The following is a 144,179-nucleotide window of genomic DNA, read 5'->3' as shown; positions in this document are numbered from 1 at the left end:
TGCATTATTTATTGACTGGTAATGCACTTTTCCTCAGTTAATTGTAAATAGAAATTTTTGTTACTATTTACAAAGAAAAAATGATACACTAGTGTACCCAGTATATAATTTAGTGCTCTTAAGTACACTCTCAACTTGCAATATAGTAACATGCTTTCTTTCCTTTGTAAATTTCAGGATTGTAGAACCAGTAGGTCTAGATTCTCATGAGCCATTTGAGTAAATATGGCAGGGAGCAAGGTCATTTTTCTCATGTCTTGGAAATAAATGGATGGTTCTTAGTCTGAACACAGCCATCCTTTCTTGGTGCCTTAAGGAACTAGTTTCCGAGTTGCTTACTGTAGCTCTTTGCCTTTCTTTAACCTTTTATTGGTACTTATCTGGAGAGTTGAGTCCTGTGTTAACTCTGCCAGTCCTTCCCACCCATACAACTTTTCAAATCACTGTAGTCTTAGCTTCCTTTCTGGCTTTCCTTAGGCTGAAATAGATGGAATGATTCTTACATGACCATAAAGGAGGATTTCCTTTTTTTTTTTGAAAGGAACTAATGTAAATGATTTATGCTATTCCAGAGGTCATTTAAGAAAAAAGAAAGGTCACTTATGATGTTTGCATTTATGTATCACCGTCATATTAAATATATATCATATACTTAATGTCTGAGTTTAACTTAAGATTCTGTATCTGACATTTGGAAAGTGAATTTTTCACAGATGTCAAGTGTTTATTTTGTGCACCTAATAAACCAGCAGAAGTTGGTTTCAATCTGCTGTTTTACTTCTAGAACATTGTGTATATAGTTGGTGTTTTATATACACAGAGAGTCAACTGTTCAACTGACTACAAAGATCAAGATCATTGATCAAGATCAAAGATCACTGATCTACAAAGATCAGTTCTTTTCCCAAAATGCAAAAACCAAAATTTGACAGCTACTTTTAAGAACAGATTGAAGCAGAAGAAATGCTTGTCTAGCCTGCATTGTTAAATTGTTTATTGCTCTGAAGAAATAAAATTTTACTAGACCTAGAACTGGAATAACATGGATTGACTTAAATTTACTGCTTAGGATTCTGCTTTATCTTAATAGATTTTATAAAAGAATATTACTGGAGTACCATTTTGGGAGGGTTGGACAGATTCCATGAGCTACCTTGTATTGATTGTTTTATACCAGGTCATGTGAATATCTGTCGGGTTAATGAAACTTTAATCGTTCTCTTTGACGAAAGGCCACTGCAAAATGACTCTTGAGAATTCAGGTTACACTGAAATATATGAAACAGAAGGCAGAAGTTCCTGTAGTCCAACCTCTGTGATTTTTAATCTTTCTCATCTCTTTTTCTACATATATATTAATAATAATAAAATATATTGTATTTGAAAAGGTTACTGCCCAGATAAAATGTGCCTGTCAATTTGGGCCATCACTTAAAAAAAATTTTTCTTTTTAAAGATTTTATTTATTTGAGAGAGAGAGAATGAGAGAGACAGAGAGAGCACATGAGAGGGGGGAGGGTCACGGGGAGAAGCAGATGTCCCGCTGAGCAGGGAGTCCGATGTGGGATTCGACCCCAGGACTCCAGGATCATGACCTGAGCCGAAGACAGTCGCTCAACCAACTGAGCCACCCAGGTGCCCCCCATTTTTTTTTTTTTTTGAGTATAGTTTACACACCCTGTTATATTAATTTCAGGTGTAGGATATAGTGATTCAACTTCTCTGTACCTCATGCTGTGCTCACCGCCAGTGTGGCCACCATCTGTCACCGTACACTGTACCCGTACAGTTAGTGATGTTCCCTAGGCTGTGCCTTTTATTTTATTTTTTTTAATTAATTTATTTATTAGCACGTTGAGAGCAAGAGAGTGTGCGGGGGGAGGGGCAGAGAGAGAGAGAGAGAGAGAGAGAGAGAGAATCTCGAGAATATTCCCTGTTGAGTGCAGAGCTCAAAGGAGCTTGAGCCCGCGACCCTGAGATCATGACCCTGAGATCATGACCTGAACCGAAACCAAGAGTCGGCTGCTCAACCAGCTGAGCCACCCAGGTGCCCCTGCTGTGCCTTTTATTCCTGTGACTGTCATTCCCTAACCGGAAACTCTCACTCTCCTCCCCCATTTTGCCCGTCTCCCCACCCTCTGCATTTTGGGCCGTCGCTCTACAACGTCCTTCCAGGTCCTCAGTCTCTAAGAACGCAGCGTTGGGTACCATGAATGTGCCATCATTTACTGCCCTGCTCGTAACAGATGGGCATTTAGGTTTTTATTTTTTTTACTTTTGCAGTTAGTATTTTGGTCAATACCCTTCATCTGCATCTTTGTATCTTTGAGTCATTTTGTAGGAGGAGTTCCTAGAAATAAAATAACTTGGTCAAGAGGGTATGCATATTTAAATGTTGATGGTGGCAGCACGGTGTTCCCCAGAAAGATTCTCCATCTGTACCCCACCACCGGTTCATAGCAGTGTCTGTCTGTCCCTGTTCCCAACGCGTGATATCAGTCTTCTGGATCTTTGTCAGTGTGATAGGTAAAAAGTTATTAGTTTGTTTGCTTTTTATTACTTATTCAGTGAGGTTCAGTTTCTGGTGTTTGTATTTCATAATTGGCTGTTAGGGTGTTGGATCTGTTAAAATTAAGTTGGACTGTTTCTTAGGGTTTTTAAGGACTTTTGTATATTTATTAAATACTCCTTTTTAAATCATGTACAGATTCCCCCCCCCCATTTTGATGTTATTTCTGGTATATTTTGATTTATAGAAGTTTTAAATGTTTATATAGTCAAATTAGAATTTCTTTTGATTTCTGTGTTTCTAAAGGCTTCGAATGTAAAGATTATATAAATTACCTCTCCATCTTTCCGTTTAGTTGTTTTCACTTACCAGGAATTTCCTTTGGTATAAACAATGAGTGGGGATTTGGTTTTTAGTATTTTTGTATTTAGCTTTCTAGTTGTTGCGACACTACTTAGTAAATAGCGAACAATCAAAAAGCAGTTATAAATCTTTATTGTAAAAATCAGCAGGCTTGGCCGACCTGATTGGTGGTCCCCGATCTCCCCTCTGAGCAGATCTAACCCCTGAGCCTGGACTTCGTGCTTCTCCTCAGCGGCCATGGCCTGGTGCCAGTGTTGGCTCTCCCCGCTGCCCTGTAGCTTTCAGCCCCACATCCACTCATGGAAGCTTCAGAACGAGCATGTTGCCGTGATTTATGGAAACCAGGGGCTTCAGTACTACTCGGGTCTGCCATTTCTTAGTTTTTTGTTTTTTTTTTTAAGGGACAGAAATGATCTTATTTCCCACTTAATAGGACTGTTCTTGAATTCGGTATTTGAGTTTGCACGGCTCCGGTTAGCTGCTTCATGTGCCTTTTGGGTGTTCTGTAGTTTTACCAAAACGTACATATTGGCTATTGTTCAGTTTCTGGTTTCCAGTTATTTTAGCAAAACTGGAGTTTGTAGCAAAACTGCAGATTATGGGGAGTGATTTAATACAGCCCCTTCTGACCCCAGACTGCGTTGGGTTTTCCCTGTGCATTGGGTTTTAATAGGATTAACTAGGTTGATATATTTATGGTTGCTTTCATTCCGGATTAGGCTTTTGAAATTAGGATTCAGGGAAGAGTTTTAAGGGTCTAAACTTCCTGAAATTGCATTCGAAATGTTCTGTGTTCTATGTTAAATGCGTGTGTGTGTGTGGACTTTTCTTCTGAAAAGAAGTATAAGAACTGACACTTAGAGGATGCTATCTTTCTGTAATGCTTAAGTGAACTCAGAAGCAATAGCCCTGTGTTACAGGTAGAGAGGTTCTTCTGCCCATCTGGGTTGGCTCTATAACATATTTAACAACAAAAATGGACGTAATTTACAATCTGGTTATGAGCCACTCTTTGATTCCTTAGCCCCAGCACCCTTGATGAGCTGCTTGTATTAATACGTCTGTGTCACGATCTGATGAGGAATTTTTCCTCCTGGTTTTTATTTCTGACCCTCTGCCGCTGGAGCCTCTCGTGTCTTGAACCCCCCCCCCCTTCTCCTGATCAGCCTCCAAGACCTGGTTAGGGACTCATTCTGTCAAGCTTTTTTTGATCCAAACTTGGTATTTACTCATTCCAGTTTTTTTCTTTAGGACTTCTTTGCATAAAAGCAGTCTGAAATTAAATTATACACACTATCATTTTCACCAGAAGGGCTAGCTTAAGATTTGGGTGTGTTATCTTTTCTGTGCTGTGATTTTGAAGAATAGAGGCAGTTTCAGAAATCATCCTCTGCTTTTCTCTAGCGTTCGGGTGGCAGTTGATGCCTTACCCCCTTAGATGTCAGATGGTTCCTTACTGTTTTTACTTGGAAAGGCTGAAGGATAGTAGACAATATCAACAGTTCATTGTGTCTCTGGCATGAATTAAATGGACCAACTAGTATCCAAGAATATTTTTAACTTGGCTAACTGACTGTATTTTTCCCCCCCCCACCATACGGAAGTTGGACTTCACACTTCTGAGGTTAAAGATTGTTCAGAGACCAGATAGCCATGGCTGTTTTCCTTTGGGATGTCCCACTGTAAAATGGGGAGTCATATCGACCTCATAGGGTAGTGGTGGATTTTAAAGAAGTTAACTTTGGTAAAGTCTCTAGCACAGTGCTTGGCACATAGTAGGGTGTCTTAATTTCTTTCCCTTCCCTGCAGGCCATTCACCTGCTCTTCCCTCTACGATTTTCCATAACACAGTTTTTACTTGGAACCAGCCTTCTGCCAAGAGTCTCAGTTTGGTTGTGTACTCCTACAACTACTATTTTTGGCTTGACTTCCCTCTCCAGCTCCCAGTGGTCCAGCCACACAGTCGCCTATTGTACCAGCTGGTTGATGTAAGTCTATCCATCCTCAGAGGAACCCGGTCACTTACCAGTAAGCTGTGTTTCTCTGAAAATGTAGCATCCTTGATAACTAATAGAGGTTTTTTTTTTTTTTTCCTTCTTTACCATTGATGATGAATCACCTATAATAACTTCCTTGTGTGATCCTCAAGTAGGAACGAGAATTGGAGAATTCTATTTGTTGATGTAGGTCTCCTAGTGAGTTCCTGAGTCCAGGACACTTGACCGATCAGGTAAAATGCTTTGGAGACCCATGAGGTCAGAACCCTTCTCAGTATTCTGAATGATATGAAACTTAATTACATAAACTGTCAAGGATGATACATTTTCAAAGAAAAAAAGTTACTGGTAAGTAACTGGAATTTTTTGAGTAATTTTCCTGTTAAGTCAATAAATAAGAATTCCCAAACTTGTTTTACCAACAAATGCTTTTGCATTTGAATATTATTTCATAAATGAAAGGAATATGGTTATTAGTTAAGGTTAATTAGTTAAGGAATGGGTTAGGTTTCTAGAGATACTATATAGATAATGAGGTGGGTATAGGCCTTTGATTTTCTAAGTAGGTGCTCTCTTAGCTTTAAAGAGAAATTGGAGTGAAATCTCCATTAGGCAAAATCAGCAAATGCAGTCTGTTCATTCCAGAAACATTTTTTGAGTGCCTACTCTTTTTTGAGACACTGTGCTGAGTATCATTGTGAGACAGAGAAGTAAAACCACACTGTCTCAGCTGCTTTTGCCCTCAGAGAGCTGATTTCTGGCCCCTTGGTGACTCTCGTAGGCTCAGGGTTGAGATGATGGGATCTGACAGCGGTGCAGGGTTGGAGGTGGTACCTAGTGCTGCAGCCTTTGCCATCTTATTTTTGTGCTTGTTTAAGTTCTTTCTGTTCAGGGGAGAAATCAGCGGACCTCATTCAGTAGATTCAGAGCATTTTCTACATCCTTAGAGCAAACAGATGAAGCAAAGTCCCTCCTGTTTGGTAGTTGAATGGAATATTAAGCTGTCTAGCCTTAAGTATGACCTTCGGTTCAGATGTTAAGTAAAGCAGGTGGGTAAGTTAAGAGTTGGAGAGGCAACATGCTGCCCTCACCCCGCCAAGCTCTAAAGGAGGCTAATCTTCAGAATTAAAACCACAGTATTAATTTACTTCCCTCCAAGTGTAAAACAAAACCCCAAAACTCTTAATTTTTTTGGTAAGAAATTACAATTACTTTGAACTTAAAATTCCCGGACAGTGTATAATACTTGATTCAGTAATTCTGAGCACTCCTGGCCCCACAGTTAGGCAGTTAGGTAGGGAGGAGCACAGGTGACTTGGTAGTATGGGAACTAAGAGGAGGGCATGGGGGAGAGGGCGTCTCTGGCAGGCGGCAGCCCGGGCACCGCTGTGCTTGGTTTCTGACCCTGCGAGCATCTCAAGGGCAGGAGGGCAGCACAGAGAGGAGGCGCGTGGGTGTTGGAGTCAGGCTTAGGCTTCCATCCTGGCTTGGTAACTTTCTACCTTTCTGACTAGGCAAGTTATTTAACTTCCGTGAGCCTCAGTCTCCTCCTCATTTGTGAGGTTGTGACGCTGGAGGCTGAGAGAAGCAGTGGTTATGATGTATACAAAGCACTTAGCACAGTGCCTGCAACATAGTACGTGCTCAATAAATGTTAACTGCTATTATGATTGGGTTATTGGACGGATGGATGAAGAACTGTATCAGAGACCAGAGCGCCGAACAGGGAGGGATGGTGGCTCTGGAGTAATAGTGAACTGTTCATACCTTCTCGTTTACTTGAGCTACGAGCTTTCTAGTATTATTATCTTTATCTTGACCCTTTTGCAAAGCAAATTAATGGATTAATCACTGTCACAGTTCTTTCTAACTACTCTTATCTTTAAACCTTCACTTCCACCAGGAAGGAACTATTTTGTGCTGCAGTGACTGTGACCATTGCAAGATTATCCCCCTGGCCTGATGAGATGCTGAGGGCCAGGTGTGGCCTGTAAGCCAAAGATGTTCACTGTAATTTCACCAAATCTAGTCCTGCTATTTTTAAGACCTCTCAGATAAAAATTAAACATTTAATAAATATGCGTGTGTATATATGATTTTTTGTTTCATTTTACTCCTTCAATTCTTCTTTTTGCTCTATTTTCACTGATTGTAGATTATGAATATATGTCCAAGGGTATTTTTGAGAAGGTTCTTGGAAGCCTGATAATTGGGTAATGGTCCTCTAAGAAAAGCTGGATTCCTAGACAGGATAGAAAGTGCTGTGGTCATTTGGGCACAGATTTTTACCGTATTTCATAGAATCAAAGATGCAAAATTTTGAATATTTTAACATCTGAAGCTGGAATGCATCTTAGAATTGCTGTGATAAGAACACATTATGTTACAGTTTAATTGGCAACATTATTTTCTCACTGATACAGAAAGTAATGGAATGCCTTGAAATTGAGGTCATCACAGGTTGGATGAAATACGGTATTTCAAGAGAGTAGATGCACTTAAACATTCTAGAGATACGGTATTGTGGCAGTATGTGTAGTGGGTAAGAGCAGAGGCTCCAGAGTCAGACTTTCTTTCTTTCTGGGTTTAAATTCTAGCCCTATGTAATGTATGACTTTGGGCCAGTTACTTCCCTTTTTTTTACTGAGTTTTCTCACCTGTAAAATGGGGGCTAAGAATTAGTCCTCATCTTACAGTGTTGTCATGAGGACAAAATATGTAAGACATGTAATGTGTTTAAAATAGTGCCTCGCACATAGAAAGTGCTTAATAATATTAGCTATTAATAATTTAGAGATTATACTTTTGCAGAGTGGATATGAACTTCTTTTGTTGTGATTGAAACTCTGATCTGTTATTACCCTTCATCTTTGTTTATCGTCTGGTAATATCAGCAAATGATGCTTGGGATTTTTAAAAGATAAGAAAGATGAACCTAACAGTTTCCATATTCTTACTAAGCGAGACTTAAGAGGCATATTTGGTATATATAATATTATTCCATGTGGTTGAAATGTAAAAAAATTAAGCATCGAGCTAGGAAATTTATAGTGAGTTAACCCGAGACTAGCAAATGCTGGTTTTGATTCTGATTGATATTGGTAAGTATGGGAAGTGTTCTTGGAAGCTTTTGAAAATTTGCAAAATCTGAAGCATTTTTTTTCACCCTAAGTAAAAGAAAGTAAGAAGGAGAGACTCCCTCATGGTTTTTAGGTACCTTGTTGTGTCATTAGGTTAAGGAATTTCCTTTTCAAAATTATCTAAGTGGGCAGCATCCCTTTATAATATGTTGACAGCTTAAGGTTGTCCTTTAATTCTTATGAGTCAATTTTATTTTTTCTGTTCTAGTGTTCAGTGACCAGTGACTTGGATTTTCCAACACAAGTCATCCCATTAAAGACTCTGAATGCTGTTGCTTCAGTACCCATAATGTATTCTTGGTCTCCCCTACAGCAGAATTTTATGGTATGTAACTCATGTGTCATCTGCTTACTTGATAATCACTTATTTTAAATAAAACACAATTTTCTTGTCAAGGTGAATCAAGAATAGTATTAGTAAAAAACATTATCGAAATGATAACACTCTTGATTTTTTTTTTTTAACCGATATATGTTTTAATAAGCCTTTGTGGTGTTGCTCTCTTTCTAGTCTTTCCTAGTTAAAGTATTCTCTAAAGGAAAAGTGTTAAGCAGAAATCCTACCTGGGATTAAAAATATGTTTAAAAGATGAAGCTTATAGTTCTTATGCTTGAAAAGGTCGGTCAGTATTCTGTAATTTCAGTTGATTTAGAGGTTTTGTTAATTGAGAACTTTTTACTGAAATGGTTTTAGGCAGCATGTTATTAAATGATAATGTACATTATGAAATACTCTGAGGGATTATAAAACACAAACTTCATCATATTTCCACAGATAACACTGGCCCAATAGCTTTTGTAATGAAATGCTGGTATTTAATTCTTTATAGAGGTAGGATGAAGGAAGATGAAACGAGAGAAATCTGAGTGTGCATTCTTGACTTGTGTTAAGTAAAAAATACATAGTTTTATTATTGATATGTAAAATAAGTAAAAATATTGATAGAAGTCCTTGGTGAGCGTACTTTAGAGAATTGCTTACTAGATTTTTTTAAGTAGGCTCCATGCCCAGCATGGGACTTGAACTCACAACCCTGAGATCAATAGTCATGTGCTAGACCAACTGAGCCCGCCATGTACGTAGATTTTTTTTTTTTTTTTAAAGATTTTATTTATTTATTTGACAGAGAGATAGCGAGAGCAGGAACACAAGCAGGGGGAGTGGGAGGGAGCCTGATGTGGAACTCGATCCCAGGACCCTGGGATCATGACCTGAGCCAAAGGCAGACGCTTAACGACTGAGCCACCCAAGTGCCCCCTGGATTTTTTTTTAAAGATGTTTGTTTCTTAAAAGATTTATTTGGGAGAGAGAGAGACAGAGCACGAGTGGGGAGGTTCAGGGGGAGAGGGAGAAGCTGACTCCCCGCTGAGCAGGGAGCCCAACACAGGGTTCGATCCCACGACCCTGAGATCATGACTTGAGCCGAAGGCAGATGTTTTCCCTACTGAGCCACCCAGACGCCCCTTAAAAGATGTTTTCTAATGTCTTTAGTAACTTAAAGATTTTACAGTGGGAGATTAAAGATAAACTTCAGATACTCTTATGTAATTGCCTCGTGTATTTAAGACTTCATGCAAAAACATTTAGTTTAAGAATTATATTGCAAGAGCTTATGGGAGATTTCATTCTTAGACTAAAATTCTGAAAGGATACAGTGTTTATAGTTGTCAGTATTATTTAGAATTATCCATGGGTTTTGCTGGTCACCATCTTTATTATGGTTAGGATGTGTTTTGGGGAGCAAAGCTTACATGATATAGTTAGGAAGATAGAATAGCCAATTGTGACTTAATTTTGGCTTTTATCCAAAAAAAATTAAGACTCCTAGTTTAAATGGGATTAGTGAAAGTGAGATGTGGTGCAAACTGGACTCTTTAGTTGTATGTAAGTTTGGTTCTGGATAGATCAGTGCATTAAAATCTAAGTTTTAATTTTATATCCCTTATGTACTTTCTTTCCCAGTTTCCCTTTTCCCTGTTTGTCTAAGATTTTGTTGTCTTTCTGAACTTCGCAGTTGTCCTAAATTTGTTATCTGGGGATTAGTTGAGATTTTGTCCTTGCCTTCGTTTTTCCCACCTGCTCTTACGTGACGGTCCCCTGTGTGTCTTGTGGCCTTTTCTGTTCGCTGTCGCGCGTGCTCCCCGCCTGAGGCTCCTACACTGGCCGCAGCTGCCATGTCCTCTCCTCTTAGCCAGGCCACTCTCTTTATCAGAATTATCCTTCTAAAATTCTCTTTTTAACCAAAAGACAGACCTGTCCTCACTTTATTCTCTTTAAATTTGGGCTTCAGAACTGTCTAGTCTTGATCTAGCGCTCCTGCCTTTTTTATCCTTCGTTGAAGATTCTCTCCCTCCCATGCATGTCTGCTTCCAGTCCCTTGTGTTCTTAAGTTCTCCCTTCTGAACTTTTCTTGGATTGGCTGTCCCTGCTAAGTTAGCGCCTTCTTTTCCCCCTATTGTCTTCCAAACCTTCATAAACTCATCTCTCATCTTGCTTAGCGTGATCAGTTTGGATAGGCATCTTGTTCCTCTCAGCATTGAAATACTGTATGTAGAACATTGTAGAATGTTCTTATTTTATGTATAAGAGCAAATCCGTTTGGCAAAAGCTTTACAATACTCCATTTTACATCCTTTAGATTTTTATTAGATTGAAGGTCTCTGAATAGCTACATCATCAAGTGAAGTTTAGAAATCCTTATGTTATTATCTTCTATTGTATGGCTGTTTTAAGTGGTTTCGATAAACCATATTTCATCAATTCTAAGACACTGGGTGTGTCTTAAAATTTATTGGTTCATATGGTAATACGCAATACTTTTTCCTTTCTTGAGGTGCATAAAATAATGGTAGGTTTAAATCATTGATGACATGTTAGATTAGGTGAATAGGATATTTTTTCTTAATTTTTTTCCCCTAGAAACAGTTTGATTTCTGAGATAATTCTTATTGGTGGGAGGGGTCTTTATATTTTTACAGTTAGCTATTTAGTTTGGATCTGGAGAACTGGGTAGAAACATCTACCTAGGAAAAAAAATAGTATTTTATATTACATTGATTTAAAAAATATTTTGATATTTAGGATAAGCTTGCTTTTAAAATATATTTTTTATTTTTAGGTGGAAGATGAAACTGTTTTACATAACATTCCTTACATGGGGGATGAAGTTTTAGACCAGGATGGGACTTTCATTGAAGAACTAATAAAAAATTATGATGGAAAAGTACATGGGGATAGAGGTGAGCCCTGTGTTTATTCTCTTGGAAAAAAGTGCCAAAGAATCAAGAGATACTTTGAATTTTTTAAGCATAGGTGTGAAAAAGATTTTTTTTTTTAATATCAAAAGTAAGTTTTTTGCTGGACTGGCCCGGGCCTGTTTTCAAGCCTAAACATTTTAATGTTTTCCGTAACTATTTTTAAATTGAAGAATTCATTTTTGCTATTTGAAAATGACACGTAGTTGGTTATAACATAAATTATAATGCCAGTAACATGTAAATTAAATAGAGTTGTTTGGGTGTTTGTAGATTTTAAGATTCCTTCACAGTAAGATTAGGGTCAGGGCCCGGCCCTGTGCTCAGAAGGACGCCCCACTTAGCTGCCACAGGACCTGCACTTCAGCCACTGCGTCCGTGGCTTCTGTGTTTCCTGGCCCAGAGACCCCGACGAGGTGTCCAGCAGCACGGTGGCTTGTGTAACATCATCACTGCCCCTTCTCTTGGGAAGCCTTGTTGGGAGGAGGCTGAGGCCACAGTTTGTTTCTAGTGACTTAGGCTCGAGCCGCGGGCACCGGAAACTTACGGGCGAGGCTGTGATTAAAGAGAAAGTGACAGGTGTTGAAGATAAAGTCTTCCTAACTTTGCCTCAGGCCAGTCTTGAAAATGATCTCCCGCCTCATTTTAACCTCCATGTTCTAGTGCTAATTAATAGGCCCTGGCTGTTTCTTCCAGGTTAGAAAAGGCATACGTAAACTTTTGTCATCACCACTTTCCTCTGTGTATTTCTGATATTTGACTTGATGAATTTCAGAATGTGGGTTTATAAATGATGAAATTTTTGTGGAGTTGGTGAATGCTCTTGGTCAGTACAATGATGATGATGATGATGATGATGGAGATGATCCTGATGAAAGAGAAGAAAAACAGAAAGATCTAGAGGAGAACAGAGATGGTATGTCTGTTTATTAGGTTTGTGTGTAGCCACGACAGCAGTTTTCAAAAACAATAAAGTACAAACATATTAATTCCTTCTTTCTCTTTTTTTTTCTTTTCTGAAATATCATATTGATAGTAATAGAATCAAAATGAGAATATCTTTTGTAACATTTCATCCTCACTTGGGTGTCTTTATTTCCTTTGGCTAACAAAAGAACGGGTTCTGTTTTTGGGATTTTGCTGGGTAATCATCATAATCATCATTATAATATAACCTGTTGATCATTGACTACGTATAAGTGAATGGGCCCGTCACTCTGTGCTCCACAAGTTTCTGTTAGCATCAATTAGATCTATTTTATAGTTGAAGAGACTGGCTTAGTGCAGCTAAGGAACTTAGGGTTACACTCTTGGGAAGAAACAGAACCCAGAACACTATGATGGGAACCCTTCTGACTGACTCAAGAAAGGTAGAGGACCCCAAGCCAGAGCCTGTAGTCGGTGGAGACTTGGCAGAGCACATTATTAAACAGCATAGAAGAATGTGGGGAGAAACTGCGATCTGAAAGAAGTGTAATGGTTATACAACAGGCCGTGATCATGTGCTTCCTCTCCTTCGTTTTACAGTGAAGAAACAGACCCCAGTGGATAGTGGCCAGGCAAGGTCACAGACCCCGTCAGTAGCAGATCTGGGATTAGAACCTGGGTCTTCTGCCTCCCCGTGGGCCTAAAACTTTCCATATTTGATTTTTGAGTTTTTTTGTTTGGCTTACCAGCACTCCATGGATACATGTGACATGTCAGAAATAAGTGAAACACAGAGTTGATAATTTCTTAGGAAATCGGCTTTGTTAGATGTAGTTTCGTGGAGAGAAGGAAGGATTGAAAACCTGTTTACTGTCATCTTTTTTCCCTTTCGTATTTTCCCATGTAGATAAAGAAAGCCGCCCACCTCGGAAATTTCCTTCAGATAAAATTTTTGAAGCCATTTCCTCAATGTTTCCAGATAAGGGCACAGCAGAAGAACTAAAGGAAAAGTAAGATTTTTCTTTTGAGGCAGTCTTGCTTGTATGCAGCTCAGCATTTTGGTTTATCAGAAACGGAACTGATGTAGCTGATGAGCCCCTGGGCCACCTCTGTTGACTGCGGCAGGGTTCTCAACCCTGTCTGTGGTGCTCTGCTCAGGACAGTTACCGTAGGCGCCGTAAACACACCACATCATTGACGGTCGTATGTGGAGAGGAGGATTTCTCTGGACACTTGTAGAGACGTTAGTGTCATTGAAGTTTATTTTAATTAATATAGTAACATTTTTCATGATCTGAATCCTACCCGTGAACTTGACTCTTGATATACCATGCGTAATTTTTAATTGGCTCTTCATCTAAATAAAGATTGTCGTGGGTTAGACCTTTCCTTGCATGTTTGGGCAAGATGAACATCACAAAGAATACATGGCACCGTTTAGAAACTGTATTTTCAGAGAGGAAGTTTTTGTTCTACCTTCACTTGCGTTTTTCTTGGTTAATGTTAGGTATAAAGAGCTCACCGAACAGCAGCTCCCGGGCGCCCTTCCTCCTGAATGTACCCCGAACATAGACGGACCAAATGCTAAATCTGTTCAGAGGGAGCAAAGCCTGCATTCATTTCATACACTTTTCTGTAGGCGATGTTTTAAATATGACTGCTTCCTACATCGTAAGTGCAATTATTGTACGTTTTCATTTTCTATCTTTGTTGTGGAATTATGTCTTAAAGCAACTTGGAAAGTGTTGTCATTTATTATAACTAGGATTTATCATTTAATCTGGCAGTTATGATTGAGAAATATGTTAGGGTCAGAGTATCATACTTTTGTACTTTGTTGCTTGAGGGTTGCTGTGAAGTTTTTTGCACGCATTTAATTTGGACCACCTGTCTTCCACTAATTTGGAATACAGGTCAGTGGTTTTTCCATAAATGCTAACCAAGCAGTTATTTTGTAATAAAGCTATTACTGTGAATTAGCTGATAGCCTAGAGCAACCCTGTGATATTGATGAACAGATTTTGTTGAATAAGAAATTGGCTGAAAAGATGCTTATATATGTTCTTGTCTATTTAGTGGGTTTTTGTTTTGTTTTGTTTCTCTGAGGAAATTACTTTTAAAAATATCTGCATTTGGGGGGCAGCCTGGGTGGCTCAGTCAGTTATGCATCTGACTCTTGATTTTGGCTCAGGTCATGATCTCAGGGTCGTGGCATCGAGCCCCGCATCTGGCTCCACACTCAGTGGGGAGTCTGCTGGAGACTCTCCCTCTGTCTGTGTCCCGTTCCCCGCCCCCCCACTCTGTGCACACTCACTCTTGCTCTCAAAAAAAACAAAACAAAACTGCATTTGAGTACAGGGAAAGCATAAAATTAAAATGTTGTTAATGAAATTTAAGTATGTCCCGTACTTTATTTTTATGACATTGCTGGGGAATGAGGTTTTGTAGGAAATTTTCCAGGTAACAGAAACTTTTAAAACACAATTTAAAAATCACCAACTACTTTTGAGGTGCACATTTTGAAAACATATTTGATACCTCCTTGGTTTCCTAAGCAGAGTTTACCTTAATAAAGGTTCGCTTTTTCCGTATTCATTTTAGTGCAGCCGTCTGTGGCATGGTCACACCGTTAGGGGCTTCTGACCTCTGTGAAGGCATTTCCCCCTATGCTAAGTGGCCCTTTTGAGTTCCCCTGGCTGTCTTTTTACAGCAGTTTTCCCCTCATTATCCGGTGGTACCTCTTAATGTTAATTAGCCTGTCCAAGCGGTTCTGTCTTGTCTCATTTTGAGTTTTTGCTCTGTCTCCTTATATGTGCTGTGTCTCATAATTTGTTGTGTGATAGTATCTTGACCTGGAAGTGGTTTAAGAGTGTGTGTGTGTGTGTGTGTGTGTGTGTGGTAGTAGTGGTGTAGTTACCTTCAATTAGAAAAATTTGAAGTAGATTTTTAGAATTATTATATTTTCCATGTCCTTGGCTATTGTTAACCACCTTCCTAATCTTGATGATTTCGTAGTTCTAGTAATCTCTGGTATGCCAGCCATGGGTTTTTTTCAGCCATTGGACAACTATCAAATATCTTCCTTGGGCTTGGCAGTGTTGTCTTCATACAGCCCTTGGCATAGTTGCCTTGAATTGCATTTAATTCACCTTTACACACAGTCATTTTATAAACTATGTACAATTTTCATTAAAAGTATTAGAAATTGCCTTCAGATACCACTATAGCAAAAACAGTGGGTGGGAGCTCTGTGAAATGGTCCCTCCAGTTTGTTTGTAGATGCAGCATTTCTTGTACCTTTTGTGTTGTACAAATGAATCAAAGGAAGTAAGATACTACTTTTAAACATTATTACATGAGTTATTTTATTGTGATCTTTAGATTTGAGTAATTTTGATGAACCTTGAACCTGATAATTATCTCTTTATTCAAGCTGGGAGGAAGATAGATAATTTTTTCACTTTAGTGAAGTTTGCTTCTGTGGAATGGCAGGCTGCTCGCTTGTAGCACTTGGGAGCAGTGGGTCCAGCAGCTGCTGTACCCCCCTTTTCCTTCTCTGGACACTAGAGCCAATCTCTTCATAATTCAGCCTTGATAGATTCCCTAGGTATTCATTGCTTTCCATTAATTTTGACAAAATATCACACACCAAAGGTTTTTCCTAGGTAAAATGAGTCAGTGAATACATTATTAAATATATGTATTTAATTTTGTTTTTAATTTATTTTTGTGCTTTAATTTTGTTTTTGTCTGTGTGAGAGGAGAATAACATAGTACTTCATAAGCTGTTGGTTGTGAGGATTAAATTTATTACTCTGTGTAACTTACAAAAAACAGTACCTGGCTTGTTTTTAGTCACCATTGTTTAAACAGATCATCATTCACATGACATACATTTAAAAAATGTATTAAAAGGTGTCTAGTGAATTTTCCCTTCTACTTCTGCCCTCATCCATAGAGTTTGTACCTCATTCTTTACACCACTCACATCAGTTTTTTCTGGCAAAATGCAAAGATACTCTTTTTCTGGCTGTCCTATTCGAATGGTATCATACTCCTCAGGCTTTTCCCTGTTTTGACTTAGTAAATATTGGTAGGTATTATTCCTGTCTGGAGAGCCGCGTAGTCTTCCGCTGTAGGAGAAGGGAGAACTTACTGAACTGGTTCCTAAGGGTTAGCGTTTGGATTGTTTGTGCCTCACGCGCTAACAGTGCACAGTGAGTAACCTTGGCTGTACCTGTGCGTCATTTCCCACAAGTGCAAGTGAACCCGATCCACGGTACTTAGATAGGCTTCGTTCTTTTGCATCTAACGTTGAGTCACTGGAATTTATTCTCTTACAATTTTGGATCCACCCCTCCCCTCCACCTCCATGGTCCCACACCCGCGCCTTCATTTCCCCATTTCTCGTCACCATGTGCGCTCGGGTCTCTTTCCTTTGCGTTTGTTCCTTGAGTCTTTCTGTCCAGGAGGCTTTATTCAGAGGTCTTCTGACTATTCTTGCTTGTTTTTTAATGTAACTTTTAGAATCTTTAGTTTGTCTAATTAAAAAAAAAAGTCTAGGTAGTATGTTTATTGGAATCCCATTAAATTTATTAATTACCTAAGGGAAAACTGACATTTTAAAATGAGGATTAAGTGTAACCATATGATCAAGTTTCCTTTTGTGTCAGTAAACTCGAATTTTCTTCATGTAGCTCTTGTACGTTCTTTTTTTTTTTTAAGATTTTATTTATTTATTTGAGAGAGAGAGAGAGAGAGAATGAGAGATAGAAAGCACGAGAGGGAAGAGGGTCAGAGGGAGAAGCAGACTCCCTGCTGAGCAGGAAGCCTGATGGTGGGACTCGATCCCGGGACTCCAGGATCATGACCTGAGCCGCAGGCAGTCGCTTAACCAACTGAGCCACCCAGGCGCCCGTACGTTCTTTCTTAAAATGATTTCTAGGTATTAATGGGTTGTTGCCTGGCTTTCCTTGATACCTTATCAATTGTCCCTGTTTATATTTGTTTCTCAGTGGATTCTTATTTGAGCTTTTGAGCTATGTAAGTAAACTATCTGCAGTTATTGATATTTTCTGTCTTTCCAGTCTTTATGATTTTATTTATTTTTTTTTAAAGATTTATTTATTTGAAAGAGAGAATGAGAGAGAGAGAGAGAGCACATGAGAGGGGGGAGGGTCCGAGGGAGAAGCAGACTCAACTGCTGAGCAGGGAGCCCGATGCAGGACTCGATCCCAGGACTCCAGGATCATGACCTGAGCTAGAGGCAGTCGTTTAACCAACTGAGCCACCCAGGTGCCCCTATGATTTTATTTTCTTGTCTAATTTCATTGGCTTGTGTCTTAAGTACGGTGTTAAGTAATATTGGTAGTAGTAGATACTTTTTTTTTTTTTTTTGGCTTCTGGATCACTTTTGAATATTATTTCACTCAGGTTTTGAAATTTATTTATATAAAGTTGATCTGTGTGTTCTAATTCTTTTCTTCTTAAATGTTTCATTCTCTCATTTTTCTTGATGAGCTTAAAAGGTGGTTTATTTTGAAAATCTGTTTTGTGTATTTTTCCCTCAGAATCAGCTACTGTATTAGATTTACTATTTTTCTCTTTATGGATGTTATTTTTGCATTGTTTTCATTCTTTCCTCTTTTTTTTTTTTGGATATATGCTTTTAACATGCAATGAAGTGTCTCTAGAGTACTGTTTCAACCTCTCTTAGCTTCTTATGTTTGGTATTACTATTTATAAGGAATTTTAAGGAATATTTTATGTTTTCTTTTTAACTCATTGTTTAAGGGAGAATTTTTTAAACCTCTGGGTGAAAGGGCCTTTTTTGGTCGTTATATATATTTCTTATTATTTCTGTGTGGTAGTCTTACTGATATTAGGGTATTTAGATGTTGGGTGTGTCTACCATTTTTATCTATAAAGAAGATGTTTTGATGGTAGGGGTTTGGCAGTTCATCTTAGCCAGAGCTCAGTATCTGACCATGGGTCTTTTCCATTAGAGGGACCTGTGTGTTCTAACGAACCATGAAGGATGAGTGGCTTTGGTTTGGGAACGAATCCCACTTTGTATTCCAAGTAACTTTTAGACCTTGGTCCATTCTGTAAATTGGAAACGGATTGTTCTGCAAACTTGGAATCATATAATTTCTTTATAAAAGCCTCAGCCTAAAATGGGTGGCCTGGTCTGTCTTTGGCACTTGTTAGAGGAACCAGGGTCGGCTCCTGAATTGACTGTGGGTGGGTAGAAAGAGGTAACACATTTCTGATAGGGAGGGAAGGAAGGCAGGCTGGGAAATTGAGGTTGGGAAATTTTATATGCTTAAATAGGATCAAAAGTAGAACCTTGGAATAAATGTTTTGCTGGGTTTTCTATTATCTGTATGGCCTACAGAGGAATCCACTTTAAGCATAAAACCCAGTTCTGTTTGTCATTTCTGATATTATGTAAAAAAGTCTGTTCTTTTTGGAATTTGTATTAATGCTTATTGTAGAGCTTTTAACATTTTAATGGTTAGAATTTCAGAAACAGTATTCCATAGTTTGTAGTTGATGGTTGACTTTTTTTTTAGTATTTCAGATGCGTAATGATAAAATTCAGACAGAGTTCATAGTTGCCATGTTATTAGAGTGATTTAAACCTCAGATTTTAAGTCACTCGGAGTGATTCCCTAAATCTTGGTTTTTCTCATCTGTAAAATGGGGATGAGAATCCTCATACCTGGGGGATTTTGTGGGGATTAAATGAGGTAATGCCTAAAGCCTCGGATTGTGTGCTTTGAAGACAGGAGCTTTGACCGGTAGCGGCGTGACCTGCTGTTACTACCGGCCGGTGCTCTGAACGTTGACACCATCTTTTTGTAAGGTGCTGAGTATTACAAGTCTGCTGTCTGTGATACCACAAGAATTTATGTGATTCCAACTATAAGTAGAGCAGTAAGAAGTTTTTTTTAAAGATTTGTGAGGAGAGCATGCATGAGTGGGGAAACGGGCAGGGGGAGAGAGTATCTTCAGGCAGACTTCCTTCTAAGCGGGCAGCCCCATATGGGGCTCGATCCTACTACTCTGAGATCATGACCTGGGCCAAAACCAAGAGTCGGACCCTCAACCGACTGAGCCACCCAGGTGCCCCTATTCAATAAGAATTCTTTTTTTTTTTTTTTTTTAAAGGTTTAATTATTTATTTGACAGACACAGTGAGAGAGGAAACACAGGCAGAGGGAGAGGGCGAAGCAGGCTTCCTGCTGAGCATGGAGCCGGATGTGGGACTCGATCCCGGGACCCCAAGATCATGACCTGAGCCGAAGGCAGACGCTTAAGGACTGAGCCGCCCAGGCGCCCCTTCAATAAGAATTCTTTTTTTTTTTTTTAAAGATTTTATTTATTTATTTGAGAGAGAGAGAGAGAGAGAGAGACAGAGAGCACGAGAGGGAAGAGGGTCAGAGGGAGAAGCAGACTCCCCGCCGAGCAGGGAGCCCGATGTGGGACTCGATCCCGGGACTCCAGGATCATGACCTGAGCCGAAGGCAGTCGCCCAACCAACTGAGCCACCCAGGCGCCCTCAATAAGAATTCTTAGTACCAAGTTCTTATCAGAGCAGACAGGATCAGTACTTTGAGCAGAACCTAATGTATAAAACTGACACTTTGTACTGAAATGTGTTCATTTATTTTGTCATATTTATCACATGACAACGAGCTGAAGTATTTAAGGGAAGGGAAGTGTTGTATTAGAGAGGGGAGGTTTCTCTTCCTCCATGTGGCAAGCTTGCTGGATGAGGGTCTCAGCACACCTGCCATCTAACTAGCCACATAAACTATTCTCTTTGGTCCTGTTTCCTAACTTGTAAAATCACCATAGGTGATTGCTGAAGTTTGTCCCAACTCTGAAATTCTCTGATTCCCCAGTTCTGTGTTTGAGTTATCATTACTTGGTGAAACATTAGAAGGTCCTGAGGGTCTACTCTGTATTTCGGAGCCATTTTTTAGAATTGCCAGTTGACTCACTCACAGGGATAGGGAAGAGCTGGGTCTGTCTATCCCAATGGTCTTTCTGCCTTTGAAAACCTTCACATTTTTCATCAAGGTTTTGTAGGTTGCTTTTGAAATTACAAAAAAAACCCAAAAACCCCAAAACCAAAAGCCCTCAACATTCCATGTCCTCTCCTTTTTGTAAAGTTTTTAAGAAAGCACCTTGCTTCAATTTTCTAGTAATTTTCTTGATCAGGGAATTTTATATAATCTCCCCCCGTATTATATTTAGCTTGAAAAATATTTTAATAACTTATTTGAAATACTAGTATTTCAAGATGCCTATGTGAAAATATTAAGTATTTTGAAAATCTCAAATAGTCAAGACATTTCTAGAAGAGGCAATTCTTTATAATAAAGAACTGGTTTTCTTAAACAATTGAAGTTTGAAATTCTGAGGGAAGTCTAGTAAGGAGAATAGTTCTCTTTCTTGAGCTAAATGCTATGTGAAATTAAGAATGTTTTTTTACCTTTGATAATAAAGTACCTTTGATTATTAGTGGGTTAGCTTTTCCTTCATAGTCAGACCTTGGCTGGTGAGTGCTGTGTGACTGATGTCTCTGTGGTGTCTCCCCGCCCAGGACAGGTGGGGGTGCTCTCCTCCTCTGTGCACGTGTGTACAGATATGTATGTGCCTTTGTATTTTTCACTGGATCAGGTGAAATCAGGAACATCAGTCTTTATATAAATAGGGGAGACATCCACACTAAAAACAAATTTTACCAAAAATAGATCACTCCGTTTGTGCTGCTAACTGGCTTAAGGACGATCTTGTTTTTTGGATCAATGTAATTCCTTGCTGCTGGTGTGACTTTAACTTTTTACAGGCTCAGACTTTGTATTTTAGGGGTCCTCACCTGTTCAAAAAGGTAATCCAGTGCTAAATTAGTTGTGGTGTCAGTCTGTCATTTCACAGGGAAATCTAACACACACTTGAAGAAACTTCAATTTGAGCCTTGAATTTCTACTTCAAAAAACATAACTTTGTCTTTTTTTCCTTATTTCCCTCATCAGTCTGTCTTTCCTATTTAAGTTCTGTGGATAGAAGTATGGCTTTTTAGAGACTTTTTTTTTTTTTTTTTTTTTTTACTGTTTTTGTTTTTGGGGGGAGAGAGCATGTGCTTGAGTTGGGGGAGGGGCAGAGGCAGAGGGAGAGCATCTCAAACAGACTCCACATTGAGTACATATCCTGACTTGGGGCTCAATCCCATGACTCAATGAGATCAGGGCCTAAGCTGAAATCACGAGTTGGGCGCTTAACCGACTGAGCCACCCAGGTGCCCCTACAGGTGTTTTTTAAATGGTTTGTTTCATGAATATGTCACTTATTTTTATCCAGATTAAGGTTATTTTCATCTTGTGTGATTCTGAACAGGGCATTTCTAGGATTTGCCTTGATAGCTGGAAGTAGGCTTTCTCAAGGGTTTCACTGCTGTGCGTTCATGTTTAGTTTGCCCTTGTACTAGAATTTGAATCTTTTTGTTATCACAGTATTTGGGGATTTTAAGTTTCAAGCACTTCTTTCTAGACCTCTTTTATGTGACCACGTGTTTCCTGGAGAAGGGTGCTGACTACAGGCTCTCACTAGATTCCTGCATTGTGTCTTATCTGAAGAAACTGAATTTCAGTGGTCTGAGGCTGTCCTCTTTATTTATTTAAAAGTTTGTTTATTTAATCCCTACACCTAACATGGGGTTCGAACTCATGACCCTGTGTTCAAGCGCTGTATGCTCTTCCAACTGAGCTAGCCAGGTGCCCTTGTCCTCTTTATTTTTAAAGATTGATTTATTTTAGAGAGACAACATGCACAAGCAGGGGGTAAGGCAGAGGGCGAGGGAGAGAAGCAGGCTCCCCGCTGAGCAGGGAGCCCGATGCGGGGCTCGCTCTTAAGACCCTGAGATCATGACCTGAGCCAAAACCCAGAGTCGGCTGCTTTAACTGACTGAGCCACCCGGGCATCTCATCCTCTTTATTTTTAAAAACTAGTTATTTAACAAGTGCTGTCCTGTTCCTCTCCATTTTGGCAAGCTGATTGTTGAACTTCACTTGGAAATCAAGAAATTGTAGATGCTAGAATTCTTTTGGTAAAAAATAGGAAATCTGATTTCCTAGTAGAGGGGACATACCAGTTATTTCTATGGAAATATTAAAGACTAAATAAATGCTCATAATCAAGACTTTAGAGTTATGTGCCTCAGTTTTACTTGTAAGGAGAAAAATAGGGAATCACTAATTATTCCAGAATTTACTGTTTCCCCCCTGGTTAGGGGTTGGTGGGGAGGAGTGGCACTGTTCCAGGGGAGAGTCGAGGAGAATACGTGGAGATGATTCAGTAAGAGCTTGAAGGAAAGTTCTGTCATGGAAATAACACTTTGGCAAGTTTGTAATGTATTAAGTGACTTTTTCCATTGAAACGGTGGAAATGAAAAAGTAAATATAGTTATATTTGGATACTTTGTTTATTTTGCAGCTTTTCATGCAACACCCAATACTTATAAGCGGAAGAACACAGAGACGGCTCTAGACAACAAACCGTGCGGACCACAGTGTTACCAGCACTTGGTAAGCTCGAGCGTTGCATGGTCAGAGGGCACTGGAGGAGTCTTACTGGTGGACTGTGGCGAGGTCTCTGAAGGCAGCGTGGTACTGTTGCTCCCGTACTTGGCTGTATACTAGGCAGAGATTCTCACCCGTGCGGGTTCCTTCCTGGCCGCTACGTACTGCACATTCTAGTCCTTCATGAATCTTGTATTATTCTTTGTCTATCTGTGTTAATCACTTCAGCAGCCTTCTGAGGCCTTTAGGATCAAGGACTCTTACACCTGCCACCACGTTATGAGCGTGAGAAGCACAGGTAGCCCCCTAAGCCCCAGCAGTTCGGTGAGCCTTCCTCAGCTTAGCCCTTCTCGAGTCTTAGACCCCATGGTAGTTTGAGTCAGGTGGTCGGTCCCACAGGTTTTGTTTTTTTAAATGATGGAGAAAAGGTAAGGGTTTAGGAGAATATGAGGTAGGAAAGTTGTTTTTTACGGGTACTATCTTATTTTTACCATTTCCCCTCTTTGAACCAAGCCACTCCTACCTAGGAACTAAATGGGTATATATTGCCTGTTGGATTTTGGACAGAAGATTCATTGAATGGCACCTGCAGAAGGTATCCTATTTTTAAGCAATTTGGTTTTTGTAGAATGAAGTGTAAAACTGTTGGCTGCTCTCAAACTTCTCCCTTTTACTGCCACTAAAAATGGAATTCTCGAGCACTATTTTATAATACTCTGTAAAGGCAGAATTTTATTTGGCTCGTCTAAGATGTTTCTGTGGTCTCTCTATAATCCATGATCTTACTGTTGTTTCATACTCTCTAAGACTGGATTATTGGACTTGCTGATGCAGAATGTAATGCTCACAGCCTTGCTCCTCAAGCTCCTTTCACGACTTCTGGGGGCTGTGCATCCCTCACTGGAAAAAAATGGGATGTTTTAATAGTAAGGCAGGAAGTGACGAAGTCTGGCATGCTTCTCTGTTTTATATTCTTCTTGTGTACTTTAAATATTATCGGAGAGAGGTATCTTGAAGCCTGAAATAGGAAAGTACGACTCTGGATGCACATTAGGTATGATTCTTCTTGTAAAAGTTCATATTTAAAGAGACTTATTTTTTATGTTATGTTGTAACTTACTACAGTCACTTTATATAGTTCACCAGCTCACATAGAATTGTCTAATTTCACCCCCTGTAAGCACAAGGAGAACGTGTATGTACCTTTCTGAAAGTTGTAAACTATCAAAAGCAGATAGAAAACCAAGAGCATCTAGATACGGAAATGATGATTTGTAAAAATGGGTATTGTGACATATTTATTGACTAACTTGCTTTATGCGGTCCTTTTTTTCTCATCTAACAAAACGCCTTGTGGAGCTGGGCCTTGACGTGTGCGTTTTTCACTTCGTAGGAGGGAGCAAAGGAGTTCGCTGCCGCCCTCACCGCGGAGCGGATCAAGACCCCGCCGAAGCGGCCCGGTGGCCGCAGGAGAGGCAGGCTCCCCACCAACAGCAGCCGGCCCAGCACCCCCACCATCAACGTGCTGGAGTCCAAGGACACAGACAGCGACAGGGAGGCGGGGGCCGAGACCGGCGGGGAGAACAACGATAAGGAGGAGGAGGAGAAAAAGGACGAGACCTCCAGCTCCTCGGGTAAGCCCCGGGTGGAGGGGCGGGGCCGGGGCGGGGCCGGGGCGGGGCCGGGGCGGGGCCGGGGCGGGGCCGGGGCTGCGCACCTCCCGCAGGGGCGAGCTCTGGGCGTAGGGACGAGTCTGAGAGCAGAGACCCCTGACGGTGTGCAGCGGCATTTCTGCCCGCGCCCGAATCCGCGCCTGTGAGACCTGCCCGCCTGATTATTGGAAGGTTGACGATCCCACGTGTTGTCAGGCGGGATGGTCACTGTCCTTTCTCCGTCCTTCTTGGACAGGACATCGTTTGCTTTAATCCGCTGGCAGTTCTGAGTAGGAGAGCCCCCGGGCGCTCCCAACCAGTGTTCTGCTGCCGGGCTTGTCCTTAACCTTTCGGCCTGTGACTTACACCATGAGTAATAGTGGCAGATCCCCTCAACTTACATTTTTTTAAAGTAGGCCTACGCCCAACGTGGGGCATGAATTCAAGACCCTGAGATGAAGAGCCACGTGCTTCTCTGAGCCAGCCTGCCGCCCCTCAGCTTGTACTTTAGAAGATGGTGTTAAAGGCAGCCCAACCTTGTGTTCCATGGGAGGCTTGATTGTTTATTCTTGAGATGGTTCACTCCTTTTTTCTTAAGCACAACCTGAGTTTTACTTTTTTTTTTTTTTTATTCATTTATTAGAGCGAGAGAGCGCACAAGTGGACGGGAGGGGCAGAGGGACAAGCAGACTCCCCACTGAGCAGGGAGCCCGACGCGGGGCTCGATCCCGGGATTCTGGGATCATGACCTGAGTGAAAGGCAGACATTCAGCTGACTGAGCCACCCAGGCCCCGTGGTTTTACTTCTTTACACTGTTTTCCAATCGTCCATCGTTTCTTGACCAGTGCTTAACTTTGGTTTTCTAGAAGCGAATTCTCGGTGTCAAACACCAATAAAGATGAAGCCCAACATTGAGCCTCCCGAGAACGTGGAGTGGAGCGGTGCTGAGGCCTCAATGTTCAGGGTCCTCATCGGCACATATTATGACAATTTCTGTGCCATTGCCAGGCTCATCGGGACCAAAACTTGTCGACAGGTAAGCACATCTGATAAAACACTGTTCAGGAAGTTGAGATAGAGGGAAACCAAGTCGTCACTGTCCAAACAGAAGACCATTCATGGCTGTTCTCCAGCTCCTGTTCATCTCGTTGTTTTTCACTGAGCAGGAACTGAAGGAAAACGATCCTTCCGACTTGAGATATTTCAGGCAGTGGATCTACCAAGCCAGGAAGACGTGAGGCTAGCCTTGCGCCTCTTGCCCAGAGCGTGGTGGTGGCCACGCTCCCCGCATGAGGGTCGGGTCAGCGTGCGCTTCTCGCTGTGTCCCCGGCCCCCGGCAGCACCTGTGCTGAGATGGAGAGGTTTCTGGTGCCGGCGAGTCTCATGCACGGCGCTCAGGGCCCTGTGACTCTGCCTCTTGTCAGGTGTATGAGTTTCGGGTCAAAGAGTCCAGTATCATAGCTCCGGCCCCAGCAGAGGATGTGGACACCCCGCCGAGGAAGAAGAAGAGGAAACACCGGTAAGCCTGTGTGCGGCCGGCCGAGGGTCACCAAGGCGCTTCTGTGGCGGGGGGCAACCGCCCCCCACCTGGGCCCTGGAGTCAGGTCGGCGTACGCGCTCGCTCAGCTTTTTCTCTTTTAAGAGCACAGCAGCGTGCAGTTGACTCGGGGTGTGGGGGGGTCCTAAAAGCGACGGGCACCAGTGCTCCGTTTTCGTTAAGGAAAGCTAGTTAGTGGCTTCTGCAGGCAAGGCTCCCCTGCTCAGAGATGGACCGAGGACGTGGCTCTGGGCAGGAATCTCGACGGCTGACGGCGCGGAGCTGGCTTTAGTCTAGCAGCCTGATTTCTGTCCACGTGCGGGGTTGCTTCCGGCCTGGTGAAGGTCACCTTCCACAGAGGCTTGTGCCTGCGAGGAGCGCAGGGAGGGTTTTCAGGCGGACTGCCCTCGGAAGTGTAGAGCCCGAAGCCGTGCCTGCTGCTCTTTCCTCCTGCCCCCGTGGTCTTGGGAGAGAAGCATAGTTGGGTAAGGGGTAAAGGACTACGCTCCGACTGCACATGCTCACGTTCCCTTTATGAAAGGTGGGACTAAATTCATTTAGAACTGGAAGAACGAACTTAGTTTTTCCCGTAGGAATTTAGGCTTTGGTAGATGCAGCTGAGTTTCTTGGTTGAATTCTGATCGTACAGCTCAGTGGAACGACTACAGATGAAATTAGAAACAATACTACTGCAGGCTCATCCACGTCCCAGTGAGCCCGGGAGACGTGGCCTGCCACAGAGGGCCCAGACTGGTGGGGAGGCGGCCGTACTCCCGTGTGGTTACAGCTGACCCTCAGACGACATGGGGCCACCTCCATGTGCTTTCCGGTCCTGTAAATAGAGTTTCTCCATATTTTCTTCTCTCTAGCTTACTTTATTGTAAGGACACAGTATATAATCTGTATGACATAGAAAATCTGTACTATTAATCAATTACCAGTAAGGCTCTTGGTCCACAGGTGAGTTTTTGGAGAGTCGAAACTTACATGCAGATTTTGGGTGGTGTGGGGTGTTTGCACCCCAAACCCCACATTGTTCAAGGGTCAGCTGTTCTTGGATTCCGAGCGCTATTAGGTTCAGGGCACACACTGACCCGTCTGAGTAGCTTCCGTTGGATTTGTGCTGGGACTGTACTCCCTAGCTTCACAAAGATGACTTATATTTTGTGTTTTGCAGGTTGTGGGCTGCACACTGCAGAAAGATACAGCTGAAAAAGGGTTAGCATCTTTCTGTTCAACTTCATAATTAACTTAAAAATGTCTACTCATTTGTTTAAGAATAGTAACTGGATTAGTGTTTGGGATATTCTGATATAACTGACTTCTGTACATTAAACTCCTGGAGACGGAGGATGTCTGCTGATTTACTTCCAGTCAGTCCTCTGGAATTGGGGGGACAGTGCTCGGGACTCGCCAAGCACGTGGGGGAATGGGAGGTAGTATCTGCCATCACTCTGTAAACAAGGACAGCATGGAAGACCTGCTGCATGCCAGGTGTAAGGGGGAGAATATATTCTTGGTCGTCGTGTTTGATCGCCTCTGGATCTGTCCTTACGCAGATGGCTCCTCCAACCACGTTTACAACTACCAGCCCTGTGACCATCCACGGCAGCCTTGTGACAGTTCGTGCCCTTGTGTGATAGCACAAAATTTTTGTGAAAAGTTTTGTCAGTGTAGTTCAGAGTGTAAGTATTTGTTTTGTTTTGATGAATTGCATGAGAATTACAGAGGCTTTTGGTCAGCGGTTAAACTAGTAAGCCAAAACAAGATTTTAGAAAATGTATTTATCCTACAAGGATTTATGGGGCGCCGTAACGGGCTCTGTGCTAGTGGCCAGTGCGTCTGTGGGCAGGCTAGGCGGAATTGGATTGTTGAAATTAAATCATAGTAGAGTTGGCGCAGAGTAAAAGGGCATCTAGAAATGGCTGCCCAGGTCCTCTGGCTGCTGGAAATCATCAGTGCGCTGGGCTCAGAATTCAGCGTAACGGTGACTGGAAACGTTGAACGAGACAGCACAGGCAGCTTGGAAAGCAAGGAAGTGTCTAGAACTGTGGACCCTTAAGAAGGGTCACGAACTAGGGCTCTTATAAAATGGGTGTGAAGTAAGGGCTTAGACTAAATAGAACAGCTTCTAAGTACACGTACCACCTAACAAATAATGAATGGAAAGCCCAAAGCTCAGTGGTGATCGTTCTCAGTAGTGACAGCTCTCACTTCCTGTCCTGTCAAGGGTTTCCTCTTGGTCTGGGCGGGGTGGGGGGAACCTGTGGGAACCGGTGGTGAGGGTTCCGCAAGGTTTCCATGTGACAAGGAGCCTCCTTCTGAAGGTCAGAACCGCTTCCCCGGCTGCCGCTGCAAAGCTCAGTGCAACACGAAGCAGTGTCCATGCTACCTGGCCGTGCGCGAGTGCGACCCCGACCTCTGCCTCACGTGCGGCGCCGCCGATCACTGGGACAGCAAGAACGTGTCCTGCAAGAACTGCAGCATCCAGCGCGGCTCCAAGAAGGTACCCACCCGCCCCGGGGCCGTGGCCGGTGCACCGCTGCCGTTAGTGAAAGCCAGGTGGCTTCCTGATGGGACAGCGGCGTTTGGGGGCGGCGGTAGGCCCTTCGGCGGTCTTCCGTTGTGTACGGGGCACTCCCCGCTGGTGTAAGGTGGACCAGCCAGTTCTGACAGGCAGCCCCGAATGGCATTAGGTTCTGGAGAGGGGTTTTTCTAGTATATAGAAGTTGTTCTCTAGTCTCCATGTGAATACATGGTGTTCCCTTCAGAACACAGAGACCCGGTTTTTGCAAACTTCCTTTCCGTTTCTTAATGACCTTGAGGACACAGCCGGGACCACCGCGGAGCTGCGGCCTGCGACGGGCAGGCAGGGGACAGTAACTGGGGCCCCGGGAAGGCGATGACCGAGCAGAAGAACCTGCCAGCATCGTTGGGGGGAAGCTCAGTGTCTGACTTTAGGGTAGACCCAGGGTTTCTTCTTCAGTTACTAAATGTCAAGCTGTTAGAACGGGGCCTGCCCTATGTGACATAATCCTTTCTCTAAGTGCTGTGTGTGTCCGCTTACTAGTCATCCTAACTGTAAACCATGAACCCAGGCCTTCTGGCCCTGAACCCCCTGCTGCTGAGGTCACGGCCTGTGTTGCCCATGGCGGGGGGCGGGGGGCGGACAACAGACACACGGACAATATTCACATCCTAGGCTCCTGAGCCGTCACAGGACATAACTGAGATCGTGTGCGGGGCAGCCGTGCCCTCCACCAGAAACTCTGGTCCTGGCAGCAGCTGTGTGTTGGCTGTGAAGGGTTCAGGGGTCAGGTGGTTTTCTTATTCTAGGTTGTTAATTTCGTTCTCATGTCCTAGTGATACTGGGACAGTCCCCAGGGCCCCCCTGCTCAGTCCTCACCATCTCCTTTCTCCCTCACCCCATACTTGTCCTTACACCATAAACTCCTCTCTGTTCAGAAACTGTTCATGTTGACACACCTTCTCCTGAAACAGAAGATAACATACTTTTTTGCCAACTGGGTTTCATTTGTTTAACGGTAGGGTCAGATAGTGCTTTAAAGGAAACCACGGTTTTCCAACACCTGGGAGGCTGGCCCCTCGGTCACGGGTGCTCAGGGCTCTCCTGCCGACAGCGTCTGGTCAAATGGCTGCTTTCGAACGGGGCTGAGGCCGGATGGCGGGTCATCCTGCGGTTAACGTGTCAGCATGCTTTGCCGATGCGACTGTGTGCGCTTTCTTCTCTAGCATTTATTGCTGGCACCATCTGATGTGGCAGGCTGGGGGATTTTCATCAAGGATCCTGTACAGAAAAATGAATTCATCTCGGAGTACTGTGGAGAGGTAAGGCAAGAGTAACCAGTTTCAGGCAGTTCAGTGTATCCTGATCTCGTGTGGGATTGTATGTAACTTTCCTTTGTTTTGGGTTGATGTCATTGGACGAGTCTGTTGGGTTCGATTAGAAGTGAATTAATAAAAAATGCCTTTTCAGCTTGGACTTAACTTCTGCTTGTGGGTTTGGCTTGCTTGGTAAGTAGACTGCTTCAGTCCTTGTCACATGTAGCATTTATCATCTGGGGACAAGGCGGAGAACAAGAGCTTTGTGCTGTAGAGTCTGCCCTGCTTGGTCCACAGCCTAATTGATAAGGATCTAGAAACGACAGTGGTATTAATCATACGCCTTTTTAGTTGTAGAGTGAGGGAAAAACCATTGGGCTGGCTTCATTTTGGAATTCACCCAACCAGTTTGTATTTTTTCTTCAGTGAAAAGACTTTTTGTTAATCACTTTCTGCATCCTTTTGATGTGGAAATGCTATTTCAATGAGTTGAAGTCCTTAAAAGATCCCGGTTCTGAAACACCAGCACGCGGCCTGAGACCGGCTGCAGGGGCCGTGGTTGGGGTTCCTCATGAAGGTCTCAGATTCGCCTGAGGAGCTTGTTTGTGTGCGCCTGCCAGTCTCGATCACCTAATCCAAAACAATCTTATCCTCTGCCTTCCCTTTTAGATTATTTCTCAAGATGAAGCAGACAGAAGAGGGAAAGTGTATGATAAATACATGTGCAGCTTTCTGTTCAACTTGAACAATGGTACGTGTGACCTGGCGGCCGTCCTGGAGCCTTCCGCTGGCTGCCCGTCTGCACGCGAAGGCAGGGGGTCCATCTTCACCTCATGGGCGCCTGGGACCCCTTAGGTCTTGGCACAGGCTTTGGGACGGGCTGTGTGTTCGCAAGCCCACCAGGCTGGACCAGACGGCTTGGAGCTTGCTGCAGGTTTGCTGCCGATGCTCTCCGGCTGTGCTGCCGACGACCTGGGCCTGGGGTCTGCTTGGCCCCCTGCCTCTGTCACGAGTGCTCCAACTGACCGAGGAAGGGGCTGGAGCGCTGAATTGGGCAGCCTATCCCGGACTTCCCTGGGTGTTCTTGAAGGCTGTGAGAGTAAGGAAGCGGGTTTTTAGATGATGATCTCGGCTAGAGGACATCTGGTCGCAGTAGGTGTTGCTGCTGGTGGCGGGGGGGTGCTTGACCCCCAGCCTCAGAGTAACTTGGCTGGGACACGGAGCAGAAGGGCTTTCTGTGAACGTGTTCCACAGAGAGGAGAGTGGAAAAAACAATTGTAAACGTGAAATGCTTACTCTTGAAGTTAGGAATTTCGATTCCGTGTTTTGTAAAGGCAAACCCTGAAGAACGAGAGCCAGGAGCGTCAGTGGGACTGTAATAACTTCATGTTTACAGACGTAGGCCTGAAGCGGTTCACGTGATTACGCTTATTTTCTCTCTTTTTAGATTTTGTGGTGGATGCAACCCGCAAGGGTAACAAAATCCGTTTTGCGAATCATTCAGTAAATCCAAACTGCTATGCAAAAGGTAGGTGCTAATGGAGCCAGCATTCCCAAGAGAAGCTCTTGCAGACCAGTGCGGGCCGGGAGTGGGCCTGGGCCATACGCTGGTGTGTGCGGGTCGCACGCTGCTGGGGCCTGTCTTCATGCGACTCACGCCGGTGTTTCTCGTCCCAGTTATGATGGTGAACGGCGACCACCGGATAGGGATTTTCGCGAAGAGAGCCATCCAGACCGGTGAAGAGCTGTTCTTCGATTACAGGTTGGTGATGTATTTCTGGTGTGACCCGAGGGCCTTATGTTCCTGAATTTTGAGCTGTGGACAAAGGCTGTCTTTTCACTCTTTGTCGGATCCTCCATTTCTAGACGGCTTTGCTTCTGCTCATTATTTGTCAGGGCCAGTGGTGGGCAGGTAGGTGTACTTTCTTGGTAGCAGAGTTCCCACTACACAAGTAATGGTTATTCCTTGAAAGGCGGGCAGAGCTTGGATATTGCGGGTTCGGGTCCCGACCACTGCACTAAAGTGAATGGTAATCTTCCCGCGGGTGGAGGGTGTGGGCGCCGCCGCCGGCCGCTGAGCCCTCCGGGTGCTGGGCGCTGGAGGCTGCTTCAGACCACCGTGCGGTTCGCCGCCCCGACGGCTCGCCCGTCACGCGCGCTTTCTCCGCGGCGGCCGCGGCCGCCCGGGGGCCCTTCACCCCCCAGGACAGCTGCCTTCGGAATGGGAGTCGGTCCTCTCCGGCCCCGCCGCCGCCTCCTCAGCCGAGCTGCTGTCCTGTGCTGGCTCCTTCTTCGTCTCCCCCCGCCCCGGGGAGGGGACTCGGGAAACCCCGTGCTTTGCTCGTCCCGGAGCAGCACCTGCTCGGCCGGGCCCGTTTGCTCCTGAGCTTGCGGCACGTCGGTCCCCGCTTCAGGCCGCGCTCCCCGTTCTGCTCTCCCGCTGCCGCTGTGTCGTCCCGGTTCTAGAGCACAGGCGGAGCCGACGCAGCCTCGTTCTTCCGCCCCCGACGGGTTTCAGGACGGTCCCTGAGCGCCGGCTTCAACTTCAGGTCACCGGCCGCGTTAGCCCCGCACCAGAGGGCGGCCTGTCCTTCGGGGCTTGGCAGCCGGGCGCTGCCTTCTCCTCTCCGGCTGGGGAGGTCCTGGCTGACATCTTCTTCCCAGAGAAGACTGCTCCGTCTACGCTGAAAATCTGGTGTTTAGCGCGGCCGCCTTCGTCGCGTAGCTTAGCTAGGCCTTCTGGAAAGCCGGCCGCTTCGCCGCGCTCGGCCGTGTTACGGAGACGGCTTCTTTCCCGGAGCCTCCTGCGCCAGCCTCCGCCAGCGTCAGGTTTCCTTCCGCGGGGCTCCCCTCCCGGCCGCCCTCGACCGGAGGAGAGTCGGGCCTTGCTCTGGATTAGGCTTTGGCTCAAGGGAATGTGTGGCCGGTGTGGGCTCCTGTCCAGACCACCGTCCCTGTCCCCAGGCCAGCGGTAAGGCTGTTTCGCTTTCTTACCATTCGTGCGTTCGCTGAAGTAGCACTTTTTGTTTTTAAGTTTATCAATCTTCTACACCCAACATGGGGCTCGAACTCACGACTCCAAGACTGAGGGTCGCACGCTCTTCCGACCGAGCCAGCCGGGCGCCCTTGGAGTAGCACTTCTAATTTCCTGCGAGACCTTTCCCTTTGCACCGACCACTTGGCTCACTGAGGGAAGAGGTCTAGCTTCCGGTGTATCTTGCTCTTCAACATGCCTTCCTCCCTGGGCTTCATCGGTTCTCGTTTTTGATTTAAAGGGAGACCTGCGACTCTTCCTTTCCCTCGAACACCTAGAGGCCACTGTCGGGTTATTAACCCGGGACTAGGGAGGTCGTGGGGGGGGGGGGGACGGCTGGTCGGTGGAGCAGTCACAACGCGCATAACGTTTCTCCGTCACCTCCATCCCCACCTGTGGGTGCGGTTCGTGCGCCCCCAACAATCACAGTAGTAACATCCACGGTCACCGATGACAGATCACCGTAGCGCATGTAATAATAATGGAAACATTGGAAATACTATGAGAATTACCAAAATCTCACCTAGAAACACAAAGTGAGCAAATGCTGTTGGAAAGATGGCACCAACAGACTCGCTGGAGGCAGGGCTGCCGCACACCTTCGGTGTGTGTGTGGGGGGAAGTATTTGCGAGGCAACAACATGAGGTCTGCCCGGGTGGGGCAGGAGTGCAGGCAGCCCGCGTTTGAGCCCGCAGGGGACGGCCCGCCCCGGCTTCCTGCGGTCCCGTCCGGCTCCGCAGCGTGCTCGCGGATTCCAGGTTGTACTGGGGGTCGGGCGTTGGTGTATTCTAACTGCTTAAGTACTTACGGCATCCTGAGCATTTTAGTACTTTCATGGTCAAGACATGGGTGGCTCATATCGTACCTGGTCGGCATCTGGGTCCTTCCTGTGGAAAGTCGTGTTTGCTGTCAGGATGCTGAGGACACATGGCCCCACCGGATCTCACAGGTGTCAGGCTGGCAGGGTAGTCGGGGGGGGGGGGGTGCTGAGTTGACAAGAACGTATATTTAGATGCAAGCAGAGGACTTTGTAGCCAAATAAATCCTGTGGCTGACTAGTTGTCCCCTTAAGAAACTTTAAGTTTTGAGGATTGAGAACGGGGCCACGTGTAGCCACTCTTCATGGCACCTGCCGCACCGGGGCAGGTGAGCTTGAGACCAACCTGACCGGAGCTGAGGAACCCCCCCCCCCTCCTGCAGGGGGAGGTCATCGCTTCCCTGTGCGCGGCGGCCGCCGGCCGGACTGCTCTGTGCCCTCCTCCCGCGTGCCCGGGTCATTGTCCTGGCCACATCAGCCTCCTTTCTTTTGCCTCCCCAGTGCTGGGGACCTGCCTCCAAAGCAGTGTGTCAGGGCCCGAGGGGAGGGCCGGGGAGAAAGCCGGGCAAGGGTTGTGCGAACAGGCCTGTCCAGTCCTCAGCGAGCCTAGAGCCGGTGCCCCAGCTGCAGGCGGGCGTGTCTGCACGCGCGCTGCGGAGACATGGGGGCATGCTCCCGATCTGAAGCAGGCCGGGCGGGGTGAACTCTCACCTGGGCTGGATGCTGGCTCATTCCTTTCTCGTGCCGTTTCAGATACAGCCAGGCTGACGCCCTGAAGTACGTGGGCATCGAGAGAGAAATGGAAATCCCTTGACGTCTGCTACCTCCTCCTCCCCCTCCTCCTTTCTGGAACAGCTGCCTTAGCTTCAGGAACCTCGAGTACTGTGGGCAATTTAGAGAAATAAAATGCAGTTTGAAATTCTGAATTTGCAAAGTACTGTAAGAATAATTTATAGTAATGAGTTTAAAAATCAACTTTTTATTGCCTTCTCACCAGCTGCAGAGTGTTTTGTACCAGTGAATTTTTGCAATAATGCAGTATGGTACATTTTTCAACTTTGAATAAAGAATACTTGAACTTCCTCCTGTTGTTGGGTCATTGTTGGTATAGATCTGTCGATTTCTAGGACCGCGGCTCTAGTGGGAGAGCATTCACCTTCAGCTCCTGGGCTTTTTCGTCATTCTGTGAATCTCAAGTACCACTGGGCACATTCGTTGTGTAATAGTAACAAACACAGAATATGTATAACCTACATTATGTGTATAATTGGTAATTTGTCAACACCAGTATTGCCGGTTAGGAAGTGAAAGCTGCCCGTCAGGGACAAAGCCTGGCGGGTCCCCGAGGCCCAGACCACGCAGCCTGTGAGCCTCATTCTCCACGTGGAAAATTGCAGCCGGACCAGCTGGCTACAGCTCTAAACTCCATGAAAGGTCTGGACTCAGACGCTCAGAAACCTTTCCTACATACGGAAGGGCATGGCAGGACCAAACTCATTTTCTTTCTTGAAGAAAAGATTCAGGACCCCCCCACCCCCACCCCAACTCAAGCGTCACGGCTGGACTGACAGCTGTCACCAGCCTGGGGTTACGTAACGTGGAAATATTTAACTGTGAAATGTATAATTAAAACCTACCTTTCCAGTTAAACACGGACCAGCCTCTGGTCTCCACTGCACGGATGCATCCACGGTAGCAACACCAGTCCTAAAATAAGGTTAATTGCCATTTCGCTTTGGCAACGAGAAGACCTGGCCTTGGACGCCCATCTCGTATGTGCTGCTCTTCTCTTCTTGGCCGTGTTTGGTTTTGCAGGACATGGGGACAGACCGCTGTCTTTTCCCGCTCCGAGACGGCGCCACAGGCTCAGCGGGCCGCTGCTGACCCACGGAGGGCAACTACGGGGCTCGCCCGCACTGGTACGTCCTGCCCTTGGCATTCAACATGGGTGCAGCCCATTTATTCACTCTCAGGCAGCTGATGACCTGCCCCACAGGATCTCCGGATGCGGAGCTGCTCCCAGCCCATCCCGGGGTGTCAACAGCTGGGGGTAGGTCCTCGAGTCCCGGAGGTCCTGTTCGCTCAGGACACCAGAGACCCACATGCATCCTCCAAAGTACAAATTTTCACGGAGAGCAGTCATTTTGAGCACTGCACAGCAAGCTTTCTGTACCCGGATTTGAAGAGCACCTCTCCAGTGTCCTATCCACGGTGAACACAGATTCTCCGAGCCACTTGCACGTGACGGCATCCTGAACAGACCCGGCCTGCTCTCGATCTAGCGGCAGGGGTGGGCCACAGAGCTTGGCATACAAAGTGTTCAAACACCCAATTAACAAAGCCAAAATGGGGGGGGGGGAGGCTAAATTTAAAAATAGAGTGTCCCCCCTTCCCCTCCACTGGGAGGTGTGTGTGTGTGAGCCTGCTGCTTATTTCCCAACAGAGAAAATCTAGGGCTAAGGAGGACGAATCTTAGGAGTCAAGTACCTACCTCATCAGGATAAGGATGCGTTTCGATAGTTTAGGAATACCCTATATGTTGTTCATTTTGGATGGATGACCACAGCCTGACGACAGGTTGCCCTGTTGGCCAATTTCTGTGCTGCCACTGGTCATAAAGAACCACAGGCAGGTGACCCAGGGCTGCAATGACGGTCTCAACATTCACAGACCAACCCACAGGCAGATCTGAGCTGAGAACTAACCTTCTGCTTGGCAACATTATGTCAGAAGTTTCTTACAAAAATGCAAACTATAAGCATCCATCTAGAAGCTGCCTAATTGTCTTCCAATATTTTCTTGGTTTATTCAACCTCCAACCTTCACAGTAGCCATTCAGTGACGCCAAGTCCTGGCTTCCGAGTCCGCCTGGACGCGCGGCAACTGCCCCTGTCCCCACAACTGCGTGTGAACTCACACCTTCTGTAATTTAAACATGTACACAGGTCATCACGAAAGGTTCCTGATGTGAACATCTTCAAAGAAGTTCGGTGTTCTGTGGATCGTTTTAGGAGCTTTGGGCTTTTACTGCAAAGAGCTTAAGACGCGTACACCTCAGCCCGCGGTTGGGACAGGGTTCAAGAGCGGGGTTATGTTGGCTTCTGGTGTTAGAAGTGGTCCAGCAGATCCGGTGGGCAGAGCCTGTGGTGGGACCTGTCCCTCCAGGAAGGCGGTTTAAGAAACGTCCACACTCACCTGTGAGGGCAAGTCGGTTTGGTTTGCCACTGGACAGGTGCATGAGGTGAGGTTCAGGGAACAAAAGCAAGTCACCCAACCAGCCAAGTTACTCTGATTTCTTAAAAAAGAAAAAAAAGTCTTCATCAAAAGGGGGACTCAATTCAGGGATCGCAGAAATTCTAATTTCTTTCAAAGGAAAATTAGATACCAGTGTTCAGCAAGGGAACAGGCCAGTCAATAGAAATATTTTAAATTGCAGGCGCCCCTTGTTCCTCTACCTACTGTTCTCCCCTGACCCGCGCCAACTGGGCCCGAACGGTAGTGTTCCCGGCTGCTTTCCCACAAAGCCCGTCTACGCAGGCCCGTCTGACAGCGGCCCCGCGCGGAGAACCCGTTACCCTCACAGACCGCTGGCTGAGGTCCCACCCTGCAGGTGTCCCCCCTCGGTGAGCGGAACCGGCCCCTCAGGCCCCGGCCTCCACAGCCTGGAGCCTGGTGGTCCGTCAGCCGACGACCCGCTCTCCCCGCTGCGGCTTAGCCTCTGCGCAGAGACTGCGCGCCGCAGGCCCCGGGGACCTCGGGGGACAGCCGCGGTTCATCGGCACGTGTGGGACCTCGGTTTCCGTGGCTGGCGTTCGGAGGCACCTTGTCTTGCTAGGCGCGGGCAGTTTGGGGAAGAAAGGCAAAACGCACAGAGTTTTCTACCCCCACGCAGTGGTCCTTTCCCGAGCGTGAGGGGGACGGGGACGGGGTGAGCTCGTGGGGGGGGGCGGCCCGCCCACCCGCTCGCCCGCTGCGGGGCCTGCCGTGTACCCCCGGGCCCCCCCCCCGGCCGGGGCCGGCTTCGAGCCCCCCCCCCGTCCCCTAGGTGTGAAACCCTCCGTGGATAGGAGGCCACCTAGGCGGGGGGGGGGGGGGGGGGGGGGGAAGGCCAGCATGCATGGGGAGCCCCGGGCACCCCTGCTTTCCGTTTACGGCGGGAATCTTCGTCAAACCGGAAAAGACACATTACAGACACCAGAAGCCGTGACACGAACGCTATTACCGTTGCTTTTATCCGAGTCAAGCAAACCTGCAGGTGCCGAAGCTTCCAAGAGACGGGGGGAACTGCCCTTCCGCGTCTTCCACGTGTCGAGGTGCAGGGGCTCCCGTCCCTGGAGGAAGCCGGGCCGTGGACAAAAGCCTCTGCCACCACCTCCGTTTCCTTCTGCCCCCTGGCCGGCAGGTGACTGCGAAAGGGGCTCGCTAGCACGGCGCCCAGCCTGTGCAGCGCGGCTTGGAGCTCGGGCCCCTGCGACCCCCGCCCCCCCCCCGCGGCCGCTGGCCCGTCAGCAGTGGGAGCTGGGGGGCTCACCGCTGTCCTCGGGCCAGGGCTGGGGGGCTGTCTTACCAGGAGGAGCGGACGTGCCCATCCTGGGCCGTCGCCCGTGCGTGGGAACCACCGTCAGAAGCAGAGGCGGGCGTGAGCACACAGGGGGCCCGTGGCCGTGGGGACAGGGCGGCGGAGAGGCAGGGAACCGGCACCAGGCCCCCTCCTCTCTCCTCGAGGCCCCCACCCGGGAAAGGGGCACTTCCCACGAGAGGCCAGTCCCCCCAAGGGGCCAAGAGAAGCAACACGCAGCTGCGTTCCAGCGAGTCCCAGAGGGACGCAGGAGCGTGTGGGGAGAGACAAGGGGGCTTACGGTTTTAAGATGTAAAAAACATTTTCAGTCTGAAGAACGCAGCCTTTTCTACAGGAAGACATGGGATTACAAATCTGCACAATCATTACAGCTTTTACTTACATGTAGGAATTAGTAAAACTTAAAACCAAATGCGACTTGTACAGAAATCCTTTAATTTTCTTTATTTTCACACATTAAAAAATGAAACACACTATACAAATGGTTTTTCATAGCAGATTACACGTGGGTCCATTAGCCTTGCTCTCAAAGTGCTGCCAACATTGTAATGCCGCCAAGGGCGACAGCGGTTAACCCCGTAGCCAATGTATTGATTTAAATGCAGTAGCATGCAGCCCTCAGCAGGGGAGGTTCGAGTCCCCTCTGTTCTTAAATTAGGTTAAATGGCGTTGGTGTCCATATTTACAGACTTGAAATGTATCAATCCTGAGCAGTTCTGATGTACATCTGAGACCGGCTGATGGGGGTCTCGGTCTCAGTTTTAAAAAGGGAGGTCCAGATGGTGGCAGGCTGGCTGCTGCGAACTTCAGTCGTTCTCTCCACCAGGAACTATTCGCTGCGGGTCACACGGTCAGACCCTTCTAGAAGGGTTAAGCCAAGTAACTGTAGGTGTCCTTTTCACCATCAACTCGCTCCAAATATTCTTTCTCGATCAGAATGTCAATGCATTTCTGGGCATTATTTTAAAAAAGGGAGAGGTAGCGAAAGGGGAAGAAAAACACGTTTGTTATCAGAACAGAGCCGGCCAACCTCAGCAGGGATGCCCCCCCCCGCCCCCGAGAGCTCAGCCAGGGAGCGACTTCACCCCTGCGCCCCTTCAGCATGCCGCTTTCCTTCCCGGGCAGCCAAGACCTTGCTTTCCAGAATGGGAAAGTGCCCATTTCGTCAACGTCCCCGCTGAGAGGGGCCTGCGTCCCTCCAGGCCTCCCTGCACGCCACCCACTGGTGGGCCAGGCGCCACACCAGCCGCCAGCTCCCGGCTACACGCGACCCCAGGGCGCAGAGGGGGCCTCCGGCCTGCCGGGGAGTCACTGCTCAGCTGCCGCCCTCGGGAGATCCGCACCGGCTGCCGTTTAGCCACGTGGTCTGAGAGAGCCGCCGGGTTTCTATTTCCAACAACCCACTAGACCCGAGGCAGGTAGCCATCGCCTGGAGCCGCGGTCGGCTCACAGGGGAGAGGACCATCCAGCAGCGAAGGTGCACACGGCCCGGACAAGCTACGGCCCAGGCGATCCCCCCCAAACGGGCCAAGAAGCACATCCTCTGCGGACACAGCAGAGCGGGAACTCTCTAGAGGCCGGTTACACAGAGCTCCGAGGGAGGCAGCACTGCCCTGGGGGGCTACAGACAGGCCAGAGGGGATTCTACGGGAGCAGAGCTACTGGCTAGGAGGCAGCAAGGGGGAAGCTTCTGGAATGCTGGTCACCTTCTAACCTCTTGATTTGGGTCTTGGCTGTACAAGTGTATTTACTTTGGGAAAATCAGCAAACCGAACACTTAGGATTTGTGCACGGCTCTGCAGGTGTAGAGGTCAATAAAAAGGTTTAAAAATTAAGCCTATTTTCTTCTGTAGAAACCTGGTACGTATGAATAAGCCGAGTTCCTTCAATCTAGTTTTTGTTACACCTTTTCTCTTCTAACGTAAGAAACGGCGTGCTTCTGCTAGGTGATTCCTGTACCTTAATTACTGGGACCCGTGGTTTGAATCTCGAAGACAGCTGAGTGAGAACCTCTCCAAGCAGCTGCTGGTGCTTGAGGACCTTCCTCATCTTCATGATCCTCACGATGGCCGCCTGCGCCACCCAAGGGGGGAAACCGGGATGTCCCACTGTTAGAGCTGCCCTTCAACAACCCAGGACCACTAGCCAACAGGCTGCTACCCCTCCGCAGAGGACCGTGATTTCATAAACGCTAACAAGCACACAGTAGGATACGATGTTTCAACTCGAACGTAAGAAACATCAGTGTGTTTTGGTCTGATCTCATGATTACGCCCAAGTGCAGAGCACTTCAGAATCGAGAAAACACTCAGTCCTCAGAGCCACAGAGGCCGCCTCACCGTGACCCCCCCGGTATCCGGCTCGTCCGTTTCCCTGCCCCAGTCAGAAGCTGTCGCCAGCCTGGCGGCCACCCCGACCCACACACAATGACAGCCCGGCTTTGATCGGCCACCTCTGCGAGGGACACCACCCGACGCGGGCCCAGAGTCACCTGAATCAGCAGTTTGCGGTCTTCCTCAATATTTTTGTGTGTGGTTTCTTGTTCCTGCTTCTGTTCGGTTTTCATCGGCACGTTGATGTTAACCCTTAACTTCTTACTGTCAAGACATGAAGGAAACCAACCGATCACTGTTGTTTCCAAAGACAGGCGCTGAAGGCTTCCTTCCGCTTTCACTCTGTAAGAAGCCCCCGCTCCCCAAGACCAGGGCAGAGGGCACGTGGCCTCCCACCCAGCCAGGGACAGGACACGTGCATCACGGGAGACTCAGCGCCTTCCTCTGCTCTCCCAAATTTGGGCAAATGAAATAAAATCAAGTCACTCGGACACAGAAGTCCAAACTTTCTCACGGAGCCGTTTAAGGAGCCTCCTGCCAAATGCAGAAACCACCAAAACCTGAGCTGGAGTCGAGTGGAGGAACCTCTAGGATCCTCAGACGGAACCCCGGCTGGGTGCTGGGGCCGCCCCACGCCGCGCCCGGCCTCCGCCTGCAGCCCCGGCGCAGATGGGGGTGGGGGGGAAACGGACACACGGACAGGCGTCTGTGCTCTAGGACCACCTCCTTAGATTTTCCTTACTTTTTATAACCGAGATATAATTTTATTAAGGTATCTGGCTTCAATTCCACCTCATCAACATTGGCATTTTCGTCTTCCAGGACCTGTAAAAAGACACCTTTTACTACACGGTCTCAGGAAAAGGCTCTGTTCTAGCTTAACACAGAAAATGCACAAACATACCAGTAACTTCGACTTCAATAAAATCTGTAGGACTTGTGCCAAAATGTCCTGCAATTAAAGAGAAAAAGATAAAGAAAAAAATACATTTCTCTTTGTGATACAAACCACATGCGATGCCATCATTCGTTTTCCTCAGAAACACAGCAGTCACCCAAACAGAAGAATGTACCCAGGGAAAAAAAGAGGTGTGTTTAAGGGGTCCCCTAAATTCACTACTGCCACCAGCACCCATCTGAAAGTGAAGCCAACCCCTTTCCGGCCTTGACCACCTAGTAATAAAAACCAACGACTCAGGTTTAAATATTGAAACCACACTGATTTCCTCACTTAAACCTACGGGAACCTCTTCACCCCTCAGCTGCCTGACAGCTCGTCTTGGACTTGGACATGGATCACCACAAAAGTAACGTTCAAGGGCTCCAGCACTCTGCTCCCGAAGATGACGGGACCCAGTGGCAGGTGACCCCGCTGTCGATTTCCTTTGCTGAACGCTAAGCACCATGTGGCACCTCTGGCTGTTTCCTAGCCTGTAAACGTGGGTGGTGGGTCACTTCCCAGCTCTCCTTCGGCTTTGGGATCCCATGACACGGGACGGTACCATCTGCCCCTTGTCCCCTGGATGCACATCCATCCCCACCTCCTACCCAGGCGGACAGAGCGGGCCTGCCCTTGCCTCTAAGGAAACCCATTCTTGTCTGAGGGCACAAACCTAAAGCCACGAAAGCAAGAGGCCTCTGGTCTAGTGACCAGGCCAGACCCGCCGAGCAGGACTGGGACACTGCCGGACGCATCTAGAAGGACGCTGGCAGAGGTCTCACTCGTTGAGCCAGATCTGACAGAGTAATGAGTGTGGAGCAGAGAGGGAGCACCCTCCCCGCATGGAGTGCTACTCTCGGCTGCAGACCAGTTGAGACGGGTGCAGAGAAAACCCATGGACCCGACAGCTCTGCGGAGCAGGTGCCAAGGGCAGCGCCCTTCCCGCAGCCTGCGGCAGCCTGAGCCTCTCCCCCACTGCAAGTCCTCCTGATGTGAGGAGGAATGAGAAAGACTTACAAACAAAGGGGCAAATCCAGTTTGTTACCAGAATTTGCAGACGTACTCTGGACTACCTTGAAGCACGATCAAACAATAAATGATTTTCCTGGCATTCAATGAGGCCAGTATTACCCTGACAGCAAAACCAGGCAAAAACATCCCAAGAAGACAACAGACCAATATTCCTGTGAATGCAGATGTAAAAATCCTCAAGAAAATACCAGCAAACCAAGCCCGCCAGCATATAAAAAGTATTATATCCCATGCCCAGGTGGGGTTTACCCCAGGAATGCGAGGTTGCAACATAAGAAAAGCAATCACTGTAATCTACCATGTTAATAAACTAAAAGCACATTTTTATCTCAACAGAGAAGCAGTTTAACCAAATTCAATTTAGTGTCATGATGAAAACACTAAAAACAACGACAAAAAAACCAAGAATAGAAGGGAACTCCTTTAATAAAGAGAGTCTAAGAAAAACCTATAGCTAGTATCATACTTAACAGTAACAAGCTGAAGCTTTCCCCTAAGATCAGGAAAAAGACAAGGATGCCAACTTGTACCATCTCTGTTCAACACTGTATCGGAAGTTCTAGCCAAAGCAATCAGGCAAGAAAAATAAAAGGCATCCAAATAGGAAAAGGAAATAAAACTAGCTGTACTTGCAGATGACATGACTGTGTATAAGAAAAACCACTAAAGAATCTTCAAAAACATTAAAAAATGAGTTCAGCCATATCTAGTAACAAACAAACAATTCCATTTACAAAAGCACCAAACACAATACTTAGGAATAAATTTAACCAAAGTGCAAGACTTGAAGATGTAAAACTTTCAACACAATTCAGAGAAATGAAAGACAACGTATGTGAATGGAAAGCTGCTCATGGTCATGAGTTGGAAGACTGACTACTGATAGGACAAAGATTACCACCCCCACCCCAAGCAATCCGCAGATTCGATGCAGCCTCTAACAATGGACAAGCGAATTCTGAAATTCATATGGGAATGCAAGGGACTCAGAACAGCCAACACAATTTTGAAAAAGAACAAAGCTGGAGGTCTCAGTTTCAAAACTTACTACAAAACAGCAACCAAGATAATGTGATACGGTCATAAAGACAGACATACAGATTACTGGAAAAGAAGTGATATCCACAAATAAACCCATCCACCTATGGCCAACTGATTTTCAACAAGGCAGTACCAATCAACAGGGAAAGAAATCTTTGACCTTGAATCAGGCAATGGTTCCTTAGGACAACAAAACCACAAGCAATGAAAGAAAAACAGGCTCTATGTACAGAATATATAAAGAATTCTTACTACTCAACAACAACAAAAAAAGCCCAAATAAAAAATGGGCACAGGCAGAGGATTCAAGTAGACATTTCTCTAAAGAATATATATATAAATGGTCAATAAGAACCTGAGTAGACACTCAACATCATCAGTTGTTAGGGAAATGCAAATCAGAACTACAATGAAGGATCGTTTCATATCCACTAAGATGGCTGTAATTAAAAAAAAAAAAAAAAAAAAAAAAGAACGACAAATGTTTGCAAGGATGTGGAGAAACTGGACCCTCCTACACGGCTGGTGAGAGCCCCTGAACGGATGCAGCCATTGTGGGGCAGCTGGGCTGTTCCTCAATGAGTTAAATCCATCATGACTCAGATATTTCACACCTAGGTATATACCTAAGAAAACTGAAAATACGTTCATACGACAACTTGCACACGAATGTTCACAGCAGCACTATTTGTAATAGTTAAAATGTGGAAACAACCCAAATGTCCATCAACTGATGAACGGAGAAGCACAACGTGGTCCATCCAAACACTGGAATGTATTTCAGCCATAAAACAGAATAAAAAGATCCATACGCTATCACATGGAGAAACCTTGAAAATACAAGTGAAAGGCAGACAGAAAAGGCACATACTATGACACCATTAACACAAAATGCCCAGAGCAGGCAAATGCACAGACACAGAAAGTAAGTTAATGGTTGTCAGGGGCTGAGGAGAGGAGTAGAGGGTAGTTATTGCTCCAGGCTAATGGGTTTCTTTTTGGAATGATGGAAATGTTCTGGAATTGGACGGTGGTGGCGGCTGTACAACCTTGTGAAAACCCACTGAACTATTTACAAATGGTGAAATTTATGTATGTGACATAGGTCTCAATAAAGAACATGACTGACAGGAAGAATAGCATGATAATTAAGTGACATTTGAGCTTAGTAAGAAAAGCCTAGCTGTAAAGAGGATTAAGAGCGGATTAAATGAACGTGAGAAAGCATCTTGCGCTCACATTTGTGTGTGCGCGTGTGTGCACATACGTACACACGCAAGTGCAGGTTACACTGAGTTTAAAAATGAAGTTTTTAAAAAACGTGCACCATTTATAGTCCTAATAAGGCAAGTAGCTATTTCCAATCAAAGACCCCCACATCCTCTCCCCACTCCCTCCCCGCAGTGCTCACAAGACTAAGGAGACAGCGAGGTGACACACACAAGAGGCCAAGAAGCGGTAAGATACCATTTTGATTTGAGTGCTGTCGGTCAACTGCTGCACAGCGTAAGCATCTTCCGTGTTGTACTGAAGCAGGATCGCCATCTGGAAGGTAGATGCCTTTGAGGCCCCACATATAAAAGAAAGAGAAGCAAAATTTAAATGCATGGAAAAACCTCCAAAAATCCAGACCTTAAGTCTGAAGAACTTATTTATGAAACAAATTCTTCTGATAGATGCAAAAAATCAAGCAGACCTATGTAAAAGAGAATACAAAGTGTCACAACTCCACCATAATGCAATGTTTTCCTGAAAGACGTCATTTCCCACCTTTCAAACACTGAAATAATTTCGAACTTTCTTCTACGACATTTTGTGTACGTGCATCCACACTCACTGAAATTTTGGCTCTGCCACACATAAGCTGGGATCCCAAGGAAGTCACTTAAATTACCCCGGGTCTCAGTTTCTCCTCTGTCAAATTGAAACAGTAACTACGCAGTTCTTACTATTCAGTACTCAGTCCTGCAGCAAGCACTGAGGGTTATTATTAACATGAAACTGTTCTGCCAAGGGAAAAGGGCTATTATCATAATTAAGTACAGAAAACTCCAGCTTCTGAAGCTACACACATAGTGTGCGTCAGGTGGGAGCTGTGCCAAACGCTTATTAAGCACGTTATTTCACTTAATTTTCACATCACTTCCAAAGTGTAACCACTAGCACCCCCATTTTATGGAGAAGGAAACTGAGGCATCAGTAAGTCACCTGTCCGTCAGTGAGAAAGCATCAGGATTCAGCTCCTCTCACTCTCAAACCGGGCTGTTTGACCACTACAGGACTTTGCCAGAAGCTTAACTCTAGATTCTGTGGCACCAATCACTGGATTCTGAGCTCTACGATGTCTTATCCTCATTTAGACTTAAAAAGATATATATTCCAGAACAGAAAGGTGATCTTACCTGCAGAGTGTATCTATTTTTGAAGCAGTTGGTTACCAGTTCTCCTTTAGACAGTTGATACAACCAAGTCAATTTCCTGCCGCTGTGACGGCTAGCGTAGAAAGCCGTGAACCGCTGGTAACTACGCTCCAACTGGACAAAGGACAGACAGCACTGTGTGGAGCAGCTACCTCACCACATCCCACAGTCAGCATTTCTCAATAAATACACTGTGCCAAGTTTACAGGACAAAATGCTTAGAACATAAAAGTAAAATACAAATGTAGGTGTTGGACTCATGTAGGCATTCGAGGGGCCTATCGAGAACTGTTTCTAACCGTAAGGTGTGGAGGTTACCATTGGGGGGGTTGCAGCATGGCCCCCAGCCGCTGCCCTGGCGACCCCCCTCCCCCCGCCCCCGCGGCCGCTTACTGCTGCGTGGCTGGCCTGCGGGAAGGCCTTCTGCAGGCACCCTGGGGGTCACCGCCAAGGTCACCCTTCTCATTTCTGCTCAGCACTAACAGAACCCAAGACAAAGCCACCCTTACCTCCGACGGCAAGGCAAACGTGCAAGACTGCTGGAAGGGCCATGACCCGGAGCTCAGCACTTGAATACTGAAATCCACTGAGGCGGGGAATGAAATGCAGGAACACAGTTAGTCCCATGAACTGAACAAGACTGCTGTTCAAATAAACGTGGACTGCCTTGTATTAAAAGAAATACACTGAATGAAAAACCCTGTTTCAGTATAAAATGAAGAACTGACCATATCTCAGTTAAGTTATTTCACTCAAAATGAGTAAAAGGGGAAAGAGCCAGAAACGCTTTTCCTCTAGAGAGGGACGGTTTTCCATTTCACTTCTAGCTCAGACTTCTGACACCGTTGGCCTGCTCTCTGCCCCGGTCGCTTGGGTTTGCTGTCGGGCCTCGGGGCCACTCGAGCACCCGAGCCCGCCCAGCACGGCTGCCCCCGGAGGCCCCAACTCAGGAAACAAAAATCCCAAACATAAACAGCTCACTTCAGGATGTTTTGTGTAGCCCTCGTGACTACCACCACTACACACAGTATCTATAAACTATAAATTAGAACAGTAATACCATCATCACAAAGGGCTGAGGAGTTCACCTGGCCTCCCTGCCAAGTTTAACAATGGAAGAGTTCTTTAGTTTTGGGGAAAAGTAAAGTTCCCATTTTTCATTTAAAAAGACAGCATTACCACGTGAGGACGTCAGCATCATCGGCCCACGACCACCCCCGCGGACCTGACAAGAGGAGCACAGCCTGGCGCCCAGCCTGCCCGCTTCTGCACGCCAATCCGGAGCCGTGAGATCTCTGCTTAGTTTGAGGCTGTCGTCGATACAGCCAAGTCCGTTTCTCATCATTTAAAAAAATAAATGCTAGAATGGATCTGAACTAAGGTTAAAGCAACTTAGTAAATATTAAACTGTGTGTGGAGCCCTGAGCTCGTAGGTGCCAGGGTGGGGCAGCCACGTCAGCAAGTGGGAGAGGGCAGGGCTCAGCAGCCCCAGCTCTCAACCGGCTGGGTCCCCTGGGAAAGACTGACACGCTCTGTGCCCTGTCATCTAACGTCACCCAGGTCGCAGGACTCCCCCAGCGCACATGGGAGGCACTTCCTACTCGTCCGTCCCGGAATTTTTGAGAACGCATCAAGCAGCTTTACTTAGTATTTTGTCACCCCTCTCATTTGCCACAAAAGGCATGAACCTCTCGAAGAACAGGGCCCTATAGAGGCAGCCTATACGCACGTGGGTACTCACAGTCTAGCGGTTCTGAATTCGTCAGGTGCTTTTTGAATTGCTCATTCAAATCTTTGCTCACGCCAATGTCTTGAAACATCCGCTGAAGTTTAGAGGTATATTCAAAACCACAAGCTTGCTGAAATGAATCCAGATAATTGTCTTATTAGTTTCTACAGAATATAAGTGTGTACAAGGGAATCTGATGGAAATCCTACAACTGTACAAAAACTGCTACTAAAGCTGGTAACATTGGACATCTCACAGTATCGATATGTCCCGATTCAAATGAATACACTATCCAAAGTTACACAGCCGTAACCAAGCAGCTAAACCTTTACTCACATAGCAACTTTCCTCGGAGCATCTAAGAGAAAGGATATATCTAACAGAATACAAAGAGGACATATTTTATGTCTCTTATTCCCTACTGTGGGCTGAACTGTGTGTCCCCTGAACCCGTCTGCTGAAGCCTGACCCCCAGTGTGATGGTATGGGGAGGTAGGGTCCTGGGGAAATGACTGTTTAGAGGAAGTCATGGCAACAGGGCCCTCCTGATGGAACTAGCGCCCTTGTAAGAAGAGACCGGAGTCTGCTCTCTCCTCACCACGTGACGACAGAGTGGGGAGGTGGCCGTCACCAGACCAGGAAGAGAGTCCTCACCAGAACGTGGATCAGCCAGTACCGTGATCCTAGACTGCCGGCCTCCAGCACTGTGAGAACACATTTCTCCTGTTTAAGCCCCCCGCCTGTGGAATTTTGTTACGGCGGTGTGAGCAGAACAAGCCATCGAACTATAATTTCTGGTCACAGTTTAGTATGTCTACCACACCTAACAGCAAGCACGGCGCCCAGCACAGGCCCAGCGCAGAGGGGGCTGGACAATGAGCTAACTGCTCCGCCACCCTACAGCAGATACAGCCGCACACACTGAACTAACCTCAGAGCGAAACAAAACACCCGTCACCTCAAAGCCCACCAAACGCAAGTGTGGGCTGAGCCCTGCTGTGCGGTTCCGGTGCGTGAAGGCAGAGCGGAGGCCAAACATGCGGAGCCGGGGGGTGCTCCAGGGGCGAGCGCAGCACAGCCCGGCCTGACAGGACAGTGGAGGGGGGGGGGGCTGACTGGTCACAGCCCTCCCATCGTGGGGCAGTGGGGACCACACTACACACACTCGTTCTCTACGGACTGCGGCACTGCCCAAGGACACCTGCAACAACTAAGATCTCTCACGGTGACTTAAACACTGGCTTTTTCCAGGACATGATTACATTTACCTTTAATTTAGAGATCATGCTTGCTTCAGCATCATCACTGGCACTGTTCTGATGCACGAGTCTTTTGGCCAGCATCTTCGCATAGAATTTCTGAAACACGTCTTTATCCTCTATATACTTGAAGACCACCATCTAGTGAAGCCACCAAGAGAGCACACTCAATGCACGTGCAACCTGCTGTCCCGAGCACGTGCCTGCCGCCGCCCCAGGTGCTCTGTCTGGCCTGTGAGCCAACGTGTACAGTGGCCAAAAATACCACCCACAGGGTGCCTGGGTGGCTCAGATGGTTAAGCGTCTGCCTTCGGCTCAGGTCATGATCCCAGGGCCCTGGGATCGAGTCCCGCATCGGGCTCCCTGCTCAGCAGGGAGCCTGCTTCTCCCTCTGCCTCTCTCTCTCTGTCTCTTATGAATAAATAAATAAAATCTTAAAAAAAAAAAAATACCACCCACAGCCTTGAAATAGTTGCGTCAAGCCCTTAAATCACATTAAGTTAGTCTAGACTTAGTACCCAGGAGAAAAGTACAAACGCTAACATTAATGACTCTATTTAGGGAGTAACACCACAGATTCAAAGTAAAATAGATGATCCTATTAAATGTCACATTTCGGGTGCTCCATACAAATAAGCTTAAAACTTGTAGATAAACGGCTGCTGGAACCCGGCGTGGTTAGTGAGAAGTGCCTTACCACTTGGTTGAGCGTGTCTTCTAGCTCTGCTTCTTCTGGGTTCTTGGAACTGAGATTTAAAAAAAAAAAACACAAAAAACAGCATACTGTTTTCAAACAAACCGGCATACATTTAATCAGCAAGCACCACTGAGCTAAACTAACGTGACAGAATGCGGCCGTGAATGTCTGACTGATGGGCTCTCCTCAGATCGGTGCACAGAGAGGCAGGCAAACTTTTCTTACCTCTGGTGGTGTGGCCATCTTATACTGACACTATCACAGAAGAATACATTTAGGAAACAATCGTTTAGGATTTCCAAGGTGAAATTCAACAGGAGATACTTACTAAAGTTCCCCCAAACATTCAAGTTTTCCTTTCAGATAATCTATTTAAATGCAAAATTAATGGGCGCCTGGGTGGCTCAGTTGGTTAAGCGACTGCCTTCAGCTCAGGTCATGATCCTGGAGTCCCGGGATCGAGTCCCACATCGGGCTCCCTGCTCGGCGGGGAGTCTGCTTCTCCCTCTGACCCTCTTCCCTCTCGTGCTCTCTCTCTCTCATTCTCTCTCTCTCAAATAAATAAAATCTTTAAAAAAAATAAAAATAAATGCAAAATTAATGAACTTCACTTTGGCAACTGCTTTTTACCATATGCTTTACCTTACTGTTGAAAAAACCAAAAAGGCATATAGTTTTTGAATGGCCTAATCATTAAAGATAACGAAACGGTCTAAACCACTCAAGTGCTGCCTTCCTCTGTGGTTCTACGTATGTAACAGAGGGCTGTCTTTAACAACGGATTCTTTCTCTTCTATGAACAAGTATTAACTGAAAGGTGATGCAGGGTAAACAACATTTTTAAGGTTTTACGAGTCCCTTATAGACAAGATCCCCATAAATTCGTATAAAATGATCCAGCCACCAAACAAGCTCTGGAAAGGTGCTTCAACTTAAGAATAGCTGGCTCAGGAAATCTAGTCCTGTTCTTCACATGGGTAGGCCAGGGCGGTTTCTCCCTCCGAAGAGTTTTACTTCTTAGCTCCATTCCCTAGCGCGTGCTCACTGAAGCAACGCTCCCGGGTGCCCGCCATTTTGTCTGCTTGAGCAGCCTGAGCTAAGAAATAACAGAGCAAGAGACTTAATGAGGGCCCCTTGTGAAAAGGCAATGGATAAAAAGGACGTAAGCGTCCTGCCAAACACACTGAAGGTCTGCTACAGCACACGATTTGGATACTGAAAATTTTCACATAACCTAGCCTAAAAAAAAAAAAAAAAAAAAAAAAAAAATCATCCCATTTTAAAGTCCATTTTTATTCCTGGAAGGAATACATGAAAGGATCTGACTAGAACTGCTAAACTATGCACTGACCAGCTTTGCAATAAATAGAAAACAACCCCCAAACACTCCATTCTCACTGGACTTGGGAAGATGGCTTTCTGGCAAAGTCAGAGAGAGCGCCGGTGACCTTATCAAACGTCTTCCCATGTCTGTCAGGAAGACCACATACAGTTCTGTTAATACAGTAAATTATATTAAATTTGCTGCCGCCAAGCCATCCCCACATTCCTAGGAAACTATACTATGTTCTGGGGAATTATTCTTTAGTTCCCTAATCAATTGAGTCTGCTAATATTCGACTTAGGATTTCCCCAACTCTATTCTAGGTGCGACTTGTTTGCAGTGTTTTTCTTGGTCCGTATAGGTATTCTTAGTTTTTTGGCAGTGGGGTTACGCGAGCCTTCAAGAGCTGTCTATTCATCTCAAAACCAGGACAACATGGAGGCCTGGGAAATGACTGCTTGCTGATGGATCTCTGGAAAAGTGAAACCAGCCTTGAACATTTCTGAACTGAGAGAAGCTGTTAAACTGAAAGAGAAGCTGAGAAAACCCAAACACACACATAAAACCTGGACTACTAGAAGCACAACGCAGAGAGGAGAGGAGAGGAGAGCGCCACAGGAGATCAGGAGGCCGCTATCTCTTAATACACACACTGAGGAGGAAGAAGAGCAGGTGAGAAACACGATGGTTAAAACAGAGTATGAGGGGCGCCTGGCTGGCTCAGCCGGTGTAGCGTGGGACTCGATCTTGGGTTGTGAGTTCAAGCCCCACGCTGGATGTAGAGATGACTTAAACTTTAAAAAACATGACGAATACGAAACAGCAGTGAACAAACTCCTCAGATGGAGGTAAGCGTGAGAGGTGCACACGATAATGCGACTGTCGCAGCACACGGGGACGCCTGTTTCAGGCCAGAGCCGGGGCCGGGGCTCCCGCCGCAGATCTTCCCCGGGAACACAGCCGAGCGAGGCCTGCACGCCAGCCTCAGGAGGACGAGCCAGACGCTTGCTTCCTGCCTCCTTCCCACCCTCGTAAGCACCACCTGACCAACCTGTGGAACTTTATTTAGCTAAAGAGGTCACACTGCCTGCAATTCTCAAAGCCAACAGTAACATTAAAAAAAACAAACAACGAACTGGACCTAGAATATATAACATGAAGCACCTTTTCAGGAGACGAAGATGTATTAGGTTTAAAATAGTTTCTCAAAAGGTATAAAGATTACAACTTACTGTATGTAAAATGTAACAAAGTTGAATTCCTCATAGATAAGCTGAGACTTTCAATAGGTTTACTAAGGAAAACACACACGTAGTCACTAATACCTTTTCTTCAACAAGGAGTCGCAGTATCGAGCCAGCAACTCGGGGGATTTACTGGACGACTGGGCCATTTTGGTAACTGCGTTGTTGTTAATGAAGCGCCCACAGGCCTGCGGAACACAAAGCAGAGTCAGAGGGACGCGGGCCCCCTGCGCCAGCGGACAGCCGCCGCGCCCACGCGCTCACCTTGTCAAGCGCGGCCACGAAACCAGCGTCGTTGTTGAACGCCGACATCACCAGGGCGTTATATTTCTTATGAACATCCAACACCGTCTGTACATACATTTTGGGGTCCTCAGCAGGGGAAAAACAGAAACAAAAGTTGGTTACTGGGGATTAAATGGCGTATTAATATGTTACTACAAAATATTTCAAAAGGCTCAGAAATTTCTTCAAAGATGTTAAATAAGATCAAGAAACAGTTTTGGTTCCATCATCAAAACACACAGGACATTTTGCTTATAGACACATTAATATTCTCCAGGCTTGAAATTAAATACTGATTTCCAGCTTGTATAAAAAAGTGATTCTTCACATTATTTGAACATTCAAAAGATCACAGGAAACACAATTTTTTCCAAGTGATAGTTTGCTTAGCCCATTTCTGCTGTTGTTAAAAATTCAAATTCTGGACTTTTCTGGGAAAACCAATCAGCCAGTAAGATCAGTAATCAGCTGGATATCTAGAACTTAGGTGGGCAGGTGGTGTACGAGTGTAAGATTGGGGCGCCTGGGTGGTCAGTCCAGTCTCTGCCTTTGGCTCAGGTCATGATCTCGGGGTCCTGGGATTGAGCCCCATGTCAGACTCCCTACTCAGCAGGATTCTGCTTCTCCCTCTGCCTCTGCCCTCCCCTCTGGATTGTGTGTGCGCTCTCTCTCTTACTCTCTCCCTCAAATAAATAAAATCTTAAAAAAAAAAAACCAAAACAGTGTAAGATTAAGGTTCGAGGAAGTGCGGGCAGGGGTGTGAGTGGGTCAGACAAGGTGGAGAGGGTCTGACTCGCACACCGGACCACGTTGCAAGACTGGATGAGACAGGCCAGGGCCCGGGAGACAGGCAGAGCACTGAGGGACTCGGCAGGGAGGGCAACTGGGAGCTCTGGATAAAGAAACAACGTAAGGGGAATGTAATACAAAGATCAGCCACAGGAGAGGTCTGGCAGCAATGCACAAGGAAGACGGGAAGGCCTGGGAGGGCGGGGGTGCAAAGGAGACAGGCCTGAGTGATAAAAACTGAGCAGTTGACACTGGGGACGCACTGCGCGTCAACGTGCTAAGCCCCACACGAGGATGGTCACAAGCACACCATGAGGCTGCTATCTGCAGTCCCATTCGACAGGGGGAGAAACTAAGTCAGTTAGGCATCTGGCCAAGGGTTTCAGTTACGGCAGTCAAGCTTGACCCCAGGCCACCTCACTCCCGGGCCAGCATCTCCTCCACAGCTCTGAGAAGGGAAAAGGCCTGGAGGACAGGACCCGTCCACAGCGGTGGCGGTGGTGTGGACAGACGGCACCTGCCAGGAGGATGCCAGTGGCCGGCCCCTTTACGAGCAGGAGGCCCGAGTGCTGGGGGGCTTACGTGGCTGCCAGTGTCTGCAAATTCCTGACAGATATGACTCCTCAGGTTCAGGAATGAGAAACCAGAATTCCCCAAATTCTAATTATTCTGCATCTTGTAATGCTGTTTTTAAATAATGAGTAAGCATTGAGATTGAATTGTTTTCCTGTGATAGGGTTATACTAAGAGCTTCAGAGGTTTTCTGCTAAAAAATATAATAAAAATGCAAAGTTTATTATTATTATGAGTACATTGTGCAAGACTATAATTTCAATAGTATGTGAAGTGGTCTCTACCTGATACAGAATTTAATAAGGGAAAATGTTAAAAGGGAATGCAAAATGATTGCCAAAGAGAAATCACCTAAGATAATGGAAGCTAACATCACATATATTTAATATCTAAAAATTATCTTAAAATGTTAAAACACATACAGCATTTCATTGCCATCGGATAATCTTGTTTCATGACAATTATTCCAGATGTAGAAATAGAAAAATTTCTCCAATTTTGCACTTAAAAAAAATATTTTAGCATTCTTTTTTGAAAAAATGTATTTATTTGAGAGAGAGAGAGAGCATGAGTCGTGGGGAGATGCAGAGGAAGAGGGAGCAGATTCCCGCTGAGCAGGGAGCCTGAGGCAGGACTCGATCCCAGGACCCCAGGATCATGACATGAGCCAAAGGCAGACACTTAACGGCCTGAGACACCCAGGCGCCCCCCCACCCCCTCACTGATGGTCTTAATTCACAAGTGCATCCAAAAGCATCTTCCAAGTGGCATACATCTTATTTCATATAAACTAATTTCTTTAACAATGACAATATTGTCTGCTTGACTTAATTTTGGGTTTGCCACTGAAATTGATATTGTTTTTGCTAATTCAGGTTTTAGATTGCTTTTTGATTGCATGTCAAATTATTTCACGAAATTCACATTTTCTTCCCTTTGCATTTCTTCTGTTAAAAGTATTTACAAAGAACTATAGCTTGTAGCGAGTATCCAAGTACGGGAAAATGCCAGCAAACATCGTTGGGTAGTATTTGAATACGGTTAACATTCAAGGTTAAGGTCAACACAAAGAATCACAGGTCAAAATTGCCAGTTAGAGGACTTATTTTGCTTCCAACACATGCTATATTTTGGAACACCACTCAAAGGATTTACACGAAGTATATTATGTGCATAAACACACTAACATGTATTTTATTTGTAAGAAGGATGCCCTCGGCAGCAGAAAGGGCGCACCATTTGTAACCCTGCATCATGAACGAGGAAGACTGATCAGAAGACACTGCGTTTCCAGAACGTGCATTCCGTGTGGTTCCAGAGAAGGCCACCTTAACCTTCAACTGCGTGTGAGCGCCCCTACCCTTGCCATCGGTGGGTTCTGTCGAACCAGGAATGTGTATGTTGACCATCATGCTTACAGGAGAATTATGCTTTTCTCTGTTTTCATGATTTCTTGAACAGTTTTTCTCAGACTCAGGATTTGGAAAAACATAAATGTCCCAAGAAATTCCAGGAAGGCATTCCCTGTGGAAAGACCAATCAGACAGATCTTCCCCAAGGGGGAATCTTGGACTCCGATTCCAAGATTCTTTCTACTACAGGAGGAGACCCAGCAGCTCTCTGGCTGGTAAGAACGAAGGGTCTGAGAGGACCCCATGAAGGGAAATGTATGAAGTGTCAAGCCTCGGAAACCTGACGTGAGAATCTGAGGTCCTGAGAGAGAAGCGGCTTAGGAACTTGGCAAGGGCAGACAAAGACAGGAGCGCGTGGGAGTAACAGAGCAGAGGAGGGGTTTCGGAGAGCACCAGGTTGCAGGGCTCAAAAAGCAACAGGGGTGATGAGAGAGGTGGGATCGGCTCATGTTTTCCATGAAACATGTCAATTTTTGGTGCTTAAGGAAATGAAGAGTAGTAATTGCTTTGGTTCATGACCATCTGCTTATTCTATAGTACACGAGGGCTTTCTGCTAAGAAACACGACACCTGTCAGGCCTCGTCCCTGAGGGATGTCACCCACTCCTACATGATTTCACCTGTTTGTATTATGCCAGTGACGGTCACATTTATCTTTAGCCCAGACCAGACTTCCCCGCTCAGCTCACACAACTTGCCCATGGTTGTTGCATGGAATTCCCAAACTGTACATCAGAGCTACCCTGGTCTCCTCCCTGAACCTGCCTCTCTGCCGGAACTCTCTCCATTTCCTTTCTTTCAGGGTTTTACTGTAGAAAACTTCAAATCTCTGCAAATTTCCAAAGAATGGTAAAATCCACTCCGTGGACCCATCACCCAGGGTCAACAATGATCGAGTACAAACACCTGTCCCTCACAAAGCCTAAGAACCAGATTCCTTCTCCCTACCCCCAACCTAACCAACCCATGCTGTCTTCCGTCTGGCCACCAAAACAGACCACGCTCTTTAAATCTATGTTCTACATGGTAAAGATGGTTTAAAAAATAAAAATGATTGTATCAATTTCATGTTTGTTATAACCATCCCTCGGTTTCCTCTTGCCCTTAGGACTAAGGCACATCATTAACGTGGCTTTCGGGGTCTCCTGGCCTGGCCAGCCAGCGCCAACCCTGTCAGTTTCAGTCTGTGTCACTTCCCTTCCTCTCAAGTCACACCGGGTTTCTGGGTTCTTGGAGTGGGGGTTTACACCCACCGAGGGTGTAAACTCTGCTCTGTCTAGGAACCCCTGCCTCATCAGCTTCAGCTCTTCTACTGGTCTCTCAGATTTTCTCAGGGAAGCTCTCTGGACTGGCAGGATGGGGTGCGCCTGTTACAGACAATGCCCAACCCCCCTGGGATGCTGACTGCACTTGTGGGTCGCTGTTACTGGCTGCCCCCTCCCCCTCCCCGCCGGGCACGAGCCCTGAGAAGCCTTGCAGGACAGCGTCTCCCTTGCTTGTAAGCACACAGCGTAGTGGCATTCACCAACTCCTTCTGAGACAGGTAATTCAGAAATACTGATAATCACGACTCAGATATTACCTTTTATTCCATACACGTCCACTAAGAAAACCTTAATTTTAAGGACCAATTTCACAAGAAGAAAAAAATGTACTTAGGAGCCTCACAAGACTTCCATCTCATTTAATCTAACTTCCTTAAAATAGTTGCGCACATGTGGCCGAGGAAGAGGTCTGAGCATTAGCTCATGGGGAGCTGGTGTACATTGAGATAGGCTTTCTTAGGATCGTCTGTGATCCTAATATTGTAACACTGCCCAAAGAGGGACACAGGGGGTGTGACAGGCTCGATGGGCCATCCTCACCATGTCATGAATGTAAGTGGGGGCGGCTTCCCAAGCCGGCAGCGGATGGGACCATCCTCAGAAACGTGCCCTCACCCAGAGCTACTTCTGAGCACACCTGGCACCCACTCCCCTCACGCGGCCGGGACGACAGCAGCGGGTCTGTCACTGCCACACAGCACCCACGAGACATGGGGGGCCTTGTCAGACACTGTCCACGACCTTACCTTGAGATCATTATTCTTTGAGAAGAAGGAGAAGTGAAGTCTCCACACCGTGCAGTTATTTGGGGGCAGAGTAATTCTTCCCCATAAGCATTAGCACTTGGTCCTTGGAGCAACATTCCCCCCACACGTAACACAGAGAAGCAAAAGTTTCAGGAAGGGAACAACCCACAAACCACCAACTACAGAGAAAAGCAGGGAAGGGTCTGTGGGCACCCAGATTACCCGCTCTGACAACTGCCCGGGGCAAGGTGTAACCCCAGCCCCCACAGGCCTCGCAGGTGTTGTGCCCACTCAGGAAGTAAAATTAATTTTTGTATTAAATAATAGGCAAAAACCAAACCAAACAAAACCCCCAAACACTGGAGACAACAGCACAGAGAGGCCTCACGCACCATCCAGTGATGTGATAATCTCACATTTTCTTACTGGGTTTTTCCTGTTGCATCATCTGACCTCTTCTGATAAGCAGAAATCACCTGTTTCTCTGAGTGAGGTTTAAAGCTGAAAATGCCAAGACAAAAAACCTACCAGTGTAACCAGGGCTCCATATTCTCATCACTACAACCTCGTCCGCCTGCTACTTTTGCTTCAGTCATATGTATTTATCTTGTAATCATGGCTCTGAGTCTCAGACCATAAATAACGAATCTTTAATCATTACCTTTGGGTCTGATAAACATCTACAAACTCTTGGTTGCAGTTATGTCCCTGGGCGGGCTTCCATCACTGATGGCTCTTGCTCTGGCTCACGCCTGCCACTTGTCTTTGCTCGTCTGTCTGGAGGTTGGAGTCCCTGTCTGCGGCCCCTCCGTACGACCCAGTCAGTACTGAGGCTCCAAGTTGACTGGGGTCAGACACAGAGCGAAGACAGGTGAAGATGGTCTATTCTGAAAGTGGAACTAAGCTGGACTTGCCTGGAAAAACTGTGACTCCTCTAAGAGAAAGAATGATGTTGCAGAAAGTAATTATTAAATTAGTTCAGCAAGAGAAGCAGTGCATCCAGGAGGTAAGTCGGGGGGCAGGTGGTGAGAGTTCACGGGTGGTCTTGAACTCATCTGAAGGCTGGCAGGGGCCATTTCAGGACTTAAAAATACACAGCAAAGATGAAACCAAATGTAGCTGGATGTGGGATGCAAACTCAGATCTGGGTAGTGAAGGGCTTCTGTAACTGGGCTGCCTCTGGAAAGATTACAGCTGTGCCCACAGGTGGAAGAAAGAAGGGTGTACCCTGGATACAAGGAGGAGTGAGTCTCCTCACAGCCTGCTTATCCGAAACTGAAAATGAACACCCGTGTGACTTCTCCTTTAAAGAAAACGGTAATTCTTTTCAGCCCATGGCAAGACAGAAAATAGATTCACGAATTCAGCTATAGGCTTTCTGAACCAATTTCCATTATCAGCACATAACAGCTCTTTGTGTAATTAAATTCGTCAGTCTGACTTACTGCATGACACTGCCATCGTCTGTCCTAAAACACCTCCTTGGTCCCCCGCCTTCTCCTCTCCCACATCTACTACATCAAAACTGGTACATTTTGTTTTCCTCTTGCCTTTTTTTTTAAGATTTTATTTATTTATTTGATAGAGACAGACAGTGACAGAGATAGCGAGAGAGAGCACAAGCAGGGGGAAAGGCAAAGGGAGAGGTTCGAGAAGCAGGCTCCCCGTGGAGCAGGGAACCCGACGTGGGGCTCCATCCCAGGACCCTGGGATCATGACCTGAGCCAAAGGCAGACGCTTAATGACTGAGCCACCCAGACGCCCCTTCCTCTTGCTTTTTAAAAAAGGTCTTATTATGGAAGAATTTCAAACCTCATCAAAATAATAAAGAATAGTAAAATCAGCCCCCATAATCCATCACTCGACTTTAAGGGACAGCCAGAGGCTGGGATAGCCCAGGATTCTCTCACCCTGCCCTCCTGCTACCTAAGATTTTAGGGATGTGTATTCCCTCCCTCTGACCACACAAAGCAGGCTAGACTCCAGATGTAAGGTTCCTTGGCCAATTTTATCACCGTATGCGTAATTTTCTTCTATTACCAGCACCCACAGAATGGTTGAGTCAGGACCAAGTTATCTGAACATTTTACTCCAGAAGATAAAGGGAATCTTGGCTGTATGAACGAAATCCAAACCTGCCAGAAGCACCCTGCCACCGTGTTCCTCTATGCATTATGGTGCAAGTTCAACAAACAATTGGGTTCCTGTAATTATTTCTAACTCAACTTCTCAATCACCAAATAGGGCTTTTCCCTAATTCTGATAAGGTCCTAGATTCATCACCCCTTAGTCTTACACTGAAAAACATGCTGTCAGAGCCTCCTGATTTCATTTCTGCCTATATAATTCTCCGTTTCAAGCGCTCCCTTTTATAAGCACCATCATTCCTGGAGCCAGAGCCCTGGGCAGCTCCTGAAAATGCCTCCTCCCGTTTCAAGTAGATGATCTCTCTCTAAGCTGCAAATAAACCTTCATGACTTCATTCCCTAATCCATCTCTTCAGCCGAACACCCCCACTGTTAGACCAACGGCCCTGCTGGACATCGAAGTACCTGCAAGCCCACTCTTGCTGGATTACACTTCAGTCCCAGTTAGAATGACGTTACTAAATCAAGACATGGTTTCAAAGAGGACTCTGTGCTTATCTGTCGCCATTTCTGCCCTAAAGACAGACAGTAATGAAATAGTCTCTTCTAACATGATTTATGCAAAGGCCACTTTGCAGGAAGCACAACAGCAACCAGACTGCTGCGAAATCACGTGCTAATTAAAAATTCAACAGGGAACCCGCTGTATCATCAAGCATTTAGTAGCAAGTACTTATATGTCTGTATTGACTCTTTTCCTCAACTTTCTTTTGGTATTTTGCTAGAAGCTACCATCAAGGGAAATTATAAAGCCATCCAAGGACTTGGGATCACGTTTATTTGTAAGTGTAGGGTCAATGACTGTCCACGTTACTGATGTCTTCTTTAGGATGGGCCACTGGGGAGAGTATTCTCAGTTCTGCACTGAGTCATTCTCCTGAGTTACAGGCTTATTCTTTATGATCATGGGGAGGTCCAGGAGCTGACTGTACTTCACAGTCTTGACGCCTTTACCGGTAAGATCTCTGCATTGATGGCCAAGAACTGGAGGCACGTCTGTGAGCATGTCTAACCAGGATCCTAGACTCCACTGCATGCAGTGCGAGCACGGTCTCTCTCAGCACTGAGCGTCGTTTGTACTTCCTATCCTTACTCCGCTGCTCTCTTCTAGCCCCTTGTCTCGTACGCACTGTGTAAGCAGCCCTGAGTCCTGCTGGCAACGATGAGGGGTACAATTAAAACGTAAGTAGGGTGACAGCCTATCCTGCACAAGGCATTGTGCTCAATTCTGAACACATGGAGATGGATACAGCCATTCCTGTAAAAGACATTTTCACAGATATCTAAAATATAAAGTAGAGTGAATGTCATTATAAATAGTCCAACATGCTCTCTTTCAAAGGGGTGACGGGGAAAGGCTTGTGGAAGAAATGGCATTTGAGCTGGGTTTTGAAAGATAAATAGGTGTTTAACACACAGGGACAAAAAGGGACGTGTCTAAGGAGAGAAAAGTAGGCAGGTACAAGGCAGAGTCCCGGAAAGGTGAGCAGGTGATGGGTACAATGAAGAGACAGAGAAACGGGGGATAAAACTGGAAAGGGGATTCTGGCCACACGGCCGCTGGCTTTTCCTCTTTACCATCATTATCAAGGGACACTTGGTGCACAAGACACCAGCACTAAAACTATGAAGAGCTGCCAGCGGTACTCTCCAGGGATTACAATCGACGGCAGTGACAGGAAACATAGAGGGGACCCACAAATATAGAGAGGGGGACAGGAGAGACTTTTTTAATAAATGCCACAGGGGTACAGGATGAGGGGACAGTCACTTAGGGCTCGAAGAGAGAGTGGAGAGTTCTTTTTAGAAAGGAGGATCCGAGCTAGCCTTCAAAGAAGGACAAAGCGAGCAGAAAGCAGGGAGGCCCGTGTTACAGGTGGAGAAAAGAGCCTGAGTGCAAGCAGGGAAGTGATCTGGCAGGGAAGACAAAGTTCACGAGAGCAGGGGTAAATCAGAGGAGGATTGTGGTTTAACATAATAGTGTAGATTTAATATACTACTATAGAGAAGAGGTTTCACTTCGCTTTGCTTATTAAAAAAGGGATGAAGAATGTGGAGTAAAGCTGTCACAGCATTCAGAGGTATTTCTGAAAGAGAGAGGTGCCGGGCCCCATGAGGGATGAACAGGCAAGGAGGGCGGGAAAAACATCTGGAGAACGAAGTCAATGGCGGCGGGGGGTGGGCTGGCGGCAGGGACCAGAGAGAAAACACTTGGAGGGGCAGGGAAGGGGGCTCGTCCTCACCCAACTCACTCAACAGAGAGGACAGAGCGGGGCCAGGCGCCCTTACTGGTTCTAGAGGATGCTGAGGCCATACCCAGGCTCAGCGGGAAACCCACCGTTTTACGTTATGAATGTTGTCATGGGCAAAGGATGAGGGCAAGGTGGCATGTCCTACACAGCTGCTACCCTACCCCTAGCCCCGTGCTAAGGAACGGAGGAAGGAGAATGTGAATTCAAAATGAACCTGTAATACAGCGACTGGGCAGATGATGAGGTCACGGAGGCTGGATGAGAAGACAAAGGTGAGACATTTCAATTTGGGATTCCTGCCATCAATCCCATCACAGGAGGGCCATAAATGCTTGCTGAATGAATGAAAACAAGGATTTCAATTTTATCTGCAATGTTTGTTGGCCCTTTGAGTGACAATACCAGCTAGCATCATGCAGCTAAGCTGCTCTGGCAGATAAATAACCAGCACAGGGGCTACTGTGGGCTTCAACCTTGTACAGAGAACACTTGAAGGTGTGGGCTCTACTTTCAAGATGCTCTGCTCACGACCGAAGTGTACAGGGCCCGTCCCCCTCCTATATTTTAATACAGATTCTTTTTATAGTTACTGTATTGCCAAACACCGAACACATTCGGAGTGCTTTGACCCATCTAGGAAAGCACATAGGGTCTTTCAAATTTTGACTTCAAACAGTTTCAATGCCATGTCAGTGTGCTAATTTACCATACTGTCCCACGCTTTCCAGTCCAGAAGCCATGGCTGGGGAAACTTGCCTATACAACAAACTCGCCTATTTAAAATGATTTGTCTGGTTCTTTGTTCGGCGCTAAACCAGTTATAAATCCCATCCTTGAATATTTTTTGTGTACAAGGTTCCCAAAGTCCTACTGGTACCCAGTGCAATGTTAGCTACTCCTGCGTCCGTTATGCAGGACTCAGCACATCAGCAGAGCATCCATGTCCCCAGTCGTGAGGCCCTAGAAAGGCTGGAGGGAATTCTTCCAGATGCACCGAAATCCTGCCCGGTGAGGGGTAAGATGGACCCACACTGGTCTGCTCCGGCCTGTGCGGTCTGACGCTCTCCACACTGTGAGGAGCCTCGAGCCCAAGTGCCGGCCCGCGTAGGTCCGAGCAGCGGTGCGCCTACACGTAGCCTGTGTGTTAAGGGCTCTCTTTCAGTGACACTTCACAAGGACGGCCAGTTCTTGCTTAGGTAAAGAGAGGGAGACAGCATGAGGGAGATCCACCTAGAGCCTTTAATTTTAAAAATTTGTTGTTAACTATGAAAAAAAATGCCTTAGGAAAACGCTCAGGTAGGTTTTGAAGGTACCAGTACATAAAATATTATTTTGAATCCCATTACAAATTTGAAACCTGTAATGATTTCAGTCTAGGCCAAACTAATCAGTAGCAAATCTAGTTTTCTAATCAATACCTTTTCGTGGCCAGTTAAAGCAGAAGTCCAGCTTCTAAGTAAAATCATTTCTTTACTTGTGGAAACTTCACCTGTTTTGTTTGGTATAAACAGAATCATAGGACTACATAAGAAAACTTTTTAGTCCTTAAAGAATCGTTTAAATAGTGCTTTTTATGACATTAAATATGCTCACTGTAAATGATTTTCATATACTATGATCTAACTCAATTGGGCAAAAATTTTCAAACTTTAAAAAATTGTGTTCTCTAAGTATAATTAAATTCCACTTCAATTATGTATAATAATTTTTTTTTTTTTAAGGCAAACAGTTTCTTTCCTCTGCTGCTTTTCCTCCAGCATGAGTGGGCTTTGGAAAACCATCATGGTTTGGGTTACAATGTATCTTTTACATTTGCCACATTTGTGATTAAAATACCTACTTAAAATTATTTAAGAGCTGTATTTATTCTTTCTTAAAATAAGTATTTAAACACCTACTATGTGCCAGGCTAATAAGCACTGGGTACACATGCTCTTTCTTGAGCTTCTTCAAGTTTCATGGGTTTTTCCCATCACAGGTGAGTAAAGGTAGCAGGTATAACCCAGGCCCGGACGGTGGTGTAAGAAACTCACGAATCATTTAGACAGCACACTGCAAACTACGAGTCAACTGAAACTTTAAGACGGAAATTCAGGAAAAACTCTTGCAGAAAACAGAAAAAGTATTTGCTTTCCCCAGAAAACATTTTTCTTCACAACAACTTAGAAAATCAGTTTCAGGAGTTCAATATAAAAACTGTTTTTACGGAAATAATAATTATAATTAATAATGTATTATTTTATGATCAATAATGTGCTGTTTATTGCTGACAGATGAAGGTTCCACGTATAAAGAAACAATTTTACTCAGAAACTAAACTTCTGCTTTAACTGGTCATGAAAAAGTATATGTCAGATTTAAGATTCACCAAGTCAGTTGATCGTATCAAAAAGAAAGAGAAAACAATAGTACTTGAGAATTATGGCACGATTTATTTCTCCGTCTAGGACCTTACTTTGGTTTGGAAAAGACGGGCATTAGAAGTAACACCCCATCATTCTCATGAAAATAATCTTAACTGCGTTCATCTAGACCATGGACCCCCTGAGGCCACCTCCCTGCAGAGATCATACACAACAGATCACATAAAAAAGCAAACTCTGCTTCATGCAGCTACTTCTCCAACCCATGTCTGAAGAAATAACAGACTCACCACTTAACTCATTTCAAGGAAAAGGAGTCATTTACTTGGCTCTGTTGCTCATGTGGCTAAACGGATTTTGAATGAACTACCGTGAAAACACATTATTGAAAGTTGGCCCTTCCTGAAGCACATGTGCGTGCGTGTCAGGCCCTTTATAAAGGAACATTCAGTGTGGCAATAAGAAAAGCCATCAAAATATAAGGATGATTTTTAAATGAGTTTTTAAAAAGAAAACTGTCATCACTGCTGAGCACTTAGCACTTACACACCAGATTTAATAAGTACTTTACATGTATTGTTGACAAAAACCCTATGAAGTGGTCACCCTCATTTTTTTTTTTTAATATTTTATTTATTTATTTGACAGAGACACAGCGAGAGAGGGAACACAAGCAGGGGGAGTGGGAGAGGGAGAGGGAGAGGCAGACTCCCTGCTGAGCAGGGAGCCCGATGCGGGGCTTGATCCCAGGACCCTGGGATCATGACCTGAGCTGAAGGCAGACGCTTAACCGACTGAGCCACCCAGGTGTCCCGACCGTCATTTTTCTATTAAAAAACCCAACTGACAGAGCCAGGAAAAGCAAGTTAGCAGCAAGGTCACACAGCTGGAGCAGGGATCTGAACCCAGACTGTCGGGGGCCACACTCAACCGGGCCAGGGTAACAATAGCTCCACGATCCCAACCCCGCGTGTCCCAGTGCCAGGACTTCACACACCAGCTTACACTGAAACCTGGACATCTCTTTCTCAACGCCCACTAAGCCAGGTCCCTTCCATCTGGGAAGTGCAAAATGAATTATTTTATCAGCCCGGGAAGGAATGGGTTTAACATTCACTCCATTAGTAATTCATAAATGTGTCAAAAGGGAAGCAGCAACCCATAAAAGGAAATCTTCCAAAGTTAACAGAGAAATGAAGATTTTAAAAGATGTATTAAAGACAGTGTTGTCAAAAAAAAAGAGATGGTATTGTAAAAAAAAAAAATACAGTATCGTCAAAAATAATTAACACTAAACACAATGAAAATCAGAGATTAAAACGTTTTCTGATTCAGAGAAGAGCCAACTGTGTTCTAGAAGCTCTTCTTTATCAGTTCTCCCAAACACTATCAAATTTAAAGTGCGCAACAGGGACAAAACTGAAGACAACTCACCCGTCTTTTAGGAACACGTGCTACCCCCTACATAAAAGTATCACCTGAATTACTGCTACACTAGCAGGAACATTCCCCGTGCCTCCTGGGGTAGTTTCGGTTCATGAGGAATACTACACATTTCAGGGCCTATCAGGGGGAAATAGCCCTGTGATCTTCAACGGAAGGGCAGTCCTCAGATCAAAGTCCCCAAGAGGTGCAGCCTGTGGCCTGTGGGTACCAGAGGCAAGTGTCTAGGGCGCTTTTGCCTGTTTGTTCTATGGAAGAATCTTTTCTCTTCTAGTGTAAGGAATGTAATTGTGAGAAGAAATGAAGGAAAAAAATATCAAGAAATGACATCCTTAATGCCTAAAAGGTGGCAGAGAAAAGCTTATGGAGGAATTTCCTAAACAAAGAGGTTTCTGAACCTTCTACTTTAAAAAGCCAAAACAAGGTTCCTCACTACAGTTCTAGAGAAATCTTACCACTTGGATTCGTAAATGGAGGCACAAGACACCTGCAGTTCCTGTGTGGAAACAGTTAGGCCTGGCTGATTTCCATTTAATTGTACTTACATTTAAAGCAGCTTCTCCACACTTTTCAATTGCTGCAAGACCCTGATTATGAATGTGTGTCTCTAGAAGTTTTTTCAATTCTCCCAGGCCATCCTGGATTCTAGACACAAGATTATACATGCGACCCAAATCTGAAAGAAGAAGGTGCCACCTTAATGCACTGACACAAACTTTGCATATCCATCCCACTAAGTATGTACGTGTACTGTGATGACAGGTACCTTGAAATAAAACAACGGTGTTTTTAGATCTAAATAATCAAAAATGTTTTAATTATAACCAAATATTTTGTATTTAGTGTGTGTATACTTATATATATATATTAAGCTGAAAGTAACAATGAAGTTGTTATTGTAAAAAAGTTTACTTTTTCCTTTACTACGAGAAACCAGCAACATAACAGAGAAAAATTTTTATCAGGAAGTATATCTGATGCTTCCTAAAATTCTCAAGATTGAGATATTAGTTATGCTAGATATATAATAGGCACTCAAATATTTATTTTAAAAAATGAATAAATTTAAGGAATATTTATGAATACCATCTCAACTCTACAAACAAAGGAGTCACAAAAGGGCCCCCAAATTCATTTAACATATGTATGGCATACGGTTAATTTATGAAGGCCAAAGAGAAAACTTTTGAATTCAAACATCAATTTTATTGAGCTCCTAACATATCCCAGTAAAACCTAAAGGGTAAAAGAAAGACTTTTACAAAATACTAGCCTTCACATCTTGAAGAATTTTCAAAATAAAAATCCTCAAGAACAAAATCAGGGGTAGTATCATTTAACACTGAAGTGTATGGAACAAGTTATATTCCAAATTGAACTGAAAAGATGTTCTTCCCCCAAAGTTACACCCAAAACCCTCTACAGAGGTCTGAAATCAATACACAAGGTACACACACGTTAATCTTCTAAAAAATGACTGATGTTGGTCATGTGCAGAGTCCAGAATTTCAAACAACTTCAAAACTGCAGATCATAACAGACATGCACACACGTCTTGAGTCTGAGAGGCTCACCTTCATTTTTGTCAGCATCCAACAAATTCTGGAATTCTGTGTGGAAAATTTCCAAGTGTTTTTCAATGAGCACTTGCTCACACTTCCTGGCCAGTTCATCCTGTGTGCTTTCATGAAGGTAGACCTGGACTCTCCGCTGTTCCTCGAGCAGACGGGCCTCTGCCTGCAGGAATTCATTCAAGTGAATGGTCTGGATTCCTTCTTAAAGAATTGTTCCATGAATAATGGCAAATTCAACTCACAAACCTGCTCTAATAAATTAAGAGAAAAGGGAAGGGGTCCTTTGATTCTGGGTGAATGCCAACCATATTTAAGTGGTCACAATTTTCTCTGTAATATATTTCTACCTCCAGCTCCTTTTAAATGACTTATCAAGGTTATCATTGTTAGCAGTTCAAATGTGTTTATGTCAGCTTTCTTCCTTCAGATATGTGGCATTTCACCTTTTGGGGGCAGTATCCTTACTCGACTCTTTTGAGAAACCTGCGATCCTCCCTCATACACAGACACCATGTTCAGGACCCCTGCTTCCCCTGAAAGCTGCTTGAAGTCAAGAGTCACATGAATATATTTCCTGAAATGACCACATGGAAATCACTATTAGTAATCAGACTTTTAAAAAATTAAAAACAAAACAAACGACCAGCATGGCCTTCTCTTGCCAATTGCTGAGTACATGCCCCTATAACTTTTGGATTATTTATGCATCTCAAGTTCTTACAATTCCCCTCAAGGAAGAGAGGAAAACAAAGATGTAATTTAACAGAGCAGCAAAATAAAAAGAAGTCCATATATTTTACAAAGTATTACCAGAAATGTGTGTGGCGTAAAGTATCACTAAGGAACCACTAAATTATCAAAGCAAGGACAAAATTTCAATGATAATCTCAAATTATTCAGGTGATCTGAATAAAAGAGAAAAACTATCTGGTATTGTAAAAGTGCTGTACTTTCTAAAATGATTTTAAACTTGGTATAATTTTGGAGAAATCTAGAAAAATTCAACTGGAAGAATAAACACCCAAGAGCCAAGAAAACAAAAGTAAAATGCAGGCAGGATTTATGCTGTCAAGAATTACTAACAATGGGACAATTATTTAAACAACAGAAGTTAGAACCTTATTACACATTCCAAATAGTGAAATGTGAACAACAAAATAAACTTGGGAATTATCTGTAGTATACATCAACATGTCAATGTCCTTAATACAGAATGATCTCTGAAAAATCAGTTAAGTATTATCAAATAAAAAATGTGAAAGGAATTTATAAAAGAAGAAATATAAAAAACCTAAAGTTTCTCGTAAGAGGGAACGAAAGTATAGCATATTTGGGTAATGGAATACTATTAACCAGTCAAATAAATAAATATAAAACATGTTAATGTAACAAGTGTGTGTGTGTGTGTGTGTGTGTGCGTGCGTGTGAGAAACAAGTTACACAAAAACCTACAGAATTATTCCAATTTGGTTTTATTTAAAGATTTTATTTATTTGAGAGAGAGAAGGAGAGAGAGAGCATGAGAGGGGGGAGGGTAGAGGGAGAAGCAGGCTCCCCAATGAACAAGGAGCCCGATGCGGAACTCGATCCCGGGACTCCAGGATCATGACCTGAGCCGAAGGCAGTCGCCTAACCAACTGAGCCACCCAGGCGCCCCACCAATTTGGTTTAATATACATACTTAGTAAGTGTCCTAAGCTTGAAGGTTTATGTTATGTTTACGTATTTTCCAAAAAGCCTACAACTAATGTATATATTTTTTCTGATTATGAAGTTATTGTGAATAAATTTTTAAAAAGATTTATTTGTCAGAGAGAGAAAGAACACAAGCAGGGGGAGCAGCAGGCAGGGGGAGCAGCAGGCAGGGGGAGAAGCAGGCTCCTTGCCTCATTCCGTGGCCCTGGGATCATGACCTGAGGCGAAGGCAGACACTTAACTGACTGAGCCACCCAGGCGTCCCAACAATAGCAGATCTTTATGTGCTTTAAGTCAGAAGTTCTAAGTTAAGCACATAGTGCTTCGGATCTAAAATTTCCCCAAGCCTGTTGTTACCTCAAGAATGCAAGCTGATGTAGTAGAGGACGTGCAAACTGAAAAGCACCACTTTTCCTCTCTGAAGTTATACGTGATCACCTCGGGCAGCAAAAACTCAACTGTCATAAACACTGCTTTCTCCTAAAACTTTTACCCCTTCCCAGATGAAAGATAAGGCTTTGGTGGCACTGCTGACTCCCTCTCTGGGGGAGCACCATGGCTTCCCAACCCCTGTAGGGCAGAGGGTAGCAGCATTCTACTGCAGTACCCTTCCTGCAGGGCCAAGAGGGAAGGGAAGAGTAAACTGGCATCTAAGTGATTCCAAAAACACTCAAGAACAGAGGGTCCTCAGTGATAGCTGATTTTATAGATAAAGAAACCAAGGTATGAGGTGTTGCATCATTAGGTTTTAGGAAGGACAGCCATTTACACTCTTCGTGGATTCTCAGTCAAGTAGGCTCTTGATCATCGCTGTCCGGTAATTATCGTAGAATACCAGGGTCAAATCAAATTCAAAATGACTCAAGAAAATCAAGCAATTAAAGACTGTCCCTATTAATTCTATTAGGATTGGTTTACAGTGAAAACAAAACAAAAAACAGACCACAAAAGGTAAGCAAATTAATGAAGTACTGTATATTTTATTTTTAAAGTTTGTGTGGATGAGAGACATTAGTAACCTAGAATAGTAAACAAATCTTTTGTAGCTCACATTAGCCTCAATCACATGAGATAGCAGGATAGGTTCAAAACCCTAATGTGGCTTAGGGTCGTTCATTCATCAAAGCCATCCCTATTGCAGAGAAGCCAGAGATTCTCAAATGTTTCCACAAAAATATCCCTGGACATCACAGAAAAGGGAATGTAGACCCCCAGGGAATTTGCACATCTAGCCCAAACCGGCAGCTAAAAGCAGAATACTTGTCAAAGGCTCATTCTTTATCTCCAATTTGTTCATGAGTTTTATATTCTATTTCCTGACATAATGTTTTAATATAATGCCTGCTCCAGTCATTATATAAAATGTGCCCCCTTTACCTTGTGGTTTCGCATATTCTCAGACATCTACTGGAGGTTGTGAATCATGTAAGCCTGTACTACCAAACACAACGCGCTTGCTCTTTGCCCAGCACCAAATGCATATATTACAAAATTGTTATTCCCACTTTACAGTTGAGGGAATGGAGGACCAGAAGGGTTAAGGCCAACTCCCCAGTAAATGGCTGAGCAGGGATTTAAAACTAGACTTGTAGCCTAAGGCTACAGGCAAGAGACCTGTTCACATGGTTAACTTCCAATTTTGTGCTTACAGATTCCCTGCTGGATTCTCCGAATTATGGACTTCCAGAAGGTGACAGAAGTCATGTTGGGTAAGATCCAAGTGGATCTGGGCCAAACCATTAACCCTGCTAGAGAGGAATCCTCTGTAAGAGCACCAGGACGCAGGAAGGCAGGGTCACACTGGGTTGGAAACATCTAGACCACGGTAAGTATTTGCTTCTCAAGCAGCCTTTGGTTCCAGGTCTGACTGAAAAACCCTATCTGCCTGCTTTGGGAGTGCTCACATAGCCCTGGTCTCACACAGACGACGGGAACTGAGACCCCACAGATGTGCGCCCTGACAAAAGACCCCACCCTTAAGAGCATCACCATACGCAGGAGAGTTCAAGCAGAGATGTGGGCATGAAAACCGCGCTGCCAAGCTAACACGTGAAATAGGCAGTATGCTCGGGGTCAGCACACACAAAAGCTCATTTAACCCACAGACATACACAAAGAACTGCTACTATTTCCAAGTTTAAGACTTCTGAAGACTTCCATTTTTGTTAGGCTTTGAGATCTCAGAAATTTGTTAGTCAAGGACTTTCAACTTCAAACTTCTAAGTCCCACTTATAAGCATGATCTCCTATGGGAAAACGCAGCCAGAACATCACACACAAACGGGGTGGGACGCATGTGCTCAGAGGTCCTGGTGCTCCTAGGGGGCTGACTTGCTAACTGCCCATCTCGGCACGTGGATATGTGGCTCCATACTCACTCCCTTCACTCTCCCCATGAAGAGAGAAGGCAGGCAAGGCAGAGATCAGACACAGTTAGCTCAGCCTCCCCGGAAATCCCGTACATCTTGGCCAGGGGTCAGCAAATGAGAGCCTACAGGCCACCTCCTGCCTGTGGGTAAAATTTCACTGGAACACAGCGACACCCATTTGTTTGGATGTTGCCATGGCTGCTGCAGCAGAGACCACAGACAGCAAGTGCGAAGTCAAAGAGTTGCTCCCTGACCCTTCCCGGAATGGTTTGCTGGTTCCTACCCTTGGTCACTCCACACTGTGACAATCCAGGATACCTACCTGTCTTCCCAAGAAAGAGAACCAAAAAAACCACTTCCCTGTAACATCGCTTAGCAAAGAACTGATGATCCATCTCAGATTCTGTTGTTTCAGAAGGACCTCCTCTGCTAGCAACTGGAAAGCTGTACTGGAGATTGTCAGAGAATATTTCAGACGGAGAAAAGCAAACAGCTAAAGTTTGCCAATCTAGGAATCGTTGTTTCTCACTGACACAGGACTGCGGCTCCCCTCAGATGTACACAGACACGCTGGGAGACGGCTCAGACCTGGGAAGTCGCACGGCTAGGACAGTTCCGCCCTCAGAGCAGCAGAGAGAACACTGAGCCGTGATTCTCAGATGAATTTATAAAAGCTGCCTGGGGCACCGGGAGAAGCGTATGCACCTGCCTGGACGCTACAGGACAACACGGCCTGAGAAATGACCTGTGCAAAAGCTGCCTACGTGAAAAAGAAGAATTCACTGGAGCAGCAGTAACTGTTTTAACTTCAGTCTACTCCAGGTACCATAGTTAAGCTTACCTTTTTCATATACTCAGTAACTGGGTTCTGCTGCAAGAATTCAGTGCTCTCCCTGGTATAGAATCTCTCTGTGTCAGCCAAAAACTGAGATTCAAAGGACTCTTTATACACTGTCAGCGTAGGGCCCTTGGCAAATGCATCGTCTTCATTCAGCCCCAATTCCACTAGAAATAAATAGGAACTATATTTCAATTACCCCAGTTTTTGTTATATTTTACACAATATACCTAGGTGTGTAGCATTCAGTTTACTTTTAAAAGGTAAATGGACAATGATAAGGCCTAAGGTAAATCTGTTATTCACTGGTATTCAAGTACACTGTTTCAGTGAAAGAAAAGACACAGAATCCAAGACATGAAAACAAGTAATTCTGACCCATGGCCAAGCATGCTTCAGAGTTATCATGCAGTTCATTTAAAAAATGCTTATATTTCTAAAAGCTTAAAAATAATAAACATGACATTTTATTTTTAATTGAAGTATAACTGACAAACAGCCTCCTGGTTTCGGGGGTCCATCACAGCGATCTGGTATTTGTGTACATTACAAGACGGTCCCCACAGTTAAGTCGAGTCCCCATCTGTCCCTTAAAGAGTTATTACGATATTACTGCCTCCATTCCCAACGCTACACCTTATCCCCCCATGACTTATTTTATAACTAGAAGTTTATAGCTCCTAATCCCCTTCAACAATTTCACCTGCTCCCTAAAAATGACTAAATTTAAACTTTCAGAGAAATACGATGCCACCTAAGTTTTTAAAACACTGCATTAGCTTATTGGTTTCTCAATCTCAATTTTTCAAGCTGATAGAAACTTCTTTATCATCCATTAATGACACTCTTATCTTATTACATATACCATAACTCAATATGAGACCAGAAGATAATTCAAATGTCTAATTCCTCAAAATTCCCCTAAGGTACAAAGATCAAACAATTTTTATGATGAGTAAAATCAAACAGAACCACATTAACTTAAAGAGAATTCCGAGTGCCCCTGTAAATGCAAACAATATTCTTAAATCTACTAAAATATCTGTAAATGAATCTACTAAATATCTGCTAAGCAGATACTTAGTACTACTAAATCTACTAAAATATCTGTAATGAATCCATCAGAACACTGTTACAATTGTCATTTGATATAAAAACTCTGAATAAATTAAAGGGAAACTGTTTACCGTAAGACTGTACAACTCCACTTATCAGTCTTGTATTGATGGTTTCACCGTTTCTTTCCTTTTCAATTAGTTTTAAAACAGCATTCGTTACCTTTAGGAAGGATAAGGAAAAAAAAGGTAGGTCACAGACTACAGTATGCGTATTACTACACATCTCTCAGACTGAGCTCATCAGACAATGCAAGATGAGAGATACTCGAAGGACATTCTAAAGGAAGGGGAGACAAGGCCCAAGGAACAAATCTGTGAGGGGTTTTGAAAGGAAAACATGCACACACTCACACAAGTTGGTACCTGTTTATTCAGTGGCCTGAACAGACAATCTCTCCAAGTCACCAATGCAAGCTGGATGAAAAGAAAAAGGAGAAGCATAAGATGTCTATTCTTTTACTACGTTTTTCTACGATTGAAGTCATAGGAATCAGCCTGAATCTCATTGATCAATATTCCTAGATTATAACTGGGTAACAATCTATCATCATGATGAAATGAGAGAGACACTCCTGAGTTAACAACTTCAGGAAGTATCAGAGTACAGATGTTTGTTAGCTCACATTTTAATAATTAGGATAAAAAGAAAATCTGGATTTTTAGGAGAAAATACACATCAGCTTACAGGACAACAGGGGATTCAACCTCTAACACTATTCCCTGGCCCAAACTTAATTTCTGACCTAACACACTTAATGAAGATAATTCCATTTATCATAGTTTCCTAATACCCCATAAAATAAGTAACAGACAATAAAAAACTAGCAAGTTCTGTATCTTAATTGTGGTAACTTATGTTGCATGGATGCATACAACTGTAAATGCACCAAAATGGACACTTTACTTAGATGCAGTTTATTATACATGAATTACTCAGATTTCCCCTTTTACTTGTATTCATGTGTGTGTGGGGGGGTTCTCTGATACATTTTAAGAAGTTTTTAAAACTTCCCACAGAGGTAATACCAGAAAATCACTCTAAAAATGTCCCCCACAAGAGAAATGTTATAATTCCTTCATGATTTTTAAGCTGTTTGTTAAGAGAGGTACTTCTCAGAGTAAAATTCAAATTTATAACAATTCAGTACTCAGTACAAACGGCTGAGGAACTCACTTAAACATAAATGCTTTCAGTCTTATCTTCCCCAAATTTAACCACAGATAGAGCTGGGTTTATGTAAGATCTATATTTCAGAAAAGATTATAATGTAATTTAATTTATATAATGAACTGAGTGATATCTCTACCACAGAAAAAAAGACAGCATGAAAGCAGTATTTAAGAGAAAACTATTTTTTAATTTATTACTTAAATTTTTAATTCCAGGACAGTTAACAGAGTTATATTGGTTTCAGGTGTGCCAACAATTCTACGTATCACTCACGGCTCCTCACAGTGAGTGTACGTCTTAACCCCCATCCCTTATTTTCCCTGGCTCCCCCCCTACCTCCCCTCTGGTAACCATCAGCTTGGCCTCTGTAGCTAGAAGTCTGTGCCCCCAACCCCGGCCCCAGGCAAATAACTTTAGTAACCTTGTTTCAAACTTTATTCCCAGGTTTCTTCAGCCTAATTAGCTGCAAAGAATGAATTGTGTATAAGCAAAAACTGAAAAGAGCTGCAGTGTCCAACGGGCTTGGGCACTCTAAAAATATTAGAGATCTAGATTTTATCAGATCCGTGAACAAAATTTTAAAAAGCAGTCATAATATAAAATAGCAGCTCCCAGTAACTTCTTCAAGTTTCATCTTCTTCAGAAGTTGACTCAATTCAATTTGCCTCATTCTTGGAAGCTTCATCAAAATTCTCCACAAAATCTGGAACTTCATCATCGTCATCCTCTCCGGTAGCAAGTGGTGCTTTTCCGTCCACAGACGGTGTGGGCAGAGCTTCGGCCGGTCTTCGTCAACTAGTCAAGACTGCACCAAGTTGGTTTAAGATCCTGGGTAGCACTTCTGTCAGCCGCTTTGTCCCAGCATGGCCTGGAATGGTGAAAGTGTTCCCTGCCAGCGATGCCTGAACTTTGGGGCGCCTACAGGGGATCACTGTTCCTTGGTTTGTGAACATACTCACTTCTTCAATACCAGAGATATTGTTTACCCCTAACTTCTTGAAGGAGAACTGAAGTTTTTTTATCACCTGCCGTAGCCGTTCTATGAACCACCTTCTTCTTTTGGCGAGCAGTTCCTTTCCCACCAATGCGCACTTGTGCTTGCAGTTCGGTGAGTTTCTCCTGGTTCGTGATAGTTTCTATCATCTTGTTGGAGCGGAAATGGGACCGTGCGGGGGAATAGGGTTGGCGCTCAGGGGGTCTTGGTGGGACCAGCTGAGATTAGGTGGACACACACGGGGACACAAGGTGGCAGCTCAAAAGTCTGGTGTTTGGTTTGTCTCTTTTTCTTGGTTTGTTTGTTTCTGAAGTTCCGCACATGAGCGAGATCATATGGTGTTTTCTTTCTCTGACTGACTTATTTTGCTTAGCATAATACTCTTCAGATCCATCTGTTGTTGCCAATGGCAAGATTTCATTCTAAGAGAAAACTATTTTTAATAAAGTATGAACAATACATACTCGGGTAATATTAGCATAAAGATAAGATTTCAGAATTAGAAACCATGATATCCAAAAAGATGCTGGAAAGGGAGAGTCTCATTTTTCTGAAGAAATGCAACCCTGGGGCAATTGTTTAGAAAATACATTCTCCCTGTGCAAATTCTCTGTCGCTGTCCGTTCTCGACTCTTCAGACTTCTTTCATGCAGGACTGAGGCAGGAGGGAAAATGCGATGCCATGGCCATGAACTTCTAGTAAAGACATTCTACTCCTTCAAAAATAGCTTTTTTCCAAACATTTTTCTAAATTAAAACAGCCTTAGACAGCTCTACTTTGACTCTGGATAATTTGTCACTTTGAAGAAGAAAGGAAGAAGAGCTGGCAAGGTAAGAAAGAAGGGCCAATGGTACACCAGAGTGAGTTCAGAGGAAGAGAGTCAGGGAAAAAAATCTCGCTCAATCACTTTAATGTATCAATAATGAAATTAATTTATGTTCTCTAGTGGACATGAAAGCAAAACAACTTTCTATAATTAAAAAAGGAAGAAAGAATTATCAGGAAAAAAGTAAAACATTTCTTGACAAATCATCCCCACCTTCTGGAACTTCTGGAAAATACAATGAGAGATCACTGTGCCCAACTGTCCCACTGTGTCAACTCATACTTGAACTTTAAACGAATTCATCAGGTTCACTGGAAGAGCACACAGAGGAAATTCTGTTTCTAGACAGGGATATTAATCAGCCTCTGCTAAAATGTATGGCTGCATATTATATTTCCAAATGGTAACTACAGGATTTAAGGATGTAGAAAGTATGACTTTTCAAAGTAAATAAAAAAATAAAAGCAGTCGAATCTTGAGGTATACTTGTACTTCTATTTTAACTGTTCTTGAATACAGCACACAAAACGTTAAGTTATAATGGTTTTTAGGGGTCTATGATGTTATTGTGGGGTACACGCGGTGTTTTAGGTCAAGGTGGCATCCAAGAGGAAATCAACCCAAATCACGCGGATTTGCGCACTGACAACTTTCAATCTCAAGGAAGCATTTGTAAGTGGAAAAGAAAAGGGCAAGTGCAAAAGGCTCAAACCAAAACACTAAATCTAGGAAGTTTTGTGAAAACTATACAACCAAGTACCTTTATGAAGTAACAGTGTGGCACAGAAACTGAACTATATAAATGATAAGAGTCTGTCACGCATCTATGATGTTTTTCTTTTATTAAATTTGCAAATAGTAAAGCAGTAAAGTACTGCTATTACACCAACGTTCTTGGATATGGAGAGAATCTCATTACGCAGAACTTGACATTTTCCCCACCACCGGTTCCAGAAGAGTACAGTGTGTGCACCTGACAGCCCGTTCCGTGCTCAGGTCCTCCCCTTCACTGCATTATGACATCAGCACTCCCACGTGACTGCACATCAGACCCAGCTCGAGGGCTTGCCACCACACACTGCTGGGTCCCAGTCATCTGCATTTCTAACACCTTCCCAGGGGTCCAAGATGTGGCGGGTTTGGGTACCACACTTTGGAAACCTATGGGCTTAGAACAAGCTTCTTCCCTGACTGAAGAAACATATTAATGAAGATGATTTAATCACCCAAACTTTATCTTTTCAAAAATCTATTTTCATGGGGTCTAAAAGAACCTCTCAATTTTGTCACATTATTTTGTAAAGTGAGAGGGAGGACATCTCATGGCACAGTCCTCTCCTTGAACAATTTCCCAAACCACAAGACCCTGAGGGCTGATCCGTGAGGCCTGGGTCTCAGGCCAGGGGCTGCATTTGCCAGACACGGCCAGCGTGTGGGATGTCCAACGCTAAAACTGGGACAGTTCCAGGCTCAACTGGATGGCTGTGAAATAACTGCAGAAGAGACTTGCTATCAGTCAGTGCAGAATGTGGAGGTTGTATTTTAGAACTCCGGTTTATTCATCCTTCCCCTTTCCTGCCACAAGATACTTAAGGGTCATTTACTGATAAATTAAAGCAAAAGAAATTAGCCTACTCTTCTGAAAATAGCTTCATATTTACCTAGATTCCTCTACTGACAGGATGAGGTATCACTAAGAAAATACACATGTGAAAAGTGGTTAAAAAATATATCTTACAGAATAGATCTCATAGATTCCTTTTCGTCCCTCGTCACATTCACGGCGAACCCAATGTCTGTTGAGGTAGGCACAAATTCCATTCAGCACTTTGCTGGAAAATCGATAATCCTCCCATTGTTGAGTGTAGAACTTCAGTACACTCTCATCCATCAAATCTTCTCCGTCCTACAAACGAGTTAACTCAAGCTTTAAGGACTAATCACATGATAAAGATAAAAATTAAAACAAATCTACTGCATTAAAATACATTGATGTGTTTGGTTTTAGATGAGCTTTTTATTTTGTACACAAAAACATACTCATTAATACCAATTCTCATCGGACTATAGCTTGTGAGAATCAGACTAAAGAGAGAATTTTAATAAAAATTTTTTCAAACTGCAACTTTTTCACGGTGGTATTAAATATGCACATACAATCATACAAAGAACCTGGAACTTTTATTTATTTATTTATTTTTAAAGAACCTTGAACTGTTAGAATAAGAGTAATTCGTTTTTATTAACAAAAAAGGAATTACCTCAAAATCATCCCTATTTTTGATATTTTCTATTAAAAACTAAAATGTCCTATGACCACAGGGCCAATGCTATTCGACTTTTTAATGCATCTTTTTAATTCATTAAGTGTATCTAAAAATGATAAATGTATAGTTTTTGTGGTAATCTGTTACATTTCTGTACAAATAAAGTATAATGGTACAATATTCCTTCTTCTTTAACAAGACCTCAAGGGGAAAATGTGCATTCATCAAAATTATTTTTACCAAGATTTCCACAACTTAAACCACAAATTTTTATGTGAAGGACCAACTTGACATTTTTTTCCTCAGGTGTTAACGACATCCACAAAGCAAAGCCTATCCTTTAAAAACTGCAGGTTCCACTGCAGTGTCCCTGATAGATCCTGTGGCAGAAAAGCACTAGATGTGAAGCTAAGGGAGGCAGCCCACCAGGAACTAAGACAAGCTGCCCCCTTCGCTCACCTCCAAGTCTTCAACCAGAGTAAGAAGCGAAGTTCCACAAATATGTGGTACACAAGTGATCCAGCAAGCCGCGTGAAAACCTGACCATATCTTGATACAACCACATTTTTGTTCATTTAATTTAAATAAGGAATGAACTATAAAATGTAAAGCTAAGCCACTCTGGATTATGGTACATGACCTTTTTTTAAAAAAATGCAAAGATATCACTGATACAGCACGGCTACCAATACTTTCATACAGCACCAAATGCTACTGTTCCTCGCTTTAATGCTGAAGAATAATTAATTCCAGTGTTCACTTTACAAAGTGTTATGAATAAACATAAGGACACAGTGGGTTCTGCAAAACATTTAGAAACACTGTTTAGGGAACATGAAAATTTTAGTCACAATTTGTGGTCAATCAACTATGGTCTGTTAGAATGATATTAAGTTTCCAATTACCTTGTAAAATACATTAAGAAAACAATTTTGAAGCATGCTGGAATTTTTGCCTATTATCTGTGTAAAGAAAAAGTCTTTAAAGGATATACACAGAGGACAGACTTCCCAGGGTAGAAGGTACAGATGTCTTCACTCACTCTATGTGATATGGGTAGCACGGGATGAAGGAGCCACTTGCCCATCCTGTGGCTGGACGGAAGGCATCACACTGCCTTTGTTACCGAGGTGGGAGAAGGCAGAAGATGAAGGGGAAAAACTCCATCACTGCCCGAGCCACGGCTCGGAGCAGGAGGAACCCATACTTGAAGGCCAGGGATGTTCGTAGAGAAACCCATCCTAGCCAAGGGCACGATTTCATTGTCGTTCTGAAATATACTACATGACCATGTGTAAAAGGCAAGGTCACACTGGAAAAACGCGATTTCCAAAGGTTAGATAACCTCATGATCATTTATACATTTGTATACAGAACATCATACTGGGTTCAATATACAACATCGGTATTCATAATTATACGCTTGAAATAAAAAGATTCATCAATTTCTAACAACCAAATACAAAATGGTTAATAATTTAAGGAAACTACTACTATGGTATAGCTATCAAAAACTTCTCATTAAATTAAAAAAGAGAAAAGGGCTTATGAAAGTTTCATCTTCACAACAGGTAAAAGACTAAGCAATAGCAAAATATCTTCACGCACACATCAATGCCGGAACAAATGAACGCATAACAGTGAGAGATTTAGCATTCAGTCAAGTTAGAATCATCATTTCACTACTACTTTTTAACATTCTTTTTTTTTACTGAATGTTAGCTTTAATACTTTTTAACATTCTATTATAAATGGTCAGCATATGTGTTAAACATCTTACCTTAAGAAGATTTGTCAAGTAATTCTTCAAAAATTCTTTAAGCCGTTTGTATAATTCCAAGCCAACAAACTGAGCTCCCCCAGGCGTCTGTCCCTTTTTCGATTTGGAAGGAGGGACGCCAGCCCCTCGGGCTTGGTTTGACTGGTGAACACTCGTGCAGTAGTTATAAACATGACTTGGAGAAAAGTTAAGGAAATCAACATGCATCATCAATGTCAACAGTGATTAATACGGACACATTTTTAAAGAAAATATATTCATACCAATATTTCCACTCTATCAACAAAAATCTGTTAAGACTAGAGTGGAAAAAAGATTCCATTCAACACAATAAAGCTGGAGTCAACTGAACCCTGGAAAAGCTTGTCTGCAGGCCCAGGGAGCAGCCTGCTGAGAACGATGGAACGTTCTGAGGAAGGTCGCCTAAGAAACACAGGACCTCCTAAGATCATGTCATGTGACTGACCTTGTGGGATATTGTCCTCAGAGTGTATCAGAAGGCATGAGAAGAACTGGTGACTGGTACAAAGGTTCCAAATGAGAGAAAAAAGCAATCACTTCCTTCAAGAAAAACAAAAAGCTATACCATAGTCTATTATGATGCTTAGCTGTATTTCTAGCATACATTATAAATATCAAAATAACTAAAACTTTATTTTAAAATTTTTTTTAAAGATTCTTATTTTTATTTATTTGAGAGAGAGAGAATGAGAGATTAGAGAGCACGAGAGGGAAGAGGGTCAGAGGGAGAAGCAGACTCCCTGCTGAGCAGGGAGGCCGATGCGGGACTCAATCCTGGGACTCCAGGATCGTGACCTGAGCCGAAGGCAGTCGCTTAACCAAGTGAGCCACCCAGGCACCCTATTTTAAAATTATTTATAAATGAATTTAAAGCTACACTTTGCAGATGAAGGGCAAAAAGCAGAAGAAATGGCAACGCAAGCGAGCTCTTATTACCACAGAAAGTCACGGGTGTGTAAAACCGACCAATCACAAACAGCAGGGCTCAGCGCATGGCTAAGACGGCTGGAGATGCGTGGGAGATGCGGGAGTCCCAGAAGACACAGAGAGAAAGACAGCAGCTGTGGGGGCTGCCGCGCACGGGAGACAGGGCGGCTAACGCAGAGAACCACTCAGACTATTTATTTCAGTTTGCATGCAGTATTTCTGGGCTAAAGCTAACTGAAGGACAACACTGATTCAGAAAGAAAAATCCGTAAGACAAAATATTCTGGCCTATTTGTTTCAAGTCGGTGGGTAAAAAGACAGGAGATTTCAAAAAATATTCCATACTCCAAAATACATCACAAATGGATTAAGAATTAAAATATACAAACCGAAACCATAAAACAAAGAAAATACACACAGACATTTTCCTGATCTAAGGTTGGGGAAGGGTTTTCTTGGCAAAGTCGTCAAAGCACTTAATTCGAAATTTTGAAAATATTTCAGGAAAAGATATCTTCAATGAGTTACTATCTTTAAGCAATTAAAGTAATTAAAAACAATGTGAAAAAGTTAACCTCCACAGGAACATGGGCAGAGTGTCCCAAGAGAAAATCCCAAAGCTGAAAGAAATACCTATTAATGGCCAAAAGTCTGAAAAAAAAAAAAAACCCCAAAAACTTTAACCTCAGCAGTAATCAAAGAACTATGCCTTAAAACAATGAATCATTTTATTAAATGTTTCAAATGTACAAGAATGGCAGATTTTAACACACGGTGGACTCTCATAAACTCACGATCCAGTCTGGACAAATCTCATATTCCCACGCTTGTCTCATTCCACCTCAACTTTTTAGGAAATTAAATAGAGAACAGATTTTGCAAGAGACCTGCTTAGTACTCCTCCCTAATGCCACTCCTCCTTCCCCTTTCCCTGGGGGCAAAGAGCCCCATGATTTGGTGCATAGCATTCCTGTGAATGTCTCCACAGCTTGCTGTGAAACTATGCACAAAAGTACTATTCCGTCTGTACTCAAACGTTGGATACAGTACAGATCTACAAGAAATTATCCATCTTCCTGTCGACGGACCCTACCAATGATCACTTGGTGGGTTCCAACTTGGGGCATTTACAAACAAAGCTGCAGAGAAGAGTACTAGCAAGTTCCCTCACATACGTGTTTGAGTTTCTCACAGTACAGAACTGGCAGGTGACAGAAGAGGGCCACCATGCACTTGATGACACCTTATCGGATGTGCACGAGTCACTGGGCAGCCAACAGCGGTGCATGCATTTCATTGCCTACATCCGAATCATGGCTTGTCATGGTTTTTATCAGCATTTGTCTGATTACAGGGAGACTAAGCAGCTTGGGAATTTATCATTTTCATTTTCTCTCCCGTATATTCTCTGTCCTATCCTTCATAATCTTTTCAAAAACAGAGTTTGCTCAGACATTGATGATGAGAGCATAACATGATACAGTCACTTTGGAAAAATTTACACAAATGGTGGTAGACACATGGAGAATACTACTCAGCGGTTTAAAAAATGAACTGCTGATACATCTATCACAAATCAGTCTTAAAAACATGTCGCAGGGAAAAAGCCAGATATGTATGGTCCCATTCATAGGAGGTTTTCAACAGGCAAAACTCATCTATTGATAGAAATGAGGAGTGATTCCTGAGTGATTTCTTCTTCCTTGGAGGGCGAAGACTGACCATCAGGGGCTCCAGGGAACTCTCTATATGTTGAGTAGGATACTGTTTATCTGGGCGTATATAACTGTCAAAAAATTCAAACTATCCCCTTAAGATCTCTGCACTTTGCAGTAGGTGAATTTTGCCTGAAAAACATCTTTAAAAATATAAGCACATAATAAGTATTACAGACTGACAAATACTGAGCTTTCTCTTTGACTTGGCAGTTTACTGTGAAAATCCCTGCTGTATCAATTATATTGTCCAGTTACTATCTTCTTGTAGTCGGCAGCCTTTTTTTTTTATGGAAACCACCATATAAAGAGAAATTCTTAATTTGTCATCATCAAATTTTCACAAATTTTCTCCTATGGCTTACACTTTGATTCTTAGGAAATCCTCTTCTCTGCTAAGTGCATTTTCTTCTACATCTGATTTTGCACTGAGGTTTCTTATCTACCTAAAGTAAAATTGTATATGAAGAAGAAATATAATTTTATATTTCTCTGCATGGATATGCAATGATTCACAAACCACGTATGACATGATCTATCCTTTCTCCACTCTAGGTATTGCTGCTTCTAGAAAACTGTCCGTTTCAGTGAAGTTTTCAAACTACACTGTCCAGTTGTCCAGTCTTCTCTTCTAAAAAACCTGTTCTGTGATGTATTTAAATATTTTTATGATTAATCGTGCAAAGAACCAGTTTAGGGTTTATTTTTCTGTTTTTTGTTCCTTTTTAAGGTACTTCTTTATATTATTCTCCAGAAAACCTTGTTTTGGTTTGTTAGGTTTGTAATCTTTGTTCTTTTTAATATAAGCATTTAAAACTACAGACTTTTTTCTTCACATCAACTGGTCTGATATGTATGGGTTTTCCTTACTGTTCAGTTGTATTTTCTCTTTTCCATTATTAGTTATCTTAAGAGTTATTTAGGATTTTTTAGATTTCCAAAGTGACTTTTTTTTAACCTTTTAAAAACCGCTTAATTTCATTTTAGTAAAATTAATCAGAGAATGTTATTTCTTTGACAGTTTCTTTAAAATGGGTTAAGACCTATAGCTGAATGTGATTTTCTTTACATGTGCTTGAAAAGAATGCCCATTCTCTAACTGTTGGATACAGGGAACCATTAGAGCAAGCTGGTCAATTCTGTTTTTCAAATCTTAGTGATCTGTTTATTAATTATTGAGAATTTTTTTATGGAAATCTCCCTAATTATAGATTTGCCAGTTTCTCCTATGTTTCTAAAATATCTGCCATGTATTTTGAGGCCGTTAACAAGTATATAAACTTTGAATAATATCACTGATTACTTGTTCTTTTTATCACTAGGAGGTAACTGTGTTTACTCTTCACAACAGTGCCTTAGAAAATCCACTGGATCAGATGTCAGTATGGTTACTCCTATCTGGTTAGAATTTACCTCAAATATATTTGTTCCACTTCTTTATTTGCAACTTTTACATCTCTGTGCCTTGGTGTGTCTATTGCAAACCACAGCAAAATGCACTCTTGGGAAAAAAATGTTGGGGGTCTGACAGTCTCTGATGGATAAGTTTGGTTTTATCATAAAACCAGAATATAAATATACTGTTACATACTGTTCTATACATTGCTATTTGGATTAATTTTTACCATCTTATTTTGTTTTTTTTTTGTTTGTACTTTTTGTTTTCTATTGGATTGATGGATTCCTTAATTCTGCTATAGTTTTTGCATCATTCTGGAGTTAATGCACTTTATTTGGTTATCTTGAAATTTGACATGAATACTTTGCCTTTCACCAGTTCTGGAAAATTCTCGGGTTGCCATCTCTTCAAATATTTCTGTTCCCATATTTTCTAATACACATATGTCAAACATTTTCATGTCACCTTCCATACCTCAATTCATGTCTTCAGTTCTGTTCCATCACTTTACCTTTGTCCAAACTTTCTAGTTTTTCTTGATTTTCCATCTAGTTAAGTGATTCTGAAAGAGTCTGTGTCAAATTTGCTGTTTACTTTTAAACATTTTATGTCTGTAGAATTTTCTGGTTTTTCCCCCTCCCCTAGTTTCTAGTTTCTTTTTAAAGTCTGTCTTAATTCTCCCGTCTTGTTCCTTTGTATTTTTCATTCTTTTTGTAACTGGTTTTCACATACTTAGAGGCACCCTCTAAAGATCCTTTTGTTCGACGTTCTTGGGACGCCCATTCTGCCGTTCATTCTATGTGACTTGTTCTCGTGGAATCTCTCCTCTGCTAACTTTAATTTCCCAGCTTGGGGAAATCCCCTCCAAAAGCTGGTAATACAGACTCAACCCCAAGGTAACATATTCTCCAGACAGACGTTCTCCACTCCCCTCACATCCAGAACTTGGCTCAAACTACTTTCTAGTTGCCTCCATGGCAGAGTGAGTCCATTACTTTTCCAGTTCACCTTGTCACTGAAGATTCCCATGGAAACAGCAGCTTTACCCCTCCTTGCCCCAATACAAGGCTTTGTCTCCCTTTTCTGTGTGGACTCTGTCGTCCACCCTCCGTCCCCGGCCGGCCCCCAAATCCTCATACAGCCACACAGAAGCTCCTAATTTTGACCTAGCACCCAGTTCTAGGTGTTTGGTTTCAAGGAGTTTTTCTATTTTTCCTTTCCTTCTTTCTTTCTTTCTTTTTTTTTTTTTTTTTAAGATTCCATCCTTTCACCTGACAGAGAGAGAGTCCGTGCGCGTGCACAAGCAGGGGGAGTGGCAGGCAGAAGGAGAGGGAGAAGCAGGCTCCTGGCTGAGCAGGGAGCCCGAAGTGGGGCTCGATCCCAGGACCCTGGGATCATGACCCGAGCTGAAGGCAGATGCTTAACTGACTGAGCCACCTAAATAGGCGTCCCTCCAAGAAATTTCTTCGGTTACCTTGTTCAGACTTTTTTCTAATTTTTTTTTTTTTAAGATTTTATTTATTTGACAGAGAGAGAGGGAACACAAGCAGGGGGAGTGGGAGAGGGAGAAGCAGGCTTTCCGCTGAGCAGAGAGCCCAATGTGGGGCTCGATCCCAGGACCCTGGGATCAGGACCTGAGCTGAAGGCAGATGCTTAACAACTGAGCCACCCAGGCGCCCCCAGACTGACTTCTATTTCACGGCAATATATGCATCTCCAGCTATTAAATTAACAAAGGTCTTAAAAAAAATTAAGCCCAATGACAGCTGAAGTGCAGAAAAATGGGAGCTTCAGAGCATACACAATTACGATTTTTCTGGAATAAAACTTGGAAATATTTGAAAGCCTTAAAGTGCATTCCTTTTGATACAGCAATTATACTCTTAAGCATTTATCATGGGGAAATTATCACAGAAGTATAAAAATACTCAGCTGGTAAACTATCACAGCATTGCTCACAATGGCAAAAACCTTGTAACAATCTACTTGGCAAACATAGGGAATTAGTTAAATAGACTGTTGGATTCACATGAGGATACAGTATGCAGCTTTTAACAATATCATAAAATATAGAGTGGTTATAAAAACTGCAATGTATTTACCAAATTTCATATAAGACACCAATCATAATATACCATTACTTTAAGTACCACTAAGAAAATGCTGTCCATTAAAATATGATATTCTTAGATGGAATTTTTATATTTAAAGATTAGCTGTTTAGACTTAAACAGATTTATCCTAACACTCTTTGTAAGTAAAGTTAAATGAATTGTTTGAGACATTCCTAAAAGGTTTCACACACTTTCACTCTGCTGAGTCTTTATGACCCTTGTTAAGGAGGTGTTTTCCACCTACCACCATCCTCTGGTCACTAAGCATGTCAGCACTGCCCAAGAGATGTCCACAGAGGAACCAAGGATTTCCTTCTCATCTGGCTCCCACCCATTTTGTAAGTTTTGGTCCTAAGCTTGCATGATATGTAAGTTTTTTTCAGGGGCGCCTGGGTGGCTCAGTTGGTTGACTGTCTGTCTTTGGCTTAGGTCATGATCCTGGGGTCCTGGGATCGAGCCTCATGTTGGGCTCCCAGCTCAGTGGGCAGTCTGCTTTTCCCTCTCTCCCACTTTGTGCTTTCTCCCCTCTCTCTCAAATAAATAAATAAAATAAAATAAAAATTCTTAAAAGGTTTTTTCAGGGCAGATTCTTCAGAAGGTCCATAATGGTTTGCTGACAGAACAGGGTGCAGCCAAGTCTGCAGGTGCAGGTAATGACCACTGTGTCATGACTGACATCTGACTAACTATGGTACCATGCCACCCACACGAGGATGCATTTGAAACCCGCACCCCCAAACCTAGAATCAATGAACTGTGGTACATTCACAGACCGATATTAAAATAAATAAATAGATAAAAAGACACCAATAAATGAAAGAGCAACTTAGAATAATAGCATCTTAGTCTGGTCCCTTTGGACATGGAAATAAAAGATGACGTATCTGTTCAGACTTTATTTTTTTTTAAGTTTTTATTTAAATAATCTCTCCACCCAATGTGGGGCCTGATCTCACAACCCTGTGATCAAGAGTCGCATGCTCTTCTAACTGAGCCAGCCAGGCATCTCTCTGGACTCTAACAGCTGTTCCTTCTGAAGAGCAGGCCTGGGGTTTAAAAAAACCTTTTAGGCACAGAATTCTTTCTTACTCACCAAGTACTCTTTCCAGAGGAAAGGCCAGTGCACTGAGAACACACTCTCTCCCCACCACTCCTTCCTCAGCCCCACCTCCTCAAAGAGGACCTGGACACAAGGCAAGGAACCCAGGCTTCACAGGACAAACCAAAAGGCACAACTGTAGTGGAAAGGAAACCTCTTAAAAGCTGTTTTAAAGTTTCTACCCTGAGTTAACTCCACATATGTTCCCAAATTAGGATGACCCTCCCCACTGCCCCGTCAGGCGTGGAAAGCAGTCAGCAGAGGCTAGGGATGGTAGTGGTTAGGCTCCTGCTTGCTAAAACTTGAGTTTTCTTCTAGCAACTTATATCTGAGTTAGAGAAGGAATGCAGAAAAAGTTATAATAAAAAGCAAGAGTGCTATGGTTCACCCTCCCCCACCCACAGTAGCAACCACTCTTAACTGTTTTTTTTTGATTTAGAGGGTGACTTATCTGGGCGGATATGTACATATCTTCAAATCATATGCCTGTAATGTTCTTTGACCAATCAACCTTTGCATAAGTACTGAAATCCTGCTGACAGAAAACATAGCTCAAGGCAACCCCCTACCTCTGATCCACCTTCAACCTGATACTCACATCACTGTGGAGCCTATATTAGTCGACATGGAAACTTTAAGTTATACTTTAAACGTTGGTTCTGCGGCTGGTACCAGTGTGTCTAACTGCATTTTGGGCAGAGAGCAACTACAAACTGGAAGAAATATAAAACCAACTGTCTGAAGACACCAGAGAACAACCAAAAGAAGTTTATACTGAAAGGTATTCTAGTCGTGGAAGAAGGCAATGGCATAATCCAATTTTGTTGATATAAACAAGTCAAAACAAAACAAGAAAGTAAGACCCACTCTCAAGAGGAGAGATCATCAAAGACCAATCTGGAGATGATCCAAATGTTGGAATTAGGAGACAATGTAGAGCACCCACAACAGCTATAATCAAGAAGGGGAAACATGTATATAACAAATGAACATTAACTGCAGTAAAAAATAGCAACTACAAAAAAAACTCTAGAACGGAATGTTATATTATCTAGAATAAATTATTTATTGGATGGGCTTGAGAGCAGAATGGCGATAAGACTCATGCAGAGACACCAACAAAAATGATCAATTCTGAAGAGAGATAGAAAATGAAAATAAACTGCTGAAAACCAAAGGGGAGAAAAAAATCTTGAAGGTTGACAGGGAAAAGTTACTTGTAACATACCAAAAAAGAATTCAAATTACCACTAAATTTTCACCAAAAACGAGAAAGGCCAGAAGACATAGTAACATCATCTTTAAATGTTGAAAGAAAGAAAAAAGAAATGCCTATGAATCCAAATTCTTTTTCCAGTAAAAACATGCTCCAAAAATGAAGGCGAAATAAAGGTGTTTTACGATAAAGTAAAACTAAGAGACTTCACATAGTACACACTTGCATTTCAGGGGGAAGAGAATACGACATGGAACCTTAGATCTTCAGAAAGGAATGAAAAGCATTAGAAACAGTAAATATCTGGTAAGTATAAAAGATTTTTTTTCTTAATTCTTTAAAATACAAAGGATGGTTTAAAACAAAAATTTATAATATTGTCTTGTGGGTTTTAAAGCATATGTAGATATAATAAAAAAGATGTAATTCTACAGTTACAAGGTTTCTACATTCTCTGACCTCCTACAATATTAACTCTATAGTTCACCCTTGAACGATGAGAGGGTTAAGGGTGCTGACCGTCCATGCAGTCAAAAATCCACATATAACTTCTGACTCCCCTCAAACGTAACTACTAACAGTCTAGTGTTGACGGGAAGCCTTACTGAAAACACAGTCAGTTAGCACACATTTTGCATATTACATGTATTATATGCTGTATTCTTAAGATAAGTAAGTTAGAGAAAAGAAAATCATAAAGAGAAATTACACTGAAATACCGTATTTATTGAAAAAAATCTGAGTGTAAGTTGACCCACACAGTGTAAACCCATGTTATTCAAGAGTCTACTGTGGTTAAAAATGAAAAAAAAAAAAGTATGTTGTAATCCCTAAAGCAGTAACACATACACACAACCTCAGAGGAAGAGCTAAAAACCCAACAGACACATTAAAATGCAATTCTAAGCAATTTCAAATAACCCAAAAGAAGGGAGGAAAGTAGGAACAAAGAACTTTTTTTAAAGAGCAGAAAAAAATAAAATGGTAGACCTAAAAATCAACCTATTAATGCTTAAAATAAATAGACTAAAACCTACAGTCAAAAGACAGGGATGACTGGAGGGGACAAAGAGCCAGAGCACTCTATATGCTGTTACCAGAGAAACAATTAAAGACACAGAGCGGTTGAAGTAAACAGATCGGAAAAAAGTTATCATGCAAACTCCAGGCATAAAAAGGCTAGAGACTGTAATAGTACCAGACTTCAAGGAAATACTAGCAGAGATAAGAGGGACATTTCATAATAATAAAAGGGTCAATTTATTGGAAAGATAATCATAAATGTGTATTCTCCTCACAGAACTTCAAAATACATGAAACAAAATTTGGTATAATACTTCCACCACAGCAGATTTCAAGCTACTAACGTGACATGACTGAGCAGGGACTTGGGGAGAGAAGTGCACGATCCTCTCCCACAAGCTGACATGATCCTGCTCCAGCACACCACAGTCTACACCCAATGAATCCATATCCTTTGCAACAGGCCATGATAATGCTCCTCAAATAGGCTATTTTCTGGGCCATTAAAATGGCCCTTGGTACATTTTATTTTATTTTATTTTATTTTATTTTTTTTAAAGATTTTATTTATTTATTTGACAGAGAGAGACACAGTGAGAGAGGGAACACAAGCAGGAGGAGTGGGAGAGGGAGAAGCGAAGCAGGCTTCCCGCGGAGCAGGGAGCCCGATGTGGGGCTCGATCCCAAGACCCTGGGATCATGACCTGAGCCGAAGGCAGACGCTTAACGACTGAGCCACCCAGGCGCCCCGGCCCTTGGTACATTTTAAAGGACTGATATCATAGTTTGTTCTCTGACCAAGATGGAATTAAATTTGACATCAGTAACAATGAGCTGCCCTGAAAATCCCCAACTATTTCCCACTAAACAACATTTCTATATAATTTACGAGTCAAAGAAGAAATAAGAAGGAAAAGTATAAAATGTTTTGAACTAAATAATGAAAATAAAACACCAAAATTTGTGGAACAAAGGTAAAAATTCTTTCAAGAAATTTATACCTTCAAATACTTATACTAGAAAAGGTAGGAGAACACTATGGTAACACTCCCTGAATTGATAGACATATCCAATGCAATCCCCATCAGCATCCCCGTTGGTTTCTTTGTAGGAAATGACAAGCTGATTTGAAAATCTGTATGCAATTGCAAGGAAACCCAAAACAATCTTGAAAAAACATAGTTGGAGTACTCATACGACAAGATTTCAAAACTTTCTACAAACCGCAGTCATCAAGACAGAGAGGAACTGGAAAGGACAGACATTTTGATCAGTGGAACAGAACAGAGAATCCAGAAATAAATCCACGTGTGTGTGGACAATGATTTTTGACAAAGGTGCCAACACCTGTCAATGGGGGAAAACGGCCTTTCAACGACTTGTGCTGGGGCAACTAAGACAGGCACACGCAAATGAATGAATTTTCAACCTTGCACCTCACACCACAGAAACTCAAAATGGATCAAAGACCTAAATGTGTACGCTAAAACTATAAACCACGTAGAAGCAAGCATAAGACTAAATTATGACCTTGGATTTAACAAGGGATTAGACATAACAACAAAAGGATAAACAACCAAAGGAAAAAAAAAAAATCAATGAATTGGACTTCATCAACATTTAAAACTTTTGCATCAAAGTCCAATCAAGAAAAAGAAGTCAATCCACAGAATGGGAGAAAATATTTGTAAATCATATATCTGATAAATATTTGTGTTTAGTATAGAAAAAACCCTTACAATTCAATAAAAAGACAACCCTAATTAAAAAAAGGGCAAAAAACTGACATTTTTTTAAGCAAGGTATAAAAACCGCCAATTGACACATCATTAGTCATCAGGGAAACGTAAGTCAAAACCACAATGATAACACTTCATACCCATTAGGATGGCTGGAATCAAAAAGATAATACTAAATGTTGGTCAGGATGTGGATAAACTGGAACCCTCACACACAGCTGGTGGGAAAGTAAAACGGTACGGCCACTTTGGAAAACAGTTATGCACAACGCTTAAACATAGAACTCCCATGTGACCCAGAAATTCCGCTTTTGGGTATCTACCCATGAGTATGAAAACGTATGTCCATACAAACACTTGTTCACAAGATATTTAGAGCAGCACTATTCGCAATAACAAAGAGGCAGAAACAACCCAAATGTCTATCAACTGATGGATGAACAAAATGTATATCCATCTGGCACAGTATCGTATGGCCATAAACATGAATGAAATATTGATACATAACATGGGTGAAACTTGAAAACATTATGGTAAATGGAAGATGGTAGTCACAAAAGACCATGGGGATTAGTCTGCTCAGGCTGCTATAACCAAATACGACAGACTGGGGGGCTTAAACAACAGAAATTTAATTTCTCACAGTTCTGGAGGCTGGAAGTCCAAGATCAAGGTGCCATCAGGGTTGGTTCCTGGTGAGATCGCTCTTCCTGGCCTGCAGATGGTTGCCCTCTCCCTGTCTCCTCCCATGGCCTTTCCTCTGTTCCGGCTTGGAGACAGCACTCTCTGGGGTCTCTTCCTCTTGAGGACACCAACCTTATAGGCGTAGGGCCCACCTTAGGATCTCATTTAACCTTAATTATTCCCCCAAAGGCCCAAACTTCAAATACTATAAAACTGAGGTTAGGGCTTAAACATATGAATTTGGGGGTTACACAATTATGCCCATAAAACCACGTATTATATGATTACATTTATCCAAAATGTTCAGAATAGACAAATCTATTAAGGCAGATTTACAGACAGAAAGATTACTAAGGGTGGAGAGAGTAAGGGATGGTAGCTAAAGGGTATAGGGTTTGTGAGGTAATGAAAATGGTTCTAAAATTTTCTGTAGTGACAGTTGAGCACATCTGAATATATTAAAAACCACTTAAATGGATGAACTGTTAGGCATGTGAATTATTATCTCAATAAAATTATTATTAAAAAATCAATGCAATCCTAACCTTAATCCTGGCAGTTTTTAGAGTAGAAGTCGACAAACTAAATATAAAATTTATAGAGAAATGCAAAGGACCTACAATAATTGGTGGAGCAGAGACAAAGTTGGAAGACTTATACTATGTGACTTCCAAGAATTTTCATAATGTGACAGTAATCAAGAAACAAAAAATGAAAATAGCAGTCAATATCCCACATGAACACAGATGCAAAAATATTTCACAAAACACAAACCAAGTAGTAAGATAGCATTCCTTTAAGATGGATATATAGATCAACGAAACAAAAATCTAGAAATAGAACCATAGTTATACTCTCACTTAATTTTAGCAAAGGCCCCAAAGCAATCTACTGGGGATAAGTCTTTTCAACAAATGAGGCTGAAATGAAAATGGATGTCCATATGGTGGAAAAATTAACCACAAGCCTATCTCACACCATATACAAAAGTTAATTCAGGACAGATTATAGATCTAAATGTAAAAGTCCAAACCATGAAACTTTATGAGGAAAACACATTACCTTTGTGACCTAGGGAAAGGCTTCTTATAGGTCGCAGAAAGCAGTAACTGTCAAAAAAAAAAATTAAATTTGGTTTCCTTAAAATAAAAAACACCTGTTCATCCAAAGACACTTAAGAAAAGGAACAGCAAGCCTTGGCCTGGGAGAAACATTAGCAAAACCTATGTGACAAAATACTGGTGCCCTAAATATAGAAAGAATCCCTACAATTCAGTGATACTGTACAAAGGAGGCGGCTAGATTACGTGGCTCTCCCATAACTGTGCCTCTGTGAAGGACAGCTGAGGGCTTTTGGTGTGTCCCATATGCTGCTCTTGGTAATTTAAAGTGGGTTTCTTCACTCAGGGTACCCTTGCTCTTAATTCTGGCAACATTCATGATGGGTCCCTGGTCTTTCAGCTCCAATACAGACTGGCTGCTCTCTAGACCTGCTGGACAGTACTAATTCTGGAGCTTTATCCTGCTCCGCTAAACTCTACCCATAGGTCAGTGGTTATCTCTTAACTGTCTGTACACAGAGATTTCCTAAATTTGTTCCTGGTATCGATCTTCTCATTATCTTGGGCATTAGAATTTTCACATCTTCAGTTCTGAGAAATGATTTTATATTCTCTTTATAGAAAGATATTACAAATTAAAAAAATATGTATATCACCTCTTCTCTTTTTCTCCAGAATTTCTAACAGTCAGACATTAGGCCTCCTGGGCAGTTCTCAGTCTCCAAAGCTTCATGCCCTTTTATTTCACTTTCTGCTATTCTTCTAGCTCTATTACTTTTCTTTTTAAAATCTGAGTTATCATTTGAACCATGAGTTCTTTCTTCATGGCATCCTTTCCCTAATTTACTACTATAATAAGAAGCTTCTTCTGACAATGCTAACTTCTAAACGTTTTCTTCTGTTCCCTGTATCATCAGCTTCTTTTGTTCCCTTTTGTTCTGTTTGTTGATCCTGTTATTTCACACGACTATTACTCCTTAGTACTCATCACGGTAAGGTACTGAAATACCCACTAGAAACACCGTTGGCCTGAGACTGGTGGACCCCAGCAGGTGAGCTGGCCACTTCACTGCGGCCTCCTCTTAGGCTGAGAAATGGATTGGCTTTTCAGGGCCGTTCATTCTTCCAGGGAACTGTTTGGTCTCCAGCATCGCCACCAGGATTTTGATAGGTAAGTGGGGACTCATCACTCTAGATGCTTTCTACTGCAGCCAGTGTTGATAGTTCCTACTTACGCCGACCTCTAAGCCTCCTGTCTTCTGACATGGTCCCATTCGATGTATTCTAAATACAAGCAACAAGTCGTATGCCAGGGACATACGCTCTTGGCTGCCAACTGTTCTGTACTTGGGAGTAGAGGCAGATGATGGGCTTTTAATTTTACAGATTTGGGATCTATTCCTCATCTCCCCAGCACTGGCCCATCTCACACTACCTTCTGCCACGCTGGAGGCTTCAGATCCTGAGCCTCCCCAGCCCTGCAGGAACAGTGGCTTTCCTGCCACGTCTGCCTCTGAGCACCTCTAAACCAAGGCTTCCCATATCCTGGTAATCAGTACGCTGCCTCCTTTGCCTTTCAACTTCCAAAACTTTTTTTTCTTTTTCAAGTTTTTATTTAAATTCCAGTTAGTTAAAATACAGTATAATAGTTTCAAGTGTAGAATTTGGTGATTCACTTATATACAACACCCAGGGCTCATCAGAGTTAAGTATATTCTTTCTTTTTTTTCCTCAAAAGAAATTTGTTGAATTCTCACCTATGGTGTTTATTCTCTTCCATCCTTCATCTTTGTTGTTCTTAAAGTTCTTTTACTATCATTTTAGTGATGTCACAAATGGGAAAGTCAAAACGTAATTTTCATCTGTAACCAGAAGCCCAGAAATTGGTTCCTTTTGTTTCCTATTTCTATTGCCACTGCCCTAGTTCAGAACTTAGGCAATATCCTGCATGGATTATTGCTATTAAGACCAAGCTGGTCTCTTGCTGTCTTTGATTTCTTGTTTTAGTCCCATATGGTTTCCATATTAAGCCTCCTAAAATTTGTTGATATCAAGTCATTAATTCTCAAGTCATATATCTAAACTCTATAGAACCTACACTTTCAAAAACAAAACAGTAAAAGAAGTACCTGGTTTTCAAGGTTCACTAAAATGTGGCGTCAACCATTTATCCAAGCCAGTTAAACTAACCATCTAGTTATTTTTATATTACAATTCAAGCTAGCCAATGCCATGTCCAAGTGCTATTTCCTGCCTTCTCATTCATCTTTCTCCCTCCAACCAAACTCGGCAAGACTTTTATCCCTTCTTTTCTCCGTATCTATAGTCATCCTTTGAAGTCCACTTAAATTGTACTGGTTCATGAAACTCTCCAACCTTGCCAGGGTCAAAATCCTTCTCCCTCCCATCTCCTATGCAATATTACCTGTCTGCACTACTCATTATAGATTTTGTAATTAACTAAATGAGACAATCAAAATATCCCATCATAAATATTCCATCACACACACCCCACGTGCACCTACACATCATCTTCCACTTCATTAGGCATTTGAAATAACGTATAAGAATACCTGAAATGTAACAGAAAAATAAAATAAAAAATAAGCCAGAATAAATGTCTACAGAACAGGAAAATAAAATAGGATACAAAATCGTAACATCTGAGCCAGAATCCTACAATTTACCTAAATAAAGTGACCTACATATGAATTACAAAAAAAAAAATACACTACACATTTGGAGGACTATCTGCCAAAAGTAACTTTGATTTCAGAGTATTATCTTCAGCATTTCTAATAGCATTCGGGTAACACAACCAACTGTCTGGGTGATTCCTAATTCTGACTAAAGTACAAATATTATCAGAGTAACAGAGGAAAGGAAAAATAAATTTTTCCGTTGTCTCTAACAAAGATGCTTGTCTCTAGATGACACAGGAACGGCTATAAGTGGTTAGCGATAAGCTCAAAATGGGGTGCAGTCCGACCATCTGTTCCCTCACAGGGCTGGTTTAGAACAAGTTCTCTGTAAGGTTCAATTACCAGGGAACCATCTGCACAGAAAAACAGAGATACAGGTTTACTTACAGTTGAGGATTTGCTTGTGTTAAAGGTGATTTTTAAGGTAATATAAACATCCATTTTCTGTGTGTATGTGTGGGGGGGGTATCCCTACACGTGCGCAGGTAACACACAGAGATGTGCCCAAGCAAGCAGCTAAGGGACCACTGGTGTGCCCAGACTCAAATGGAAGATGGAAGGAAAGGAGGTGTACTTTTCACCACGTGCTTTTTTGGACTTCTAAATTTTACAAAAGGATTATTGATCTGAAAAATGAAAATTCCATTTTAAAAAGCTCCCAAATAGATCTACTCTTGGGTCCACGTAGTTTTTCCTACAGGTAGTTGTAATCCACAAAGAGAATGGTTGTGTCCAATTGTGGAAGACTTCAGCCTAAAGCCTGGCTATTCCTCATGAAAACTGCTGGCCTAGGGAACCCCTACTTGCTGTATTCATGAAGAGGAAACAGACACAAAGCTGATAGGGAAGATAATAATAGGTGTATCTTTTTTTTTTTTTTTTTTTTTTTTAGAGGGAAGGGAAGGGAGGGGCAGAGGGAGACGGAGAGAGAATCCTCAAGCAAACTCCCAGCTGAGCGCAGAGTCTGATGCGGAGCTCCATCTCATGACCCTGAGATCATGACCTGAGCAGAAGCCAAGAGTTGGATGTTTAACTGACTGCACCACCCAGGCGCCCCTAGGTGTATACTTTTGAGGGAGCAGCAAACCACCTCTTACCAAAAAAATGGCATGGATCGTGGTTTGAATCAAGGCTGAGTCAGCAGAAAGACAAGAACCATAGCCCATCCCCCTAGACAGACTTTATGTAGCTCTGATAATGCAGAATCTTCAGTTTGCTTTTTTTTTTTTTAATCTTAGCTTTGAATCAACTGTAACATGTGGGGAAATGTTATCAGAAAAGGAAAAAACAGATTCTTCGTGTGTATCAGAAGCTGCTGGAGAGAAGTCTTATATCCAGGGGAGCTAGTCCTTCCTTGAGTCACCCTGGAATCAGACATGGGAAAAGACACTGCTGGAGTATTTCAAGTGCAGCATCTGGAAGGGAGAATAATCCATATCGAAAGAAGGACTCTAAAATGGATGCACTCACTCCTCAATGACTGGGTGTGTTTTTTTTCTGCTGTGGGGAAACCACAGCCCTCAGGCTTCCAGATGCTTTCTCGCTTCATCAAGTGGGGCTCCTTCTGTTGCTTCGCTTCCAGAGACCACACTTACCACCCGCTCTTCTAACACATGCATAACTTCGTGTTAATACATCACTTACTTTAGATGAAGAGTATAAAAACAAAAGATGACCACTATTTAGAAGAAAATGGGTCACATCTAAAATTATTTTTAAACCAAAAACAACTAAAATAGACTATGAGGATAAACTAAATATAGGAATTAAGAGGAAACCATCAAGAGGTAAAAATAAACTAAAAATCTAAAAGGTAACAAAACAGAAGCTCCATTCAGGAGTCAATTGGTAAGTTGTTTTATACTAAGGCAGCCAGAGTCTAACAAACACACATATTTGGCTTTTATAACTTTTGAGAGTCTTTTCAAAAAGTTCTCTGGAGTTTCTTTGGCAACACAGCCTTTGGGTGGAAAACAGCTGAGGACCCGAGCAGACACGGGGCCTCTCACTTGGTGGTCTGTCCAGGCCTCTCAGCGCCGACAGGCCGGTAAGTGGTAGGTGGTGTGGCAGTTTGTGTTCAAGAGCCAAACCTGGTTCTGTCTCCCAACCAGGCCGTACAACTCTTCTGTAGCCCCAGATCTGTTCAATCATCTGCCAAGGCATACTTCTGCAGGACTGGTAGGGAAGAGTCACTGAAAGGGGTCACATCGGATGCAAAGGGGTCTGAGGCAAAGCTCCCCATGTGCGCACTTTCCTGCAGACGTTTCCAGAGCCCTTCCCTGCTGCAGGGACTGTAGAGATGGCTCGTCTCTCCCTGCAGGAGTGGTCCGCACACATCCAGCTGTAAGACAAGGGGAGGACTGCTGGTGCTTCGGGGAAAGGTGGGCAACTCCAATGATTCCCCCCCACCCAGCACCAAGCCTTCCACTTAAAGCAAACACATCTGGGGAATCACTCCACGACTTTTAGTTACCACCAAACTCAAACCATTTTCATTTTCTAAAAGAGAAGTCAATTCAATTAAAGAAGCAAAACTAAACAGAACTCTTTTCCACCACTTCTCACCCAATTAGAACTTACAATGGAATTCTAAACAATTAACTTGTATTAAAATCATTTGGAAAGACTACACTAAAAGTTGCATTAAAAATTCTATCTTCACATGTCAACACACGTATCACCTGTACAAATACGCAAGAGCCCCAAGACCACCCACCATTTGGTAGAGTTGGTCTGTAAAGTTGTAAGGGAATCGAGTTCTCTCACTAGGCTGTTGTTAGGTATGGTTCCATATAAAGCAAATCCACATCCACAGCATATTTCAAAAGCAATGTCTGCCTGCATCTGATTGGGATTAACATAAATGGGTCTGAAAATGCTCGAGGTGTACCATGAATCAAATTTAGAAGGAAGGGCGCCTGAGTGGCTCGGCTGGTTTAGTGTCTGACTCTTGACTTTTGGCTCGTCCTGAGACCGAGCTCGGACTCAGGCTCCACGCTCAGCGGGGAGTCTGCTTCAAGATTCTCTCTGCCCCTCCCCCTGCTTGTGCACAAGCTGTCTCTCAAAATAATAAACAAATCTTCAAAATTTAGAAGGAAAAAACCTGAACATATCATGTTTATACTAATAAACAAAAAAATTGCTTCTAGGGGCAACTATATGCAATATAATTACTGTGGGTTCTCTCTCAAAGATAAATATAATTTGTCAATCCTAAAAACTTTTTTAATAGTATAAGGTCAGGTAGTGAAAGGCAGCATTTTACAAGTATAACTAGGACCTATATTTGCATAATAAAAACAAATAATAAACTATTTTATTTTTTTTTAAAAGATTTTATTTATTTGACAGAGAGAGACCACTAGAGAGGGAACACAAGCAGGGGGAGTGGGAGAGGGAGAAGCAGGCTCCCGGCCTAGCAGGGAGCCCAATGCGGGGCTTGATCCCAGGACCCCGGGATCATGACCTGAGCTGAAGGCAGATGCTTAACGACTGAGCCACCCAGGTGCTCCGTATTTTAATATGCATTTTCTATACCAAAAATCTAAAAAGCACAGAAGAGCATTTTAAAACTTATCTATAAAAAAAAATATCAGGACACCTGGATGGCTCAGTCAGTTAAGCATCCAACTCTTGGTTTTGGCTCAGGTCATGATCTAAGGGTCATGGGATTGAGCTCTGTGTCCAGCTCCTCACTCAACATGGAGTCTGCTTGAGATTCTCTCCCTCTTCCTCCCCACCCTGTGTGCAAGCATGTGTGAGCTCTCTCAATAAATAAATTTTTAAAAAAACGTATCACCTATAAGTCCAATACCTATGGAGAGCTACTTTCAATACGGGGCTATGTTGTTTTTCAGAAGCAGAGAGGGTGTGCTGAGGATTCATGGGACAAGTGCCACTTTGTATCCTGCTTCTCCCTTGTTACAGATATTATTACATGTCAATGAATACTCTTCAATGTATTTTTACTGGCTATTTATAACCTTTAAATACCACTTCATCCTTAGTGATGAATACTAAGGTTGTTTTCCCCCTGTTTCCTATTACTAAAATATTTCTAATAGCCTTGCACATACAATTTGAATATCACTATTTCCTTAGAACGGAATTAAAAATTAAAACAAAACAAAACATCGGGCCAAAGTACATTTGGGTCTTTGTATTTCTAAATTTCTCTCAAGAAAGATCACAGCAAACTAACATTTCCGTCTAACTACAGGAACTCATCTCCCCCGCACTCTTTGCCAACACTGGTTATAATTACTTCTTTTTAAAACTTTCCAGTTTTGGTTAAAAAAATTTATTTCTTTTTTTTAAAGATTTTATTTACTTGAGAGAGAGAGAGAGGGAGAGAAAACACGAGCAGGGGGAGGGGCAGGAGGAGAAGCAGGCTCCCTGCTGAGCACGGAGCCCAACATGGGGCTTGAGCCCAGGACCCTGGGATCATGACCTGAACCTAAGGCAGACACTTAACTGACTGAGCCACCCAGGCACCTCTCATTCTTCATTTCTTCAAAAATTATGAGGTGGGATATTTTGTCATTTGCATTTCTTCTGTGAATCAGTTATGTCCTTTAGAGCCTTACTTTCAAAGCACGGAAAAATATATATGAGAATAGTAGCTTACATTTGGAAAAATTAGAAAATACCTTTATGCTTAAGTTTATTTGATATAAACCATGTTCAATAGGTAAACAAAAACATATCAAAGTAAGATTACTAAAAAAAAAAAAAAAAAAGTACAAGATGAAAATGTCCAGGGGCGCCTGGGTGGTTCAGGTCATGATCTCGGGGTCTTGGGATCGAGTCCCACATGGGGCTCCCTGCTCAGCGGGGAGCCTGCTTCTCCCTCTGCCCCTCCCCCATCCCCACTGGTGCTCTCTCCCTCTCTCAAATAATAAATAACATCTTAAAACAAACAAACAAACATGAAAATGTCCAAATACATTCGTTGGGTTAGATGGTTATTTCAAAGTAGACATGGATCATCATAAATGTACTGTGAAAAGAATTTGTTATTTTTTTTGGCTTGATCTGCTTTTCTGTGAGATTCTGAGTTTCTATAACAGAGAAGTCTGCAGCAGGCCAGTGAAGGGGGTAGAAAGGCCACCACCTGGACTATTCCCCTAGTGCCCACAGCTCCCGTGGGAGAGCCGGCGGGGGGCTAAGTGTGTCCAGCTGAGGAGAGCGATGGCAGCAGCTGAGCTGAGACCCGACTGCACAACTGGCAGGGACTGAGCAGCAGCAGGACCAGCACGTCCTGGCACGTTATCCCTGCAGAGCGTCTGCTGCAGGCGGCCCACGGCTCAGATTTACTCTGGGTGAAAAAGGGCCCCCAACTCCAGGGATTGTGAACTCTGTCACAGAACATCAGGATGGAGATTAAATATGAATCCTGAGTATGCTTATGTTGTAACCTCCCGCGAGGTAGACAGCCAAGACTAGGAAACAGGAACGTGATTCCTAGGGTACTGGTTGGGGAAAAAGAAGACTTCAAAAAAAACCACCCCAGAATAAACTGTTTCAGCCCACAGCACTACAGGGTTTATTTTTTAATTTTTTTTTAAGATTTTATTTATTTGAGAGAGAGAATGAGACAGAGAGAGACAGCATGAGAGGGGGGAGGGTCAGAGGGAGAAGCAGACTCCCCGCTGAGCAGGGAGCCCAATATGGGACTCGATCCCGGGACTCCAGGATCATGACCTGAGTCGAAGGCAGTCGCCCAACCAACTGAGCCACCCAGGTGCCCCAGCACTACAGGGTTTAAAAAACCAAAAACTTCAACGTTGATGAGAACTTGCAGGCGTAAGGAAAAAAAAAAAAAAGACATCAATGTGCAGGTTTCTTTTGATTCCAAGGCAAAAATCATGACTTGAGGTGTATGCTGACCAAAACAAAAAAGAATTCTGACCTAGAAACGAGGGGCAGGTAGATCTGGGGCCTGGCAAAAACAAAACTTCAACCACATGGCCCAGCGGGCGGACTCAATCACATGGGCGGCTCAGTTATGCCACAACATCATCCTGCATTCCCGAAATATAATGGTGTCGATCAACGGAATAAGAAATTACATTACCTATTTCAAGTTCAAAAGAAAGAACACCTACTATTATTTACCCACTTGACTGTTACATAGCCACCTGCAAAGAATGCACTCTATTTTACTACCAAAAAAAAAAAAAAATTACCGTACTGTAACTACAGTTGACCCTTGCTTGAACAACAGGGGTTTGAATTGTGGAGGGTGGATTCAACTTAAATGTGGATGTTTTCTCAATAAATACAGTACAGTACTATGAATGTATTTTTTCTTCCTTATGATTTTTTTAATAACATTTTCTGTTCTCTAATTTACTGTGTTGTGAGAACATAGTAAACAACACATAGAACATACAAAATATGGGTTAAATGACTGTTCATGTTATCAGTAAGGTCTCCAGTCAACAGGCTATTACGTTTTTGGGGGAGTCATGTTGTATGCAGAGTTTTGACTGCATGGAAGGTCAATGCCCCTAACTCCCATGTTGTTGAAGGGTCAACTGCATAGTACGTAAGACATCACAGAAAGTTAGAGCTGAAGAGACGGAAGCATCGGACAGGCAGACATGCAGTGAGGAGGAAGGGCTTGAGGCTAAAACTTTAGAAGAAAAATGAAGCCTTTGAGCAATGGCTGGAAACAGAGTAGACTGAACGAGATCTTTCTGACTGCAGATGCTCTGGGACTTTTTTCTTTCCCAAAATACCCTTCTCTTTCCTTTGCGATTCTGAGTTAAAAGTCAAGAAAAATGTTTACACTGTATAATAAGGCTCTAAGCATATTTGTTTCACATTCAGAAGCAGGACACTTTCTCTAGAAAACAAGTCACATATGTTTCTCCAGGGTAAACAAAGGGTAAAAATCTAGGTGTTAGCTACCAGCCAGAGTCAGGAAGAAAAGGGATCCCTCTTTTCTCTCAACCAGCTTTTCCCTCTCCCCCGTTTCTAACTCATTCTCCTTCAGTGACGACGGACAAGGCTTGTCTGGCTCTCAAGAGTAAATAGTGAGGTGCACAGTCTGCTCCTTCTTCCTGGGACCCAAAGCATCTGCTAACCTGAAACGGAACCTGACAATCTCAAGTGTTAGATGTCGCTGCAAACCAGCCCATGGGAGATATATTTTAAGAGGCGGTTCAGTAAGTGGTTACACGGGAGACTGAATACACACCCAGAGAGAAAACTTTAAAAAAATCTGCCGCATCACACAAATTGAGGTGGGGCTTGGGCTTGCAGCGGCATTTCAGACAGCGCTGTCTTAGAGAACTTCAACAGAAGTGAAGATGTGCTCTAGAAAGGTATGTCCGGTGCCCCAAAGTTCTAGTTATGACAACAACAACGCTGACACTGAAAATGGAGGCGAGGGGGGAGTGGATTTTATGATTTGCAATAATAAATACAAGTAGACATTCTACTGTTGCGCCTGTATCCCAAAGGTTAACATAGTAAGTTCAAAACACTCTTCTGTGGAACTTCATGAGGAAAATATAGAAAATACTTTGAGAAACGTGATTCCTTCAGATACAACATGTGAAGGCAGTAAGTGGATCAAGGTAGGCTCGAGGGTCAGACTACTGAGCAATCTTAGTACAGGCCATCTACTGTGGTTGCTGTTAACAATCAGGCAAGTCACACAAGCCTTTGGAGAACTGGTTTCTGACACCAACAGAAGAGTTACTCCCACCAACCCTCAGGGGTGACGTGAGCCTTGAAGACGGTGAAGATGGCTCTTAGCACAGTGCCTGACCCATGAGACTCAAACTGTAGCTGGTATTCATAAATATCTAAAGAATTAAAGTAAAATATTTTAGACTCAGGCTAGACTCTCCTCTCTTAATAAATGTATGAAGCTGTTATGTTCTCAGGACAAAACTGGAAGGAAAAGAATACTCAATTGAAGAGTAGCATTCCTAAAAAAAATTTTAAAACTGCAGAACAACTACACATAATTATTTGTAGAATACAAGAATTCAGTAATTGCTGCAAGCAGACAAAGTCTGTACGTTCTCAGCGTTCTAAGAGCCTAATACTGATGGACAAAGGCCCAATCTGATTTAGCCAAAAATGACATACTAAGAAATTCCCCAGAGACAGATCAGCAATTAAATGGCCATGGTCTCCACACCAGGGCTCCCTGGTTTTTTTGCACACCAGAAATCCAGCCAAAGACCCTGTCTCACCACTGGAGTCATCACTTTCGGTTGTATTACTTAAAGATGAAAAAAACAAAGGTCGTACACCTAAGCAAGTCACAACCCTCTTGAGTGGAGTAATGTCCTCTCATTTGTCTAAGAGTCTATCCCTGAAGGTTTTCTGTGGCCTATGACCTAGCAATCTCACTCCTAGCTCTCTACCCAAGATAACTGAAAACACCTGTCCACACAAAAATTCACCTACAATATTCATAACACCATTGTTCATTAACAGCCAAAGGGTGAGAACAACCCAGATGTCCCGTCACTGATAAGTGGATAAACAAAAGCAGTATCTAGGGGCACCTGGGTCGCTCAGTTAGTTGGGCGTCTGCCTTCAGCTCAGGTCATGATCCCAGGTCCTGGGATAGGACCCCACATTGGGCTCCCTGCTCAGTGGAGAGTCTGCTTCTCCTTCTCCCTTTGCTGCTCCCCCTGCTTGCATACACACACGCTGTCAAACCAACCAACCAACAAATAAATATCTACCAAAAAAAAAAGCAGCATCTGTCCAGATAATTCAGCCAACAAATGAATGATGTGCTGACACACAATACAACAAGGATGAAGACAAAACACTATGCTAAGTCAAAAAGGCCAGTCTCAAAAGGCTATATATATTGTATGATTCCATGTATCTAAAATGTCCAGAGTAGGCAAATGCATCGAGACAGAAAGTAGATTAGTGGTTGCCAGGACCGAGGGGAGGGAGAATGGAAGGTGACTGCTAATGGGTAATGTCTTCTTTTGGGGGTGATGGAAAAGTTCCACAATTAGATAATGTTGATGGTTGCACAGTTTTGGGAATACACTAAAAAATCACTTTAAAGAAGGGTTAATTTTTTTCACGCTCATCCAGGGGTGCCAAAAAAAAAAAAAAGGTGAATTTTACAGTATGTGAAGTCTATCTCAGGCTGCTTTTTAACAATGTAAATGTACATGCACATCTGAACGTGTACTCTAATAACGTTTAAGTTAATTTTGAGCTAGACATGTAGCTTCATATCTGTTTAAAGTAATGCTAATTTGGGGGGAAAGATTCTAAAATAATCAGCCGAGCTGAGGGTATACTGTAATATCACAAAACCAAGTTTGACAATTACTGATACATACTAAAAATTTACACTTAAATCTGCATTGAACTAGCAACTTTATAAACTACTAGAACCAGCCAATCAGTAGCCACCTGCTCTCTAGTAAAGTTAGCTTAAGTTTCCATTTCTTATATTTGGTTGGAATCAAGAAACTCTGCAAGTGAAAAAGTGTATCATCAAGTACATAATGGAGAACAGGAGCTACAACGTTTACACCCTCATGACCTTTGTGACATTCAGACAGTCCCTTGCACACATCACGGATCACATAATGAGTGAGTGAAATACTTTAATACCATATTTGTAAAACAAGGTCCTAACAATAAAATGTTTTGCTCTATGTGGTAATCGTTTAGAGGAGGGTCAGCAAACTGCTCCCATAAAGGGCCGGACAGCAGATATTTCTGGCTTTGGGGACCAGACCATTTCTGATGCAACAACTCTGCTCAGCCCCCGAAGCACGAAGGTGGCCACAGACAATACAGAAACCAACATTCCCCTGCTTTAACCGGCACGGTCCAACAGAACTTTCTGCAATGACACAAGTTGTCTGCCACCTACCAAGCACTTGAAATACAGAAACCATGACTTAGGAACTGTTCATTTTAAGTGACTGCAAATGTAAACAGCCACAGGGAGCGAGTAACTACTACACTGAACAGCATTGTTTTAGACTAACCAACTAGCCAATTTCACCTCTGGTCAAAAAACTTCAAAGAGTGAGTTAATTTTTAAAGCTACAAAAAGAACTCTAATTATATCACAGGGTGAGCTGGAAAGAGAAAACACAATGTAAAACTTCTAACAATTCACAGATCATACTAGTGAATAATAAAAATTCTAAGCAAATTAATTTCAGCTCAAGCAGTAGGATACGTGTAGAGTTCCATGTATCTGGATTTCGCCATACTTTGTCTGGTATATACTTGCTGGATTCCAGCTCTGAGGTCGTCCCATATCTGGTCGAGGCCAATCTGCTTCAGTCCATGGGGATTCTGACTCCTGTTTGATGACATTGTGAGTAATATTCTGAAGTCGTCCAGTGTAGCAATCCTTATGCAAGGTACAGCTAATTCTCCATTAGATGAAAATATAGAGTATCATTCCAAATTTATTCACAGCAGCTCAGAAAGGATGTCCTTTAAATGTAGAGAATGAAATCTCATTGCAGGCAAACCTGAAGAAGAAATAAAGCAAGTTAATGAATTCTTTCTTGACATCCTGGGGTGGGTAACAGGGTGCCTGCCACACAGATAGAAACACTGTCTGTAGGCATGAGAGGGTACCACGCTAATCTAGAGAATATTTCTCTTTCTCCGTGGAAACAAACTCATACGATCTACATACAGAAATATGCTTACTTAAGAGATTTAGTTCGGAATCCTATGAACTCAAGAAAAGTGCTCACAAGAGAAGCTGGGTGAAGCTGCGTAAGCACAACAAACACTGTAGCCTTTCTTTGCCTTCTGAGGTATCAGAACTTAAACTATACGACTTGACCCACATAACAATTACAAAGAGAAACCCAAAGGAAACTCCCAGAAAGAGAAACCCAAATACCTAAAAAGTAGGAAAAACCAGCCTCACTGGTTATCTGTGAATTTTAAGAATTTTTCACTTAGCACTTTGCAAAGATGCAGATGTTGGTGAGGCTGAGGTGCAGGGAAATGCTCACTCCCTTTCAGAAGGGAATTTGGCAAGAATCATCAAAAAAAAAATTTTTTTTTAAGACTATTTATTTGACAGAGAGATAGAGAGCACAAGTAGGCAGAGAGGCAGGCAGAGGGAGAAGCAGACTCCCCGCTGAGCATGGAGCCCGATGCGGAGCTCGATCCCAGGACCCTGGAATCATGACCTGAGCCGAAGGCAGACACCCAATCGACCGAGCCACCCAGGCGCCCCAAGAATCATCAAATTTAAGATGTTCCTTAAATTCAGGGACTGGGGTTTGAAGCTCAGCTCCACACCTACTGGGTATGAGGTCTTGGGTAAGGTACTTCACACTTCTCACTTCTCTAAGCCTCAATTTCTGAATCTACAAAAGGGGGGGCAATCATTTTCTTCAGACAGTTACTGTGAAACTTAAGTGACACAACGCATATGCAATATTTAACACAGAGTAAATGCTTAGCAAATAATACTGGCTATTATTTCCAAGGGTATAAGGCTACTACAAAATATAAGTGATAATGCTTTAGGGTCTCGGGATCCACAGATAAAGGACCTCACGTATTCAGTATCATGTTAACTCAGTATTCCTCCGTATGCAACACTATGGTCACACCTTACGGATCGTCTGTGTCTATCACATCAAAATGTGGAGCTTGTTAAATGAGTACTCCTACTGTAAAATTAAGAAACAATGAACTATTTTAATGGCTCCATAAAATAAATGTTGGGAGGTGAACGGTGTCTGGAGCAATAATCATGGGTTGTCAAAGCCTGCCAATTCAGGTTTGAGCTCTGCAAGGAACTGGGGGCATCCTGCATCTTTCATGGCATCACAGAGCTCTCCCTAGACTAAGGTACGTTTAAGGAGAATGCAGCTCATGCTTGTGGATCAAGTCTGAACTACTGAAAACTAAATCATCTCTAATACTTATAATCTAAGCTTTGGGACCTAATATTTTATGAAACCACAATCCCGTTCTTGATCCTGAAAGTATTTTACATCATCCATTCAAAGAAGTATGTTCAAATGCAGAATACAAAGATCGCTAACACAAGAATTCCCTCAAGTTTTAAGGAAACCAACAACTCAGCAACCGCTTTGCAAATGTTCCCTAAATACACGTGCAATCTGCCTTTCCTTCCATCATCTACCTCAGGGGGAAGCAGGCCTATACCCGACTGGAGAGTGAGGCTGGGACTCGTAGTACCTACCGCCTGGTATCATTACCTAGTTAAGCCTGCACCCCTTCCTCACACTTAATTTTCCCCTAAGGGGAAATTATCACTTAAATTCCCCAGACTCACACAGTTAATTCTATCTTAGATAAGCCTCTCTAGATGCTCTTTTACTCCTTTTTCTTCTCTTCTAATTTCTAGCAGCAACTGAGAAAAATGTTCCATTCCTCCCATTTTCACCTCTTCCTCACCCTATCATTTCCACTGGGCACCCTAAAAGTAACTTCAAGTAAATGGATTCCTAGGGAGCCACCATCAACCTTCCTTCTTCAAACCTCCACATGCCAGTGACTCACGAAGTGTATCTCCAGCCCAGCCGGCTTCTCTGAAGACCAGGCTTGGCTCTACATTTGAGCGTCTAGTTCAGTCCCCTCCTGGATGTCACACACCCCTCAGGTCTACGGCTGAACTCAGGGACTGTCCCCAGCTCCACCGTTCACTGTGGCTGCCCATCTCTGTAAGTGGCAGCTCCATGTATCCACGTGTCAGAAACTTGGGAATAATTCTAATGCCTCCTTCCTATTCTTTCACATTCTAGGGCTACTGATTTTAACCTCTAGGGTCATGTCATATCCACTCACTCACTGCCTCCATTTCCTCTCCCAGCGGACGATGAGGACGATGACATCACCATCGTCATGGTCATCATCCACGTCGTTGCACACCGGGCTGCAGTCTGAGCTGTCTACACTGGACTCCCAGAGCGCCCCTCCCCTTGACTCACCCCCTCGAGGCTTCACACAGCAGCTGAGTCTAAAACTAGAAATCTGATTAGGCATCACCCCAAAAGCAACAGGGAGTCAAACTGGTGTCGGAGGCAGGGAAATCCTGAACAAGGCACTCCCAGATCTTCTCTTCTCTTTGGGAAAACTTGAAACAATTTACTGAGTTGTTTTATAGGAGATTAATCATTTCCACACCACCCCCCAACACCAACACAGTCAAGCACAAAAGCGACAGCCCCTTGTGCACCTGAGCAAGGACCGCAGCCCTGGCCCAGGAGCCAGCCCTGCCCGGACCCTGCCCTGCCCGGAGCCAGCCCTACCTGGGCCCTGCCCTGCCCAGACCCTGCCCTGCTCGGAGCCAGCCCTGCCCAGACCCTGCCTGGACCCTGCCCTGCCCAGAGCCCTGCCTGGACCCTTGCCCTGCCCGGAGCCAGCCCTACCTGGGCCCTGCCCTGCCCGGAGCCCTGGCGGCCACGGCTGCGCAAGCCGTTCACTCTCTACGACGGGACCTTTCTATCTCTTTGTGTGTCTCTTACAAAACTCCCCTTCGTCCCCTTGGGCACAGCCACGCAGGCTTTCCCCACCTTTCCCGGCTGTGCCAGTCTGCTCCCCACTCCCGAGGATCACTGCATCTGCTGCTGCTTGTGCTAGAGAGCCCCTGTGCTCATTCTCCCTCCAGCTGGTCAGACTCACTAGAGGTCCCAGAGAAGGTTCGCCCACTTCATGGGACTTTCCCTTCTTACGCTTATTCCTGGTTAATTCCCTGTTGGGATTCCTCCCTTCTCTAGTGAGAAGGATCCATGACACAGAGACCATCTCTTTTGGCTCACCATGGTATCCTGAGAACCTAGTTCAGAGCCTGGTGCATAGGTCAGTGTTTTGTATGAATAAATGAAATAATAAACCAAGGAGTTAAAAAGCTGGATGTTTTTAAAGGATTTAAAAATAAGGAAATATCACTATTAGAAAGCATCTGAACTTGCCCCCAAATCCCCCTTTAGAATCTCCATTAAATTCTATCTTGTTTCTTCTAAATTTTTTCCTTCAAACACTAGATTTTAGGCTAAAATTTATTTCTTCCTGTCTCATTTAGTAATGTTGTGTATTATTCTGGTCATTGCAAATGTATACATATTTTAACATGGTGTTTAAACAGACTTAGAAAAGTTCTAGAAATTCAGTGATCATTAATATTTTATTTAACAAATATTTAGTAGGAAACTACCATGTGCCAGGGACTGCCTTATGTACTATTAATAGTAAATCAGAGCAGGCACAGCACTATGCTGTGGAATAAAGCACCTTCCTGAAAAGCTAACCCATTAACTTCTGGTAGGTGACAGACCTGTACACTGGAAAATTTATGTACCACACATTTATGTACCAAAAATATTTGCTCATAAGAGCCAATTACAATAGGATTAGAGGTTAACCTTAAACATATTTCTGGCCCTTCCTTTTACAGATAAAAAAAACCTGAGTCAGAGAAGCAATCAAACCTGACCAAGGTTATAATGCTAGAAAGTGGCAGAACCACAGGCAGACCCCTGGATTCTCAAAAGCCAGGATTCCCCATACTCTAGTCTGAATTTTAGGTTCTTTCATTTGTAAGGTGTCAATAAATAGGGAAACTAATGTCAGTATTCGCAAATCAACCAACATGATACATCACATCAATGAGAAAAGATAAAAACCGTATTATCATTTCAGTAGATGCAGAAAAAGCATTTCACAAAGTACAACATCCATTCATGATAAAAATCCTTAACAAAGTAGATCTCAATGTAATAAAGACCGTCTGTGAAAAACCCACAGCTAACAGCATCTTCAAAGGGGAAATACTGAGAGTCTTTCCCCTATAGTCAGGAACAAGACAAGAATGTCCACTCTCACCACTTTTATTCAACATAGTACTGGAAGTCTTAGTCACAGCTATCAGACAAGAAAAAGAAATAAAAAGCATCCAAGTTGGCAAGGTAGAAGTAAAACACTCAGTATTTGCAGATGGCATGATAACTATAGGTAGAAAACCCTAAAAACTCCATAAGAAAACTACTAGAACTGATAAATGAACGCAGTGAATTTAGCAAATCAATATACAGAAATCTGTTGCATGTCTATACACTAATAATGAAGCAGAAATTAAGAAAACAAGCCCATTTACAACTGCACCAAAAATAATAAAAATACCTAGGAATAAACTTAGTCAAAGAGGTGAAAGACCTGTACGCTGAACACCATAAAACACTGACGAAAGAAACTGAAGACGACACAAATGGAAAGACATCTCACGCTCATGGATTGGAAGAACAAATATTGTTAAAATAAATACCTGTAACTACCTAAGCAATCTACAGATTTCATGCAATCCCTATCAAAATACCAATGCATTTTTCACAGAACTAGAACAATCCATCCTAAAATCTGTATGGAACCACAACAGACCCCAAGTAGCCAAAATAGTCTTGAAAAAGAAAAACAAAACTGGAGGTATCACAATTCCAGACTTCAAGTTATATGACAAAGTTATACAAAGTGATCAAAACAGTATGGTAATGGCACAAAAACAGACAGATCAGTGGCCTAGAATGGAAAACCCAGAAATAAACCCACAATTATATGGTTGATTAATCTTCAACAAAGGAAGCAAGAATATACAATGGGAAAAAGACAGTTTCTTCAACAAATGGTGTTGGGAAAACAGGACAGCTACGTGCAAAAGAAGGAAACTGGACTACTTTCTTACACCATACACAAAAATAAACTCAAAATGGATTAAAGGCCTAAATGTGAGACCTGAAAGCATAAAAATCCTTGAAGAGAACACAGGCAGTCATTTCTCTGACATCAGCCATAGCAACATTTTTCTCGATAGGCCTCCTGAGGCAAGGGAAATAAAAGCAAAAAAACCAAACCAAACAAAAACAAACAAAACAAAAAAAACACCAAAAATATTGGAACATAAAAATAAAAAAGCTGCTTCCACATGCAAAGAAAACAGTCAAGAAAACTGAAGGACAACCTACCGAATGGAAGATTATCTGCAAATGATATATCCAATAAAGGGTTAGTAGTATCCAAAATATATGAAGAACTGATACAACTCAACACCAAAAAACCCCAAATATTCCAACTAAAAAATGGGCAGAAGACATGAAGAAACATTTCTCCAAAGGAGACAACCAGATGGCGAACAGACACATGAAAAGATGCTCAACGTCATTCATCATCAGGGAAATACAAATCAAAACTACAATGAGATTTCATCTCCTACCGATCAGAATGGCTAAAATCAAAAACACAAGACACAACAGGTGTTGGCAAGGATGGGGTGAAAAAGGAACCCTCTTGCAGTGTTGTTGGGAATGCAAACTGGTAACAGTATGGAGATTCCTCAAAAAGTTAAAAATAGAACTACCCTATAATCCAGTAATGGAGCTACTGAGTATTTACCCAAAAAGTACACAAATGCTAATTCAAAGGGATTCATGCACTCTTACGTCTACTGCAGCATTATTTACAATAGCCAAATTATGGAAGCAGCCCAAGTGCCCATCAACTGATGAACAAAGTAGATGTGGCATACAGACACAAACAGAATTATCACTCAGCCACAAAAAAAGAAAAAAAAATCTTACCATTTGCAACATGGATGGAGCTAGAGAGTATGATGCTAAGCAAAATAAGCCAGAGAAAGACAAACACCATACAGTACCATTCATAAGTGGTTATTAAGAAACAAAACAAGCAAAGAAAAAGAGAGAGAAACCAAGAAACACACTTAACTACAGAGAAGAGATTGATGGTCACCAGAGGGGAGGTGGGACTGGTGATGGGGATTACAGAGCACACTTATGATGAGCACTGAGTGAAGTACAGAATTGTTGAATCACTATATATACCTGAAGCTAACAACACTGTATCTGGAATTAAAATTAAAAACTTTTAAAAAAAGTTAAAAAAAAAAAAACCCAAAAAACAAAAAAACAAAAACCAAACCAACCCCCCCCCCCCACGGAAACCACTAAAAGAGCCAAAGGAAAAACCCAGATTCACCAATTTTCTATTATTTATTAATCTTAGGAACCCAAACAGCTCTAATTAAAACAGCCAATGGTTTGAAAGAGCTAACAAATCAGTCCTAGCTGTATCAATATTAAATCCATTCAAATATTTTAAAATTTAAGAAAGCCAACTTTTAAAAAAATGCCTGACATTTTTTAAACGAAGAAAACCACTGAACAGCAGAAAGGATAAAGTCAAGACACCACTTATCCTCTGGCAAGGTTAAAACACACCAAATAAAATGGTCAGTGTGAGTTTTCTCTAGAACACCTCTACTCTCCGAGTTCAGCATCAGCGTCCAAATATGTGCTTTACAAGCTCTTTCTTCCTCTACTACACTTCTGATTCTAGTACGGAATCTTCCAAGACTTGCTAATACTCTACAAGTCAAATACAACCTTTTCATGTTAAAATGTCAAGTTTACTGTATTACACATGCTTTATGTCATGTTGTACACATGTAACTGTGCCACAGCACACCTCAGTTTATATGCAGAATATGCTGGAAAATAAGCAAAATATGCTTTCAAACTACCCGTTCCAGTTTTCTAATTGTCCCCACTGGGTACCTCCAAATTCATACACAGTTGATCTGAGGTTCTCAAAAATTCACATGTACTCATCTATTTAACTCAGAAGTTTACTTACTCATTTTTGAGAGAGAGGGAAAAGGGGGGAGGGAGGGAGAGAACTCACACATGCATGCAGGGGAGGGGTGGGGCAGGGGAGGAGCCGAGGGAGAGGGGGAGAGAGAATCTTAAGCAGGTTCCACAACCAGTGTGGAGCCCAGACAAGGGGCTCCATCTCACGACCCTGAGGTCAGGACCTGGGCCAAAATCAAGGGTCTGATGCTTAACCGACGGAGCCACCCAGGCGCCCTGTATTTAACCCAGAAGTTTAAAGAGGGTATCTTTACTTTGTATTTTCAATATCCCCTAGGGAGCCTCACACCTATATACTTAAACATTTTTTATTAATATTACAGCAAAGAAGTCTAAAACTAAGTTTAAAAGGAAACATTACAAGCAAGGATATCAGAAATTTTAAGGTCAGACCACATGCTGACAGCAGGAGCCGACCTGCTGGTATCTGGGTGGCCTTTCCGGAGCAGACGCGGGGACAAAGTTTGGGTGGGAGATGCTTCTTAGGCACGAAGCATCTGTGTGATGAGGGAAGCAGGATCAGGCAGAGAGTGAGCTGTGACCAGGCCCCTCCGAAGCTGGCACCCGGCCCAGAGGGAGCTCTGTGAGAAGCACCCACCACCAGAGTGTCACACACAAGGGCGTAGCCGCCGAGAGTGGGCCAGGCCAGGCCACTCTCTGCAGTTGAGGCAGGCCCTGAAAGAGCTGAAAGTTGGGGCACCTGCTGACCAGACTGCCCACGCTTGCTGCCAATGCCCTTCCTGAAGGGGCCCCCAGGCGGGGCACCTCGTATCCACCAGGATGTCCAAACGGACACACAATGCTCTAGTAATAGTTTTCCACTTGGGTGTGGTGGTGGTGGGGTGGGGCAAGGGGGTTAATCTGCTCATGCACCACTCAAGTGTTTGATGAGTTAAACTGATTGTAAGATCGCTTGGAGTAATAACATATGACACAGGTGCCCATAAAAGAAGGGCTTAACGGTTAATGTTGAAATTTCAGAAATACACCACTATACAAACTCTCTGGCCTCCATCTCTGGACCAGGCCATCAAAACTGTCAATAGCCTTAAGCAGACTTAATAAGAAGTCAGTTTCAAATGGTTTTTAGGTAAGGGGTAAAAATATTTTCCCAATAAATCATATTACATAGCCAAAAAAACTTTGGAGGTCCAAAAAGGCAACTGCTATAAAAAACAAAGGACAAAACTAAAAATCTATACTTAGAGGAAATTAGGTCGTTTTCAAAAGTCCTCTGGTAGAGTAGACCCTTGACATTACTGGGTTTACCATCAGCAGTCATGAACATCCAGGAGTACCACTGAAGTTTTCAGACACAGAATCTGCAGATTTGTACAGAAAACCAAGGCACAAAACACAACTCATCATGGGCAGGGACCAAAGGCAGTGCCCGCTGGATCCAGTGAAGCCCCAACAAATCACAACACAGGCACACACACTATTCCGCTTCACTTTCATCTCTGCCTAGGAAAATAAGGTAGTGGGATGGAATACAGAGTCAAAATAAACAGGTAATATAGGAAAAGGGAGGCTGTACATTTAAGGACTTCTGTCAAAGACTATGTTGTTCCAAAGGGGTATGAAAGGCAACAGAATCCATATTAAACAAGCTTTCTAACAATTCAAACTGTGAACTAATCAAACAGCCCGTTTCTCAAGATTAATGGTTCACAAGATTCCTTCATTGATTAGATGTGCAAACTAAATAAAACACCTCCAAGAATCCTGAAAAATATATCCTCTTTGATATTAGTAATTCAGAGTCTCATTAGTAATAAAAGGGTTTTTTTTTAAAATGAGCACTTATAACAGTCTTCCGCCGAACACTCACCGGAACATCAACTGAACAGAAAGAACATCAAAGGTTATGGGAAACGCTAACTTTCGTGAAGTTTCATGAGCGAGGGTCAGGAGGACAGAAGGCTGTGGTTGGCAGCAGGAGGTCGGATCGATGACCGGGAAATAGTGCAGTCTGGGCGGTAAGGCCCAGGCCAGGGGGCCAGGCCTGAGAAGGACTAGAACAGAATGCAGCTCAAGGAAGTGACGGCCAAGGCACAGGGAGCAAAAAAAAATAGTTTTGTTTGCTACAAGACTTCGGAGGCCTTATTAAGTGGACATATCTCATGAATCTCCATCCACTCAAGCTGACTTGGCCATAGAGTATTTTTTCTTGGACATACCTCAGGACAGGTTTTTCAAAAAAAACTAATGTTTCAAGGAACAACAGAGCTTTTTTTTTTTTTTTTTTTTTAAGGTAACTCTGTACTGATCCCTACTTATTTCTAACCTCCTTGGAATCAATCACACAGTTTTGCAACTTTTTCTTTAATAATGAAATATACCTCACTTCACTTAATGAAATACACCTCCTTGTTTCTGGAGCTAAAAGTCTATTGTTCATCAAACTAGTCCCCTGTTAAAGAGCTTGTAGGTGTTCATTTTTCAATAGTTATAAGCGATACTAGAACAAGCAGTCTTCTAAGGATTTCTCTCCTGCTGACTTGACTGTGCACGATAAACGCCTATATGTATCTATATGATAAATGGACTATGGAACCATCTACCAGGTTAGAACACAGTAGAGGAGGAACAGCAAGAACAGATTGGTGGGAGGCAGTTTACTCAGTGCTTGTGAATCATCCTAGGAGGCTGGGCTGTGGAGAGATCATCTTTGACAGGCACTACTGGAGTCTGGGAACCAGTCAGTCAGAGAAATTACAGAAACAGATGGGCCCAAACTGAGTCCTGAGGACACTTGGAAACTGACTAGATGATGGGGAACCAGAGTCTGTATCTGCAAAGTTACAGCCCAAACAATGGGAGGACCCCATCCTGGAGGCCCACAGGAAGAAAGGGCCATGGTCGGCAGGGCCTCATCATAGTCATATAAAAGGCTCTGCCCTTCGCTTCTTGTGTGATCTCAGGTAAATCACTTAATACATCTCCTGGGGGCCAGAAAGAGTGAGACAGCGCAGAGAATAAATGCTAGCTATTATTTTCATCATCAGGAGGAAATGCAGCTTCTGGCTTTAGTATGTAGTCACTGGTGACACCTCACTGTGGTTTTAAGGATAGAAATCAAACTGGAATGCATTGGAAGGGCCAGAGATGCAGACTATTTTGGCCATGAAGGAGTAAGGAAAGCTGGAAGGGGGGGGTGTGACGTCTGAGAAAGAGCGCGAGGGTCAGGGGGACAGAAGGCTGTGGTTGGCAGCAGGAGGTCGGATCGATGACCGGGAAATAGTGCAGTCTGGGCGGTAAGGCCCAGGCCGGGGGGCCAGGCCTGAGAAGGACTAGAACAGAATGGAGCTCAAGGCAGTGAGGGCCAAGGCACAGGGAGCAATGTGCGCACAGGTGGTGAACCACCTGAGATGGTGGGTGCTGAGAAAGGAGAGGAGGACTGGGCTGGATGCCAGACTGTCCAACGGACTTCAGAAGGTGACGGTGAGCAGGTGACCACCACAGGGAGGGGAACCAGCAGCACCTCCAGAAAGCCAGTCTCTGACTGCAGCACTGATCCACCTTCACCCTGGAGGCCTACGGAATGTGGGGGAATATAAACAGCCACAGGCTGGCTTCGAGGAGGCTTGCGACTGAGGATGAGCAAGGAAGTTTAAGGAATGTGGACAGAGGCTACAGAGGAGTTTCCTATTCACGGGGTAGACTCCAGGGAGCTCCATGACGTGAGGTCGGGGAGAAGGGAGGGGAGGGGGTAAGGTTTGGGCAGAGACCATGTACAATGCAGCTCCAGGAGTGCTAATTCAGAAGACAGAAAGATGGCCAGCAACCTAAAATCTGTCAAACAGGGCTTGTAACCGTGACCACTGGGAGACACAAAGGGGACTGAAGCCTCTAAGTGCAGGAAGGAGGATGGCTTCCCCTTTGTAAGACTCGGCCATGGCCCTCGACTGGCCTACAGGGCCCAAGCATTTCTTTACCACACATCTAACCAATTAAGCTACCTGTATTCTCCTCATGTTTTATTCCCCTCCCAATTCCTCAGCGTAGAACAGATAGGAATATAAATTCTTAAGACCTTTAAGGAACATAACTACATCTCTACTCAAGGGGACAAACCCACATATGTTAAAGTAACAAGAGAATCATACCCCATCCTGTGGGTGACGCCTAGTCAGTTGCTGCTTATGCATTGTTTAAAAACAACAACAAAGTACCATACTTGGTAGAGATCCATTCTCTCCTGCATGAAATGATGTGATGCCTGGGATTTGCTCTAAAATACTGCAGGAAAAAAGTTGAGTGACAGATACGTACATTGTAGTTCCTATTTTCTAGAATAAAAAGCTAACAAAAATCGGAGCAAAGCTACACAACATACGAAGTAAAACTAGAAAGAAAAGCAAGAGGATGGGAGGGGAGGGCAATTCAAGATGGTTGCAGGGAAGGGCACGCAGGGAGCTCCCAGGGAGCGGGGGGTGTGGCACTGGCGACGGTCTGTTCGGGGGGGGGGGGGGGGGGGGGGGGTCGCGCGCGCTCCTCGCGGCGGGGGGTGCGGGGGGGGGGGGTGGGGGGTGGGTTCACCGGCCTTCCCTGCAGTAGTATGTCGTACCTCACACGCCTGGGACATACTGTGATGTTCTAGCAACATCTAGTCGGTACACAAGACATAAGAAAACGATTCGGCAGGTGAAAGGGTACTCAATGCCATTCAGAACTGCGATCGCAAAGTTGCCAGGCTGAGAAATTCTTAAGTCTTATTAGAAATTATTAAATGCCACTGAAGTTTCAAATGTACGCAGTGCCCGGGCAAGAGGCGGATTCAGGCAACCTGGGTTGAAGTGCATGGCAAGACGGCTACAGCTTCCGGCTGTGAACTCTGCAGGCAGTTCTGTTGGGGACGGGGATGATACACGGCTACAGTGTCACTCTGATGATTTCAGGACGAGGACTGGCCCCCCGCGCAGGGTGGTGTGGCGCTCCTACTTTGCCCTGGTAACAGATGGCCACACAACCCTGTGCACACCTGCAGCTCCAAGCTGCTGCTCAACCCAGCTCCCCGTCCTCCTTTCCTTCCCCCTCTACTCCCCCCACCCCGATCGTAGTGTCCAAAACTGAACGCCTCCCTCTCGGCCTTTCTTCCCACCTTGGTTAGCAGGGGCCTCAGGTGGTAATGCAAGCACCGCCTGGCCCCTAACAGCCGGTGCCCCACCTTCCCCCTGTCCTCCCCGGGGCCCTCTGTGGACACGTGACGTGAGGGCCACACTGAGCCCCCCGACTGCCCTCTCGACGTTCAAACCAACCACCCCCCTTCTGTATTTCCCAGCTGAGAAAGACAAGTTGGCTCCGACTCCCTCTGTCCTCACCCGTTGTGCATCACTTCCATCAACGCTCCCCTCGTAGCTCCAGAATCCGCAAGGCTCTCTGTACACAACGCAACTCCAGTCCGAGCTCCGTCATCTCACCTGGGTCACTAATACAACCCTGTTCACCGGCCTCGCTGTCGCCGGTCCTGCCCCCTCCAATGCACCCTCCACACTGCTCCCCGAGTTACCTTCTAAAACACAAAGAGCCATTCATTCTGTTAAGTGAATTAACTCCAGTGACCTTTGTCTACACTCCACCACATCCAGGACCACTCCCAGCGTGCACCAAGTGCAACCACTCCAGGTCAGTTTATTAACTGTGTAAGGAAAGGAAGGACCTGATATTTACTGCAAGCTAGGATGTGGCAACAGCAGCCTTAGTACTCTCATTTAATCCTTACAGTAACTATACAGTAACTATATTCTCTGCATGGTACCATCTCTTACAAGTGAGGAAAGTCAAGTTCAAAGATACTAAGTAATCTGCCCAAAGTCACGGCAAGTAAGTAGCAAGGACTCAGACCCAAGTGTTTAGAGTCTAAAGCCATGTTCTTTCCATCACCCCATCCCACAATGCTTCTTTAGAGAGGTAGAAATTTCTTACTCCACTTCCTTAAGAAGCATGCCACCAAGAGATTACAACCTGGCTTCGAAAGGAACCATGCAAAACGACAAGTGACAACTTCATGGTATGAATGTGTATTGACAAGTCCAATTGACTGCAAACAAAAAGATCGAGGAAGAGCTAGCAAATTCATGAAATGGACATTTATACTTACACCCCCAAATTTATTTAAAACTATTTTATTTGAATATTCATTAATTAGTACTTGAATGTTAACTATCTAAATGTGTAACCTTTTTAATCAAGAAGGAATCTTGGGGCACCTGGGTGTCTCAGTTGGTTAAGCCTCCAACTCTTGATTTTGGCTCAGGTCCTGATCTCAGGATCATGAGATCCAGCCCTGCATCTGTGCCGTGCGCTGGGCACGGAGCCCGCTTAAGATTCTCTTTCTCCCTCTCCCTCAGCGCACCCCACCCCCCCAAATAAAAGAAGTAATCTTAAAGATGCTAGAAGAGGGGCTAATACCTTATAAATGCAGGCCAACAATTTGCACATTCCAGAATCAGGGTTCTACTTGTACATCTATCAGGAAGGACACTTATCACCTTAGATAAGTCTACATGATTTCATTACTGAATTTCAAGGCTTGCAAACTTTATACTTACTATATTATTCCATTTCTATATAAAACTAAGGGAACAACTGCAATTATGTTCAAACAATTGCAGTTGACAAGAAGCATAAAAAATTTCAATTAGTATCTTAATACATGGCTTTTAGAGACATTACCTGAATTATCTACTTATTTAAAGTCATTCAAAACCTTTAAATCCATAGCTATAAAGAAAGAGAAGCAACAGAAACACATGGCCACATGGAGTGGGTTCTGCTAGTTCTCAAACCAAAATTCCTAAGACCTGAATGTATCTTAAGTGCTTGAATTGCCTTGTTTATATCTTTACTCAAAGCCAGTAATTAAACATTTGGGGCATTACAAGACCAGTTTAGTTAACATAAACTTACCATATGACCCACCAATTCCAGTGCTAGGTACCCACCCAAAACACAAGAAAACATATGTCTACCCAAAGACCTACGTACAAATATTCATAGCACATTTTTATAATAGCCCCAAAGTGGAACAACCCAAATGTCCAGTTAACAGGTGAATGGACAAGCAAAATGTCATAGTCATACAAAAGAACGAACACGATTTAGCAATAAAGACCGAAGTACTGATATGTGCTACAGGACAGCTATGGATGAACCTCAAACACATCGTGCTAAGTGAAAACCAGATGCAAAATACTACACATTATGTGATTCCCTTTACTACATGAAAGGTCCAGTCCAGGCAAGCCCTAGGGACAGGCAGTAGAGTGCTCCTTGCCTGGGGGTGGGGATGGAGAGTGACCGCAAATAGGTATACGGGATCTTTCCTAGATGATGGAAAGGTTCTAAAATGGATCATGTGTTGGCTGCACAACCCAGTAGCTTTTATTAAAAATCACTGAATTATACATTAAAAACAACTGAACTTTATGGCATGTGAATTGTACCTCAATAAAGCTGTTAAGAAAAAAAAAGGCATCTTTAAAGCATGCTAGCTATAAATTTTTATGGGTCAAATTCAGTTCATTCACAAAAAAGGAATGTATCTCTCTACAGGATGACCAGGTTCTGCACAAGTAGGCCCCTCAGCACAAACAGCAGTTATCATCGAGTGTTCTATCCCAAAGAGTACTTTCAGGACTGCTATTTAAGATGCTGCCAATAGAGGGGCTTATATTGCCAATAGAGGGGCTTATATTCCCCTGCAACATATATGAACAAGTGAAAATGTAACTTAAAAGGCTTAGCTGAGCTGAAGCTACTGGAGATGTCCCATGGCATATATGATTTACTGCCACATTAAAGACATAGACATAAACTGCAATATGAGCTCAGCGGGTCTGAAAGAAATCATCCTGGCTGCAAGGATCAAGGCGGCTTCATAAGAACTATGAAGAACTATATAAGAACTATAGCTTTGAACTATTTCTCAGGGATGAACAGGGATTTGAACAGCAGGAGAGAACAGGAAGGGTGCTTCACGAGGGATGAAGGGCATGAGGCAGAAAAACGAGTGGCGTGAGGATGGGTGAGGGGTGTGCAGAGGCAGAAAGTGGGTGTGCAGGCACAGGACGCCAGGCCTTTGTTCAGAGGGGGCAGCAGGGCTCTGGAAGGTTTCTGAGCAGGGAAGCCACACGTGTGATGGGACTTTGGAGACGTCAGCCAGACAGCTCTGTGGACCTGGGATCAAAAAGGACTTACAGGCAGAGAAACAAACCCGGAGGTGATCAGAGCTGAGAGAGAGGCTGGACCTCAACTCCCTGCAATGAGAAAAGACAGGCCAGCCGCCAAAGCCCCCCACCATCAGCAGGTGCTGCGGTAGCGGGGGCACCGCAAATGGGTGCACAGGGAGGAACGAACAGGGCCTGGAAAGGCCTGCCTCTCAAACCTGTACTTTCTAACTTCCCAAAATTGATCTCTGGATTCCAGAATTTGGCAGACCTTGCACTGAAAATTCAGACAAACTTAGCTATTGCTGATGGGAACACTCCATGACCCAGTCACTCGGCTGTGTCTGACCACCTCACAGATGCTGTTACCCTTTGAGCCAGCAATTGCACGTCTAGCACTTTATCCCCGGAATAAACTGGCCCAAACCCACAAGAGGTTGTAAACTCGAGTTCAGTCACTGCAAGAGCCTGAAAACCCACCCAAAATCCATCACCGGGGGACCGGACTTAAGGATGGCATGTCCACACAGTGGAGCACTGTGCTGTGACGAAGGCAGGCGGCGACCTCCGCTGGCTGGCGGGTAACACAGGGAGGTCTGTGTGCGCATTAACTGAAAAAAGCACGGCTCCTTTTGTGCACGAGGGAAGTAAATACCAACATGCACTTATAGACACATTTTTCTTTTTCAAATAGGAAAAAAAAAGGGGGATGATAAACCAGAAACTAATAAAAATGTTCCCTATGGGGGAGGGTGGAGGTGAGACTTCAGTGCGGGTCATGGACAGAATTCAGGGGCATTGTGATTACAGACGGGAAAAAATTACATTTATTTTTCACTCAACTCTAGCTGAAACTTGGCAATTCCTCTGATCATGAATGTAGGCAATGGATCACAGTAATTTTAGCAATACCTCTGAATGTACCAAGAAATGCAGATATTTTCATTACTCTTTGCCAGTTATTGACAGTATGTTCATCAATACTTTGGAATTACAGTAGTTATAAAACTCACTCAGATCTCAAGTAGGAAATAATGTTAAATACACTAACATGTGTTATGTTAACAAATTCTCGGTGGTAGACATGTTTGCTATACTTTATTTGACAACTTTCATGATTAAAAAAAGTTACCAAAACATTACACCCTCTGCTTTAGGTATTGTTGCTTTAGGCAACAATATAATTGTAAAGTACTTTTTTTAAGTAGGCTCCACGCCCAACGTGGGGCTCAAACTCATGACCCCAAGATCAAGAGTCGCATGCTCAACCGACTGAGCCAGCCAGAGGCTCAACACTGTAATTGTAAATAAATACGAACTTATAAGCACAAAGTCTCATGGCAGTTCTAGGTGAAATGATCATCCAGACACTCATAAATCTGTCTACATGAAATCTTTAATATCACTAAATTCAACACTCACTGAGCAAGTTCTCATGCTGGCAAAACCCCAGGGGTTAAAGGGAGTTAAAGAGAAACAACCTCATGAGAGAAAGGTGATGTTATTAAGAGAGATGTTATGTTAAGAAGCCTAAATCTAGAGGGAAAATGAAGAGCTTAATTTTAATATATTGAATGTGAAGTCATTTTAAAAAATAACACCAAAATGAAAATACCCAAGGCAATTTAAAAATACAGAACTGCAGCCCAAAGGAAATCACACCTGAAAAAATGAATTCAGTAATTCATAAAAAAGTTGTTTGCATCGACAGATAAAATCTTAAAAGCATAAGAACAAACTTAATAAAGATGAGGACTGAAGCTTCTATTTAAAGGGCACAGGGAAAATGAGTCCCCCACAAAAAAGTGCTGCAAGAGGCAGGGAATCCCCGGGTTAAGGGGGACCAGAAAGCCAGAAAACAGAAGCCAGAGGAGGACAGTTTTATGAAACATCTCGTCCTTGACTGTGTCAAGGGCTTGGGATAAATCAAGGAAAAGGTCTATGGTGAGGAAGTCACTGATGGCGGCAGTCGCGGGAAACGGTGGTCTTCAATGAAGAGCAGAAGCCAAGCTACAGCCAGGTGAAAGTGGCCCACTCAAAGTGATGTGAGACAATGCTGGACTCCACGCTGCTACAAGATCCAACAGAAGCCTGCCTCTCCCAGTATCTGGTGTCACAGGAGGGTTCCTGCACTAGCTGGGATCATGTGCTGACTTACGACCCCCATTCACCATGACAGAATCAAAGTGTGAGCAAGGCATGAACTTTCCTTTTAAATTCTAAAGCCAGCATATAGGCATAAATATTACAAACTTATCACTGAAAATGGACATGACAACCATCATGCTTCAGCTTCCAAAACAAACCACATACCGTATTAAAAAATAAAGTACAACCAATGATAATTATTTACGACAGTGGTCTCCTAGTAAAACTTCTCTGCGGGACTTAAGAGTTGAACTTATTGTAACCCTGAATTCAATGTCTGGTATAAAGCTGACTATATTCTGCCTGCATTCATGCTTCCTACTGCCCTCTACCAGGGGTTCCTCTGGCAATCTCATCAAGATGACTCCCCAACTCAGATCACCCCCAGCTGGGACTGAGAAAATACTATGCCAACCACTACAAAGAGACACTACAGAGAACCAAAATCCAGTGGGCACTGCTAATCAGATTCACTTAGAAGCCATGACAGTTCTAATTCTGTTAACTCATTTTAAATTAAAGACCCAAATACCAACTGGAGATTTAGAGACATCAGATGTCAAAATGCCTAGTTCTATGCCTGGTACACAGCAGAACTTCCCCAATTGATAGCCTGCTTTCTTCCCTCTAAAATAGAGTAAAGGTGGTAATTTTTTTTTTAAGATTTTATTTATTTATTTGACAGAGAGAGACACAGCGAGAAAGGGAACACAAGCAGGGGGAGTGGGAGAGGGAGAAGCAGGCTTTCCGCAGAGCAGGGAGCCCGATGTGGGGCTCAATCCCTGGACCCTGGGATCACGACCTGAGCCGAAGGCAGATGCCTAACGACTGAGCCACCCAGGTGCCCCAGGGGTAGGTCATCTTTAAAGAGCCATCTAATTCAACTGATGTTAGCCAGAAAATGATTAAAACCCATTAAATACATAAATAGTAGGACACCTTTAATATGTTGAACATTATTCATGTAGTATTTGTAAAACCTTCCTTAAAAATAAAAGTGGAGGACACCTGAATGTCGAGAGGATGAGAAGACAAGTCACAGGTGAGAGAAGTATCTGTAAAAGACACATTTTATAGAGGAGTGCTAACCAACATATATAAAGACCTCTTAAAACTCAGTAAGAGAACCACTTGGTTAAAAAATGGGCCAAAGACCTTACCAAAGAAGATATACAAATGGCAAACAAACAGATGAAAGAATGTTCCAGATTATGTGTCATCAGGGAAATGCAAATTGAAATGAGGTATCACCACACACCTATTAGAACAGCCAAAATCTGGAACACGGACACCACCAAACGCTGGCAAGAATATGGAGCAACAAGAACCCTCAAACATTGCTGGTAGGAATGCAAAATGGTACAGCCACCTTGGAAGACAGTTTGGTGGTTTCTTAGAAAACTAAACATACTTTTACTGTAAGATCCACTGCTGGGTATTTACCTAAAGGAGTTGAAAACTTACATCCACAAAAAAAATCTGTGCTAGGATGTTTACATCAACTTTATTCCTAATTGCCAAAAGTTGGAAGCAACCAAGATGTCCTTCAGTAGATGAATGCATGAATAAATTGTGGTCCATCCAGACAATGTAGTATTACTCTTCACTAAAAAGAAATGAACTATCAAGCCAAGACACAGAGGAACTTTAAAGGCATATCATAAAGGCAAAGAAGCCAATCTCAAGAGGCTAACATGCTGTATGATTCCAACCATATGACATTCTGGAAAAGGCAAAACTACAGAGACAGTTTAAAGGTCAGAGTGGTTGTCAGGGATTTGGGGTTGGGGGGAGATTAAACAGGCAGAACACAGAGGATTTTTAGGGCAGTGAAAATACCCTGCATCATACTATAATGGTGGATGCATGTCATTATAAATTTGTCCAAACCCATAGAATGTACTTCACCAAGTGTGAACCCTAATGTCCTAAACTACAGACTTTGGGTGATTATGATGTGTCAGCGTAGGTTTGTAGATTTTAACAAATGTACCATCCTGGTGCAAGATGCTGATAACAGGGTGAGGGGCTGTATGTGGGGCACAGGGGTACATGGGGGAATCTTTGTACCTTTCTCCTTAATTTTGCTGTGAACCTATAACTGCTCTGAAAAAAAAAAAAGTCTTTGGGGGGAAAAAAAACGAAGTAGAGGCTCATTTTTTATTTTTATATTTCACTCATGAAATACACTTGTATTTTATAATCTGGAAAACATGAGTAAACAAAAAGCATATATCAAATACTATATTTGCTTATTTTCCTGAACTCAAAATAAGGCTATTTTGCTCATTATTGTTATTTGAGTAATGGAGGTTTCAGTGAATGAATTTTACACCTCTGTTACTATAAAAACAGAAAAGATAACGAAAGGTCCTTCTTTGTCAACAGAACATCTCTCCCAGGACTATTCTGTGGCTGGAGGGCAGGCACCCTGTTCACAGGCGAATCCTCAGCACCAAGCACAAGGCCGTGGCGCATTCCAAGTGCTCCAGAAATACTGGTCAACTTAATACTCCAAGGATTTTAAGAACACACGTGAATCGCCGATGGTACTTAAACAAAAACCGACACAGAAGCCCACTCGGCCAATCAGCACACAGAACTACTACAAAGTAAAGAGAGAGGCTGCAGCATGATTGTTGACGTGTCCTTTCATTTTCTCCTGGCACAGAAACTGTGTGTGTGTGTGTGTGTGTGTGTGTGTGTGTGTGTGTGTGAAACAAGCCATAAAAAATGTAAAACTGATGGCTTTAAAAAGCTGAGAAACAAGGCCAGGACCCACCAGGGCGGGGCAAAGGGATTTCAAGTTTCCCGGTTGGTTCTCTCTGCCTTCTCTCACTCTCTAAACACCAGCAGAGGTTTGAAATTAGCAGGCCCTCAACCTCATACTAAATGAATTAATATAGTTGCCTTCTCGTGTTCAATCTTTGTCTTTCTAATTATATAATATAAATATATGCACATGCTAATTCAATTCATTCCCCAAAACACCCCCACACATGATTTTGTAATTATGAGAAATTTCAGATGTCATTAAGTGCAGAATTTTCTCCCATGAACATCTTCAGAATTAAACAATTTTTGCTCTTATGCTTGGGTACTTGAACAATTAATTAACACGAGAGTCCTTTTAAATCCTAAAAATCCACATAACGGAACCTCAATTCAGTCAGCATATAGACCCTTCCTACTTTAATTACCATGTGACCTCCAAGTAGGGCACCCTGAGCTTCACTAGGGTAGTGCTTTAGAAAACATGGAAACCTGCAGAAGACCAGACACTGATTACTTAACAGGTGCAGTACAGACGGGTTTGTCCACAGAAACTAGCTTCCACTGCTAAAGACTGAATTTCAGCTTTGGCACAAAGCACATTTATTCAAGGATCTCACTTGGCGCTGGCACGTATTTTGTTTCCAAGCATTTTCACTCACTTTAAAACAAAGGAAAATGGGATTACATTTGGTCAGGATTATCTACATGTTTTTCAAATTGAGGGCTGCAATTCCGTAATGTGTGAATCGTGACATCAACTTAGTAAATGGCAATTTGAACTTTTTAAAAAAGTGAAATAGAAAAAAAGAGCTTATAGAACACAAGAAGTATTAGTCAGTGTATCTTTTTATTTTTAAAGGTTTTATTTATTTATTTGACACAGAGAGACACAGCAAGAGAGGGAACACAAGCAGGGGGAGTGGGAGAGGGAGAAGCAGGCTTCCCGTGGAGCTGGGAGCCCAATGTGGGGCTCCATCCCAGGACCCTGGGATCATGACCTGAGCCGAAGGCAGATGCTTAACGACCGAGCCACCCAGGCGCCCCTACTCAGTGTATCTTTTATTTCAGTTATGCCTGTGGGTGTCTGGGGTTCTCCTACAAAATGTGTTTCTTATTGTAGAAACAATTCAGGAAGCATGGATCAACATTACACCCGGACAGGACTTTTTCAAATACTGTGCTTTATATATAAATATATAAATGTGTGTGGATGTTTGTGGGACCTCAACATTCTAGCTTCGCAACTCACTAGCTCTGTGGGCTTGGGCAGATTCCTTACCTTCTGTGCCTATAATTATCTGTAATGGGGATAATAACAGTACCTATGTGACAAGGCTGTTGAAAGGACAAGGTGAGTTATGTAAATAAAATATTTAGAAGAGCACCTGGCACATAGTAAGCACTCGCTACTATTCTATTCGCAGTAACACTTCTACAAAGGTGATCAGGTATCCTGGATAATCCTAACAGTGGTACTTAATTTAAAACACAACAAAAACTTCTCAGGGGAGAAATGTCAGAGCTAGCATGCTTATCTTTTAAGTCAAAAAGAGGTAAATTAATGTTGCCTGAAAATTTCTGAATATCCTTGATAATGGATAATACCAAGGGCAGTACTTTCCAAAGATTCCCACGGAAGTGTACCTTTCATCAGGCGGTGGGAGCTCTGTATTCTGATGGACCTGGGGGTAAAACCAGAAGCAGTTGCCAGAGGTTCAAATTTTCTTTGAAATCTCATTCTTTCTTAAGACTCACCTGAATCTTTCATTTTACCACCAAATAGGTTTGTTTTAACAGAATGCTTTAAAATACTGGCTTGAAAAATCTTTCTTACCTATCTTACTAGTTAACGGGTGAGCTTCCGTCATACTGAATCCACTAAGTTTGGAAAACCCACTACTAAAGAGCTTTCACTGCTCACCAGCACCCAAGAAATTTCTGTCTTGGTGCCGCAGCATTTTCAGGACCCAGACTAACACAGATACACAAACACAAACCGCAAGGCATGATCCCCTCCTGAAATGACCAGGATACTGGTGGTACAGGAAACATGTTCAGGCCGCTGAGGGTGTGTATGCAGACATGAACTGTCCGCTGGGGAGGCACAATCACACGCCGCCCGCTCCTGGAAAGGTTCATGCACGAGGGCTGCTTTGGTAAAGGGTGCATTATTTTACCACAACAGCCGTAACCTTCATTTAAATGAAGTTTCAACTCATAGTTCCCACAACGCCGTTCAACTAATTTCCAAATTTTCCGCATGTGTGAACAGTTTGACCCCTAGTGGGTGAGTGCTAAACCTTGAAATACCACCTGCTAAATGAGCAGACTGTGAAAGCCGCCCCATCTCTAGGGGAACAAGACGGTCATGTAATCTGGGTTTTTTCCATCATCACTTCTCTTGCCACTAATACCAAAAAATCAACTCTGAGGGTGCCTGGCTGGCTCAGTCTGTAGAGCATGCAACTCTTGATCTCAGGGTCATGAGTTCAAGTCCCATGCTGGGGGGTAGAGAGCACTTAAAAAAAAAAAATTAAGAAAAAATAATTCAACCCTGAGTCAAAAATTCCGGTCAGCAATTTTCCCTGGCTGAGAGAACTTTCAAAGACACTTCCCATTTCACGAAAAATTGGTTCATAAAAGGATAATACAGGGGTGCCTGGGTGGCTCAGTGAGTTAAGCGCCCAACTCTTGATTTCAGCTCAGGTCAGGATCTGAGGGTCTTGAGATTGAGCTCATGCTGGCGGGCAGTGGGGGGTTTGTGTGGGGGTGGAGCCTGCTTAAGATTCTCTCTCTCCCTCCCTCACCCCCTCAATAAAAAAAAAAAAAAGGATAAACAGTCCTACCTCAACACTCTGATTTACAGCTTTTATATTTTGATTTGTTTTGAATACATTCTAACAGTTTATTCACCTTCCTGAAGATACCAAGAGAAATCAAGAATCCTCCTCCTTTAGGTGAAACACTCCCAGTGCGTGGACAATGGTCTTGATTATTACGGTTACTAGGAGCTTAATACCACCTATTGCTCTTGTGGGTCCGCCTGCCAGAGATCTGCACCCCCTTCTGTGCACGTGTTCAGCTGCTGTACCAGATAAAAAGCTTGCTGAAAAAGTCCTCGGTAGCTACTACATCAAATACTTATATTTTCTGACATTATAAATGTTGGGGAAAAGGTATGGTGAGGATACATAATACACAATTATGTGTATTTAAACCAAGGCGTTGAGTCAATCAAATGTAAAATTAAATTCTGTCAGTTATTTGAGTACATCTTCTAACCTCATGAAAACATGCCATTTGATGATAAATTCAGTAACAGAGGGTTGTTTTTTTTTTTTGGAGGCAGGTGAGAGGGGGCTTTTTTTTTTCTTTTAAATCTTGCTCCCCACCCTGACTCGAAACAATCTGGCCATATCCATAACAAAGGGAAAAATGTGGTAAACCCAAAATACCAGCTTCCCCTAAGAGGATTCTGAAAACCGGCTTAAGCTCCTAGCATTTTCACTTTAAAAAAAACAAAACAAAACAAAACACTGAACTGCTCAGAGTCAAGATATTTCTTTCTAGTTGCAAAAATCTGTAGTGAATTTCTCTATAGGGTGTACAACTAACTGGTTTTTGTAGTCACCATAAAACTCGCCGTGTTCCTGTCAAATAAATAAATAAAATCTTTAAAAAAAAACTGGTGATTTTGCAGGTTATTATTTAGGAGCAAAAGAAATAAAATGCCTCTCTTGCACCTCTACAATAATTAAAACCCACACATAAATTTGAAAAAAAAGGGGGCACCTGGGTGGCTCAGTTGGTTAAGCATCCAATTCTTGGTTCCTGCTCAGGTCATGATCTCAGGTGAGATGGAGCCCCATGTTAGGCTCCGTGCTGAGCATGAAGCCTCCTTAAGACTCTTTCTCTTCCTCTCCCCCTCCCCCCATGCGCATGCTCTCTCAAATAAATAAATCTTTAAAAAAAAAAAAAAAGGACACTTCAGAGGGTTTGGGCTTCACAAACAACTCAAGTTTCTTAAATAAAACTTACACATCAACACTTTGCAAAGAAACCAACTTATGCAAGGTATAAGTGCAATGAATTATAGAAAGAAGCACATTTTAGGATTAATCTTTTTTCAAACCACACACAGTATGTACGTGTTCACTTAATCTATACTAACACCTTCAATAAAACAAAACCCTCTCCTCCTCATTTTGAAAAAAAAAAAATCCTCTTTTTAATGTGAAACTGTAGTTCCCTTCACTGCTGCCAAGGGAGTCATCTGAATGTGTTTTAAAATTACTTTTCACTACAACTATTAAGGGAATCTACTGTCCTAGTTACAAACACACACACCCCTAATATATCTACCAAAAAAAGCAATGTGGATGTTTACCTTACACCACATCTGGACGTTCAAAAGGAAATTTTACTGTAACATGGCTTGTTGGTTAGTCTGAATTCTTTCACCATTGACATTTTTCAAAAATCAGCCTTACCAAAAGAAAATTTCTACATTGCAGGTAAAATCTCAAAGTTAACAGAACTCCCCCAAATTGGTTGGTTTGTTGAAATTCCATTGTTTTATTATAGAAATCATACTCCCAGTTTGAAGAATCAGAACGGGACAAACAGCCAGAAACCCACCCAAGCAGCCTGCTGTCGAGTGCGCCAGGCAGCGAGCTAGTTTTGTGCCCAGGGCTGGACTGGCAGTACTGTTCTTAGCTTCTGTGGAGGGGATGGGATTGCGAGGTAAAGGGCCGTCAAGAACCAAAAGCAGAGCCCGCTCTACCAAATCACAGTGACTCAAATACCCACCGGGGGCAGGCTCCAGTCACCAGACCCCCAGCAGATCCTGAATACAGGTGAAGCAGCGTGCAATACAAAGCTGGTGCTAGAACCAAAAAAGGTGGGAGTACAGAGCATTTTGAAGAAAGAACTGGTAAGACTGGGGGTGCACTGAATAGGGACACGAGAGGAACATACTGAAGTCTCAGATAACAATGCTAGCAAGAGAGAAGTTGGACTCGGCTTACGGAGCAAGAGGGGAGCCTGGGGCAAGCGGAGATGGAAGTCAGGGCGGGGCAGCCAGACAGAAAGCCCTAAGGACAGACAGGAGGATGACCAAGGGAAGCTCAGCAGGAGGCCAGTGAGCCAACAGTTAGAACCATCACAACTGCTTCAGCCAAACAAAACTGGAGAGCCCGACAGGAGAATCAACTAGAACAGAGAATCAAGTCAAAGAGGGATCTCCTGAATGTTCATCAGAAGAAAAGATAGAACTAGGAGAGCAAAGTAGTCTCTAATGTTAAGAGATCTTTCAAGAAAAAGGGTGACCCGGCCAAGAACTTTGGGAATCACTGCATGTTGCATCCCCCTCCTTAAAGAGGCCGAAATGCTCCAGAAAACGGACCTTCCCAAACGAATCTGATGTTTCCTGGAACACTGTTCATGCTCTGGAAACCATGGAGCTGGAAATGCAGGGGAACCAATGTCACACACCAGGGAAGAATCTAGGAGAATAAAGAGACATGAAGTCTGATTTTCAGTGGACTGAAATGTTTTTCTAGTCCAGAGAGTCAAGAGGTTTAAAGAAAAAAATTTTTTTGAAATATCTTTGTAGTTAATGTCATAAACCATTACCTTCCAGGTTTTAAAGTACTTTTAATACACCACCAAGAAAATGTGAGTGATACACTTTGATTTGTTGTTGTTCCTCAGCAGTGATTATAGATTAATGCTAATCCATGCACTTAAAAAATTTTTTTCTGCTACTTCTATAACAGCATTTAGGATTCAGACATGGAACAAAGTGAAGCAGAAATCGTTTCTAGACAACTACACATCTAACTGTATTCATTAGGATTGCAGTCTCTACGTCACTTCCCACACTGCTCCAAACACAAGCATTTCCAGACTCAAATCAGTGCTTCACCAAAGACAGACCAAAAATGAACACATCGATTTACTACTATTACTTGCTACTCCAAGGCACATATTTTTCATTCTATGGTTCTAAAATCAGTATGTGTTCTACAAAACAAAGTGCGCTCTTTAATATGGTAATAGGGTTCTCTTCCCTCAAAGGCTCTGTTAAATTAAGGGTACACCTCATATGTATACAGACACACACACCCTGTAAGACATAAATCCCCTGTAAGATATAGATCTCCCTGTAACGGCAACATATATTAACACATTAAAGGTCCCTCAATATGCAGCCCAGCATTTCCTAAATTCATTTATTCACAGATCTTCCCTCCCACCCTCATACCTTACATGTCACCAAACAGAGACGGGCAAATATTGTTCTAAACAAATAAAAATACTGAAAATGCAGTAACATGTGTAGTAAATGTGTAGTAAAGCTGAGCACCTTCATTATAAAAATAGTGACCCAAAAATGAACAAAAAAACAAAAGCATAGAAAGCTTCACCATATAAGAGTGATTATATGCGTGATATGCCTCACCAGAGAAATGCCCCAGCTAAACTTTCGATGTTACAAAACAACCCGCACACGGCCAAGTCCCCTACACACAGAACATTTATGAAGGTACCACTGAAGGGAGGACTCTGGGCAAACTGCTCAACAGCCTGAATATCTTCAGCATCACTAAGCCTTCCCTGGCTTTGTGTTTTCTGGGTCCCCCTGTTGGGAGTCTTTCTTCACTGTATCAAACAGGACAGACACTGACTGGGGGAGTCCCTGAGCACTCATAAAACATTCCGGCACCGCGTCCTTGGCTATCATCAACCAGGAACACAGAAAAAAGGCTTCTGTCCAAAGTGAGGCAAGAAGCAGAAAGCTGAGGGGGAGCAGCTCCAAAGTCACCAGTGTGGGTTTGGCCTGATTTCTGGCACATATTAAGTGCTGAGTAAATAGTGGTATTATTACATGTAAGATGGACCTGCAAGGAAATTTTTCATGGATTTTAAATCTTTAACATGGTGGAAGTTAGAAGAAACCACTCTTGGACTTTCTCTTCTCCACCCTCCCACAAGCCAAACATCCCCCAGTCTGGCCAAAGCAGGCCTCCTTCCATCCTGTGGTGGGGGGGGGGGGGGAGTCTGAGCTCCGGCCTTTCGGCAGCTCCTCGGGCACACTTAACTATTTCAGTTAGTATATGGTTAACTAATTTCTACATAGTAAAGGCATTTTATTCCTGGCATTTGGTGCTGTCCTTCTGTGCACCCCTTTTCCCATCATTCCAACGGCATTCCTCATTTGTCATTTAGAATACGTTTCTTAAGTCAATGGTTACATTTCAATTTTCCAAGCTACAGCACAAGGTGTGCCAAAAAATTTTTCTTCCAATTTTTAGCAAATTTATATGAAGCACGACAACAGGTTTACACATTCAATCTAAAAACGCACCTACTATTACTAGGAGTTATGAAGTAAGCAAAAAAAGGATAGGAAGTTCACAGTGTCACTAAGGAAGCTTCCATACTCAAGACAATTGGTCAGTATGGAATTCCGTGTTGTAATAAAATATCAAAACATAAATGAGTTTCACGAGATTAAGAGGGTTCACGGAGAGCATGAAATCTGAGGGGACCTGAAGAACGCGGGGGTGGGGGGGGGACGATCTGGTGGCCCTGCCCTCACACACTGAACGGTCCGTGCCTGCACGTCCGCACAGGGATGGCTCGCAAAGCCAACACCGAGGCCATTTCAAGCGCGACACCAAGCAGAAACACCTCACTGGCAAGGAGTCCCGCTGGCTCTACTGGCCTTTTTTGGGTTGTTTCTATCAATTACTTCACTGTACTATAAATACATGTGCACTGTAGAAAACTGGAGGAAAAAATGAAAACAAGACTAAACTAAAAATAACCCATAAATCCACTGCTCAGAGATAATCACTATTATCTTTTTGGTTTAGGATCCCCCCCCCTTTTTTAAATGTATGTACTCACAGACCAACAACCTAAAATTTTAGACATTACATTTATTGCTTTATAGCATGTTTCTGTCATTTAATATTCACTGAATAATCATTAAATACAGAATTACAGAAATGCAAAGTTATCTAAAAATGATAAAATAATCACCCTTAGTAGCAAAAAACTGAAAACATGCTCAAAGAGGGTGTTAAATAAGTGTTCTCATGACAAAGTATTAATCTACTCATCAGTTTCTCAGAGTAAACTTTAGAAGCAGATTAGCTATTTCAAAGGGCACACATATTTTGTTAAGCGTTTGTCACATATTTCTCTCAGAAAAGTCATACTAAATTACTCTTTCTAGCAACGTATGAGTGGGTTCATTTCTCCATACCCTCACCAGAAGTGCTTTATTTTTTCATCTAGGCCAAAAATTTTAAGACCTGTATCTCACTGACTGGCATTTCTAGGAGTACTGCTGGTGAAGCTGAAACTTTCTTCATGTTTCCTGCTCCTTCTTTTATCCTCTTGGTTTACAAGCCCTCTTTTTATATAGTAAGGAAAGTTAAACTGCTTCTAAGTCACAATATTTCTCTCAGTTTGCTACTTGCCCTTATTCTCTTTATGGTATTTTAGCATACAGGAGCTTAATAATTCTGATTTTTTTCCTTACAGAATTTTTTTCCTTTACAGTTCCCACTTTTGGTGTTGTGCTGGGAGAGGCCTTCGCCATCCTAAGATTATTTGTATTATCTTTTGTTTCCTAAAAAAATTTTAAAGAAGACATTAAAAAGCACACAAGTTCACACCCTAAAATTATAACCTTTTTGTACTACTTTAAATGTTTTCACGAGTGCATACACACTTTATGCACACAGATTTTAAATGGCTGCACACATTTCATACAACCTGTTTTCCAAAATATTTTCTCATGGGTCTTTTTAAAAATTGCAACTTGTTAGATCTGAATAGTCTTAAAATGGTTTTATAGATTTTTGCAAGGTCAATGAATCATATCACACCCAATTCAACGACAGTTCGAAGTTCCAGAACTGTTCATTTCTATCCCACCAGTGTCCATTTACTCTCCTTCACTGTACACCAGTTACTGAAAGACCAAGAAGAGTAAGTTCAGGCTTGGTGGTCAACAGAGTTCTGCCTAATGAATTGTCATTAATGATCAATTATCAGTTATCAATCATTAAAGCATTTTCATTCTTATCTCTTCTTGCACTTTCATATAAAACACTTAGGAAGCGTCTGGTTGTAAGCTGGAGCTGTGGAGTCCCTCTGTCCTGTTTAAGGCTCACCACCTACTAGGAGGCCTGACCTTAACCACTCACAGCCTCAGCTTCTCCACCTACACGCTGCAAGGTAGAGCAGACAACAGTCCTTACACTTCACGAAGTTTGGTAAAGATTGCAGGTGGGTGTTTGTTCTTGAACACAGCAGGAGTTAAATGAATGTTGATGCAGGCAGCGTGCTAGGCACAGGGGGCAGATGTATATCATAACGTTCCCAGCCCTAACGGAGGTCCGTCTAGTGGGAGAAGCCAACAAGTCCAGTCACAGGGTAAAGTGCCAGGACAGTGACCCAGGCAGGGCCTCACGGGATCCCAGAAATGGGATGGGACGAGAAGTCAGGGCCTAAGCGGAGCCCTTTGGAAGGAGCAGGAGTCTGTCAGGTGACAGAAGGGGATGTGGTACTCTAGACAGAGGGGAAGCTGGAGCAGAAGCAGACGAAAGAGCATGGGAAAACCACCACAGTGATGCTGAAGCAAGGAGTGGAAGCCAGTGAGGGGACTCTGCTTACTTGATCCAGGTTTCCCAAGGGAAAAAAATTTAAATGACTATCAAACTTAGGCTTCACAAGTCGGTTTTTCCAACATGAGTAAGATTATGCTTTAGAAGAGGACAGTTTTTCAAATGCTGCTAAAAGCGATGACATTCCCACAGAATCCGCACACTCTGAAGGCCTAAAGAAATCTTAAAATAGTATCAATTAAAAACTCTCTTATTTTACAAATGAGGAAATAGAGGCCCAGCAAAGTTAAGCTCAAATTAGACCCCAGCCAGGTCTTCTCTACCAAGCAAAATGTTCTATGCAAAATGTCCTAGGCAAAAATAAATAAGTTACACATGGCTGGAAAATATCTGTATGAATAAAAATTGTAACGTCATTAAGTATCATAATTCTGATTATAGCATGCATTATTGAATGTACATGTTATAAACAGGAAGCCGAAAGTCCTTAGAAACAGAATAAAGTTAAGGGTTTTACTCAAATCTGACTCTTCATTTAATGTTTACTTCTCAGTTTTGAAAAGCAAACAACACACTTTACTGAAAAAGTACCAGGTTATCAGAAAAAAGAGCAAAGTGAACCTAGAATTGGCCCTTAAAAATGGTATACTCTCTTCTCTAGGCATATGTAAAAGACAAAGTTCAAAACAAGCCCATGGTCCCCCAAAGCCATCCTCTCTCTTCCAGATTGACTCAGCTGCTGAAGATACAAGGGCCGTGGTTTTGGGAACTCTGCAAGGCTGAAACAGCAAACAAGAAAAATACAAACACACTCCTAAGTTTTTTGGGCCCTCATATTTAATTTGAAGAATGGCAAGTAACAACTCCTCAATTTAAAGTACATTCGTTTTGGGGCGCCTGGCTGGCTGAGTCAGAGGAGCACGCAACACGATCTTGAGGTTGTGGGTTCAAGCTCCACACTGGATGGATTACTTAATAAAAATCTTTAAAAAAATAAAGTACATTCATTTTAATTTTCCACACTGAAAGAAAGGCACAGCATGTCTGCTGGGTATACTGGGAGTGAATTTCTGAACAAAGGCCCTCAAGGACCCAAGAAGTCTCTCCTTCAAGAGAGGCTACATCCGACTCCAGCAGCACCACCGGGTGTGCACCAGCTCTTCAACAGGGAAGAAAGAGCCTCAGCTACTAATATTTCATTTCAAAAGCAAGGCTGCAATACTTAACCCGGGGGAAAATACTTCAATCTTTTGCATAAATAAATAAAAAGCTGCACCTTAAAACTAGTTCTGAAGGAAGAAGAGCTAATTAAAGTTTCGCCACTTGTTTTTCTTACCACTTTCCTGGATTTCCGTAGCTAAAGAAAACCTGAGCATTTTTTTTGTTGGGGCACTGTATTTGATCCTGGGGTCTGTAACAGCAATTATAATAAAACTTGCATTCTTACCAGCATAAGACGTGTTTTCTGCAGCCCACATCAGAAGTGGTCAAACGCTGGCGGAAATATTCCAGATTCATTCATTCAAAAAAACAACTCACATACCAACTTCTATTGCTACTTTGGGGATGCAAAAATAAGGCATATCCCCTACCTTCAAGGAATTCATAGTCTGAAATGTATAAAGGCTGTAATGACAATCAACACTAAGTTAATTACCCCTAGAAGACAATATTCAGCAAGAAGCAAAGGAGTCTTAGGGCTTATAATATGGAAGCAAACTGCAGAATCAGCCCAGCCATTCATGTGTCGCTTAGGCCTCTTGATGTGGCCTCCCAGACATCAGGACTGGGAGACATGGCTGCAAGGACCTGAGCATGTGGCTGAGAGAGGGAGGGTACCATAAGTTAAAATCCTAGTGTATCTACAGTGTTTCCTTTTCTTTTTAGCACAGTCGTTTTTAAAAGATGGTGCCAACGAGGAAAAAAAAGCTTAATATTTTCAGAGAGTAATTCAGCCACCCCTCTCAAACTTAATGAGCAGTCTCCTGAAACCTCCAAAAATGGGCATAGCAGGGTTAAAGCTTGCGGACTTCGGAATTGGAAATGCGATGCCACTATTTGACTTACCATGGAAAGCAACGAACAGCACCTCCATGTAAAAAAAAAAAATTTTCTGGTATCCAAGAACCCTTTTTAAACAAAGAAAGTCCAAATTTCTTTTAAAACAAAACAACCGGTTTTGCTTCTCAAACACTATTTCTTATCTTGCTACACAAGCCATAAACTCCCCAGGATTTCAGAAAATCAGGTAAACAAGGTGGCCACAAAATGAAGTGTTAAACTTAAAACTGCACACACTGCTGCGGAGTGTTAGGTTAGGTTTAGGTCTTAGGAAGTAAAAGTGAATTTAGTTCCCTTTCTGTCACTCCGATAAGCGCATTTCAGCTCAACAATAACCCACAACCCTCGGACCAACTAGATAAGCGCACTTCAAGAACAGCGCGACCCTTTACTCCACTCCTAACTTTGTCTTAAATGCCACTTCAGGGAAGGGCAATTACACACAGCAAATAAATAACTTGAGTAAGTTAACTGCCGTTCCGTATTTGCACACTTACCACTAACCCCAAGTACGAACTAAAAGCAACACCAGTGATCCAATCGGAAAAGAGAATCCTGTTTTTGGCAAAGAGCTCGCTAAAGACAGAAAACCCTTAACTTTGGGGATCAGTCTCAAGGAACGTTCACAAAGCACTTCCCTCTCGCTTAACCATTTCGTCCACAGAACACAGCGCGGCACAGGTGGCGGAGGGAGGCTCGCGGCGACCCCGCCCCACGCCGGCCGCCCGCGCCCGGGTTACCTGCGGGGTCAGCGCGCGCTCCCGCCGGGCGCAGGGCCGGGGGCGCGCCGAGGCCCGGCCCGACTCGCGGGCACCGGGGGGCTCCGTCCCGTTCGGCCGCCGCACTCGCATCCCTGCGCGCCTCCCCGGTCCGCTCCCCCGAGAACGGGGCAAAGGGGCGACTGTTACCCAATAATAGCGACCTGCACAGTCGCAACAATGCAGGCGGGGACCCCGAGAGTCGCGGGCGGGGAACCGGAAAGCAGAGCCCGGCTCCGCGGCTCTTCCTGCGCGCGAACCCAGTACTTTCTTGAGAGCACGAGTCGGGGAGAAAGAGACGCACGGGGGACTAGCGGTCCCGAGGGGGTGGGGGAGAAAGGGCCCGGGCCCGGGCGCCCCAAGGGGTCGCCGCACGAGAGGGGCCGAGGGGAGGGGAGGCGAGGCGCGAACGCCCGGGCCGCCCGGGGCCGCTAGCCCGCCCGCCCGCCAGCCCAGCCCCCCCGCCCGCGCCCGGGCGCGGCCGGGGGGGGGGCCGGCGCCCCAAGGCCCCCCCCCCGGGGGGGAAGAGACGGGCCCCCCCCCCCCCCCCCCAGTGCGTAGTCCAGGCCTGGCCGCTCGGAGCCCGCGTCCGGGGCTGCGGCCCGGCCAGGCCCGAGCCGGCCGGGGTGACTCAGGGCCCGGCCCCGCTCGCTCCCCTCCCGCCCCAGCGTCCTCCGCCCACGAGTCCCCCGGCCCGGCCGCCATTCCGCCCCGCTGCGGCTCGGCTCGGCGGCTCAGGCCTCGCCGGGCGCCTAGGCTCGGCCGCCGCGGCCCCAGTCACTGCGACACCGCGGCTCCGGCCCGGGCCTGCGCCGCCGCCGCCTGCCCTCGGCCCCCGCGCCGCCGCCACTCACCCGCATTTCCCTGGTGCCTGAAGGGCTCGGGCGACGTCTCCACCTGATCGCTGAGCCCGGGCCCCGGTTAAATCCCCGTCCCGCCAAGGTCTGGCTGCGTCCCTCAGCCGCCGGGGCCGCCCCGCCTGGAGCTGCGTGCGACACGGCTCCCGCCTCCTCCTCCTCCCCTGCCCGCCCGCCGGCCCTCCTCCTCCCGCCGCCGCCGCCGCCGCCGCCGCCTGCACCGCGCAACCTCCGCCCTCTCGCCTTTCCTCCTCGGCTCCCCGCCCTCCCGGCCTCACCGGCTCCGGCTACCGAGGGGGAGAAGCTGGTGGGGGAGGGCCGGAACGCACCGCCATCGGCGTCCGGGGCGGGGGAGCCGGGAAACCGTCGCCGCCATCTCCTCACAAGCCCGAGGCGCGGGAGGGGCCCGGAAACCTCCGGCCCGGCGCGGCCACTGCCCCGGGGTCGCCCCCCGCACCGGCTGAGGATCCGCGAGCGGGGCGTGTGTCTACCTGAAAGCCGGTGGCCCCTTCCCCTGAGCGCCCGCGCCATCCGCGGCCGGGCGCGCCGGATCCTCCTCCAGGTTTTAGAGCCTCCCTCGCCTTTGGGAGCCTCAGAAGACCCGGCTTCCCGCCACTTCGGACCTAACGAGGAGGGGTCACCTTTTGAGGTTGGGGGCACCAGCCTCTGGAGAAACTGCCCCAAAACACCCTGAGAGAGAGGGTCTTGCACCTCCTCCCGCCCCTCTCCTGTGCGCACATACCACGCACAGCCCGAGCCAGCGTGGAACCCAACCACAAGTACAACCGGTTAATGTGCCTCCCGCAGCATCCCCGACGGGGCCGAGGAGCGAGTCAGAGATGGGCAGGTGGCCCTGAAAACCAGGCACAGACTTCCAAGAAACGTGCAGTGCGTTCTCGAGCTTCTACGCTTGCAGGCCTTAGCAATCAGTACCTGGAAGCCTGAGCTCATCTGTGTGTGCGTCTCTCTCTTTAAAATCGTTTCCGAAGGAAAACCCAGCGAGGCTTCCCTTTGTAAACTCTTTAACCAACCCTTCTTTTGGCAAATGACAAAGAATCACTTTACCATTAATCTTTGTAGAGACAAAGCAAGAAGAGAATAAGGATTTACGTGTGTGGGTGGTAGGAGATGACTGAAAATGTTTTCACCTGTAACCTGAAGTAGTTAATGACATTCCCTTGAAATTAACCGGCACTTGGGTGCTTGAACTATTCTAAATACTAATATTGGCAGCACAAATAGCCACTGGGCTTCCTATGGTGACGGAGGGTGGACAAAGCATGGACTTGCCTCACACTTAGTGAGGGGCTCCTGCTTTAATACCAAGGTTCCCAACATACCCGAGGGCTGGCCAACTCCATGAACAAGCAAGGAGGGATTTCCAATGAGCCTATCTGGGCAAAAGAGGTGGTGACTTACTTCCTGTTTTGCTTCAGACTAAAACAGGACAGAGATTCTAGCACGACCTTGGGGTAGAAATCCTAGGCGGAGTTCATCCCAGAGTCCACAGTTCATCCTGAGTAACGTGGGTTTTTCTTAGAAGAAACATCCCACTGGGAGTAGGTGGTTCCTTCAGCCGAAATGTGGTATTTTATAACACCTAAGTACCTTTAGAAGTATTGCATTTCACCGAAGTGTGTAACCTCAGCCTGTGCAAGGGGTTAAAAATTCTTGGAAGTATATCCTATACCTAGAAATAGCCTACGTTTAAATATAAACGTATATTTAACCACTTTTTTGGGCACAGGGTAAGACTGAAGGTAGGAATGGAAGGCTTGTCCCTGTGGATGATGCTTTCCACTATACAGACATGGCTTCATTTATATCTTCATTTCTTCCCCTTTACCGGAACCTGAGCTTTCCTCAGACAATAGCCTGTCTCATCTTCCCTAACCCGTGTTCTTCAATGTTATCATTCAATACGGTCTCCTTGTCTGCGGCCTCCCACAGCTAATATACCAGCTGAGTGGGCCAACTTTCCCTTTACTGTTTGTTTATCCCATTCTCTGTTTTCCTTTGGTAGAAGTATTTCCTCCACCTATACTACCCTCTCTCTGCCTCGGTCCTGGTGTTAACTTCCTCTGTCCTTTACTCTCTACCCATCTGCACTATCCTTCTGAGCAGCTAGACTATTCCATTGGCTTTCCCGCCACTTCACAACCAGGCTGCGTCTATACCACTTCTACTCTGGGCAGGTAACCTTGCCTTAGACCTAACAGATCAAGGGCATCTACTCTCTTTCCGCTCCAAGAAAATCCTTCCTCCTTCTTTCTCCTCCACCTCGGCAAAATGGATGTCCCTCTTTCAGGTGACACAAAATTTGGAGGGATGATTACCTGGAGAGAGGTCAGAATCAAAGTTCAAAATAGTCTCGGACTAGAATATTAGGACAAAGCCAGTGAAATAAAATAGAACTTTATAAGTCTAAAGCAATATGATGAAGTTCAAAAAGCCCCAGTTTTAGATTTAGGCAGACTCGCGTTTATATTCAGACTCAAAATATATTTTCCTCTAGTTAAGTCAACTGTTAAATGGGGATAAAAATGCCTACCTCTTAAGGTTGTTGGGAAGGATAATTCCTTTATAATCCCAGCATAATTCCTGAAACACTAAGTATTAGTTAGCCTTTCTTTCCTTGTCTTCCATAAAGCGTCTTCCATTTTCCAAGTCACAGAGGCCTGAAAATGAAAAATTCTGACCCGTTTCCCTTGTACCCCAGAGCTGGTCACCATCTAAGAGAAATCCTCTATTTTGGCTTAGTCTGTGAGGGCAGACGTGATCATTATCAGACCCATCTTCCAGTGAAGAATCCCAGGACTCAGAGAGCTAGTAGGCAATGTGCTCCAAGTCACTCAGCTTGGTCAGTGGCATAAGCTGATCCAGTGACTCAGTGACTCCCAGGTCCACAGATATCCACCACTTCACTAAGATAGATTCCCACACCTCTATTGTTCCTTTAACCTTCTAAATGGTTTTCCTGGTTCTCCTCTCTTGTCGTTCCTTCCAGTCTACACAGTGACTGACTGCAGAGGGTTCTTTCCCAGCTGATATTTTCATCATTGTACCTTCGTCCTTTCAAACTTTTTAATGCCACCCCCCCCAACACTGTTCATAGGGTTCAGTCCAAGTTCTGACCGGGCACTTAAGGTTTACCATAATCTTGTCCTAACTTACTTTTCCAAATTTATTTCCAGCCACCTCCCAAAAGGAAGTCCCAGCTTCACCCAGTCTTGTTGGGCCTACCGTTGGCTCACAAATACCAGTCTTAAATCACTATTTATGAGTGCTCGCTTCCTCCCTTAATAGAAATAGTTCCCTCTTCCTTTCATACATTTGCAAACCCTGCTCTCTTTTTGAGATCCAGCTCACGCCCCCTTCCAGGAAGCCTACTGTGCACCTTCTACCCAGGCTTTTGTGATCTCTTCCTAATTGTCAACTTATCACATATGGCTTTAAACTAGATGGTCTGTGCGTTGGGTCATGCGGTAATTTCTAAAGGTCACCAGGCCCCTCAGCATCGTGCCTGAAGAACACCGAAGAGTATTCAGACATATTTGTTTACTGATCAAATGAAAGAGTACTGTGTCACTTGACTAGCCATAGGAGCTATTACTTCTAGGGAACGAGTAAGGAATATAGCCATCCAGTGCAAAGTAAATTCATTTAATGGGATACTTCCCAAACCTGTCTTTGCTTCAGAATCACCCGGGGACTTGAATACTGATTTCAGGGCTCATTCCAGATCGACTGAGTCAAAATCGGGTGGGCAGGGGCAAGGAGGGAACTTGAAACTGCCAGAGTTTAGAGGCTAGCTTTGCTAATTATTAGGTAACATGAAGCAAGTTACTTAACCTCTCTGTGCTTCAGTGTTTCTTCATCCAGGAAAAGGGGGTGATAATTGTACTTTATATGAAGTTGTTGTGAATTAAATACTAAATAAACATAGCCTATGATGATGATGATGATGATGAAAGAATTACCCAGGGTCAGTCTGGTGGCCTGAGTTTGGGAAGCACTGATTTAATAATGACCCACTCCTTCCTCTGCTAAAGTTTCAAATGTTATGATCTTAAAACTTCTGGTATTAGCATTATGACATATTACAATAGTCTTATTTGTCTTGAAAAGGTGTATTTTAAGGAAGAGGAGCAAAATA

General features: G+C 43.6%; 2 protein-coding genes and 1 pseudogene across 15 annotated transcripts in view; 1 reads left to right on the top strand and 2 right to left on the bottom strand.

Annotated features, from left to right (window-relative positions):
* EZH2 (enhancer of zeste 2 polycomb repressive complex 2 subunit) overlaps positions 1–34,748 on the top strand; it is a 66,480-nt gene extending 31,732 nt beyond the window's left edge. For 3 of the 9 annotated variants that reach the window (XM_073899334.1, XM_073899335.1, XM_025854794.2), the window contains 17 exons: positions 8,218–8,334; positions 11,129–11,249; positions 12,040–12,180; positions 13,099–13,201; positions 13,699–13,877; positions 22,695–22,786; positions 24,174–24,414; positions 25,300–25,469; positions 25,858–25,952; positions 27,148–27,188; positions 27,530–27,655; positions 28,298–28,476; positions 29,724–29,819; positions 30,483–30,564; positions 31,261–31,341; positions 31,491–31,575; positions 34,419–34,748. In XM_073899334.1, the coding sequence (XP_073755435.1) occupies positions 8,218–8,334; positions 11,129–11,249; positions 12,040–12,180; positions 13,099–13,201; positions 13,699–13,877; positions 22,695–22,786; positions 24,174–24,414; positions 25,300–25,469; positions 25,858–25,952; positions 27,148–27,188; positions 27,530–27,655; positions 28,298–28,476; positions 29,724–29,819; positions 30,483–30,564; positions 31,261–31,341; positions 31,491–31,575; positions 34,419–34,479 (2,010 nt within the window). In that variant the 3' untranslated portion in view covers positions 34,480–34,748. Of the gene's footprint in view, positions 1–4,681; positions 4,861–8,217; positions 8,335–11,128; positions 11,250–12,039; positions 12,181–13,098; positions 13,202–13,698; positions 13,878–22,694; positions 22,787–24,173; positions 24,415–25,299; positions 25,470–25,857; positions 25,953–27,147; positions 27,189–27,529; positions 27,656–28,297; positions 28,477–29,723; positions 29,820–30,482; positions 30,565–31,260; positions 31,342–31,490; positions 31,576–34,418 lie in introns of all 9 variants that reach the window. The other 6 variants (XM_073899337.1, XM_073899336.1, XM_025854798.2 and 3 more) reach the window with 3 other exon arrangements.
* A 3,908-nt stretch (positions 34,749–38,656) lies between these two features.
* Positions 38,657–140,624, bottom strand: CUL1 (cullin 1). 6 transcript variants are annotated; one of them, XM_073899333.1, is made up of 22 exons: positions 140,515–140,624; positions 106,127–106,427; positions 80,232–80,406; positions 77,923–78,090; positions 73,556–73,606; positions 73,262–73,352; positions 72,078–72,241; positions 67,173–67,335; positions 66,144–66,274; positions 52,528–52,635; positions 52,345–52,451; positions 49,696–49,744; positions 49,008–49,139; positions 47,752–47,869; positions 46,520–46,596; positions 45,993–46,124; positions 45,058–45,150; positions 41,482–41,529; positions 41,320–41,402; positions 40,736–40,841; positions 40,204–40,317; positions 38,657–39,195 (listed from the first exon to the last, which is right to left on the bottom strand). In XM_073899333.1, the coding sequence occupies exons 2-22, from the start codon at positions 106,264–106,266 to the stop codon at positions 39,115–39,117; spliced, it is 2,331 nt and encodes a 776-aa protein (XP_073755434.1). In that variant the 5' UTR covers positions 106,267–106,427; positions 140,515–140,624; the 3' UTR covers positions 38,657–39,114. The 6 variants fall into 6 exon arrangements, with proteins under 6 accessions (XP_073755434.1, XP_025710789.1, XP_025710788.1 ...); XM_025855004.2 differs by lacking the exon at positions 140,515–140,624 and adding an exon at positions 140,353–140,466; XM_025855003.2 differs by lacking the exon at positions 140,515–140,624 and adding an exon at positions 140,302–140,410.
* On the bottom strand, positions 74,790–75,754 carry LOC141373826 (transcription factor BTF3 pseudogene; annotated as a pseudogene).
* Positions 140,625–144,179: the final 3,555 nt, after the last annotated feature.

This window comes from Callorhinus ursinus, unplaced genomic scaffold (assembly GCF_003265705.2).
Source record: "Callorhinus ursinus isolate GAN/ISIS: 27379988/994484 unplaced genomic scaffold, GSC_fseal_2.0 scaffold12, whole genome shotgun sequence".
NCBI lineage: Eukaryota > Metazoa > Chordata > Mammalia > Carnivora > Otariidae > Callorhinus > Callorhinus ursinus.
Note: the sequence above shows the minus strand (reverse complement) of the source record. Positions and strands in the feature narration are given on the sequence as shown.

Coding starts and splice junctions, on each gene's coding strand:
- CUL1 (XM_073899333.1), bottom strand. CDS start 106,266: ATGTCATCAAACAGGAGTCAGAATCCCCATGGACTGAAGCAGATTGGC. Junction 52,452..52,527: donor TCGTGGCCGCGCTTGACAAG/GTGAGCGCGTGG, acceptor TGTGTTCCGCAG/GCCTGTGGGCGCTTCATTAA. Junction 46,125..46,519: donor CGTTTGCCTTGCCGTCGGAG/GTAAGGGTGGCT, acceptor TCCTTTGTCCAG/TTGGAGCGTAGTTACCAGCG.